This window comes from Phalacrocorax carbo, chromosome 3 (genome assembly GCF_963921805.1).
Source record: "Phalacrocorax carbo chromosome 3, bPhaCar2.1, whole genome shotgun sequence".
In the NCBI taxonomy this organism is placed as follows: domain Eukaryota; kingdom Metazoa; phylum Chordata; class Aves; order Suliformes; family Phalacrocoracidae; genus Phalacrocorax; species Phalacrocorax carbo.
In genome coordinates this window covers 33,229,433-33,373,611 of record NC_087515.1, presented here as the reverse complement: position 1 = coordinate 33,373,611, position 144,179 = coordinate 33,229,433, and the positions used below count along the sequence as shown (strand labels likewise).

General features: G+C 40.7%; 1 protein-coding gene across 1 annotated transcript; it reads left to right on the top strand.

The window, feature by feature from the left end:
* The first annotated feature begins 26,624 nt into the window (after window positions 1-26,624).
* On the top strand, window positions 26,625-111,958 carry FSHR (follicle stimulating hormone receptor). The gene is made up of 10 exons (XM_064446451.1): window positions 26,625-26,799; window positions 59,469-59,540; window positions 82,743-82,817; window positions 83,210-83,284; window positions 90,989-91,060; window positions 92,887-92,964; window positions 96,384-96,452; window positions 96,569-96,643; window positions 101,514-101,699; window positions 107,922-111,958. The coding sequence occupies exons 1-10, from the start codon at window positions 26,648-26,650 to the stop codon at window positions 109,147-109,149; spliced, it is 2,082 nt and encodes a 693-aa protein (XP_064302521.1). The 5' UTR covers window positions 26,625-26,647; the 3' UTR covers window positions 109,150-111,958.
* Window positions 111,959-144,179: the final 32,221 nt, after the last annotated feature.

The following is a 144,179-nucleotide window of genomic DNA, read 5'->3' as shown; positions in this document are numbered from 1 at the left end:
CTGCAATCTCTATAAACATTTCTATAGCAACCTTAACAATTGTGTCTCTTTCCTTTCAAAGCTCCCATAGAATTTTTGAAGGTGTCCTAATTCATTAATAGCACAAATATTGGAAGTTGACCCCAAAGTTTGGTTCCCAAAGCCCTCCTGGTCTTGCTCATGGTTGCAGGAATGAGCAATTTAATGAGAAAAATGAAAGACTAAGACCGCACCATTCCTGACATCCAGCTTGAAAGATATAACAAACACTAGTGGTGCCTGCAATGCAACATTCAGTATTGCTGCATGTGGCTCAGAGAAGACTGGGCAAATTTGGCTCACTATGGCAAGTGTAATTTGAAGTCATGCTTGAAAACAGGGAGGAAAAAAAGAAAAAAATGCAAGCACCATCTAGCAGCTGGAGAGAGGATCAAAAAAATAATAATTAAAAAAAATAGCAGTGGACAACATCTGAATTTTAGTTAGAACTAGGTTTTTGGTCATATTTTACCTCCTCACATGCCACTGCCACCATCAGAGCAGCAGCGTGTGGAGTGACCTGTGACACAGCTGGAAGTCAGCAGCACCTCAGGGCTCGGGCCAGCAGGGATGCTGGCTACCGAAGCATCCTCTGCTCCCCACAGAAAGTGCATCTCCCTGGACTAGGACAAAGAGCAGCATAAGGGCACTGAGGGGAGAGGAGGAGTACAAGCACATCCAATTTTTATCACAAGTTGCTTTTCCTTTGTCTTTGACACCTGCCCTAGAGTACATACGGCACACTGCTAAATAACGTCTTGTCACAAAGACCAAAGCAATGATTACACTCTGACTAGGTTATTAAGGCAATTCTATTTCACGCTTGTCTATTAAGGTATAGTAAGTAACCACACGGCAAAGATGATCTTCCAGGAAGAGAATGAGAGGTTCTTTAAAATGTCCTGTTTTTTTAATATCTTGCTATTGAAACCACCAGGTGCGGTACTGCAGTCATGTAATTAAAAAAAAAAAAAAACAAACACAAACACCACTCCCCCCCCCAAAAAAAAAATAAAAATAACCTTTCTCTTTGTTAGGAATGCATGCTGTGTCACTGCTCACCAGCAGTTTATCAAACAGATTTTCCATTTTGTCAGCTCAGCATATGGTGCTCAAAACCTGATTTTTTTTTTTTTTTTTGGTAGATGGTGAGGTGGAAGGAGGTAAGCAGCTATTAAAAGCATGTTTCTCATGACTTGCTAAAAAATAAGTAACAAGTTTCATCAGTAAGTTTGCTGTTTTGATTAAAAGGTAAAAGTCTTTCACTTTATTTCTTTGTAAGGCTCCCCCATTTGCCAATAATCTGAATTTATGCCTTCATTTCTCCAATAAGAAGAATGTATTCTGGACTGTGAATTTGGTATATATTGAGAATGTATTTGTATTTGAATTTTGAATTTTTAAATTGCAAAGATTTACCAAAATACCAGCAAGATTCAGAGCAAATTAATTACCAAGTAAAAATACTGAGATAAGCAAAGTAATATATGTATATATGTATCCTATCTTGCAGAATGTCCTCCAGAATAGGTTTTCTATTAGATCTGTAATGGAATATCTCTCTTAATGGAGCCTAAGAGCACATTTACCTTTCTCACAGCTGTAGCCAATTGGTCACCCCTAGCCTCTGCGAAGTCTATTACATTCTCTTTATTTGCACTCATCCTGGCAGCTACACACGATTTAAAGGCAGAAGGAGGAATGAGAAGAGAACAGTTTCAGAGTATGGTGAGTGAGCTCTCTGAAAAACATCCTACAGCAAATCTAGCTGTATCTGCTTAAGATGCTCCTGACATCCGCTGATTCTCTGTAGCTGTGGTGCTAGGGCAATGTGACATAGACATCTCAAACTTGCATTTCTTGCACTACTTGATCTTTGTTGTTGGGGATTTAAATTCATCAGTAAGTTAATAAACCAGCGCTGCTGTGGCATGCACACACATCCCACTGAGCCATCCCTATTTCTAGTCAGTCACTTTTAGCAGGGGGACACTTGTGTGACGTCTTCAGCAAATGGGGTTCATTTATCAGAGCCTGGAGCCTGTATTCGCTCTGGCTCAATTCTTGGGAAAATGATTTTTGTGATAGTGCCTGTTGAGCAGTTGCTACCAGCATGGGTGCACCACGAGGCTCTGCTTACAACCTGTGGTTACAGAAAGCATTTCGCTGACGTTAAACAAATTGCCAAAAGAAACAGACTGAAAAAATAGCCCTATCTTTTCATTTTACCTGGGGGAAAAATTTCATGCAGCAGGTCTCTCAAGTGGTGGGGGAAATAATAGTTCAGTGGCTCTGTGTTGCCTTGTTACGTAGCTCTGTGGGAGGCAGTGCCCCCTCAGTTGAAGAAAATGCTGCTTTGCACAGCCTAATGAACAAACTCCTTCGTAATCTGCTCACCTAGCACTTGGGGGAAAAATATCTCAAATTGAATATATTGTTAGTGTTCCTGAAGTGAAAGGGAATAAAACATTTTGTTCTTGAGATATAAGACTTTAATTTTTTTATCTCCTATGTTGTTGTCCCCAGGAAGTGATCTGATTTCTCTTGTCTGAAAAATGTTGTGATCAGTAGAAGGCTCTGTCAATATAAAGAAATGTATCAATATATTCTGTGTCTTTGCATTAACCAGAAAACAAAAGCACTTAAGTTTTCTTTTTTTCTGACATTTAATTTTAAGTGTTTTTTTGTGCAAATAATCAGCATGAATTACAGTATTTCTGTTATTCTGTTGTTCCTCGTGTAGCCTTGTCCAGTTCAAACATTTACAAATCTTGTAAAACACAGGGGATTTCGTGCCAAATATTTCTTTATAAAGGGAGCCGCATTGTCTGTCTCAATTCACACAGGTTATGTTTTCTTTTTTCCTGGTGGTCATTCTGTCATACTGCACCAACAGCAGGGAGTAGCACACAGTCAAAGCAAAAGGCTTCACAGATCAAGCATAAACCTTTTTCTAATATATTTTCTTCCAAGGTATCTGGCAAATATTTGCAAACACACTCAAGGACAATCAAGCTTGATTAGGAAAACCAGTCATGTCCATTCTCTGACATGCCATGGTTGTGGGTTGGGAAATGCAATACAGATGTGGCCCAGATATCCAGCAGGTTTGTTTGATGACCCAAACCTTTAGCTCTTTTTTCATTGATCATGAATTGCATTAGCACGAAGGAAAGTTGATTGTATGCCTTTTTACTCCATCCAACCCAGTTCCTATTTCTGTAACAAGAGACATTTTCTGATAACCAATTAAATGCATTCATGGCAGGAAAGAAACATAATGGTTGAAAGTCAGAGAGTTTGATTTTTCTTTTGTAAATGGATAACGTGGCTTGTTCTTTACCTGCTTTGCTCTGACGGTTAACGAGACATATTGAGCTCCAAGGAACAGCGCAAGAGTAAATGGGTTTGTCAATGACATCCTTAGTACTCGTGTCCCAGAAGACCACAGGTCTCCATGCAGAACACTTCCATCAGTAATAGAATATAATTATTTATATATATTTGTTTCATGTTGTTGTTTCATATATATTTGAATTCTGCATTGTGCTAATTCTCAGTTATTAGAGGTTACTATGTTCAGCTAGGAAGAACAGCCCTTGAGAATTGAATTTTAAAGATGTTTCTATTATAACTACTAGAAACAAGTTACTGCATGGTAATGAGAACCACACATTACACCATGAGGTAGAGTTCAAAGTCAGTGCAAAGCGAAGCAGATTTCTGCAAGACTCTCAGCTTCACATGTTTTCTGAAATCTCTCCTGTCAAGCAAAAAAGATAGCACGGCACCCATCCAGCATTGCTTCTATGTGATGATGTAATGATTAAGGACAGGAGCCTGTGATTTGGTAAACTTGTTTAAACAAATCTCTAGTGTGCAAGCATAAAATGTGTTGTAAAGCCAAAGTAAAAAAGGATTTTAATTCAAATACATGTTCATGAAGAAAACTCCTAGTATTCTCATTGAAGGCACTTATCTCACTATCTTGAAAGATACCTGCCAGTTTATGAACTACCCATATGGTGACACCAGAATGGGCTGAATCTTGCTTCAGAAATTGCAGAGACGCTATAGCAAACCAGTATCATCACTTCAGCTTGAACTTACTAGATCATGGCTCATGGCTTAGACAGGTGTACTCTTCACTGGATAAAAAACTGGCTGGGTGGCTGAGCCCAGGGAGTTGTAGTGAATGGAGTTAAGTGCAGTTGGCAGCCACTCACAAGCAGTACTCCCCAGGGCTCAGTGGTAGGGGCAGTTCTGTTTAATATCTTTATCAATGATAGGGACAAGGGATCGAGTGCACCCTCAGTAAATGTGAAGATGACACCAAATTGGGTGGTATTGTTGATCTGCTCAAGGGAAGGAAGGCTCTGCAGAGGGACCTGGACAGGCTGGATTGATGGGCTGAGGCTGACTGCCTGAGGTTTAACGAGGCCAAGTGCTGGGTGCTGCATTTGAGCCGTAGCAACCCAATGCAATGCTACAGGCTTGGGGAAAAGTGGCTGGAAACTTGCCTGGCAGAAAAGGACATGGGGGTGCTGGTCAACAGCTGGCTGGACATGAGCCAGCAGTGTGCCCAGGTGGTCAAGAAGGCCAACAACATTATGGCTTGTATCAGGAGTAGTGTGGCCAGCAGGAGTAGGGAAGTGATTATGCCCCTGTACTTCTGGTGAGGCCGCACCTCAAATCCTGTGTTCAGTTTTGGGCTTCTCACTACAAGAAGGACATTGAGTTGCTGGAGTGTATCCAGAAGGACAACGAAGCTGGTGAAGAGTCTGGAGCACAAGTCCTATGAGGAGTAACTGAGGGAGCTGGGGTTGTTTAGCCTGGAGGAAAGGAGGCTCAGAGGAGACCTTATCACTCTCTACAACTACCTGAAAGGAGGTTGTAGTGAGGCGGGTGTTTGTCTCTTCTCCCAAGTAACTAGCAATTGGACAAGAGTAAACCGCCTTGAGCTGTGTCAGGGTGGTTTAGATTGGATATTAGGAGATTTTTCTTTACTGAAAGAGTGGTCAGGCATTGGAACAGGCTGCCCAGAGAGGTGATGGAGTCACCATCCCTGGAGGTGTTCAAAAAATGTGTAGATGTGGCTCTTCGGGACATGGTTTAGGAAGCATGGTAGTGTTGGGTTGACAGTTGAACTTGATGGTCCTAGAGGTCTTTTCCAACTTTAATGATTCTGTGATTCTATGATTTTATGATCATTTTTGAGTTTTGCAGCCTTTTTAACAATTTAAGTAAATCAGTGAAGTACTTTCACCATCCTCCTTCTCTGACTCCATACTAGATCCTACATTCATTTGTGATTTAATTAATGGTTTCCTTAATCATTCTGTGAAAGGCCTGAAGTTTGTTTCTAATGTATGCAGTCAGTGTATGTGGTTATTAATCAACTAACAAATAAATCTGAATATAAATAAAATGAAAAAGAACAAAAATTTCTGCAATTATAGTGTAGAAGTGAGGTAGTAAAAAAGCCAATGAATGCTAGAAGACACTTTATAATGTACTGTCAATAAACATAACAATAAAACTTTTAAATCTTAGGAATCCCACTAAGATTACATCTTCTTCCATTGTAAAGGGGATTTAGTTCCAGGGAAAGTTACGCTGCAAAATGATGCTGCCTTCATGCAAGATGGATGTGCAGTATCAGCAGTGAGCACTCCCACGCTATTTAGGTGTCAAATGGTCTGTAGCCTTGTAAAACTAAATGGGTTGTTTGTGATGAAATCTGTTTGTAAAGGTGCCACAACTGTAGTAAGTCAGCCTAGGAATGGCTTTTATGCCTTTCCTGGTGCCTTCAAGATACTCTTCTGCAGCAAGCAGTTGTAACACTCTCCTTACTGTGCTAGGTCTTTTTCCCCATAGAAATCTTGGGGCAGTTGCTCCCTGCCTTTGCCTAACTGCTGACATGAAGAGTACTAGTTCCTAGGCTACATTATGAACACTGGGGTTTTTGGCACAGTGTCTCTTAAGTCTGTGATGGCAGTAGGTACTTCCATACAGTAGGTGGGTTGGGACTCTGCCTAGTCCTTTGGTAGTGTCTTGTTGGTCCTCTGGATTGCTCTCATCCTTTTGCAGTAATTCCTATATCCAAGCTAAAGTTTCCATGTTTTCTTGACACTGGTATCATTCATTTAAATATTTAGTTAAGGGAGACTAGAGTCCTAAAGCCTCCACCTCTGCCCAGAGTCTATAGCTGCCTCATACAGACCAGTCCCATTGTAGTTTACCTTTTGCCATTGTTTTAAGTAGCTATTTGGACCAGACTTGACCCCTGCACACAGTGTCTCCCAGTCATTGACACCTCTGTAGCAAGCTGCTTGCTTTATACAATACTTCTGTAAGCTAATGTAACCTCTAAACAAGATCATATTTTATTCTGTGCAGCTTTTAGCCACAACCTGTTCTTGCCAGCTGGCCTCAAAAGACTTATTTTCTATCACCTGCAGTTGGCCACACTCACCCAGTCTAAGATTGCTGCTTATCATTGTTGTTTTAATGATATTGCATCTGGCACCACAATCCAGCTAGAATGAAAACAGTCATCCATTTAATAGTATAGCTGCAAATATGGCAGCTGAATGATAGGTGACTGGCTTCGGCTGTGCATATGCTTTGAGAGTCCTTGCTTTTACTGAAATTGCACTACAGACATCATCCCCTGAACTGAGGTCCTCTACATCCTTGGTCTGTGTATGCACTGCTTACTCCTTTCTTCCTGAAATAGCTGCAGCATTGGGGATTACAGATGGTTCTATTTCACATCCTCCTTGCACCTCTCCCGCTCTCATTCTTCATGATTGTCTTTAGCTTAAATATATTCTTTGTGTGGGTTGTTTTTGTGGGTATTTTTCCCCCAGACTGTGGTTTTGCTCTTTTCTCTAATCTCTTGGATGGCCCAAGTGGTGTGGCAGTATTTGGGGGTGCCTTCCTGGAGGGAAAGTGTTTCTCTCTCAGCAAACTCTCCTGTAGCTGGGACCCTAGGTTGGTAGGGAGTCATCTCCAAAACTACAGGTAGATGAGGAAGTTTTCACTTCTGACGTATAAAATGCCTGCTACTTATTTTAGTGCAAGGACATGGTAGGACTCTTCTGGCTTAGTTTTTTGGGATCACATGCTTATTCAATGCTTCTATCAGAAGTCTGGTCTTTCAGTTATTGGTTTTGGCAGCGGTGTTTATCTTTTCCTTTTTTCCTTCCCAGTGAGGTGGCTAAACCCTCTCTTTAAGTTCTTTATCTTTTAGCAGCCAGTGCTAGTTCTGTCTACAGACTTTGTTCTACCTGAAGTTTGTGCCAGATCTTTAGTAGAAATCCAGCATGGCCAATGGTCTGAGTCACTCTATGCTAATCATCTTCTCTTCCTTGCTGTGTATTTCACTAGACTGCCTCCACCACATTTCACATACCACATGTTGGCTCATAAAACAAGAGGGTTTCATGCTGGTAAATCTAAGTTGCTCTTTATTTAGCAGATTACTTCAGAGATACTGTAAATGTAGCATCGGCTCCACCTGCGATATATAGGTTGATGTCATGGTTTTTCCCTCAAATTCTTCCTCCTTTTGCATTTTATACACTTCAGATCTTAATAGGAATAATACCTCTAGGGCAGGGACAGTAGTTTAAGCTCTATTTTCCATGAGTATTTAGTACTTTTGCAAGCAGCATGCTTACTCTTTCTAAGAAAGGCTGTTAACTATGCACCCGGAAAACAGCCTAAGTCTATGCCAGACAGGCAGTCATCCTGATGAATCTCACATCAGTGCAAGTGTGCTCCTAGAGTTGTATGACTGTCATGTATAATTTTTCTATTCTGGAAAAATTTTCCCTCCCTTTTCTGACCCACTGAAAAAAACCCCACCCTTTTAACAGGAAGGGGATTTAAGAATCTGTTTGGTGAGAGGGAGACTGGATGCTGGACTGAGATATAGGAAGCCAGGGTTCAGTCCCTAGAGCTGCTGCAGACCTTCAGTGACCCAGTCCCAGACATGTATACCCACCGTGTACTAGATCTCCTCTGTAAGGTGATTCCTAGACATCATTGTCTGCCTTACCTATTGTAAGTGGGTTGGATTAGGTGGTGTTATTCTTTAGCTACTAGAGCAGCAAAGTTTCAATACTAGCCCCTCCAGCTTTGTATAAAATGTTCCCAGACTGAAAAAAGTCTGCCCAGACTGAGGAGGGAACATGTTTTTCAGGTGGGATTGGAGCTTGACAGAACTCAGGGACTAAGCTTGCCCCACGAAGACATTTTGTTGTATGCACAGGTTATGCAAAAAATGAAGACTGCTCATTTGGTTTTGTGCCCATCAGTACTGCTCTCCTCAGCTTCAAATTTCAAACAGTATTTCTAAAATGCACTTTTGATGTAACAGAGAATATAACAAAGCTTGTGAGATCCACAAGCCCAAAAATGTTTGAAGAACTTTGATGCATTGAAATTTTAAGCCACAAGTTTCAAAGAAGCAGTTAATACTCAACTATAATATTTATGTTATGTATGTAATGCAATATTGACTGATCTCAGGGCCTCAATAAATGAGTGCCACACAAACAAAAATGGCTTTTGCACTAATCCTGTAAATGAGGAGTACTTTTCTCTCTGTTTTAAGACATTAAGATACACATGGGTATGGGAGGTTACACAGAAGGTCTGTGATAGATATATTATTCTGCGTCTTACTCTGAAACCTAAGACAACCAGTGGGGAAAGGGAGAAACAAAAACACAGTATGATGGCTTGAGTACTGTTAATAGAAATCAAATACAAGAACTTCAAACTTTTTTATTTTAACTAAATGGTGAATTGTTATAACGCATATGCATTTTTTTATTCTAGTTGTAGAGTTTAGGTATATCTTAAAATGAGGACTTTAAAAGAGGGTCAACAAGAGTGGCAGAGTTCACGTTGACTTTTTTACTATACTTACATATCTTTTGTGTTCAGTTAAGTTGCCTGTGTTTAGTTATTTGCAACTTTTCATTGCCTGGAGAATTCTTATATCTTATTCAACCTCTTATTCTGGGTTTTTTTTGTTTTGACTATTAAAAAAGTTTGATACTCCTATCACAGAAATAGATGTAATATAGCAATCTATAAAAATATAAATTGTTGTGTCAAAGTAGCACAAATTGTCAGACCTGGGAACAAAAAACAGGGGGTTGGGTGTAGCCATATGTAAAGAGCTGCTTGGGATTCATCACCTTCGACAATATAAATCATTATTCCTCATTGTGGATAATCAATGGGGGGAAAAAATTAAATATGCCGTTTTATTTAACAGAAATGTTTTGAAGACGTATGGAATTCTTTGTGAATAATTCATGCTCTTTAAGATCAGAAGCACTGAAACAATAAAAAGGTGGGGAATTCTGCTGGGATGTGCCAGTTTAGAAACAAAGCGGAATTCTTGCTACATGTAAATGCAGCTGAAACAGGATGGCTGTAACATTAGGGAAAAAAAAGTCTTCACTAAAAAGTCTGTAGCAATATAGATGATCTCTTCTTCAGAAAGTAAATTATTCATTTTGTCCTTGATCAATTCCAGTTAACATGTATTTTTGGCTCACAACTGTTTCTCTACAACATAAAAGTGACTCACGGGGGAAAAGAAGAGTCACACTTGGGGGAAAAAAGCATCAAGAAAACCCTGCCACAATGTAGCATTCTCCATCTTATGCCCCTACCAGGCATCTCTGATTAAATAACCCTTTCAATGTCTTTGGCACTAACAAGTTATTTAAATTTTCCTTGCCTCTCTCAGTATATTGCTCTACTTACTTTTCTACCAGGTTAGACACAAAATTGAAATGAAAAAGGAAAAGAAATATTGGAATGTGCTTTTGATTTGGGGCAGTGGAACAGCAGCAGGTGTAGTGTGAGCTGTCCAGTAAAGCCTGGGAGGGATGGGCGACAGCTCTGTCACCTCATGCAAACTTCCGTATGCTCCCTTGTGTGAGCCTGCACCAGCACACTAATGTAGGTATAGATAGAGTCTGTAGTCTTGCAGTCCAAACTGAAGTCAAAGGGAATCTGCTGGTGCTTAAAAATCGATTCTTCTTGTTTGAAGAACTGTGACTTTGTGGCACAAAAGAATTGTCCCCTGCCTACTTACTGCAAGGTATGCTGAGCAGCTTGCCTCTACAGGGGAGCCCCCATCAATGGACAGCCTTACAGCTTTCTTCCATTTGTCACATTCTAGCAACACTTTCTGTTTTCTCCATTACAAGGAATGCATGAAGCAAAATGTTCTCCAGAATTGATATTTCTGGCTGTTTTTCATTGTGCTTTGGTGCATTCTGGATCATCTGTGGCTTCCTTTCATCTCACATTTTTAACTTCTCTGAAAATTAGATGCAAACTGTTTATGTTCAGTATCCAGTAAGTGAAACACTTTTGTAAATGTACAAGCTGAGTCCTGCTTCCCATACGTTTGGTGGATATTAGCATATCGCCTATTGTTCCCAGGGATGAACAGGACAGGCCACCTTTGGCTGCACTGGTGACTCACAAAGCATGATGTGTCCAGTTACACCCTAATGCCAGGACACTTTCACTACCTAGGTTATAAAACGACACTTGGCTGAGAAGCCAAATGGAACAGAAATGTGTCAGTCTTTTAAAATATTGCTTTACCACCTGTTTGTTACTTTTTCCAAACATACGTAAGTAAAAATATCGTTTGGTGGTGAGGTTCAGACAAATTAAACTCTCTGAACACTAAGCCTTTTTTGGAACCACCGCAGCATGCCCTGCACCACTTTGTCTCCATTTTACATGCATGCAGAGAAGGTCAAGCAGTGAATTAGCAGACAGCTTTGATGGTGCCAAAGACAACAACCTGCTTCAATATATTATTGAATAATAGACTGTAAATTATGTAAGCACTGAAATGCCAAGCAGCAAACAACATTTCAACTGCTAAATAGAACCACCAAATTCATTAGAAAATGCTAACCCCAATGATGTATTTGAGGTGTCTGAACATTAACTCTTTGCCACCATCTTTCCTTTTCTTTCTACCTCTCTATCAAATGTGTTCAGATTTTTGATCACGTTCCCTCATTATGTGATTGTCCAACAAGCCCTGTCTTCAGCATGCAGAAACTGTGTTTTGATTCATGTTCAGACCAACTCCATAAGCTGACAGATGGTTAAGGCAGCTCTGCAGGGGCACCACATTGGTGCAAAAATGTTGAGTATGCAAAGCTCAGGAGTAAAATGCCCCAAAATGGAGCTGGCAACATGGAGGTTTGGTCCTTTTTGTGCTGCTTAGCTCCAGACTTTCCATAAGCAGATGATGGAGAGGTGACAAAGCCAGAGGCTGTGCACACATCAGTGTACTACATTCAGAAACAGAGATCCTGCAGCCTCTGGGAGATGGGAACCTCAGCTGGACAGGGCTTTGAGCATCTGGGGTAGCGAGAGGGCCTCAAAGGAGACGGAAACAAAAAAACCTTGAAGATGTAAAAGGCAGATCTTGTTAGAAATTAAACTATGATTTTTTAATAGAGAAACATCAAAGTAAATAAGATAGAAATTTTAAAAGTTTTATAAACAGTTCTTCCATGCCCTATGCCCTGACCAATTGATCTGTATTTCTAGGTTTGGTTTCTGTCACATTATAAATGGCAGCAAACTCTGCCCAGCCTCTTCTGTCCCCTCTGGAGCTGGACTGGTTGCTTTGCATCTCCTGCTTCAGCCTCTGCATGTGCTGCAGGCCTCCAGCCCTGGGCTGTGCTGCTTCTCTGTTGCTGCTGCCAGACCCTGCATGGTCATAGCCTCCTCTCCTGAAGATTTTCCCCAGGGAAGACATATCTCTCCTCCATTCAAAGGTCTCTTCGAGTCCTGTCTCCTTACAAGACCATAAAACATAATTGAAGACTAGACAGATGCTCACCAACCAATGTGCTGTTTAGTCTGTACCAGCTTTTTGCTGATATCTCCCACCAGCAGTGACGTCGCTTGTGGTATCTGGCATGCTTTCATGTAAATGAGCCAGCTTGTGGCACTGGATATTATAGTCCTAGGAAAAATAAGTGTAATCCTATGCAACACAATTTAATGCAGTACCCTTAGGAGGATGTGCAGCTGTACTGTAATTTCTTATGCCCTGTGGCAGGTTTTGAGCACCTTGGTATTAGGGAGCAAAACTATCTCATTAGTAAGACCTTGATGTATCCACGTCAAAAGAGTCTTCTAGAAACTGAAGCACCCTTAGAAAGGGTATGATTTTAGATGCAAACTTGTTTTTTACAGAGTTTCCCAGAGACTGTGGCCAGATAGTGTTCTACTGATACAGTTGTTAGACACAAAGGCAAGGAGTGCCACATACGCAAAATACCATCATCATTTATTGACAAGATACCTCACAGACCCAATGGACTAAGTAAATTAGGCTAAAACAAAATAAAACAAAAAACACCCCAGAGTAGATATTAATGAACAGAAATCCATAGTCTAACACAGTAGTTGGTCCCTGTTTAGGCTTTGCAAATGGTCCATAGCAGGACCCAGGGGCTATTGCAGATCTCTATAAGGAAATGTAGTAGTTCATATACTGTTTTATACAGACTGCTATCAGTATATTATTTTGCAGAATAACTAAAATTCAGTGAACCATTATCAAAGGGTAAAAAACATAAAGTTAAATACATCAGAAGTCTGAATCAAGGCATTTGTCTCTGAACTTTTTACTTGCGAAGCCCTTTTCTTTCAGGGAATTCTGCTGTTCCTAAAAACATCTCTCCTTTTCATGACTGTATATAGATTTTAGGACAAACTAGTTCTGCCAAAAAAAAAATAAAATCATACTTTTTACATTTTATATCGTTATCTCACTGAACAGAGAAATTTGTTGAAGCCTCCAAAGCAAAGACAATTTGCAAATTAATTTCTTTACTAGTCTGAAAAAAAAAGAAACCATCAAAAGAGCAGGCCATGTCCTGTGGTACTGTATTTCTGTAAGAGAATGTAGGGCAGGGGGCACATATAATGATGTATTTCATAGCTGGAATTTGCTCTGAAGATTTCTATGCTTGTGATAATTTGTTAGTAATATTCCTTAAGGCAGGGCTGTAGTTGTTCCACATCTTAGTTCAGGTGGTCTTGCTTCCTTCTTCTGCAAGCAAACTTGAAGTGAATGGTCAGAGAAACATCTTTTTTCCCGTGTTTACTCCATGCACCAAGAGACCAGAGGTGGTCTTTCAGCTGTAGGTGCTCAAAAGTAGATTAGCTTAACAAAGAAGGAGGAAAAAAAAAAATACTTTAATGTCCCTTGTCAGTAGAAGCCCCTAACCAAGGAATACTCTCAATCAAGTATCCAAGTTTAAGCAAGAGTTGTCATTTTGATATGTATGAAACAATTCAAATGCATAAAATTAGACATGTACTTGGCAAGCAATGACTTCAGCTCTTAGTAATGAACCACTGTCCTTACATGAATCTGGAGGCAGTAGGGATATATGACTCAAGAGCTAACTACTAGAAAGTTTCTCCCATTTCTAGAATTATCAGTACTGGCATATTTCAGTGCCATAACTTCTATATTAGACAATGAGTATGTCAGGGAGAAAACGTAAGAGATTAACGTAAATAAAGTATTCCATTTTATATAGCAGAAGGTTCTCAGCTATTGTAGAAAGCTAGTTCTCTTTAAGTTAGGATTGGCCATTTTAGGGTCTCATATGCCTGAAACTGGTGACAATGTTCATATCAAGGATCCACCATTCTGTATCCAGGAGTGGTCATAAATGGGCACCTAAAGAACAGGAAGAGCAGGCAAACTTTACATCATACCTTCCCCTAATATTCTCTCTATCTCCAACTTCATACAACTCTGGGGATTTCCTACATCTCAATCCTTATCCATTTAGCAAACCTAAATTGCCTCTTCCAGGTAATCACCCAATCTTTCCTTCAATCAGTGTCCACTTTTGCACCCACAATATGCTTTAAGAAGGAATTACACAGGTCTGTTATCTATTGTGTTAAAAAACAGCTCTCCTGGCTTCGTTTGATGCCCCTTAGTTCTTGGAATAAAAGAGATGGTAAAAAAGTTGATTCCCATCCATCACTTCCATGCCACTCCTTTTTTTGTAGACTTGTACCAAATTCTTCTAAAAGTCAACTCTTTTTTCAAGCCTCTTCACTTTGACCCCTGTGTTGTAGCTAGTTTTTTATCCAGGTCAGAATTGTCCTGTTTCTCCCACAGCTATTTGACTTCCTTAAAACCCTTTGATAAAGGACTTTACCAAAAGACTTTTGGAAATACAAATAGACTATACAACTGGATCCCCCTTTTTTGCAAGGATCTGTAAGGCAGGATTTCCCTTGCAGTTCCTCACAGCTCTGGCATTTTTACATGCTCTGTAGCTGCATCCTTTATTACAGTTTCTGCTAATATGCCCAGTGTTGCCATCACGATTACAGGCCTGCAATTCCCCAGATCTCCCTGGCGCCTTTTCTTAAGGGTTGACATTACACCCATTCTTTAGATTGGAGGATGTTTTAAGTGGTTAATACACTTATATTTTGCCATTAGTAACTCAACTTCTTGACTCCCGAGTTCTCTTAGCCCTCCTGGGTGACTGCCGTGTGGTTTTTGTAATAGGTTACTGCTCATCTGGAGCTGAGGTTAACCAGTGCAATTGTATTATTTGCACTCACTGCCTCTCTGATTTCTCTCAGCACAGAGCAGTCACTGTCACCATCCTCATAGGGCAGTCAGTAATAGAGGTGCTTCCTCAGGGATATCCTTAGTACTAGAGGGTCCATGGATGTGGCCCAGAGTGACCATTTCCCCCTCTGCCTGTTCTAATGAAGTCTCTGGAGCTAGATATCCTCTACAAGTCTCTCCCTATCCTCTTCCTGGGAAGAAGTATTTAAACATGTATGGAAGGAAAGCTGAATGCTGGACATTCCTCTACATCAGGCCTGCCCCTGTGCCAAAGGTTCCCTTTGAAGGTGGCATCTGGCTTCAGAATTACACTGAGCTGAGAAGCCAAGTACTGTTGGGACTGTGGGATCTATTGTGTCAAGCTTTTTGCAGAATGGAGTGGATTCAGGGTTTTGTATCTGATAAATGTTTGAATTTTTTTTAAATGAATCTGGCGCTCTAATCTCATCATGAGATCTGAAGACTAAGTGGGAGCAAGCAGTGTTTACTCCTCTGCCTTGTCCTGCTGCCAGAAATGTGCCACATTGCCCTCCAACAGATCAGTTGGAGACAAAGAAGAAGAAAAGGGATGAAACAGCTATTTACAGACGCAAGGCTTAACTTTGGTGCTGTCACCTTCATACACGGCAGAAATGTCACCTTCTCTTACACACATTGGAGAATGCTCCCTACGACAGCTGTGGTCTGTCAGCGATGAAAGCCAGAGTTTGTAGTAGGATGTGAAAGTGTGAATATTGGCCGTGATGAGCCTTGGGAACTTTTTCCTGCTGGAGCTGGCGTGCTTTCTGCCCAGAAGCTGGATGACTTTCTGGTGCTCTGTCAGCTGATGCTAGCTTTAGATTTGGCCAGGTATCCTGTCTGAAGGGTACATTTGGGCTGGATTTCTGTTTCCCCCAAAACTGTGACTTTATAGACCTTTATAGTGGCTCATGTGTCTTGATAGTTATTAATAATTTTTCTTTAGGCATAGGCATGCCTCCTGTTACGCTGGTTCAGCAGGGTTGCATAACAACTGTGTAGAGGCTAAAGATTTTAATTTCTTAAAGCGTTTTTTCCCCCTGAGAGGCTTTTTTAGTCATTTTCTTCCTCATTCAAAATTCAATCCTCTTCCCACAGTTCAGCGTCACTGCTAACATTTGGTAAAATCACTCCTATAATGAATTTGAATTGAGATATATTAGGGTGACCAGTGGCTTAATGGCTCAACTGTAACTACTCCTTGAATCAGCTCCTGGGTAATAAGCAATGTAAGAATAGCTCCTCATCTTGTGTGCTGCACTACCTGAAGTTCCTGCAGGCAATCATTACGTGCTACTTCCATACACTGTTTGGCTAGATGATGCCTTGCAATTAGGCCTTAAGAGCAAGCAAGGGAAAGCTCTCCATAAAAGCTGATTATATTAGAGCCCAGCAGCACATCCACACCACCATTCTCCAAGATTTGTTGCCTTTTTGATGCCTCACTGTTGCTGCTCTGATCCAGAGGCAAGCTATTTATCCAGACTGCTGCAGGCCAAATCTTCAGCAGTGGTGCTCTGGCATAGCTGCACTGAAGTCAAGGGAAATATCTCCTGGCTCCTTCTCACTTATATCCCTTCATATTCCATAATGTTAGTTGTATCCTATTGGTATTTTTCTGTTTCTTTTACTGTCACATTCATCTTCAACGGGTACAAATAGCACGTCAACATTAACTTAGTGGATCCATTGCTGGAATCACGTCTGCTTTATGGTTTTTGCATAGATGATGAAATGTTTACAGGGACTATGGGAGATAACACAAAAACAGAAAACCTTGAGAGTCTGGTGAACGTCAATACAGTTGGGTAATAAATCTTCCCTAACACTTACGGTTTCACTGCTATCCATGGAAGGAATGGACAGCTCAAATTGGTCTGAACAGTAGCCCCACATCCTGAGTACATGGAAACTGCTTTGCTCATGCAGAGCAGTAAACAAGTGTATCTGGTTCTTGAGGACAGGATTGCAAGCCCAGGTTTAGCAGATTATGCTGGGGTGGGCAACCTTTAACAACTGGGGAAAAAAGGAGTTTTTCAGCCTTCCTGCATTCTGTAAGAGGGCATCCATTTGTGGCCAGGAGCCTCCTTTTCAATTCCCAAAGCTGCTGTAGTTTGGAAAGGTACAAAGCAATTTTCTTTTGCTTTGCTTTCAAATGAGCAACAGTAATCTCCCTGAGGCTGGGAATGTGGCGCTCTCTCTTCAAGGGCACACCACACAGTATTTTGCAAGCAGGGCAAGGTCACTTTACCCACATGCCAGGCAAATCAGGAGTTATATGAGCAGGATTGGTTAGCATTGAGCGTGAACTAGAGTCCTAATGAGGTTTCTGCTCAGCTTGGAGCACACGCAGAACAGGCTTGTAAAAGACCATGTAGATACTTCTTAAGAGGCACAGTACAAAATATCACCTGTGAGCTCTTTGGTCTACCAGCACTTTGGACTTCACCTGCGCTAGCAATAACTAGCCAAGGGGTGGCCTTCATCACTTGGTTTGGCAGGGTTTAATAGTTTGTGCTTTGTCTTTGCTGTCCATCTTAAAAACAGTAGACAAAGTTGATCGTGAAGGGTAAAATAGTCTTACAGCCTTCCACAGGCAGTTTGGGTTATTGTGCCTAAATTGTTGTCAGCTTATTCCAAAAGGTACCTATTTTTTTACAACAGACAAATGTAACACAATAGGATGTGTAATTTGTTGATAAATTATATCATGCTAAACCATGTCATGTGAGTCAAAAATATAAGGAAAATTCTAGTAGCAGTAAGAAAAATGAAATATATTGGTGGAGTATGGCTTTTCTTTCTGCTTTGAATTTACTGTGTTCAGTAGATTTAAACCTTTTTTGGATATCTTACGTTTTTCTCCCCTAACCCATCAGTGAACCCTATTCCAGCATTGTCACAAGGGTGGTAGAAGCCAGAAGAGCCTTTATGAGTGGAAGACGTAATCTGTCAGGGTGTGCAAGTGGACAGGCTAACAGAAATCTGTTAGCCTTTTTTTCTCCTACACAGGTCAGGTTCTTCTGGTACACTGACCAGGTTTCAATGTCAGTAGCTATACATCTGTTGGTACTTTAACTGCGGCTTGTAAAATTTGTTTGAAACCTTTGAATAACAAGTAAGTTCCATGTAAATATCAGGTGTGATAGAGTTTTAGAGACAAGGGGAAGTCGAGGTGTTGACTGGGATGTGAGGGGAAATGTCAGTGTATCTCTGTCCTTCCCCAGGCTTACCCTGATGGATGCCAGTGAGTTCCTCAGGGCACAGGCAGAAGCACTGCTTCTTCATTGCCAGGTCACAGCTGGATGTGCAGAGAATCACACTGCAGATGACAAATGTGGCTCTGGGTGGGATGGGGGAGGTCTGGGTTTGCAGTGTGGAGCCCTGAAGAACAGCTTCCTGGCTTGAGCACATCCCTGTGGGGTCACACTTGTATTGTGCAGACCTGCGCCTCCCAGGGACATGCCTCTGGGGATCTCTGCTCTGCACCCTGGCGGATCAGTCCACCATCAGGCTGTGGATGTGCCAATAGTTTCCCTGATGCTTAACCAGCAGCATCTGTAAAATGATGCTAGAGGTCTTTGTGCTACAGAAGGGAGGAAAAATATGTGTTAGAATTGCAAGGCACTTTGATAACATGGTAATGAGGATATAAAGTACCTGAGAGACATGGAAAACCCTCCTTTTCATCATCTGCAGAATCTCATTAGTCTACCTGCCATTGCTTTCTTTGCCTTAAGAGCAATGGCAGGACCTTATTTTTCTCCTCCTTTTGCAGAGAGCTGTGACTGACTTGCTCCCTGTGTGCAGAGAGCACTTGCAGGCAGATCAAGAATCGAAGGCTCCTATCTGTCACCTTCCATGCAATAACCAGTTTCCTGGCAGAAAAAGTATCAAAGGAAAACTCTTCCAGGGAGGAATATATCACTGGACAGTCCTTTAGCACCAATCCAGCTTGCTGAAGCAACTAGAAGCTGCTCCTTTTTTATTTTGCCAGGATTCCAGTTGCATAAAGACTTAGACATGCTCAGCTTTGCTTTCAATGCTCATTTGCTTACATTAAGTATATGTGTAATTTTTTATTATTTTGTATGCTGAGGGGCAGATTCTGGATTTTTTTAGTCATGTTTGGCAGAACCTTGTTCCATAAATAATCTTCTTAACTTCAGGGGATTTGTTTGTGGCAAATAGTCCTGTTCAGCAGCAGCTGAGGAGTCCCAGTGGGAAAAGCAGGGAAGAGTGAAAGGGGAAAATGTCTGTCTAAGATCAGGTCAATGTTTAGGTTTTAATGTAGTTCTATATCAGTCACTGAATGCAGTAAAATAATTTTTTAATTTGGTGTAAAAGCTTCAGCAAGAGTAGGAAAAACCTTGGATGTCCTTCTAGGGATGCTTTAAAACAAAGGTGCAATATTCTTTTTCAATGTATAGTGTTAAAAAAGGACTCAGTGACTCTTTGGTTCCTAATTATTACCTCAGGCATCTTATTTAGCCTACCTGTCATGAAGGTAAGAAGTATACAACACACTGTAACTCTTGCAAAGTAATTGGGTCAGTTTTTTAGACATCTTCTATCAATATTAATAACCCGCACTAATTGCACATTGCACTGCTTTCATTTTTTTCTCCTTTTTCTTCAACCTGCTACAGGGATTAGGTAGCCATTTGCATCTTCTTTAGAGGCCTTAACAAATGTTAATTTGTCATTCTTACAGTTTTTTTTAATTATTTATTAAGTGTCAGAATGAAACTAATTTCCTAGAAGGATATTTAGTGTCTTTCATGTATCAATCAGGGCTAAGCTCTTCCTTTTCTCATGCAGAGATGGTTTCTCCTAAGCTGTATGAGGTCAAGAAAAGAGAAGATACAGTTTTACGCATTGCAGAGTACCCTGAAAATAAAGACATAAAAAGTAGGAAGTTAAGTGACCTATGGTATGCACCTCTTTAATGTATTACAATGCCTGAAATGCTCATCCAATCTGAATTAATTTCAGCAAACTTAGTTGCTCTGGCCAATCAACAGGTTGTTAGCACCTTCTATGGGCAGTTTGTAAGTACTAGAGGAGTTAAGCAAGTCTTCCTTTTACAGATATCTCTGTACTTCAATTTTTGACATTCCTCATGTATGCTCTGCCAAGCTGCTCTCTTTCTTTAATAGGAGATACTAATTACGTGACATGTTGTGGAGGCATCATTAGAGTAAAGTTTCTTTAATTCATTTTATTTCATAATAAATTGTACTTGAAAGTATTAACGAACTCTTGAATTTCAAAGAATACAAAGTTTAGGTTTGCTGCTAAACTGCATAGCTTCCTGGATGGCAGGCTCGTGAACTTGGAAATGGTAGACAAGAAGCATTGACAGCCTATTTTTTCATGCTGATGAACATTTCTCCTTTATTTATGGATTAAAGACTAATAGCTGAGTAGTATATTGTAACCATGCTCAAAAGCAACTGGCAGTGAAAGTTTGAGGAATAGCGTGAATAGTCAGACTCTATTTTAAACATCCTAGGGAGATTTTTTTCTGAGCCATCAGTAAAATGACAGAAGAATTCAGGTGGAAAAGGGACCTCAGGAGGTCTCTGGTCCCACCTCCTGCTCAAAGTGAGATCACCTCTGAGGTCAGATTGGGCTGCCTGGGGGCTTATTCAGTCTGGTCTTTTAAACCTCCATGGAGGGAGACAGCACCACCTCTCTAGCAACCTGTGCCACTGCTTGACTGTCCTCAAGGTGAAAAGTTGTCTCCTTGTAGCCAGCCTGAATGTCTCTTGTTACCACTCATGCCTGTTGTCTCTTGTTCCTCCACCCTACACCTCTGCAATTGGCCTGGGTCCACATCTTGATACCTTCCTTATAGGCTCTGGGGGCTGCTCTTTTGTCCCCACAGGCCGTCCCTTCCCCAGGCTGAACAAGCCCTGGTCTCACAGCTTCACTTCACAGGGCAAGAGCTCCTGCCCTGACCATCTTGGTGGCCTTCCCTGAACTCCCCCCAGTTAAATGATGTCTTTATTTTACTGACAGTCACAGACTGGATGTAATACTGTCGATGTGGTCTAATAAGTGCTGAGTAAAGGGGTGTAATCACTTCTCAATCTACTGGCAGAGCTTTTCCCGGCCAGGCAGTACCCAGCCTGTATCGCTCCAAGGGGTTTGTCCTCCCCAGGTCTGGGGCTTTGCATTTGTCCCTGTTAGATTTCATGAGGTTCTCCTCATGCTAACATGAACAATGAATGGTTATTGTTGTCCATAGGCAGGTCTACTTGACACTACAGTTAGGCAAGGTTTCTCTTGCTTCACATCTCTGGCCTTCAGATATGTTTTGCTGGCTGGGAAAGGCTTCAGGGAAGAATATATGGTGCAAAGCACTGTTCTAGGCAGGCTCCAGTGTCTCTTGTGCATTATTTTGGTCTAGTCAAACCCTCTCATGGACATTGCAAAGAAAAAGTACTTCTATAACTATGCTTCTACAGACATGTGACAGAAACCTAGCAGATGGGTTTCATCTTTTATTATCATCTGCGGATGAACAGACCCGAACCTGGGGAGAGGTACTAGATGGGGTGGCAAAGACTATTCTCTTGACTTCAGTGTTGTCTCCTGTATACGTTTCCCATGGCCCCAAAATGCATGAGGTGCATATATCCTCAGATTGCCTCTGTAAAATCACATAGATGAAGAGTTGGGTGGGAGCTTGACAGCCATCAAAGACACAAAAATGTTGGGGCAGAGTGAAATAAAGTCAGTCATAATTCCCCTGCTCCCCTAGATTGTAACACAAGCACATGTTTACTGCTGAGAAGTGTCAGCAAAAGCTTTAGAAGTGTCCGAGGCCCTTCCATGCCCAGCAGTGTCTTTCCGTAGTTAAACAGATAGGCAGGGCAATTTACATCAGATGCTAATCAGGTTTGAATGGGCGGGTGGGAAGCAAGAGAAACAGTGCAGTCAGCTATTGTTGCATTAAACACAATGCCATGCGGCATGCTGCTCTGTGGCCTGCAGAAGTGCTACTTAATAAGGGAACTAATCACGGCCAAGTTTTGAAGTCACAGAAAACCTGCGTGAGCATAATTCCATACAGTTTCGAATCCTTTCCTTATACCAGTGTTTTCTCGAGTGAATGCACTCCCTCTAGTGGCTAGTTTACTATCTCTATTCCACGCTTTTTAGTTAAGGTTGCATGCAAGCAGCTGGCTAAAAGAACTGAGAGAGCAATAAGCTACTGCTTTTATCAGGCTAGTTTAATATTTTATGTTCTCAACACTGAGGGCACAGATAAAGTCTGGCCATTCAAATGTATTTAAAAATAATCCCCATTCATGGAAAAAAGCGGATGCTAAAAACCAAAATCTGTTCAGAAAGACTATTTCTGGAAAGAAGCCTAAAACATTATCTTTTTATCTGGTAAATGGTCTATTGGCCTCAGTGATCTGCTGTTTTAAAACCCAAGCTGGTCATTCACAAAAGGTAAATCAATCATGTGTCAAACACTTTCTTATTAATCTCAGGCATCTGTGACGTCTAACAATGCAAACTTTTCTGGGTAGAATACACTTTCTGAGATCATGGCATGGTAGTCAGGCCGATAGATGCTATTGCTGCCTGTAAAGAACCTATGGGCTGGGAATCATCAAAAGAGTGAGAAATCTCCACTCTTTGAAGAATAAACTTCTTTTGGATGTCATCTGACATGGTTCGTATGTCATCTGTTCATACAGGTGATTTATTTGCCTAGGTATTTTTATAGAATACTTATGGTTAAGCAAAGCCAGTGTTACAGTGATATTCAATAATTAGCACTATTCTGAGGCTGGGAAACGTCAACAGAAAGTATTTACTTAATTAGCTGTCATGTTGTGTTTCAAAAGAGAGAAACACAAGCAGAAACTGCTGCAAACTTTCTTGCCTGTAGGCTGATACGTTCCAACACCTGGTAAGCTTCCTGCCTTATATAAAAGAGCTGTTCCCACATCTCCCTTTAGATGCTGAGCTGACCGTGTCTGCACTGTGGTAGAAGGACTTGGAGTCATTTCAGTATATTCGGAGCACGTTTAGTGAGGGCAAGAGGGAGAGAGCTGAGTGATTTCATTTTCCTTCCCACTGTATCCCCCTCAATCCAGGTGAGAGTGTGGCCCAGGACAGGTACCGTTGTTTGGTCAGAGGGTGGGATCTGCAAAACCCCTCAGTTCCTCTGGCTCAGTGCTTGCAGAATTAGACCAATGCTAATTTTAGAGGCCAGTCCTATCAATGAGACTCCTTTACTACTGTCTTAAAAAAGATCCCTTCGTGACCATATAACCTTAAATTGTCTATCCCAGAAGCTGTCTAATTACATAATCTGTATTAACATCTTTGAGTTTCTGTCATAATTCACTTAATTGCATTGCGGTTGCTACAGTGCTTCAATTTGGGGAAGTTTCTGTTTCCTTACTAAGGAAAAGAGTTTACACTCTCAAGACCAATTTGCCAGCTGGATCATAGTTCTTCTGCAAAGGGATGCAAAGATAAGGCTCTTCTAAATATCTGAAAGCACCATCAGCTCTGCATTTATTCTTTCAACAGTACGTATCTCAGTGACAGTACATCATAGCCAGCCACCTCCATGAGACGGCTCCTTGCTCCTAGCACATGATGCTCTGGGGCAGGTCTATGGAGGCATGAGTCTGTCTCCTGCATTGTTTTGAACCAGCTACTGAGGGAAAAGTGGAAAACCCTGTGACGGCACAAAGACACGAGGCACATTTATGACTAGCTTTAAGTAGCTCTCACAGATCCCCTGCAACAGGTCCTTTGGGTTTTCAGGCATGGTGGTAGCTTCAACCTGGTGCTCAAGAAGGGTGCAACCTCCCAGAAAGAGACCAGGAGGTTTCTTGGTGTTTTTTTTTCCCCTCCTTGACACAGATTTTCTTCCTGAGAGGAGACAGTTGTGCTCCTGAACTGGTAACGCAGAGGTTAAGAGAGGATCATCAGCTGATTAATCCATCCAGGGGACTGTAGTGATGTGGTTGTGTGTCATTTGGCAGTCATGAACAGCGATCAGGAGAGAGGTTCCCAGTTCACAGAATTAATAGACACCAGAGTCTATTCTTCAAGACCTTAGATCATATATATAAAACAACTTGGAAATCCCTTTGAATCTCCATCTATCTTCATAGTTTTAGTGTGGTCCTGAGTAAGTGTTTGCCCTAATATGAATGAAATGTCAGTTTTGTTTTACGTAATAGTCTGATCTTATTGAATTTAATGATATTTCTCTAAAAGTTTTAACTCTATAGTATTTCAAGGGAATCTTGCGGCTTTTGTTTTTTCTATTATTTAATAATTGGCATCTCGCTCTTAACTGTTGTAAATGAAAGAGGAGGATTGCATACTGTGCTGATAAAATGGCCTCACCAAACAAAAACAGGAAGGAGCCAACCTCCCTCCAATTTTTCTTCATTATGCTCATGGCTAGCTGCTAGGTCTGACCTGAGATTTTAAAACATCTATGTTTTACTAGTTGTGTTAAGAACTTGCTATAGTTTTGAAAGTCACTAATAATTGGAAAGATCTCTTGTAGTCTAAGAGATATTTTTTAATCTCCTGACCTTTGCGTATAGAAGAATTGTTACTATCATCTGAAACAAATTTTGTAGTTTGATAAATGAAACCCAGAGTTAATCAAATTGCAGTGTCTTCATATTTGTGCAAATTATTTTGACATTCAGAAAATGCTACTTCTTTTTAAACTATGTCACAAATATTACTATCCATTTCATCAGTATAACATGACAATTTATATTGATGTATTTCAGGATTAAGAGATATGATTTACATTCATTTGTAACCAAATGTTCTTGTGCCATATATATTCCTCAGGCTTTACTTCTTCCTTTTGAGGTGGTTTGGGTTTTTTTCAGCCTACTTTCTGTTTACAGCTGTAGAAACTAGAGACTTGCTATTGAAAAGACAAAAACAGAAAAGCCTCAAACGACTTGTCTTCTTAGTATTTGTTTAAATCCTGCAGCATCTAGTTAGTCCAACTTGCACTGGCCTACGGCAATGTTTTACTGTATGGGAATTTCTTTGACCACAGGACTTATCTCTGCATTTTCGTCCCACTGAGTACAAAGGAAAGTAAAGTTGGAACTCATTTCATAAAATCTTTTAGGTCTAAGATCTTTTAAAGTAAAGAAAAAATATATATATGTGAAAAAAGTCAGTAATATCTTAGAAAACTTTTTTTCTGGCAGTCATTGTCATTCTCATTAAATTTAATCAACAACTTAGCAAAACGAACACTGTTTTACATATACAACTAAATGAATACTTTTATAATTCATTACAAGCCTACCATTGTTAGAAAGCAATTGTAATGATTTTTTTTAAACCTTTTTAATGTAAATATCACTGTTCTCATCTTAAGTAGGTTTAAGTGAGTGGGGAAAAATAACAAATATTTGGTGAGATTTGGTAAAATTAGGGTAACTCTTAGGATAATTTAAAGAATCAGTTGAATTAGTTTTGAAAATTATAATTAGCTCCTTGCAGAAAAGATGCCTATTTTAAAGGTGAGAATGGTAGAATCTTTCAGCCAGCACACTTCAGAGAAAAGATGCTGTCTTGTGTCTCATTACATTTGTTTATGCTTTTTGATTATGGCAGAAGAAAAAAAATACAATTAAAAAAAAAACCAACCCCAACCTAACATCTGCTTTTAACAAGATTAAAATCCCTCTGAACAATGTGAAAGATTGAACGTGAGTCAAGTTCAGCAGAATTACTCATGACAATCCAGCTCCAGTACTTAAAATGCACATGACTTAAAAGATCTGTGTCTGAAACAGTTATTTACAGTGTAAAAGAAAAGAAAAAGAAAGAAACAAACAAAACAAAAAAAAAACACCACCAAATGAAAAACTCAAAACCAAAGAAAACCCCACCTTTGTAACTCAGAATTCTCATTTCAGGTGTCTTGTAGACAAACCCTGGTTCCAGACGGTAGCCTGGTGCAGCATGACTGAGTGCCAGGAAAGACTTAGCAAGGTCCCTTCCCCAGGGATTAATATTTGTAACAAGAAAGATATTTTAACTCAGTCAAAAAATAAACAAAACAAATAAGGACTCAAAGATGAGATTCAACATCCAGGCCTTATGATGGTATTCTTGAAGCTGTTTTCCACCTGTTGTGTCACAAATATCCATTCTGTAGATTTCTGGCTTTTTTTCCAGATGATAAAATCAGCTTACCTGTCCCCAGGAACTACTGGGATTGTGGCATTTTCTCCTGTTTGGGTTCCTATAAAGATGCCAAGGAAAAGAGATGAAGCAGCAAGAGCATGAAGGATAATCACAGCTGAAAATCAAGGTGTGTTATTTAGCTCTGGCTTTAGGACTGTATAGCTTTTAACCTATCAAATAAACAATACACCCTATAAAATATAAAAATAACACATTTCTTTTGCCTAGGAGCAACACAAAAGCAGGGGCTTTTAGATCTATGAAGGGGAGCATAAATAGTGCCTCTCCTTCAGGGGCAAAAGCACCTGGGCTGTAGGAAGTAAAAATGCTTTGTTGTCCCTTGGTTTTACCAAACAAGACATGCAAAATAGAGTAGCTGAGAAAGAAGGACCCTTTCCCAGTACAGATACCCAGTGCATCAAAAGCACCCTGTTTAGTTCAGCTGGGGCCCGTGATTTCAACACCACTTAAAATATAAAATACTTTTGTCATGCAAAATCATCATTGCTTCTTTCCATCCCTGCTCTAAGGTCATAAAGGATCTGGGGCCATGAACCAAAACTTGCTGAGAAGTCATCCCCCAAGAGCCACGTGGTTCCTCCCAGCTTTTAGGGCGGATCTTCCATTCAGGCAGTTGGGGTGGGAGGTCTCTGTGTTTCTCCCTTTGAGAGGAAGGAGACAGGCACAGATGTGAAAGCAGAGATGTCTCCAGTCCTCACCTGTTTCCTGGTTTTCCTGGCAGGCTGCTTGGGTTGCCAGCACCATGCCTGCCGCTGCGTGGGCAGGGTCTACATTTGTCAGGAGAGCAAGGTAGCCCAGGTTCCCCGGGACATCCCCATCAACACCACCGAACTGTAAGTAGGGAGAGGGAATGGTTGCAAGCAGCAGCCTTGTTGCTGGCTTTCAAAACAAAGTACTGCTTGGCAAGCCAAGGGTCGGGTTTGTAGGGAGTCGCTCAGGAGACTTTAAGCCAGCTGTTTGGAAAGCACAGCCCTTCCTCCAACACTCGCTTAATTACATCTTCAAGCTCCTCTCTGTTACTCTGATCGTGCTCATTTTAAGATATGTGTTAAGAAACTATATGGTATGTTGTAATGCAAAGTGCAGACTAAATTTTAAACAATCTTCTTTGGTGCTGTGACAGTAATTTGAAGCATAAAGCCTAAGCTTTCTTTACAGCTTGCTTTAGCATTGTCGAAACATGTAGTGCAACTTGCCTGCCCCAAACAACTTGATGATAAGCGTTAGTGTTTGTACTGCGGGAGCTTTCCAAAGGTTTGTGCTTGTTTACCAAGAAGCAACTTAATGTTTTCTTTTTGAAATCACAAAGGCATTATAGAAAGGACTCTGACAAACATTCAGAAAGCAATCCTCCTCTATCAGAGGAGCAGCACGACTGCAGTTGGAGAGAGTGAACCACACAAAATACTGTACTGCTTTACCCAAGGAACAGTTTTATCTATCTTAAAGCTTCTCTTTGTTTTCCATAAAGTAATGTGAGCAATACTGTATGACAGATGTTTTCTGTGTTAGTAGCACAGGCAAGCAAGAGAGCTTACGCAATGGTGAGTATGTAACTATGCAAATGACTGTTTTAATTTTAATATTTTCTTTAAGGAAGTTATATCACCCTTCCCTACACCTACAGCCTCTGACATGGTTAGGACCTACAGCAAAAATTAAAGGAGTAGTTCTGGATAAACCCTTTGATTATTAAGTGGAGTGGCAAGTTTGGAGGAAGGATACAAGGAAGAATGATATGTCACTAGTTGGAAAAATATACCCCTATGCCAATTTTACACACCACAATATACCTGTGGTTTCTATTCCACAGTTTTCCTAGGGCAAAAGTTATGTTTCATTCAGAAGGAGAAGATGTTATGTTCACTGAATAGGTAGAACACGGTGAAAACTTGAGAAAAATGTCTGAATTAACCACAGAAGGTCAGTAAAAGTTTAAATCATTCTCTCAACTAGAGGGAAATATAAGACATCTGTGACTTATGTCATCTAAATCCTAAATGAACCATGCTCCAGGCATACACCGGTAATTTTGTTTAATTTTGCTTTGATTCTTTCTTTAGATTACACAGTTACGGTCTGCCTTCTAGGGATTAAGCAAAAGCAGTTCATAATTATTTCTGCAAAGAAGTCGAGTTTTATATCACCAAAAAGCACCTGTTAGTAAAATGGGATTTGTTTGCAGCAGATCCTTGTTAACTTCTCAAGGGTTTGTTGAGGATCCCAATTTGTGGGTTCATCAGCATGAATGTGTATTCTCTGAAACAGGTTTACTACAATGTTTGTGTCACCAAAAACAGTGAGTGAAACCTTTCTTCTGGCAGCATCGTAAAATACTGAAGTTAGAATCTCTCGACTCTCTTCTCACTTACAACAACTTTTAGTTCTGTGGGAGAGAATTCTGGTTCCGTTAAATCAGTACAGACCTGGAATAGATTTCAGCATGGCTTGGGAATTTGTCCAAGAAAACCCTGTAGAGTTGCTTTGAATAAAGCCAGATACAATAGCTGAAGAGCTATTAAGTGACACATAAACCTTAGATTTTTCCTTCAAGGTCAAAGGCGGATTCTAGAAAGGTGCCTTCCTACGCATCTGTCTGCTGAGTGCCCAGTGGGGTCGTTCGGGTGACTAAAATAGACTTTGCTGCTCCAGCTGTTGTTGCCAACGCACTGTTGATAACAGAAAAAGCTTGCTTTATATTCCTTCAGAAATGTTCTATGAGTCAAAAGAGTTTTGAAAACAGTGTAGCAACTTAAGTGTAGATGGCCATGGCGTCTAAGGACCCTGTATAGGACACAAGCACAGACTTCTTGCTAAGCACATCTCCAGCAAGGTGCCTTTTTCACTTAAGAGCTCATTCAGGGAGTGCTGGATGAAGTCTATTTTCATTTGATATAAAGGAGAAGGTTCTCTTCAGTACATTTGGAGCTTTTCACCTTCTTCTTCGTGGTCTTGATAGCTTTCCTAAGCTTTCCTAGTGTCCTTTCCTAGTGCCTTTTAGTTGTTGAATAACATGCTGGTGAAAGCTTTGGAGAGAGAGAACAGGAGCCTGATAAGCCTCAAGCACTTCTCCTGTTGCTGTGTGTTTCTATTACACTACAGCTGTTTCTTAAGCTGGGACACTGGCGTGTGGCAGCCAGCTCTGTTACTTGGTAAGAAAACTCAGGCAGGCTAACGGTAAAAATATTGTCCTCTGCACATTGCCATGGCTGATCTTTTTAAATTATTATTTTTTAATTTTTTGAGAGATGGCCACTGTCACATGCTGAAGTGGTGGGTTTCTTTGTAGTTGGTTTCCAACAGTGTGAGCTTATGCTCCACAGTGAACATGAGCTCTGCAGCATGGTATGAGAGCTGGTGTTTTTCTCCTGGTTGGATTAGCATCCGCTTTAGCAAGGGTGTTGCAGAGGGGAAGGCTGGCAGTATCTTACAATGAGGGATTTTGGTTTGTACTTGCCATGTGGAGACAGCAGGGATCAGAAGCCACAGGTTTTCATTACTCTTCTCACTGCTGCATCTGCTTTTTCACTTACAGGACAAAATCTCATGAGAAGACAGTTACAGCTTGGTTTGTGTGTTGCTCCTTTGCAAGCACTCTGCAGTTGGCGTGCTCCAACTGTCTGCAGGGGAAGCTGTGGTTATTAGCTGTTTTGCTTTATAACCTTTGCCTGGAAGAGGAGTTGGATAGAAGTATTCTTGGCATTTTTTTATACATACCAAAATACCTGTAAGAAATGTAGATGGCTATGCCTTACAACTCTGGAGGTAATTAATGAGAAAACAGTGGCTGAAAGTTCAGGTGGGAAACAGGTGTGTTTGCATCAAAGTATTAACTATTAATTTCCCCGCAGAGTGAAAGAGGGGGAGCAACTCAGTAGTCACCTAAGGTAGTTTACTCCTTGCAGATTTAAAACAGTTTTAAAAACCAGTGTCAAGCTTTGTAATCCAGCCTTAGCATTCACTAAGATTTCATATATTCATTAGAGATCTTGCTTTGAGAAAGTAATGCAAACAAAAATAACTTGTTCTCAGAATAGAAGGGATCCTTTTTAACATTTAGCAAACTATTTTAAGCAGAAACATGTGAGTATCAATTAGAATACAACTAGGAAAGCCAGGAAAACCTTATTCATTCTCTTAGATCACTCTTCCTTGCTTTTGGATTTCTCATCTTAACAGTGCTTGAAAACACTCTTGCAGCATCCCAGGGAAATAGAGAGCTCTACCTCAGCAGCTCGGTGCAACCATTTGGGCAGTAGACTACACCTCTGATTTAACAAAATAAAGCAACAGTACAAGTAAGCTTAAGAAGGGAGGTGAAAACAGCTCCTTGGTCCAATTCTACTTGCAGTCCTGCAGTTATGTGAAAGAAGTCGATATCGGCATTTTAGCTGCATCCTGTAACTAATGCTGTGATAAAAATGTATCAGGAAATCAAATTTGTTGTATTTGTTATAAAAAGAAACTGCCTCCAACTCAGTTTCTTTTCTAATTTTTTCCTGCTCCTAAACTTTGCTCCCCTGATGATTAGCCATCCTTAGCTGGCATACAAGTGAAGCAGCCCACAGCGGCATGTAGGTTCTCACCAGTTGGTACCTTCTGCCTGACTGTTTCTACACTGTGGAGATGACATAAGAAACATCTCTTGAGAATGAAGGCTCCTCAGTGAAAGCTTGCAAACTTGGATGTGTGACTCAGCTAATTAAAAGGAATTGTTTAACATGTTAGCATGCCAGAGGCTTCAGCAGGAGATTGGTGCCAGTTTTAGAAAGGAGCAACTGAGACAACTGGAATAATTGACAACAGAGGGGGTCCATCATTTGGCACCCATCTGTCAAAGTGTTGTCTAAGAGAGAGGGAAACTGCAGGTAAAATAATTAAGGTCTAGGCTTGATCACATGGTGTTTTATATTTTAAAGTCCATTCTCTGGCTTCACTAACCAGTTTAGCCATTGTCAGAGCGGTTTAGAGGTAAGTTATGTAGAGTGTTTTCTCTCAAACATCTGCAAACAGTAGGGGTTTTTACTTGCTCTCTGCATAGCTGTTTTTGTACAATTGCTCAAGGATATTTATTTTAGACTATCAAGTCAAGGCTGAGTAGATGTCTGACCACTAAAACAGTGGCTGCCTTGAAATAGCAAGTTCTGTGTTATGTACTGAGTCAGATGATGTTCCCTGTGACAGAAGCTGCAAATGATGTGAACAGTAGCTGCCACACTGTTATTGACAGCTGCAATTAGGAATTTTTTATGCTTTCACACTTAAAGTTGAAACTACATTGAAACCTGCAAACAACTATACTTCTTGCTCTGGTGTTTATACTGGGGGACTGACCTTAATCTAAGAAAGGCAGGTTGTGGAGAGAATAAAATAAGCTAATAAAATGAGGACCCATGAAGATTTCAAGTCCCCGTGTTATGGTGGTTAATCATAGTTAATCAATAAACCCACATATTAATAGAAGAGGATGAGAATATTTGCATATCCAAGCATACTGAGAGTATATTACCTGCTATTTAAAGCTTTTTCTTTTTTCTTTCCCCTTTTTTTTATATTTAAACCAGCTTTGCTTCCATTAGGGTAGAAAGAAGTCTACAGGTAGTGCTACATTGCTCTCTTCCCAAATTCATGATCAGTTCATACTTTGAAGCAGAAAGCACCTACAGAGGTTGCTGTACAACCACTGGCTCTATATGGTGGAGGGGACCAATGCTTATAGTGGACACTATATCTGACATTTTCATTGGGAAGATAAAAAGAAATAGGCAGACCATAAAAGAGAAAAAAGAAAAATAAGAAAGTGACACTAAAGAAGGATAATAAACCCTGCAGGGTAGATCCTCAGCTACTATAAATTACCAAGTACATATCTATATAAAAACATCCAGTTTCTAAAGCTTCAGGAGCTTTTCAACATGAGGAGGTATGCTGCACGCAATAGGAGTTGCTTTGCAGTGCAGTACTCCCTGCTGGTTTACTTGCGATATTATGGTGATAAATACATAACGCTTGGCTTCCACCTGACTTAGAAGACTACAGCTTGGTGCATACATGAGAGACATATGATCCAGTCTAAAAATGTATAGATGTGTGCATATATATCTAATGTATCTTTGAAATGCATGTGCATTCACTTAAAATTTAATGGCAAGGGTACAACTTGTGAAATCACTAAGCTTTTTCCAGGAAGACACAGTGAAAGGCAACCCTGGATTCTGCTTGCCTGTGGCATTGCAAGGGTACCAAGGTCTATGCCAGCTGATGCCCTTCACTGGGGTCAGCTACAGAGAGATTCGCCCAACGTGTAAGTTCTGGCTTGTCCAGCAGCCTCTGTCTCTCAGACACACACACAAAAAAGAGGGCCCATGACACGTCTCCACACATCTGATATCAGGCAAAATGGGTTCCTGGGGCTAGTCAGCTCCACATCCCAAAATAAAGCCTCTCTGTTAGACATTTTAGGTATATTCTGCTTCACCTCCTACAGAGAATCAAAGCTTGCCTATTGAATGAGATTATCATATATGTTTTTCTAAAGTGTTTCAAAGATTAAACTAGTCATTTGTAGGTGTTACATTTTCTTGTCTCAGATATGGTGTCTTCATTTTGGGTGTCTCCCCATTCAAATCTTGTTTCATATAATTATAACCTAGGAGAGTTTGACAGTAATGTTATTCATGAGATGCAAGGTGGTAAATACCAAGGTTTAGCATAGAGGCACAGCAAGAGAGAAAAGTCCTGGTAAGATCAGAAAGAAGTAGTTTTAAACTAAAATGTGGTTAAAAATGGAGAAATTGGTAAGCCTAGGGACATTACAGAGTAGGATGGAGGTCTATCTTTTATTTCTCCAACAAGAACATGAATCACAAAACAGATCTGAGGAATCATGAATGCACTGGTGTCATGCAGCAGTTAATTTCCTTTGCTCTGAATGGTATGCGACCCTAAACTCTTCAACAGTAAGGATGATTTCCTAGCTTCATTTACTCCCCTTACTACAGCTTCTCACAACCCATCAGTTTTCACTGTACAGAATTAAAGTGCTCTATTATAGACTTTGTTGCATTCTCTTCTCTAATATTAAAATGTATTAGCTTCATCTCTCATCCCACCCAGGGAGGCCAAGATTCTTTGGCCCAGGGAATCCTATTGATACACAGATGTGACTATTGCTAGCTGGGAGAGCAGAGCATAGCCAGAACTCTAGGAGAAAGTTCTGAAGAGTGCTTTTACAAGTTTGAAAGACATTAAAGTGCTTTTGCATTTCTGTTGCAGTTGTTTAGCTTTGCTGAGTTGCCCTCCCATCCTTTACACAGGGATCTTAGGGTATTTATATATGAGGGATATGCAGAAAGGTGTGTGTATATGTGTGCCCCTTATGCTCTGACTCAGCTGGATACAAGCTGCTATACTTTAAGAGCCACAAAGCCAGGACAATTCATCTGTTATCCCTGGTTCTGCATTGGTCCATGCAATATACTTTCATCTCACTCAGGTTTATAAATGACAGCTTGGGAATTTGAGTCAATAATTTTCTGGATCTGGCCCTTAGCAAAGTCATATCAGAATTGCAGTCCTGAAGAACAAAGCTTATTATCTCCCTCAAACCCAGGCTATGTTTTTTAAATAAAGAAATCTTAAAAATAAATTTAAAAAAAGGCTTCTCAGATAATTGCTCTTCCCAGCAGCATTTCTGAGATGTAATGGAGAAGAGATCTCCAGTGAAAGATGTCTTTAAAAGCTCCAAATTGAATTCTTCTAGAAGAACTCACTATCACACACCAAATGTGTTGCCTGATAAGCCAGCAGGAGAGTGTCTTCTGTGCAGCTCAAGGGTTTCCTTCACAGGTGCCGGGGGTGTTTCACTGGGCTGGTGTGTCACTGAAAAATACTGGGTATGTGCTTAACACGGGTGAAGAAAAGAGGGTGGATAAGGAATGCCACAAGAACAGAGAGAACAGTTGCATAGAAGAGAGATGCCAAGCAAATACAGATCCCAAAGGGGGATAGCTGCTCTAAGCGCCAGCAGTACGTATGCAGGAGGGAGTCCTGCAAAGCCAAACTGAATTATCTAGCATAGCAAAGAAAAATAAACAAACCTGTTAGACGCCAAGCTGAGGAGCAAAAGTAATCCATGCAAAGTTCAACATGCTTCAATCTCTTCTAACTTGACTGCTTTTTAGTTAGTTCTGCTTAACTTTCCTAAGTCTCCTTGTACAGGCAAGCTAAAAGATAACTGGGTTAGGTTCACAGTTTATTTAAATTGTCATAGCTTCATTAACTTCAGTGGAAAGAACTAAGTTCATTTTCACTGTCTGGCGATGGGGACGCCATGGGTTGTTCATTTTGGCATCAGCTGACTGGTAATTAATATGTGTGTGTGTTTAGTAAACAAGATATTTTGGGCATAAAAGACAGGTATTATTTTTCATAGCAGTCTATTAGTTTTACACAGCAAGGGGCAAGCACTTTGGCAGAAAAAGTCACTTTTCTTTGTTTAAGATCTTGACCTTTTCAGACAAAACCTGTAAATTATTTCACACTCTTTGCCTGTCGTTTGATTTGACTGCTCTTACTAGCAGTGAAATTTAAGTCATTAAAATGAAGCTTATTTCAAATTATAGGTCTGAGTCAAGCCTGGATTTCATATAAGAGTATAGAGAATTATTTCTTCTAATTGTCTTGCATACACGGTCATAAGGAGTCTGATTTCTGGCTTTACTCAGGTACAGCTTCCTTGATTTTGGGAGTCTAGGGTCAGGAAAGCTTGTGATTTTTTTGCTTTTGCTTCATGTTTTCCCCCAGACACCCTTAGGTGTTCCAGGACCTCAGCCTGGAAGGTATGGATGCTTCTTATCTCCTATTACCTTATCAAGCCACTCAGATATATTTGTTCCTGGGTAGCTAGAGAATTTGCAGACTGTTATTGTATGCAGAGGGAGGTATGTTTCTGGGTGAAATGAAAACAGTCTTCAGCCCAACTCAGTATGAAACAGTCTTTGCTTTTCATAAGTATATTGAGCTTTCTGAGCCTTTTTGCCTGGATTAGCTAAATAATGCTATATCCTTGAATGTAACATATTCAGAACTTACTATAGACAAGACAACCTTGACTTGAAATATGTACCTACTGGGTGAGCCACGGGCTGAAGCTTTCACCTCCGTCCACTCCTTATCTACACAAGAATGCTGTTATTAGTCAGCATTTTAGCATATTTGCCTGAAAATCCTCTTTTGTGAACGCCTATGGCGCATTGCTCTTGTAATGGTCCTACTGACATAAAGCTTCCCCACAGCACACATGAGGATGCACTTTCTGATATGAATCCTTGTCCAAATACAGTCAGTTCTCTGGAATTAATTTTTAAGTATTTATTTGTAAGAAATCTATGAATCTTCAGTGGTTTTCCAAAACTGCTATGTGCATAAATATTCAGTGGGAAAAACTTCCAAGTTTTCAGTGTTTGATTAATCTTTTCTTTGAGAGCGGGGTGAGGAGGGGATATACTTTCAAACAATGGTCAGCAGGTTTTGGGTTTTTTTAATTTGAAATAGTAGTGTGCAATGAAGAACTGGATTGACTGTGTGAGAGTGGAAGAGAAAGTGATGCTTGTTTTCTCGGGAGAGTTTCCGGTGTCCTGTGTTTATGTTCTGAACATAAAAAAGCAGGATCCAGTGGCATGCTCATAAAGCAACCTCCCCTCACCCTTACTCTGAAGAATTGAAGGGAATAGCGTGCATGCACACACCTGCGCATGTGCTTGGTGTGTCTGTGTGTTTAACCTCTTCCTCCACCGGTTTGACTCCAGGCAAACAAGAAGAGAGTAAAGAGCAGAAGCATGTGTATGTAGCGGTAACTGATAAAATGGCCATGGCTCAGCTGGGGGAGAGTAGTGATGGAAGGAGGGACTGTCTGCCTGGCCCTTTTTCCAAAACCAGAAGCATGGAATGGCAAGAAACGATAAGTAGTTTTTTGGTTTTCTTCACTGAAAATGATTGTCAAGTGGGCAAGCTGAGGATTATAATGGGGTTTTGTACACAACTTCTGAAAGCCTTATAATGGTTTTATATTCTGTGCTATGCCTTGTGCTTAGAAATGACTCACTAGTGTAACACCCTTGTGTACCCTTGGGTTTGAGACATTTGGATTTCAGTGCTAACTTCAGGGTAAGCATTGATTTCTTTTTTCACTTGTACCATCACATGATATAAACATATTAGGCTATGGACTTTAGTAGCCCAGTAAGTGTGTTTTGAGGACAGAGCCTTTGTCAAAGGGCACCCTAGTCAATGGGAAACACTCCAGCAGTGGAAGCACTGCCTGTGCTTGTTTCTCTGGCATGTCCAGTCTCTTCCCTGCTGCAAAAAAGGAGCACAGATCAGCCAAATCCATTTTTTCCTTCTTGTTAACTACTGGGAAGCAATCAATTCTGAAGAGTCTTTCCTCGGAGTTCAGTCTCCCAGCAGGAATATTTATAGACATACAGAAATTTCTGAACAAGTAAGGTATAAAAAGAGGGGCTATAAACCCCCCTGCTATGGGAAGATAGTGCATTGATGCTAAAAAAACCTGCCATATCCCTGAAGTTTTCTTTGGCCAACAGAGCTGCTATGGAAATTTTAGCTTTTCTTTTTTTTTTTTGGCAGGTAGAGAGTCATAAAAGAAGTACAGACTGTGTCAGAAAATGACAGCAAAACAAGAAATGCCCTGGCAGAACAACAACTTTCTCTAGGTGGAATTACTGGTTTGGGGAAATACTCACTGTATCAGAATCCCAGGAGCTGTAATTTCCTATCTGCTGTATATTGTTGCCATGGCAGATTAAGCCCAGACCTCATTCTTCAGTACTTTGAAATCGGCATTAGTGGCCCCCATGAGGGAATATCCTACAAGAAAATCTAGGGTTTGATTCCACTGGTGTTCGTACACATCCTAATTGCTTGCCCAAGCAGCTCCGCTGCCTTCCAGTGGGACAAATCACAGGTGTGAAACTGCCCATCTGTACATATTTGCAGACTCAGGACTTTGTGCTATTGCAGTAGGCAGGAAACCACTCTAGGGAAAAATGAAATGTGTGTTGAAAGCACAAATGAAATAGGTAGCCAGCTGTTTAAATTTATTTTAAATTATTAGGGGAGATTTTAATTGTTTTAATGGGCCATATGGAAGTGGTAAGATTTTCTTAGGGCTCACAAAGTTTTTTATAAATATTAACAGATTTCACCACATTCCTGGTAAGTATGTAAACATAATTTTACCCATTACAGAAACAGCAAAGCTATAGGGTGCAAAGGACAAGCAATTTCCCAAGAGTAAAGGGCAGAAATCAGTGGTTTAGCTGGGAGTATAGCCCCTTCAGGACCTTATTCACCACACTGTACTCCTGTAGCAATATATTTCCTTGTTCAAAAAATAATACTAAAAAAATAATTAGCTTTTGTACATTAAAATTCCTTCCTAATAATTATTTCTCATCACTAGAAGGCTTTATGCTCAGTGGCATGAAAAGCATGCCTGCTGCTTTCAATCTCCTAAATAAGGCAGTACAAAGTCATAGCTCTACTGTTTTTTAATGTTCAAGTGACGCATATACAGTTTCAGGGTTTTTTCTCTCAAATATATTTGTACTGACATGGTACCTCTGCATCATCACCTTTTCCAGTTTCTTCATTTCCGTACTCTTCTTGTATCACTTTCTGTCACTGTATTTAGAAAAACAGATTTCACTGTAGTGTTACAGTCAGTAATTTAAAGACAGCTGAGGTGGAGATTTTTGCGGGCATTTCAATTACGGGTAACTGTTGGCTCTGTTATGGTCAGTAGGGCTGGCTATGGAGCACTAATTGGAAGGTTTTCACACTTTTGAGTTTAGCCACTATCTATATGTCTCCTTAGCTAGAGCACTTCATTAATATAAGAATAATGCATCTAAAGGATTCTTTTTTTAAAACATATGGTATTTATGTAGCAAACAATATTACTTTGGCTTCATTCATTTCTGTACATGTTATTGATGTGTTACATTGGTGCAGCTCAGCATGGGCCCACGCTCCAGAAATCAGGTTATTTTTTGAGCACTTTACCCTAAAAGTGGAGCATGTCCATCCAGGGTTTTACAGGAGCACTGCACGGGCTAGACATGGAAATGTGAGTCCCCACAAAGTGCCTGTCGAGAAGTCTTGCCTTTGGACCTACTGATGCCCTGGTCTGGCGAGGACACCCTTGTAGCTTCAGGTCTGTGGACCAGCAGCAGCTAGGGCTTGCCAGTTTTTCTGTCCATCAGAGGTGCCAACACTGTCTGGAATAAACACTCTGGCAGCACTAAGAAACAGGGAGACTGGCTCTTTGTTCAAGGCCTTGAAAGACTATTTTTCCCCCTCTGCGTCAGGCTGTCAAGAGGTGGCCTTGGTCCTAGGTGTAGATTCATCGGTTTAACGTCCTCCAGGCTGAATGCACGTAGTGGTAGTTATCAGCTAAAATAGGGAATGAGGCAGGGAGTGCTTCAGAAGCTCCTGCTTGTGACTCCTTGAAGATTTTCTGCATTCCACAGAAAGCTTATAAACCTCTGCTTTGGAGGGGTGGCAGGCTGCTATTTTTTATTAGCAGTACCTGACTTGCCAGCTAGAGTACATCTTTACAATGTTCATCGTATAAAGAAGTTTATACATTTTTGTAAAGCACCTAGTATCCTACTTTTATGAACAACAGCTTTGGCCTTCAGCCTATGCTGCATGGAAATACTCAGAATTTTGCTAGTCTGAACTGAACTAATGCAGGTTAGCTCTCGATCCTAGAAGCCCCCAAGTCCCAGAAGCCTTAATCTTCAATATGATGTCAACTGCTTTTCTTAAAACTTAGAAAGTTTTCAAGAAGGAAAGACTTTTCCTTTAAAGGAGGAAAGTGCACCTAGGCTATATGGAGGTCTAAATTTCACCTTCACCATCAAGCATAGCATTGTTGTAGGAGTTTCCATGATGCTGAGTTCTACCAGCTGGAAAGTCCTTTTCCAGCATTACTATCTGTATTTCAGTAGCTGCTGTAACAGAACCAAATGACTACGCTTCCTCTGCTAGCCTGCCTAACAGCATGATTCCAGGTTATGCTTGGCTCGCACGGTCATCTGAATGTTCTTCCCTCTTGTTGATCTTATTGAAGGGGTGATGATGGAAAATACTTTCTGAAAATAAAAAAAAAGGGTGTCAAACTGATCGCTAACTATTCCCTGCCATCTCAATGCTGAAATAGCAATACTCACTATGTCAGAGGCTACTTCTGCCAGATAAACGGATGATCAGCTGAAATGTCTGTGTATTTCAGAGGTTACCCTTGAGTGAAGAAGGTAGGAAAATCAAAAAGCATGCACAAAGACAGACAGTAAGTTGGTTGTGTCTTTCCATACTTATGTTATGTGTTCTTTAACCCAATGTATTGGCCCTATTATTGTTTTGGTGAACAGCAGTAACAGTAGCACTTATACAAGCTGTGGCTTTTGCCAAAAGCAGCATAAAACAATCTTTTAAACCCAGCAGTCTTATAAACAAAGCCCTAGGAAATAAATCACCTTTACAACTGTCAAAATCAGAGCAAGTGTTCATTTTCTTATTGCCAAAAATGTGCCTCAATCTGAGAAAGTGAGAGAAAATGACCAGTATCATGTCTACTGTTTAAACAATATGTTTACAAAATATATAGAAGTTACATTTTAAAAAAAGAAAGGAAAAGAAAGTCTTTGGGTAGTGAGATGAAATGATCAAAACCACTGAAACGCCAAGCACTACATCTACTCCAACAGCTCAAGCAGTATAAAGTAGTGGTGCATTTTCTCAACGAATTAATCAACTACAAAATTCATGCATTCTCTCATTTTTTCCAAAGCCAACTCATCTTTAAAACTTAAGAGACTTTTTACCACGTGAAACAGAGCAAAGAGTAGGAGATCCTGCAAGGAAGGTGCAGTCAGAGGAGATCTTAAAGTAATGATGCAGACCTTTGAAATAAATCTGAGGAAAAACTTAATGATTCTGGAAAAGTATGTGTGAAACTTGGCAATGGCATTTTAGGTTTGGTGGTGACGCTGACTGTCATTTTTATTGGCCCTAAAGCAAAACCAGACATGGTTAACCAAGCCTCTTGCAGTGAATTCTATCAGCTAGATAAGACCTGCAGCGCTTAATATACAGTACATTGGCTGATTGTGGATGTCACCAGAAAAGAATGTGAGGCCAACTCATTTTTCTGTTACAAACTCTGATTGGGATGATTCCATCTCGACATAAAGAGATTATCATTACGTCACTGATTGGTTAACCTCTGTTCCCATTACTCAGGCTTATGCGTGCAATAAAAGGTCCATCCAATACATGCTGAAAAATCAGTGGAAAAATTCCTATTGATTTCCATTAGATTGTGCCATAATACTGGGCCCAGTCTTTCACTGCATTTCTTTAGCACTTGGTCATCAGTACTAAAGTGTCAGCAAACAAAAGCCACGGAGCTGTGGCAACATTTTTCTCATATGGCTCATGAATAGATGTGTATATAAAATGCAAGCATTAGACAAAGCCAAGCTCTTATAAAATTTATACCCCTTTAATTATCTTCTGTCGTAGCAAGTTATCATTGTTTTTAATTAAACAAATGTCCTTAGACTGGCAAGATGTGCTGCTCCGTGCTTTATCCCTGCTGGAAATGTTTATTTCTGTTTTGAAATTTTAATATGAAATATCAGGGAGATGGAAGGAGAGCAGAGGTTTCAAGCACCCTGACATGCAGTACTGTATATTGTGTTTCCCTAACCCTGTCCTCAAGGTGAGCAGTCAATATAAGCCAATGATATGCAGCCCATCTAATTTGTTTTTCCATCATTTTCTTAAGTTGTCTTACATGCAATAATCATTACAGTGTAAGTGACACTGCTGGGAAAATCAGTTCTTCCTCACTGAATAGAAAATAACCTACACTACACTTGAATCACAATGGGTATTTTTTTTATTTTGTCAGACTTGCTGTTAACCGCTGACTGCTTTGGCCAAGAAAGTTCTGTGTCTTCTGGCAAAGGCACTGCTTGCTATAAAACATTACGAAATCTACTTCTGATTGAAATGTAATAAAAACCGCTTATGGATCTACACTGAATTTTCTGTCAGATGTTCAATATTATGTCCTTGAAGATTAAAAAGTCTCTGAATATTTATTAGCAAGATGGAAGGCTATTCCAGATAGGCTTTGAACCATGCTCATCACTGGAGCATGTGAATGATTTTCCACAGTACATCTGTCATATTCCATTATTATAAGATTATTACTCTCTTTTTGCTGTTTATCTATAATTCAACCACAACAATGAAAAAGACTCTTATGTGCTATATGTGGGCACAAAGCCCATGTAAGTGATGCCAGCTTTTCAACCTCAGGATGAATGGGAGTTAGCCGAGGTTATCAGCACCTTGCATTGTTCTCACACCTCTAGGGTGTCATGTGGTATGCCAAAAACCTCTTCTGTTATGCTATATTTGATGAAAAAAATTCAGGGCTGGTAGTTTGTACTTGGCTTAATTTTAATAAGAAAATTATACTGGAGGGAGTGAAAAACAAAAAAAGGGCATTTAAAGTGATTTAATTTCCTGTGCGCCACTTGTGCTCCAGAGCTGATGCTCAGGGTGTTTGGAATAAAACCCATGAGACGAAAGAGGAGGTCATGGTAATGTCCTGATGATGAAGTGTACCAGCACTTCACATGCAGACCCAGGACTTGAAAAGCTGTTTGGAGCTGCCAGAAGGCCAATGGCATCCTGGCTTGTATCAGGAGTAGTGTGGCCAGCAGGAGTAGGGAAGTGATCGTGCCACTGTACTGGGCACTGGTGAGGCTGCACCTCAAATCCTGTGTTCAGTTTTGGGCCTCTCACTACAAGAAGGATGCTGAGGTGCTGGAGCGTGTCCAGAGAAGGACAACGAAGCTGGTGAAGGGTCTGGAGCACGAGTCTTCTGAGGAGTAACTGAGGGAGCTGGGGTTGTTTAGCCTGGAGAAGAGGAGGCTGAGGGGAGACCTTATTGCTCTCTACAGCTACCTGAAAGGAGGTTGTAGTGAGGTGGGGGTTGGTCTCTTCTCCCAAGTTACTAGCAAATGGATGAGAGGAAATCGCCTTGAGCTGTGTCAGGGTGGTTTAGATTGGATATTAGGAGATTTTTCTTTACTGAAAGAGTGGTCAGGCATTGGAACAGGCTGCCCAGAGAGGTGGTGGTGTCAGCATCCCTGGAGGTGTTAAAAAAATGTGTAGATGTGGCACTTCAGTGCACGGTTTAAGAAGCATGGTAGTGTTGGGTTGATGATCCTAGAGGTCTTTTCCAACCTTTACAATTCCATGAGTCTACAATTCTAATATGGTTTTACCTGGTTTCATTATTAGGGCAGGAGGTCACTATTAATCAAAACAAGCTTATCTGAATTAGGGTCATCCCCCTATTATCCCAAGTAAAGATGTAGCTGGGTTTTTCCATTTTCTCCTACCCTTGTAGGTGGTGTGTTGTGTAGCAGGAGTGTCTGTGTGCTGTACCCTGACATGGCCATGACAGACCTGAAGACTAACTCTTGCTGTGAGCACCCATGCAGCTGTGTGCCTAGGCAAAGTCACCCTGTGCAGAGCAGGTAACCCGCTGCTGGCACACTCCTGCTCTGCTTCTTGGTGACATGGCCCCATGTTAGAGCAGCTGGCTCAGCAGTGAGACACTGCAGCTTCCCCAGAGTAAAGTCCCTCTGGGAAAAACAAAACAAAACAAACAGATAAACAAAAACAAAAAACCCACAAAGAGGAAAACAAGGTGCCTGTGTTGAAATTCTCCCTCCCATTGGCAAAAACGACATCCCCCTTGCTCCCCTCCAGTGGATCATCCTTGGCTGACTGTTTTGGGTAGAGAGAACTCCAGAACACTCTTCAGCTCCCTTTCCTGACCTAGTATGTGGAAAGCCACTTTTCCAGTGATTTGAACAAGAATCTCTTCACCTGAGCATTAAATCCCATGTATAATAAAGGATACTTTGTGCTTGTTTGTCTATTTAGTTCCATCCACCCTGTAAATTCCCGCATTTATCTTCAGGATATTGGATTCATTTCCTGATTTTTTTTTTTTCCCTGCTGGGGAAAAGAAAGAGAGGCTGTGTTTGTGTTTGGATAACCAGGAGCATTTTCAGGCTCTGTATCCAACTCCACATACAGCTGTTCTGGGAGAGATACTGAAAAACTGCAAGTGGATTCTTGTGCCACCTTATCTCATTCAGACAAGCGAAGACACCCCTTGGCTTATAATGATAAGCTACAGCCTTGATCGATTTGATCTGTGCTTTTGTCCTTCTTCATAATTTGAGCTATTGATTCTATTTATTAAAACTAATTTAAAAACACAAGCCCTGAGTGCTCTGCTGTTCCAGATCAGGCTGCTCCGGGCAGTCTGATCTGAAGCTAATCCATTCACTGCTGATTTATTTTCACTCTGTTTTCAAGCAGAGTTCTGCTCTGTGTTTCATTTTTTTTTTGTCCTCTGTTGCTCTCTGAGAAAAAAGACATTTAATTTCACACCTCCAGTGAGAGCAGGGGGGTCTAGATTCCTTTTTCTGATATATGAAGTGAGCTCAGGAAAGTTTACCTGGCTCATATTCATGCAGGCTTTGCTCAGATGGTGGCCCACTGTGTATTGTTCTCTGTTGTCTTAAATCAAAGCACTACCTTTATTCTAGAAAAGAAATCTGAGTATTTGCTTAAATGCCCTCATCTTGCCATACTGGAGTTAACGGGACTTACTGTGTTTCCAAATCAAGGGCCAGCAGACAAAATACTTTCCCCACTTCTTCCTGGGAAGCACAGGTTTTTCTAAGGGCTAGGGATAGTTCTGTATAAATAAATAACTTTATTCAGACTTAGAGAAATCAAATAAAGGACTTACTAATAAAAACAGATAAAAATTAAAACCTTAAGGAGCTAGGTGCCTTTTAGCACCAAGCTGGATTTGATCAACATTTAGTGACTTACTGTTATTTATTTACTATTGGTTCATTTTCCTGGTGGTGCTATTTTAACCTTCTTTCCCATAGTTTGGCACAATTGTTTAAATCTTCAACCTTCAAATTCTTCAGCTGGTTAAAAGCTCACTGGGTGTCCTGGTTGCACAGGGACTGCGTATGTCTACTGCATCTCTCTGTGTTTTGCTGCTGTAACATATTCTATCCTCAGTAAAAAAGCTCATAGTCTGTTCCTAATTTATGCTGAGGTGTGCATCAATCACAAAAAACATAAGCCTAGATATTGTCATAAAGAAAACAGGAATAGGGTAATAGCCTCCGAAGCCTTGGTCTGCTTTTAAAAATGTTACACTTCAGAATCAATATGGACACAGAAAAATAAAAGTCAGTATTACTGAATATTTCTTTGTAGGTTAGAAATGCCTTATGTAGCGCAGTAAGAAGATACCTATGTTTTGATTTGAGAGCTGCAGCTAGAGTATTGATTGGATACTTGCTACCACAAACATTTAGGCAAAACCACAGCTCTTCAGGTATGGCAAGAAAGTGAAGCCCCTCAACTTGTTTATGATGTGATCATGCCCCAGAGCTTCACAGAGATGTTATATAGCCCGGCAAGGATCATCTGCGAGTGGTCAGCAGCTCAGGTTTGGCCCATCAGCACCAGCCAGGGGCATGTTAGATCCTCTTTCCACAGTCCCCTCCCTCGCTGCCAGGACTCCAGGCAGCAGTATAGCCCGGCAGAGGCAGATGACGATCAATTTTTCCTCTGTAGGAAGGGAGTCCCTCCTTTGCCTGCTCTCTCCCTGCAATATAAGCTATGGCTATGGTAAGGCAGGTGAAGTATCCTGCATACAACAAGGAGTCTTAAGAGCTGCTAAGGGTAAAGTAAGAATAGGGTAAGTTTTTAAGATGTATTACCGCAATACTCCTCCAGCCTCCAACTTATTCTAGCCCAGGGGATTGCCTGAAATTCTTGTGGTTTGTTTCGTAGCCCCAATTTATCTCTCCTCAAATTCCTTGTGTGTTCTGCCATGAGCCCACATGAGCTTCTTGCACCCAGGCAAGATGCATGAAGGAGTTCTGGCAGTCCATGTGCACTGCATGAAGAGCCAGGTCCTCTTGTTTGCTTTGAATCTAGCTGCCTCTGGCCTCACCTCTAAGTTTTTGTAATGGAAGAGCTGATAAAGCATCAGTCCTTGCCCACCTTCTCTGAGATATTTTGTAGACCTTTATCATCCCTTCAAGCTTTCTACACTGTAAAGTCCCAGACAAATTGGTTATTCCTCTTATGGAAACTATGTCATGTCTTCGATCAGCCTTGTTGCCCTCCTTTCCCAATACTCATATACCTTTTCTGAGATTAAAGGCAGCCTCTGTTCAAAAGCTATGTGAACCACTGGTTTTTTACATTAGAGAAGGGGGAAGATGGTTTTAGGAAAAGAGTGCACCAAACAAGTGACATAAAACCCTTAAGCATTTAGAGTATTATGAGACTGAGTCTGCTTTATAGTCCATCTCCTGAAGTGGCGGTGGGGAAGACAGTAAGGGACAACTTGAGATTTTGCAGTGGCAGTGCATTTCCCCTGATTTTACAAAGATTATCAAAATGACCTAGCAAAAGAATCCATGGAGACCTGAAACTTTTAAAATATTTTTATTATTAAAGAATGCTGAAATGTTCTTGCCACATTTATATTTGGAAATGTCATGTACAGCCAATTCCACACAATTAAATAGAGTCTGAATGCAGCACTGAAAACATTAGCCCTGATTCAGTTCTACTTTTTGATCTTCTGGCAAAGGGAGGGGACTAATCCCTGAATTGTTTTAACCCATGAGAAACTCTTTCTTCTGCAATATACAAAAACTTGCACTACCTGTAAATATTGCCGAATACTTCAACACTTAAATCTAGACAGAGATCGCCTGTTTCAGAGAGTGCCAGAATAGGAGATGTTTGCTTGTGCTGATCCGGGCATGTCTCCCCATTTTGGCAGAGCTGTCCTAGGCTGGCTGCAGTGCAGGATCTTGGCTGCTCTGATGTATACATCTCTCAGCAGAGACATTCATACCTTTCTACCTCTGCCTGGCTCAGGGACATATTGAGTAGAGTGATATCTTGGTAGTCAACCTTCTTCATGTATTTTCCTTTCATGTATTTATCCATTCCTTCTTGAATGTCTACTATCCACAGTGTTCTGTAGCAAGGCATTTCATCATTGAACTACATGTTGTGTGAAGACTGAACTTCTGCTTTGCAAATCATCTCAACCAGCTCGTGTCTTACTAGCCTGGTCATCATACATGTTTGTCACCTTGATCCTCACTCCCTTTCCAGGTCGCTTGTGGCTGTGGTATCCAGGCCCTGTACAGGTCTCCGTGGGATGCCATTAATTACCTTCCTTCTACTCAGACGACTGTTATATTTATCCTTGTTTCTTCCAGTCAGGTTTTATCCAATTTTACGCAAGAAGCTGCCTATCACAATCATTTAGACAGCTGATGACAGAGTCAAGTCAAGGGAGCTGATGGAAAGGTGTGTAGGAAGGGAGCAGAAGTCTAGGTTTTATCCACCAAGGTTAGATGTTGCAAAGGATATGTTTTCCTAGGCATAATGCTAAGCTCTTTCTTAGAGGTCTTTCATAACCTGCAGCTGTGCCATGAGCAGGTCAAGTTTTCCCTGTCTCTATTTCACTGTTCTGTCACCTGTTTTAAGTGGACCATGTATGTTTATTATTTTTAAGTGCTCCATAGAGGATTCATGTTCGAGAAGCACTCTGAAGGTGAAAGCACTAAGCACATCTTTATTCTGAATGTAAGCTAGTGTTTCAGTTGCCAGTGTGATCAAGCTGGCATCTTTCTGAAACAATAATACTCACTTTCAAATGCATTAAACATTTATGCTTGACACCAGTGCAAGCTTTGCCCTATGTGTAACTGGGGAGAGACCTGTCAACCTTAAAGGAAATAGTAGTTAGTATATTTAAGGATACTGGTACACTAGCTGCTGTGCTGTATGTAGTCAGGAACTTCATTTTAACATGTGAAAGTAAATCCATGGCTAGTGGAAGGTAGATAGATAAACTCAGCATTTGCAGTGCCAAGCTAATTCTTGCTAAAATATGAAAATATATCTAATTTTTTTAGTACAAGGAGAAGTTATGGGGATTCCTTACTTTGTCATTCCCTTTCTATCAGATTGGTGATGCCTATGGGGAAGAGATCTCAATAACAGAGAAAGAATGTGAGGGAGAAGAGATGCTCCCAGGAGAATGTAGGATGAAATTGAAAGAGTCCGTCCACCTGGCATTCATATCCTTGTGAATGTTTCCCTCAGCAATCGCTAATAGATGAGCTGAGAAAAGTTCTTGACAGGGAAACCGTGTGGCTAGGAAGAGCACCAATGACATGAGAAAGGGTGGTGAGCAATGGCAGTAAACAGGAACGTTTACAGGACTTGAACAAAATGTGCGAAGTACATTACAGCGTGAGGACTACGAGCTCCCTTACGCACACAGGAGCCTGTTGCTCACTTTTGTGGGTGCACCCATTCTCAATGTGCTGTGTGGTTCATCCCCTTGCACAGGCAGCAACAATTCCAGGAGCCAGCTTCTGTCCCACTGGAAATAGCCAGCAGAGGCATCCAGATTAGAAGGTGGCATGACCAGAGGGGATGAATAGGAGGTTTTGTCTCTTCGCATGGTGCTAGAGCAACAAAAGGCAGGGATCTTTCACCTTTGTCACTTTTAGTGTCATTTCAAAACATAAGTGTTTAAAATTTAAATTTGCACTTCAGTGTGTAAAATGAAGGAAATGCTCCACTCACCACAGTGGGAGAGAAGCGAAAGCATACAGCATAGGCCTAGCTTATTTCTGTATTTCAGTATTTCAGTACAGTTACGTCAGCACAAGTCTAGCTGGTACCCTGAGAACAGCGGAGTACGTGCCGTTTGCATCCAGGACACCTCCTTGGGGAGATGCTCTTTTCCCAAGACTGCCAGTTGAGTGTTTGGCACTCATGCTGCTTTTTGAAAAATACAGCGTGTATTAGATAGTAGAAAGAATATTTACCTTTACAAAGCTCATACTCAGATCCAGAGGAAAAGAGTACGATCGAGCCTCCAAGTGCTATTCCTTATATGGTTTCTGACTACTCTGGCATCAAGGAGTATCAGATATCACATTACAACTTCAAACAAGCCTTTGGATGTATACAAATTAATCCAAAGTTTTGGTGGGGACTCTGTTGCTTATTAGGCTGTGTGTGCTAATTAGGGAATGTAATAGTGAGTACCTTTATTTTATTAATATTCTGTGATATTTCAACTGTGCCCCATTAAACAATGTAGGTATAGTGCCTGTGAGGGTATGGATAAGAAAGGAGGTAAAAAGCATGCTAGCTTTTCTAAATAATTTGTTAAAGAAGATAAAATGACAGAGGTAAGTTATTTGGTGTTTTGCTAAACAGCGCTGATTCAGCAGGACATTTTGCAGAAAAGCGTTCTCTTTCTCTGTTACTTTCACTAAGGCATCCAACGTAGAACTGAAGGAATTTTGTCCCTGGACAATTTGTCTCTGTCAATAAAAATAGCATCATGTATGGAGGGCCTGCCAACGTAAAGTCCTGAGGTCTTAGAGGTAGAAGCACTTCACACAAAGAACACTTGTCACTTTTCTGCTTTGACCTCAGCCAATGAACAAACCACTGTTCTCTCCCTGCTGTGGAATAAGGTCTTTTTTGACACATTCTTGGGACAGGAAAAGAGTTGAAGTAACTAGCTGTATGTGAGCAAGGTGGTTATTGTTGCTCTGAATCAAAAGAGGGGAAGAAAGTTTTGAAAGCAATACCTAAATACCTTTTGCTCCTGGGTCACGGCAACCCTGGATGTACTTACAGACTGGGGAACAAGAGGCTGAAGAGCAGCTCCACAGAGAGGGACCTGGGGGTTCTGGCTGACAGGATGTTGAACATGAGCCAACAGCGTGCCCTGGCAGCCAAGAGGGCCAACCGTGTCCTGGGGTGCGTCAAGCACCGCATTGCTGCCGGTCAAGGGAGGTGATTGTCCCGCTCTGCTCTGCGCTGGTGCGGCCTCACCTCGAGTGCTGTGTGCAGTTTTGGGAGCCACAGTTCATTAAGGATATAAAGCTACTAGAGAGTGTCCAGAGGAGGGTCACGAAGTTGGTGAAGGGTTTTCAGGGGAAACTGTATGAGGGGCAGCTAAAGTAATTTAGTTTGTTCAGCCTGGAGAAGGGGAGACTAAGGAGAGACCTCATCATAGTCTACAGCTTCTTCACAGGGGAGGAGGAGGGGCAGGTGCTGATCTTTTCTCTCTGGTGACCAACAATAGGACCTGAGGGAATGGTAGGAAGGTGTGCCAGGGGAGGTTTAGGAAAAGGTTCTTCAACCAGAGGGTGGTGGAGCACTGATGCAGGCTCCCCAGGGAGGCAGTCACGGTGCTAAGCTTGATGCTATTCAAGAAGCACTTGGACAATGCCCTCAGAGATATGGTGTGAATTTTGGGGTTGTCCTGTGCAGGGACAGGAGTTGGGCTTGATGATCCTTGTGGGTCCCTTCCAACCCAGGACATTCTGTGTTTCTATTTTTATAGAATCCCCCTATCTGGCTGGACTGTGGCCATTTTCCATAACCCTATTTGCCTTGACAAGTTGCCCATGGGAAAGAACACAAAGTAAAATGCTCTTTGTGCAAGAGCAAAATATCCAGTACTTGTACAATGCTCCTTTTGTTAGGAAAGTATGCAGAGTTATTAGTATAAATAGATGCAACACTGAAAGTGTGCTCAGAGTGAATGAATTTTTAATGGCTCCTCACCATAGAAATGGTTGCAGATATCTAGGTCAGATTTTAAGGAAGTTGCACATTTACTCTATGTTGTACATTTCTCAAAGACCCATTCGAGTAAGGTGGGAGGAACAAGGAAGTGCTCTTCTAAAAGTAGTGTAGTGTCTTACAAGATAATTGATACTAATAAAGTACAGCTATTTGTAAAAATAAAGCAATCACTATTTTCTAGCTTTCTGTAACCAAGACGGGATAACTTCATTCACTTCTGTTATTTAGCTTACAAAAACACTTTTCACAGCATGCCTTTTACATTAGTAGAAGCAATTTAAACTATGCTTTCCAGCTTACTGCTGGCCTTTTCTGTGGGTAACTCATTCCTAGCAGTTAAACTCTTCCCAGATGCAAACTTGATAACTGTGATTCTGCTCATAGGCCTAAAGGGGACTTTGTTGTTGTAATTTGTGCTCGGTGGCAAACCTTTTTTCTCTGTGTGTACGTACTGTAGAGGAACCCAGAGCTCCAGGTTTGCTTTGCTTTGCTCAAGCTCTGGGCAAGCTTAAAGACAGGAGGAGATGCTTCCTGCCAAGGCAGCATTGCTTTGCTGTCTGCTTTATCTGCTGCAAGGGTGCAGGAAGTAAACTTTGTCCTTCGTCTTGCAGCCACCCAGATCCACTGAAGGGACCAACATCCTTGTGTCAGAGGGTGCTCTGCAGTAAATCTGCTCAGGGCAGATGTCATTGGTGTTTGTTACATATCTTGTGCATTACTGTTATTTGCACCTAAATCTTCAACAAAATTCTTTGTCAGACACTTTGCAATTGAGTTAACGCACGCAGGCAACTGGTCTGAATAGTTACGACTGTTCCTTTCCAGGTTTATCTCAGCATAAAGAAACCCAGCCTAAGTACAGTGAAGTAATTGTACTAAGTATAGATCATTAAACTTCTCAGATGGAATGAAAGTCCTGGTGTTGCATCTCTTTATCTGACTGGGAGTTTTGCAATCTTCTCTTTTTTTTAATCCACCTTGGTTTGTTTGGTTTTTTTTAATCCCCCATCTCCAGATTCATTCCACCCTATTCAAGCAGAAGTATTTAAAAGCATCTTTGAGCTTTATTTTTAAGTGCCTGCATATTTGACCTCGGAAAGAAGCTATCTGCAAGCCTTGTGGGGGATGTACAGTGCTGCTGAGGTCAGTGTATGCTTTGTCCAGAAATGAAAAGGGTATCAGTGCTGAGACTAAACACACCATGGTTTTGGAAAACTAAGGTGGGGGGCAGAGGGAAAGTAAGTTTTACAAGCATGTTGCTTGACCACTTTTACAGACTTTCAGATGCTTTTTTTTTTTTTTTCCTCACAACAATTTTCTGTCCTTCCTTATCTCTCCTTATCAGCTGTTAGCTGCTGTGGGGCACTGTGTGCAACTTATTAGCTGACCTAAGCAAGGTCCTGGGGGAAAAACAAATCCCACGGCAACTTTGCTGTGTGCCTATGAGAGCAGCATCACAGCTCTGCTGGGGAAATGGGCATTTTGTTATCCATGTTATGGTATTGTGGGCACTCTACAAGCGAAATGCCAATGGGACATCAGCTGCGTGATCTTAAAATTGCTTCCCTTCAGCTTTTTGTGGCTGGATGACATCATTAAGCCGAGAAAGTATTCACTAAATTTAGAATAGGAATGCCATCGGTGCTGTTCATTATCCTTTTAATCTAATTCAAAAAGAAAAGGAAATTGATTTTTAAGGGGGGCTACTGGTAAAGATTAAGGAGTGATTTTTTCATGAGCTACTGCACATATTGCCTTTTAGATTCAGACCTGCAAAGAAGACAGGCATCGCTAATAACTTTATCATCGCTGTTCTAATGGTATTTACGTTGCCTGTGCATTGCTTTATTTAACAGCACACAAACCAAAATATTTTCTTTCTTAGAGATGCCCTTTACATCACTACCTGAAGAGATTCCCAAGCAGCATACCTGAAAGGAGGACGTGTGTCCTCCCAGAGTTAGCCTGCATTTTTCAGTCAGATAGAAAAATGGTTTTCCCTTGTATTGCTGAGCATGACAATATATGGTATGGAATATCTCCCTGGTTAGTTTGGGTCACCTGCCTGGTTGTGTCCCCCAAGCCTATACCCTACCCCCCAGGCTGTTCACCGTAGGGGGCAAAGTGAGAAACAGAGGTGTCCTTGATGCTGCGCAAACCCTGTTCAGCAAAAGCTAGAAGATTAGTGTGTTATCTGTATGGTTTTGGTCAAAAACCTAAACCACAGCACCATATGAGCGGCCATGAAGAAAATTAACTCTTTTCTAGCCAGACCCAGTACAGCCTGAAACTCAGGAGGGGATCTTTGCTATCTGTCTTCTCCATTAAATGTATATTGCCTAATCTTTCCTTGGAATACTCACCTTTACCTGCTTTTATTATCCCACAAAAGGAATAAACCAGCTGCACAGTCTAGATAACTTGTCTTTTCACAAGCATTTGAAGGGGATAAGCAGCTGATTTAAGCACATTAGTTGAACACAGTGATTAGATGCTTCAAGCCAGATTGTGCATATTAGCAAGCGATTATGGGCTCTCTCTCTCATAAGTCAATTTGCATGTGTGTATAGTAGGGACTTTCAGATTCTGAAATGCATGGATCATGTCTTGGTTCGAAAAAGGAACTGCAAAGCTCGTCCTCCATTATGCAAGCATGCCTGTGCCATCAGGGTTACCTTTTTGAAATGTGTCCGTAGTTACATGAATAGTCATTATTGGAAAAATATTCTCCTTGGCTTTGGATTTCCCTTAAGACGATGGCATAGCTCTCCATAAAGATGAGCCAGTAGGATGGTGGGAACAGTGCTTTGTCACTGCCAGCATCATTCCTCATGATCCTGTCAGCCTTATGAGTCCCAACCTCAGCACCTCCTGGAACTGAGGCAACTAAAATAAATCTTTCTCTGTTTTTAAATTAAAGCCGTGTGAGTATTGAAAATAGCTTTGCAACATGTTATCAATGCACCCTAAAGACTTTAAAACCAGAAAGCAAATAAAGCCAATTTTGCTGCATTTAGCTTGATGGTTTTTGAAGCCTGATGTTTCAGCATGCAATTTATGAGTTTGGACTCCTCTCCACCTGCTGTTAGGAAGGGGAAACCATAGCTATGTCTGAAAGCAGCTACAAACTACTTAACAGACTCCAGAGATCTTCCACCTAGGCAGCTGATGAGGAAAAATGCTTTGAGGTTCATATATATCTGCATTTGCCCCTTCCCAGTGAGATGTTTACTAGAACCAGACCCTAGTCATAGCAAAGTCATATGGCAATGTGAACCCATTTCAATCAGCTGGAGGCTTACAAAGGTTCTTGATACATTTAAATTAAATCACATTTAGCTCAAAGGAATCTTGTGATTCACTCCAGTGAGAATTAGGACAAAAGTTTAGGGCCAAAATGACACAACTCAATTGATTTACAGCATCTGGGACACTCCAGTACCAGTACAGGACAGTCTCCACTACCTATTTGTATGCTATTATAGCATGAAAAGCAAAATAGTCCCTTCACTGTTACATTGACTAATCAAGAAAAAGCAGGAGAAAAAAAAAGCCGGGGGTGGGGTTTTGTTGATTTTTGCATTTAATCAAACAGGTCATGGCATCGTTTTGTCTTCTTCTGATGTAAAGGCTCATCTGTTGCTTGTGCTAGAACCTCCATCACACCTCCAGAGCAAGATGCAAAAATAAAGGAACAACCAAAAAAATTACGATGACTAAATTAAATTTCACGTAAATCTTTTTTTGACAAAATACACATTGCTGCAGAGGATTAGGTGATAATATCATCCTATTAGCTCAGAGATTAAAGTAAAATATTCTTCAAAATCCTATCACATTTATTTCTTTAGAACTGAATTTGGTGATTTAGCGTTATGGTCACCAAATCTTTTTTGGCTTTTTATTTTATTTTCCTTCGGTTCTTAAGTTATAAAGTTTATAGTATCTGCTTGATATAGTTCATTTTAACATCATGAATTTGCAATTTACATGAGCTAGGGAAAATAATTCTACAATGCACACACTTTCTGATTAACCGTGTGTGACTTAAGTAGATCTGAGAAATTAGTTTTAAACAGTGTTTTGAAAGATCTAAGTTCAGCCATGCTTTATGAGGCAGAAATTTTTCTTTTTTCTTAACTAGTGTAATTTCTGATAATCAGTGCAGTCCTTTGTTGTGCAAGGTTATTGCCGGTGGTGGTGGGCGTTTGCCAAGGAAGGGGGCTGGGAGGAGGGGCACCAGCGCAGTGCAGGAGTAAGATCTGGTGGAGAATTTACACCAAAGAGCATCTTCATAGTTGTTCAAGAAAAAGCTTCTGGGATCAGGGTCTGAGAACTCATTTGATGAATATGCAAAATACATCATTTTGCACATAAATGGCTAACCTCACAATACAGTGTCTTTACATTGATTTGCTTAATGTGCACACTTCATGTGTTTCCTATGCACTTTTTTAAGAGACATTTAGCAGAAATTACCTGTATAGATCCACTTTTTTTATCTTGTAATCTACCAAGTCTTTTTAATCGCCCATACCTTGGGGATCAGATACCTGCATAATGATACCCAGTCCTCCATCCCTTCGTGATGAGGTTGGTCTGATTTCTGTCACTGGATTCGTGTGGAGCTGGATGGAAAGATATTAATTTTTTGGAGAGTTTTTTTCCCTTCATGTCATATGTTCTGTCTGTCTGAACTACTCAGCTGCAGAAAGCTCTATTTTAGGAAAAGTTCAATAAACCTCTTAATAACTGGAAATGTTAGAGGGTTATTCAAGAATATTTTATCAGTACCTGCTAGTTTCTGTTGTTTGCGTCGTGTCTTCTGTAGGCTTTGAGATTAAGTTGGCACTATGATATTTCTCTTATACTAGACACAGCCATAGAGAAGTAAGAGGTGTTTGGGTTGCTTGCTTTTCATGGTGATATAAAGTGACGTAAGTCACCTCTGTCAGTGGCTTTGTATTAATTGAGACCCCATTGTTTTAAATAACCAGGTTTAGATGTCTCTGTATAAATAAACAAATCAAGAGGAGATAGTTCTGCCCTAGTCCTGACAGGTCTAGCCTTAATGAGCAACAGGTCTTTAGTAGTTTTGTAATAGAAGAATTTACTCACACCCATTCATGAGACAAACTAAAATTATACAATAAACGGGCATATAAAACACCTTAAAATTGAAAAATGGAAAAACCTGTGGGAATTGTACAGGTACAGTCCAGAGGAATATAGTCTGATCATAAGCTTACCTGTCCTTCCAGATGTAAAAGAATGTTACTGCACAACAGAAAGCAATTACTCTCACTGGTCAGAAAAACAGAAGTAGGTAAAAATCAGTTAAATATTAAGCAATATTATATATAGTAAATATTTATGTTATAATTCATAATATATAAAAATATATAAAATATAATTGTACAGCTGCAGCAGACAGCTTCAGTTCCGACCAATAAACTCTCCAAGAATCACTTTAACAGACGTATTTTAATCAGGATTTAGAGGCCTCTCCTGGATATCAGAGTGTGTATAGGAACAATGAGTGAGGCTTAAATCTAGCATATAATTCTATATGTAGGCAATAACAGTAGTAAATATTGCCATTCTTCTATTTCCAGCCATGTATATTGACTTCTCATCATGCAAGATAACCGTGTTACCATTTGGGGCTTGTTTTCTTTCCTGTACTTGTTTCTGTTCCCTCATTTGTTAAGTTTTTGGTGGCTCCAACACTGGAGTCCTTGCTAGGACTTCTGGGACCTGCTGTAGGCCAAATAACAGTAGCATCACCGAACTTTGGACTTAAAAAATAATATTTTTTTAATCCATCCCAGGGAAATCAGCTGTAACTGTAATGCCTCTAGAGAGGATGGTGGGGTTAAGTTCCTTCTCGTCCTCTTCGGCGGCACAAGCAGCGTAGCCCTGGCTGCGTGGTACTTGAGCCTAGACAGGGAGAGGTCCCTTGGCCTTGCCCAAGGAGCATCCTTCTGGGGCATGAAAGATGGAAGTTTGCACCACTCAGGGGGAGCAGGGACTTGAAGCCAGGACCCCTGTCCCCTGTGTTTGTGCTTTAGCTGCCATTGCTGTGTTGAGAGACCACGATGCCTCTCTCCCTCCCGGAAAAGCCTGCTGTGAGTGGGAGATCCCTCTGTGACTTGAGGCTAGTGCTACACCTGCAGCTCTGATGCAGAGCTGAAAGCTCTGTGAGATGAGATTTAGTGTTTCCAGGGGGGTAGCTCTGCATACAGATTTTTGGATCACTTAACCTTCAGTCTAACCTTCCCCACACCTTATGTTGGGCACCTGGCTCTGGGTTTTCATTTCCACAACATGCACTGAGTTTTTAGGCTTTTCAGGGCTTTCCTTGCTGGTGGTTAAGTGCTAACATAATTTTTTAGGACCTAACACTGCATTTGTCCATTAAGGACATGTTTTTTAAAGGATGCTTTTGTTTACTTGTTTGTCTCAACATGAAACATGCTTGAATGAAGGTGGGCTGTATTCATTTCTTTGACCCTAAAATAATGCCAGCAACAAAACCAAGGAAATGCTTTTCAATTATTTCCCCCAAGTACCTCAGAAAGAATTGGTACTGAACAGCCAGTATCTCAAGTTAAGTACAGATTGATTCTTGGAGCCTAATTGGTGAGATTTATTGACAATACAGAATTTGACTGGTTATAATAGACTCCTATTCATTATACAGTTGATAATTCAACAAGTAGCTGATTCTAATTTTCAGTGTTCGTTATACCATTAAGGCTGACTTTATTAGCCTACCCGGGGATGTTTAAAAACAATTAACCTTAATTTTTTAAAGTGGAATGTGAGACTTCAGCTATTAAACTTCAATTCTACTTTAACTGCTCCAGGGCATTACACACGTGGCTTCTGAATTCTGGCACCTTATTAATGCAGGATAGCAGGGTATTCAACAAAGAAACTCAACGTTTGATTTTTACCTCTATGCACACGTGGCTTTCCTCATACAGGTAACCTCACCTATGAATGAGGTTCCCTTCTTTTAATTTGTTTTTGGATCGGGCTGTAAATTCTTGTTGTGGTAAAGAATGATGTAGGCCAGTGTTTAATTAAGAAATGCAAACCTCCTGATGATCTGCGCCTGCAGAGAGAGGATTCGTTTTATAATATTGCAATAAGTATATTATAGTTGGCTTTTGAGACAAAGCCTGCTTTCTAGGGCTCCAAAATTAGGTGTGCATTTCTACAATGGAGAGTTTAGGAAAGGTTTCAAAGCAGATCAAAGTTAAAGAGTCTCCTGATGGTTCAGCTTTGTAGCACTAAGCCTGCTGGTTGTTCTGCAAGGATCCGTTGTACCTAGCTGCACTCCGAAAGCACAGCCATAGTTTTGCATGCTTTACACCGGCCATGATTTTAGTAGGGTTTTACAAATTGCCTAATCCAGGTTAGGCCTTTTCTGGAAGCTCTTTAATCCTTCTAATATTTGCATAATGATCTCAATACTGTAATTCTTGTGTGACAGTGTGTTGAAGCTCTTCCTGACTTACATTGATGATAGTACAAGAGTAATGGAATACCAAATTGACTTTATCATCTTCCAGGACTGAGATTTCAGTGTTTAAAAAAGCATGGGGCCAAGTTCACAGTGTGTAATCACAGTGACATCTCTAGAGTTAGGTGAGGCATGCATTGACTTTGTCCTGCTTTAGTAAATATTAACTCATATTTGGGAATCTAAATGAGGGGGTAGATTCTACTAAAGACCTACAGTTTAAAAAAATGAACATTTCACAATGGTATTCTATCTAGATAATACTTTTTCCCTATGACTTTGATTAACACATGATAATCTCCCATGAAAATTCTAAACTAATCAGCTGTAATAAAAAATAGATGAGGATTATATGAATACTTTATTGAATGGTAAGAAAGTAGGTCTCTAGTTTTGAGGTATTGTGTTAAAATTTTCAGGACTGCACAGCAGGTAATACTGGTCTGACTTCCCATTTCTGCAGACCTTACAATAAAGCAGCACAGACATGAGCTGAAAGGCAACCCCAAGCAGCCATGCAACACCATTTCTGAGATTATAAAAATGAGGCATGGTCTAGCAGGCATGCTCACTGAAAAAAAAGACTTCCAAAGTAATTCAGAAAACAATTAATTTCCATTTCCATGGGAAAATAGACTAAGAAACTGAATCACAGTTCACATTGTGCCCAACGACAGGCCAAGGGGCAATGGGCACAAGTGGGAACACAGGAAGTTCCACTTAAACAGGAGAAAAAACTTCTTTCCTGTGAGGGTGCCAGAGCAGTGACACAGGCTGCCCCGAGAGATTGTGGAGTCTCCTTCCCTGGAGACATTCAAAACCTGCCTGGACGCGTTCCTGTGCCCCCTGTTCTGGGTGTCCCTGCTTAAGCAGAGGGGCTGGACAAGATGATCTCCATAGGTCCCTTCCAACCCCTACCATTCACTGATTCTGTGATTCATGTATGTAACACAGGTGGTTTTTTTAAATAAAACACCATTTTTATTTAACAGCTATCATTCAATACAACTGGTATTATCTGATGTCTTGCTTATTTTATCTGCTTCATGTTTAATACCTGAGAGTTTGAATGTGACTTTTATTCTTAGCAGGAAATACAAAATTAGAATATTTCTCCCTGCAAAATCTCTGTGGACTTTCTCATGTCTCAGCTAGGCTTTCTTGACCTGGCTTCTAGTCATAAGCATGTCATGGGAAGCATGTATCTTGATGAGCAGGTCATGTTAATATATGCAGTTGTTTGTGCTTGCTACCTATGAATGATTAAATGCGTGAAAGAAAACAATTACCCAGATAACATTTTATTTCTCCAAGGAGTAGTCGATACCCTACCTTTCATTTGCTGGGTGCCATCAGAAGTTCCGTCATCCTCTTTGTTTGTTGTGATAAGAGAGATGAGTGCAGGTTAACAAGAAGATTTATATGATATTTTAAATATTTTTTCTTCATAAAGCATATTCTGTGACCTTTAAAAGATGATTAAATTGTTGTCTTCATTTGTGATCGAGTTGTGTATTCCAAAGCCCTAATTTTGTTGCACATTATGAACTAATTTGAAGAGAGACTGAGAAGCAATAAAGGGTATTAATGTTGAACTGACAGGAGATAGTAGCTGACTCCTTAAATTATCCATTCAGTAGGTTAAGGCTTATCTTGCATGAGCATGCATGTGCCACCGTACAGCCTTGTGTAAGCAACTCACCCCAGTCTGGCTCCACAGGGCTCCTTCATCCTGTGCTTGAGCATCTCTCAAAGGAGAGGTTGAGATGAAAAAGATGCCGTCTCCTCCAAGCACACAGCAAAGCTGCGATGACCAGGTCTGGATTTCTTGTTGAAGCAAACAGGGAAACTGGAACTACTGGCAGATGCTATTTCCCCTCCAGATCCTGAGCTGCCCGACACTGTTCTGTATGTCTGATCTGGGCAGGCAGTTGGAGTCCCATGAAGCCTTTGAACATTACAGGTGTATGTAGGCGCTGAAGCCTTCAGCCTGGAGGCTATCCTTGTACCAGTGATAAAGGCCTCTCCTGTGCCGACAAGGCTGTCACATAGTCCCGTGTTGTGAATAGTGAATAATCACACCATTTTCTTTATTTTCAGGAGATTTGTCCTCACCAAGATGAGAGTCATTCCAAAAGGAGCTTTCGCAGGACTTGGTGACCTAGAGAAAATGTATGTATTGTGTCAATATTTATTAGGAAGCAACTGTTTTACTCACAAGAGCAGTTTCTTGTTGCAGCTCCTTTTACTGACTGTGAGCAAGCCCCTATCGCTGAGCTTCATCTAGATTCATCTTTCTGTTTAAAAATCTTAGAAACGTTCTTTTGAAGACCATGTTACAAAACATGATTGTCATAAATGCATTTTTATATCAGCAAGCAGGCAGTCCTTTGTCAAAGGGTTGGTTCAGCATGGAGTGTCATTCCAATTAATAAATAAAGCACCATAGCAGAACATAATGGGAAACTTATTATTCTGAGAACTTTGTAACAGATTGTAATAAACCAGTGGAAGATTAGGGAGGAAAGGACTCCTGTTCATAACAGGGCAACCGATTCTATTTTCACTAAAGAATAAATAGGATTGTTTTGTTCATGTTCAGAGTGAGCTAGCAGGATGTATGAGAGAAGTTTCTTATGGGTGATAGATCCAAAAATCTTAGCACATAAAGTGTGCAAGCATCTAATATCTGTGAATTTTAGTGATAAACCTGGAGATATAATTATGAGCACCTTTGATGAGCAGATGTATCGTACATTCATTGCAGCCCTCAACCACTAGAAGGAAAAATCCTTAGTAAAGTGTCTCCTACCTTTCTTTAACAACAGAAAATCTCTGGGCTAACTGGTGCTAGCACCAGAAATGATAACTGTCACTGTCCAGCACGAACTATTCAGGGCATGTACGACTTTTCTGAATTATTTCATATATGAGCAAACCACAACATTTTGTTTAGCTCTTGCACCCTGATGGGGGGGGGGTCACAAACAGGCTGTTTGCCCAAGAGGATTCTGAGTGAGAGTGGAGAAATGAACTTTAAAGTCAGTGCTGTTTTCAGTGCTGTGAGCGTAATGGCAAACCTAAAAAGGAATCAATTGCTGACACTTCTCTGTCTCATTTCTACCCTTTTCCCTCATACTTTTGCATAAGTATGGGATTTAGCAAGAAGGTGAATAAATCAGAAGTTATGGCAAGGAAAGGGGAAGGATTTTGAACCTAGAGAAGTACGGATGGATGAAGAATGAGCAGGGAACGTGCAAGGAGGATTGAAGAGCTGCTGGTAAGCAGCAAGTGGTAAAGCTCACACAGCACCTGGCCTTTCCTGAAGCATGTGATCCATTTCAGGGCATCACTGTAGGTTCAGGAGTCTTCTGCTGGCATGTGGTACATGCTAAAAAGCCTCCAGTTGCTGCATCCCACTCATGCATCCAGACCCTCATAACCCCATCAAACACCACTGTAAACAGTCATTTTTCTTGAGAAAACAAAAAGAAGGTGGAGGTGTTTTTGTGGCCAAGACTTACCAGTTAGGAATAAGATCAGCTCTGCGTCACCAATTTTGTTGGCACGTGTTTCTCCCCAGTCCTGCAGGGTTCCTTTTAGCCTAGTCCTTGTGGAAAATCATTGAGCGTTCTGGACTATGAAGTGGGTTGCAAAGTGCATTGTAAACTGCTCCCGTTATCTTTAATTACTCAGAAACCATATGTCAGATATGTATGAAGGTAGCAATTGCATTGAATAGGATGTCTCTAAGTGGTGATTTATTGTTAACCAAAAAAATTATACATGGAAATGAGCTTCGTTTGAAAATATATCTATGTACTATTAGTACATGGAGGAGAAATTGGGGCAGACAGTTTACAGCAAAACATCCTTGAAAATAAAAGTGTGATAAATATGTAAATGAGACCAATCAACATCACAAAGATGTGGTATTTGCAGATGATATGGCAAACAGATAAAATTTGAAATAGCTCACAAATCCTGAACCTAACCCATAAAACATTCATCAGAAATATTCATGATAATGTAGGGACAAAAAAGTGTGTAATCAAATGATAGATTTGCATATAAAAACACAGCCTTTGTATGAAAGCCTTTTTACTCTCACAAGATCATGCACAGAAAGGAAGATTAAAGCAAACTGTAGTCTATTAAAGGAAAATAGCTATTAATAATGTGATACCTCCATATGGTACAATGTGGATAGCCTGATGTATACAAATGAGATGCTTCGATGTCGTATACATATGTGCTCACCTAGAACTAAATAGACTAAAAATTAAGAGAGTGAGAGTATTTCCTGTGTTTATTACTGAAAAAAAAAAACCACTATCTTATACAGTCCAATATATCTGTATGCATGATTTTTATCATTACTAGATCATTTCTGTGTTTCTGAGAATGGGGTAGGCTTTAAAGCCCAAAAGTTGCAGGGAATGGTGGTCTTTGGCATCATCCATTTTGTGTGAGCTGGTTGAATACAAGTTAAATCAAAGATGAGTCCTCCATGAGAATCTTAACTCTGTTGTATTTATGTTAAAGTGAATGAAGGCTTCTCAATACAGTGACCAAAAATTTCTGGTTTTCAAAGAAAAATCATTCAAGAACATTTTTCAGTGTTCCTGCTTTCTATAGGCATTTTAGTTTCTTACTGAAAACCTGAACAGCGGAGAGCTTTGAACAATGTACTTTGCCACAAAAAGTCAAATACTTCCAGTCAGATTCTGGTCATAGTACCCAGGAAAGATCTTGTTTCTCTCCATTTGGACTGTCCAAGGGCTTTCCAGATGGACACTAGTGACCGTGACTCATAATGGAAAAAAGTAGTGTGACCTGGAAATGTCAGCATGGAGCACTTGATGTACCCTCCCTTGTGAAGTTCCAGTTTTAGTCACCAAGACAAAATCTTTTGGTTTTCATTGATTTTGGCAAAATACAGACATTGGGAGAAGAATAAAATTGTCCCTGGAATACTTTATCCATTTTGAAGTTTTCTGAAAGAATGAGAGCCCAATTGAACCATTTCTAGCCTTTCATTTTCTTCTCACCCATTTAAATTACTTCAGTTACTGAAAAAACATGGAATGTCCATTCTACAGACTGTCATATAGAGAATAACTTCCCTAAGTATGTTCTAGGATAAAGATCTTATTTTCTATCAGACAAAATGTTTAAAATTATGAAATAAACTGACAGGCTCTAATTGTCCAAGATTTCTCTTACTAAAGACGCAACTTGAATTTTCTTATTGAAAACTACCTCAGAAACACACACATCTGAGCAACAGCCCAACCAGCCTATTCCTAGCAGCTCTCCAACTTCTGCCCAGGTCTGGCTTCAAGTTTATTTAGCAAATAGATGTTCAGGGAAGCAGATTAGTTATTCTCAAAATATGATTAGCCAACTGAAATGTGGCAGCTCATCTGGACTCCTGCTTAACCAACCTATTTACACTCCCAGAACTAATTAACCCTCCAGTTACTAAAGCAAAAAGCAGCCCCATGCAGGGACATACCTGGCAAAATAAATTCAACGTGCTCTGCAGTTGCTATGTCATTTTCAACCTGCACTCGAAGTGCTTGATGTGGAGGAGAGACAGTCTGAAGCAATATTAAGTCTCCCTTTTTCTTTTGCTAAGTTTCCTTCTCTTACTACAATGTAGCAAAGTAGATTTGTGAATGTTGGCCTAACAAGGCCTGATTCGAGCATTTTATTTATAGGAAGTTTGATCTAACTGCCTTACCTTATGCGAGCCAAAGAGTCTTCACATTTGTATCCTAAGGCACAATCCCCTTGAAATTTCATCATAAGTTAGTTCTTCTTTTGAAGGGTTTAAGCTAAAACATAATGCCCTGTTTCATCATTCACTCTCAAATCCAACCTGTGTGTGGCCCAAATAAATTCAGTGATGTGGATGAAATGCTTCTTGAACTAGATGTCACAGACAAAAAAAAAAAGCCATTGTATTGGCCCTGTTTTGTATTTTGAAGTAACAGAAGGGCATTTCTTTAACAGATTTTGGCAAAGATGCCTTTTAAGAACATGAACCATGCTATAGTTAATAGAGCTTGATGAGCTAAATCATTGATGTGCTCTGAAAATCCTGGAAAGTTTAAACTTTTAGGGTTGAGGGAATCTGCCAGCATTGGAAGTCCTGGAAATTGAAGTCGTCTTTCTATGGAAGACAGCAGGAATATATGCACCAGCTGTCTACAGATTCCTCATGAATTTCTAAAGAAAATAGCTCTGAATCATGTATTTACTTAATCACTTGGTGCATTTAAACTTCTATGGTTTTTTGCTGAGACTGTTGACCCAGAGATGGTTTATATGAAGAAATGCTGCTGGTCTGTGACCTAGATACATGAGCACCAGCTTATTTTGTATACAACAACTAAACTGATATATGATGCTAAAATCTCTCCTGTCTGCTTCCACAGGCTATAAGGCAGGTCACACCTTCCTTTGACTTAATTAGATCAGACTGAGTTACATTTTATGTTTTCTCTAATCTGAGGTGAGGTACTTGAGGACAGTGGAGACCACTCAATAGAGTATTCTGGGGCGAACACTAAAGTACATTGCTGAATCAAGGTGTATCTCTCTTCCTGTGAGTGAGGAAGGAGCAAAGTTCTTGGCTTGATTGTGAAAGTCTCATCAGGAGAATTTGGCATAGTGGGAAGCCTCCACTTTATTTAGTAAGTTTTAACCACCTGGCAAATTGGTGCATTCACCATCCAGAACTTCTTCAGCAGTAGCCATCAAATCTGCCTGGGCTATCAAATGGCTAAGGGATGTCCAACATCCCATGTGCGCTTGAAATCCGTTTCATTCAGCCCCAGCATGTGATTCTGTTACACTTGGCAGCATACAGCCCAAAAGGATGAGAAGGAAGTGGGGGAGGCAGAAATAGCATGATGACCTAAGGGTGAGCAGTTTATGTCGTCTTCTACCAAAAAAAGATGGTCAGTATTTTGCAGCTTCTCCAATTTTTCTTGCACAGTGTATCGTGTACTGCCTCATTTGGTACGCAAAAGGCTGTGATTAAATAAGATCATTAAAGCTGTTTTGAGAAAATGGTTAGGATTCAGTGTAACCAAGACATTTGGAAATTGGTTCTAGACAGAAGCTCTTTTCTAGCCTTTGTTGCCTCATTTGGATAAATCTGCTTTTTTTTTTTTTTTTTGCAAGAAGCAAAATATAGATTTGTAGGCTCTGCTGTGATATATAAGTTAAATAGTGCCTGTTTACAAAAATATTTATTTACATCCCTAAGGTGAAAGCGGGACATGGTGCATATTGTGTACCAAAATATGTACTGAATCAGGTACCTATCATACTTTGGTAATAAGTACTCCAGGGTATATTCTCAAGGTGCAACTCCATGGATATTAAATTCTAATTTACATTATAGGAAGTTATGTGTAACATTCTGCATCTTAAGGGCAGGGCATGAAAATAAGTATGCTACTTAATGCATTTAAATTAGTCTAAATATGCATTTTCTCTCAGGGAACAGAGGACTACAGTTCAAAAACATTAAGGCGAGTAACCAGCATAAACAAAGAAATGCAAAGTTCAGGCTGACATCCCAAAGAATAAATGTTTTAATGGGGCCACTGTTGTGATACAGAGCTTTCCCCGCTGTGTGCTTGGTCTAATCCTGCACGAGTCAGCAGGCACTAAAGGCTGCCCAGCCACCGCAGGCTGGTGGTCAGGCAGTAAGAAATCACAGGAGGATTCCTGGTTCCTGCAGGTGAACTTGCAAATCCCAGATGCCCTTGTCCCAGCTGACTGTCCATGTTTGACAGTGATCAGTGGTTTTGAACTGGCTCTTTTCTATACTGGAGGGGTTACTTGAACTTCAGGCCTCTGGTTCAACAGCAAAATCCTGTAAGAAAGTTTATTCTCTGCTATACATGTTGTACGTGTTCCTTAACCCGACAGCATCCAGGGTGTCAAACTTCGTTTGCCTATAGCTACACTCTGCCTTTTGAAACTGGTTCCCACAAGTGGGATTTGAAAGGCAAAGAGCTATGCGAGCCTCTGCCAGGGGCCCTGTAACACATTGTTGCCGGGGGAGGAGCTGGGAAAAGCAGTGCCTTGTGCCGCTGTCTCTCAGTATGGCCGTGAGCGGCTTGGGTACGTTTTCTTCTTGAAGGAATGCCATTACTTCAAATGACCCTTTGGCAGCCTTTGCAAATATCACCCCTTGGATAGCAAACTTAAGTGTTTGGTATGAATACATAGGAAGCCTGGTGTGTTCTTTATTCAGTTTATTTCCTGAAAGTAGAAACTATGCCCTGTGTTCTAAACATGTTAAGTAATGAATGAAGAGTTTTGTTACAATCTATAAATATTTTGCCGCATCATCACCTGGCATTCTGCTTTTCCCTGCCAAAACTTATCTGTGGAAGAGATCTTACGTTTGCTGTTATTGTTGTCATCCCTTGCACAATTATAAAAATGTGAAGTTGACGTTTATTATCCATGTCAACAACTCACTGCTGATGTCAAAGAGCAGAGATTTTAATTACAGCTTTGTGATATTTCACTAAATGCATAACCTGATCTCGATCTTTTGCTAATGCTTGGGCAGAACAAAAACATTAAAAAAGTAAAATCCCTTAAAAGACGCATCTAGGAAATGTAAAATCAGTTCATAGTGTCCATATCGATATTTTCTGTTCTATTTAGAAGTCCCAGAAAAGCATGCTAATATTTGCATATTTTAATTGAAACATGTTAGATTACAAGAAAGGAAGTATTCCATAATTCTTTCTGTGTGGTTTGGTATCTTGATGCTTTCTTTCTTTGATAAAATAGATTTAGAAAGAAAAAAGAAAATACATTCTGCCATTACTTCCTTTTGTTGAGCACGAATGAGTTTGTGGTAATGAACTGTTAGTAGAATCTTTATTTGTTAACTGCATTGGTATGAAGCCAGCATTAGAGACTGAAGTATTTAATGGAAGAATCATTTTGGACATAATTTCTGGTCCCGGCTTTACAGCTGTCTAGACACAGAGACAGGTAAAGCAGAAAAGGGAAATCCACTTGCCTGAATGTATTCTAAATGCTTTAATGAATCTCCCCAGTGACATACCGTTCCCATTACCTGAAGTTATAAAAGATGAAATGTGGGCAAATGCTTGTGTAAGTTCCCACTCTTTAGAAGGAAACTTCACCCCAAAGTTCTTCTGCCTCCCTCTATACAAACAAATCAAAACTAAGTACAGGCTAAATGGAAATAGCTCTTTTGCATATCTAAATAAGGGCTCTGAATTAGCCTCATTCATTCAAAATTAGATTTGAGGGTGAAATAAACATTTCTTAAAGAAGTGTCTCAGCCCCATGGTCAAAAATCTCTCAAAATGGAAATGTTAGGAATTATTAAGAAAAGCATAGAGAACAAACCAGGAAATAACTCACCAAGATGAACACTCTCATGGATGCTTTCCACATTAGGAATAATGGAGCAGGACAAGACTCCTCTGTCTGGTAGGAAGAGCTTTGACAGGGGATATCGGAGTGGTGTCTACAGTCAGGTTTGGTACAGGGAAGGTGGACAGGAATGATTATTCCTGCCCTTTCTAATACTATAGCTGGAGAACAGATCTCAAATAAGTCATTCAGTTTTAGAAGGCAGAGTCACTCTATGTCCTAACATCAGAGGCATGAAGCTGATTATTGCAACTGATAAACATAGCAAGGAGCCTCAGAACTGACAGTCATTCCGTGGTGCAGAATTAATACTATAATCTTTCTTCTTTTCTCCTGCAGGATATACATACTGAAGATGTTGATATGTTTGCTTACTGGCCAACTTTCTGAGATTCATCTCAGGGGCTTTTGGGTGGTTTTTTTGTTTCAAGAGGAGCTGGTGTTGAAAAATGTAAGATGGCTGCCAGCAAAGTAAAATTTTTTTCCCAAAAAAGTGTCAATTCTTCAGGTTCCACCTCTTCCTTCCAAGAGCTTCACTCTAATTTGAAGTAAAGGAAGCTTCAAGATGTGCTTTATTATGAGATTCTTTTACTTTCAGAATAGAATCAGTCACCTTCTAAATGACTTTGTAAATATAAAAATACATATTTGCTAAGAAACAAAATAATTCTTATGCTGGCTGAGCAATACCTTTATTAAACTTACATAGGTATATCAGAAAATGAAATGAGAACTCAGAATTGTTAGTTCTAATTACGCTTTACGTTTCCAAATATAATTCATATCTCATACATGGCAGAAGGTGGTTCTTCTCGTATGATGTTTCAGAATACTGCTCTGATTTAAATAATTACCTTTCTCTTGTTAAAATAAGTATATTCTGTTCTAATATCCCTAAATAATTTGTTTAAAAATATATATTGTATACTAATTACGTAATAACTCTGAAAATTCTGGAAAGAATTCAGAATAAAATATATTGACTTGAAAGCAAAGAGAATTGTAAACACAAGATTGAAACAAGAGTCATACAAGTAAGCAGTATTAAAATCAACAAACATTTTTTAAACAGTTGTAAGAGGATTGTTGTAAAAGGGCTTCTCTCTAACAAAAAAAAAACAAACCCCCAAACAAAAAACCTACATTGTTGTGTGAAATTGAAAAACAAAGCAATTCTGAGGGGAAACACATGCATTCAGAATTACAGCAGTTGCACCTCACGTGGCTGTACAGCTCAGAGATGTAGCACCTCCACCTCCTCCGCCTGACAGGCTGCTGAGGATCTGTTGCTCCTGATGCACCACGGTGCTGTGCTGGTGCAAGTCTGTGGGAATTCAGGTGATGGCATATCCCAAGAGGCATTGTAGTGCCATCTCCTTCCAGACATATCCAGCTTCTGGGTTTGCTTTAAAAAGTGCTGCTATTAAATATATATATATACCCATTTTTAAAAAAAAAATTAATTAGAGAGGAAAGTTCTTTTTTCATGAGAAAACAGGTATTTATAGTATTTTTTTCTATTAATCTTGTGTGCGTATCTAATTGTACCAGTGAGTGAGTGTAAAAGGCATGACCTACTTGGAATTGTGCCCAATTTGCTCTAAACGGGATTTTCTTCAATATTCATTGTTGCTGCTGCTAAATATTCTTTGTTAGAAGGAGGAAGGCTAGAATCAGATTGGAAATGGTAATCCAATTTCAGGAGGATTTCGGAAGCAGTTTCCCATATTAATTTTATCTAGCTTTTCTCTTTATTTTAGAAATAATGTTAGTGGAATTGGCTTGCTGCAATGAAGGATTGTTTCCCATTGCTATACAAATCCTGATACAAACCTCAGCTTTTATGTAAAACAAATGTTGAGGTGAAGTCAAGACATTTCTAAGCAAGAGATGTTGATTCTCTGACAACGTTATACTGCACAGCCTTTATTTCTACTATGCCAAATGATTGATGTGAATTTGATCATTAGTTTGATGGCTGCTTTGCTCAGTGGAGAGGCAGCTGAGCATTTTATCGTTATTAGTAAGCTGCATTTTTATTTTTCTATCAAAGACACTGCTGGCCCCAATTCATCCCAGGTGTAAAACCAGAGATTCATTGTGCGCATTGGTTTCTTTGTGACCATGCCAATAACTATTTGCATGCAAAATACTATGAATATTTATTTTGATTTCTCAAGCAGGAACATATTTTTGATGAAGAGTTCCAGATATGTGCTTGATTCTTTAAAAATGACTAAGAGTGCTGTACCTTTCGTGAGTAAACTGCTTACTGCATGGTAGAACAGATAAGTATATATATACTTGCATGCATGCATATGTGTATATTACACATAGAGTAGTCTGGAAGCGATTTAAATTGCTGGGATTTAGAATGGAAGACAGACACTAAGCCATAAAATGTTTTGAATGCTTAGGGAGCCAACACCACAGATGGAAATTACAAACAGTTGTGAGAGAAATGCAGACTGCTGAAAAACAGTTACTGTCTGTGCATTTTCCAATGCAGTCAGCAGATTAGGAACGGGGAATAGGGTCAGGCCAGTGACTTTCCTGGTTCAGAACCTCATCCCTGAGAGCTGCTCATGCCAACTGATGGAGGAATACATTCACGAGAACTTTTCTGGAACAATTATGGAATAGCTCATCCATATGGAGAATTTATTTTGTCCACCTCTGAGGAGGAGAAATGCACCTAATAAATAATGAGCTATTCAGTGCAGACTCTTGGAATGGTCTCCCCATGTTGCCTTTGAGCTGTGAAATTTGTCCACTAAAACAAGAAATAATGCAGTATTTCACTCATGGACTGATGGACTGAATTAAACTAGTTTTTGTTTTTTGGAAGCATCATTTACTTCTGTCTTGCTTGTCTGCTCAAGAGCACAAAGATTTACATCTTTATCTGGAAATGTTTATCCTTTCTAGTGTGATTATGAAGTGAAGGTGCTCATTAGACATGTCTAATCCTTTTGTCAATCTTATCTTTTATTTTGAATGAGATTTTATGATGATATATTTCTCAGCTTTATTTTCCATATTTTTAAGACTTCTTGTACTGGATTTTTAAGATTTTGCCTTTTCCCATCTGTGCTGTGAGAAGGGGCAAGCGCGATACAGTGAAACGGATTTGCTTATTTATTATTTCTGTTCCTAATTAGATAATGCTATTTAGGAAAACTGGCAGTGGCAGAGCTCCCTGGAGAAAGGGGTGTTCGGTGTTCCCTTTGCGGGCTAATGGGTATGTTTGGAGGGAAGCAACCTTGCGGTATTGCAAGTGGCAGGAGGTTTACAGGCCAGAGGTGGGCATGTGCCACTCAAAGACTGTGTTAAGGAACAGGGAGCAGCCCCAGAGGTGATGAATGGGGTGTCACAGGAGATCTGGCCAGAGCTTACTGCCACTTGCAATAAGTCATTGGGGAACTCCAAGCCTTCTCCAAAGGCATTGGATGTCAGGGGAGAGGGGGTATAAACCATTCTCCATTCTCTCCCATCTAGCCAATTTCCTTTGCATTTTTTCTGCTTTAAAGTTAATTATCCTAGTTTATCTTCTAATTCTGAAAGTGCCTTTTCTGAGCTTAAGATCATTTTGTTCTTCTTTGGGGCATTCTGTACAGAGGAAGGTCAAGACACATTGCCTCAAAGCTCATGGCTTGAAGTGCCATCATATGGCGCTATCCAGACTGTCATCATTTTCACTGTGTGCCGCATCTTGACTTCTCCATTCCCCAAGCCTGACCCCCTCTTTGGGGTCCCAGCACTGTGAGCTAGGATGGGCTGAGGCTGAAGGCACAGCCGCAGCGGAGAGGTAACCGCCGGCAGGGAAGAGAGGAGAGAGCCAAGAGGCAGCACATTTTTACAGAGGCAAGTAAATAGATGACAGTTCATCTGTGACAGCCGCGTGCCTAGGCATAATTGACAACACACAGAGTTTATTTAAAATTAATCTTGTTTTTGCCTGTGTTTCTTGGTAGCAGACTTAAACATGCTAACAAGTGAAGTGGCTTTTCATGAGCCTTCATCTGTCAGTACCAGGGAGCCTGTTTTGTATTCCCAGGACCCAGAGTACCTCTGAATAGCACATTATGTTTTCATCCTACTGTGCTGCCAGGCACTGTGCTTTCAGGCTAAGAGATAACATGTTAAAGACTGAAACAGGCTGTAAAAATGAGGGGGAAATTGTGTTGCTGATGGGCAATCGCTCAGGTCACTGGAGGGAGGAATTCCTAATGGGACCTCAGTTAAGCACTGCACACACTTAAATCCTGGGGAGCATATTCCTGTAAACTGGCTGGTCTCACCTTATTCCAGGTTTCAGGGATTCTTCCCACACAGGGAGATTGATATCTGATGTAATTACATTGATAAAAATCTATGACATATTTATTCTTGATTTTGATGGTGTGCAGTCAGCATCAGTCCCAGCAATGTGAGTACGGTCTTTTTATCTGCAGGTCTAAGGATGCTTCTATTCTCCATATTTTGTGAATTTATTGACAGGTTAAAACCTTCCTTCAATCTGGGTGAGTGGTAAAGCTCTCATTTGCCACAGCTCCTTTTGTTCATAGGAGAGTGAATAATGGCAGAACAGTGACCATCCTTTGGGGGGGATCGTCCAGGAGCCCACTTCTCCTTTTCTTGCTATTACTGACTCTCAGTAGCCTTTTAAAAAAATCTATAGAGCTTACTCCAGCACTGACCTTGTCTAATCATATTGATTGTTGGTAACTGAAGGCTAATTAGGAAGCAAGCTGTTATGCTAATTCTTGAGTCATACGTATAAAGAGAAAATACTGCTAAAACCACTAGTGCATGGTGACTATAAGCACAGTTAAACAAATTAAAAAATATAATTCATTCAGACTTATTCTGGAATTCAAATGAAGATAAAATATGCAACAAGGAATTTTTTCCCTTGCTACCACATTTTCCTCTTTCATAGTCATTTTGTTCTTTTATTTGTCTGTTGAGTGAGTTATGCATAATTTTAGTACTAAGTACAAAGTAAGCTTTGGGTTGTTCTCCACCCCCCCACCCCACAGCCCACACAAAATATGTCACAACAAGCTTCATGTAACAGGAGAATGACTGAGGCAGAGGGTAATAGGACTTGGAACGCCCCAAATTTCTAGGTCAGTTGTTCATATCCAGTCCGCATGTGTGATGAATGATTTATTTTCACATGGGTAGTTTGATGGCTTGCATACCATAAGACCGTGATCTCAGCCTGTGCCCTCAGGAGATGGTGATTCATTGCAAGCTAGGGCTGCTGCAGCTGGCTTTCAGCAGCAGCCTCTTTTGGCCAGACTTTGAAATGGCTCTGCCGCAGAGCTGGTGTCTCAGTGGGTGACCATGCTCCGTTGTGGGGCACTGTGGGAAGGTTGGATTGCTTTGGCTGTGCTGAGCCTCATCTGTGGATAAATGGAAGATTTTGCTAGTCACGTCTAATAGAGCCTTTTCACCTTATTTTTAACTAAATGTGACCCAAAGGAAAATCAAGAGCATTCATTCCCATTTAAGGTTGGTCTTCCTTCTCCTTTGGCACCTTACTAACTAGTCATATTACACACAAATCTTAGCTCTCCTAACAAGGCTCTGTCTGCACGTCTTTATGGAGGAGGAGGATATAAGAGCATGCATCCTGTTGCTACCCTTCTGGACAGTTTGAATGATTAGGCAAAATGTGTCTAGGAGAGTCACAGGCCTGGATGGGAGACAGGAGTGTACTGAGTTCAGGTCATATCCAAGTGAACATGAGTTTCTCTGCCCCTCTCAGTCTTCACTGGATGAATGTCATTAAATTTAGCAGCACATAAAGACTGCAGAAATGCAGTCACTCTGTAGCATGAGTATCTTTTAATAGATCTCCTAAATAAATGGAGTATCCTCTCTGTGGCTTCTTGGGACTTGTATGCTCGCAGGGTTGATTTGTTTAATTGAATATAAGATATAAAGTTGATTCTAAGAAGTGTATGTGACTTAAAAGAAAAAAAAAAGAAGTGTGTTTAAATTTATTAGGATCAACTAAATGAGAATAAAATTACACTAACAATGAAGGAGATACATCTGGTTTTGGGATTTGCATGGTCCTTAAGTTAAACAGGTGCCCCTGATGAGACAAGTCCTGAGCCTACCATTTTGAAGTACCCACTGCATGTTATCAGTAATTTAGACCTCAATGAAAACAAAAATAAAAATTCCTTGTACTTAGCTGCTGCCTAATCTGTCCTCACTGAAGGCTGCCAGCTTGACATGGGGCACAAGGGACTCACCTGGGGATTCTCTTCCCTTACATGTCTCTTAACCAGAGCCAGCCTGCAAAGCCATCTCCTAACTAATAGAAAGAATATAAGGAAACCCTATTACCTTTGTGTAGAAAAATGAGGTGTGTGCTGGTACTGCTGGTTTCTTTCTGTTTGCTGTAAGAAAAATGTAAGAAAAATGCATTCCTGTCCAGGGATCCAGCGCACATCCTCGGGGATTTGCGTACTTCAGGAGAGAATATCTTTCAGAGGGAGCTCTGATAATCGTCTTTAGTATGTGTTATACCTGTTTCTTCATTTTCCTCTTAAAATAACCCCAAAATAAATTTTGGTTTCAGTCTGATGGAAGAAACTATGTAGCAGTTGCCTTTTATTTTTTAATTCGGTATGTAACATACACAAAACATTCCTTTAAATCTGAAAACTAAATTGCTCTCACAGGATTGCCTTTGAGTGGGTGTACTTTTGTGTCCTTTTGTGTATTGAGCTATATGCTTTCTAGAGACAATTCTTATTTAAAATTACAAGAAAATATTAACTCCTCTAAAATGCAGAGTGTTAATGTAAATACATATCTGATATATTAAAATCAATGGATTTCCATGTCTTCTGCTGCAGAGTCTGAAATCCTCTTCAGTCTCAACAAAGCAATGAGCATAATCAGAAATTATGGATTTCATTTCTTTCTTTACCTTTTAAGTGCATTTCATCAACATGACTTTTCCAACGGTAAATTTTGTGGTTTGGGATCTCTTCAGGAGGTAGTTGGTTTGGTTTTTTTTTCTCTCCCCCTCATAGGTAGTATTTTTTCAAAGTGTTTTACTGGAAACCAAAAAGGTTTTGCCAGGCTTGTGTGCTGTGAAAACACTGTAAGTTGCGGTTTGTTTACATCAATACAGGAAGCCAGACAGAAAAAATGTTGTAAGTATATGCAGTGCAGTACAGCAAAGGAATAGGCACAGCAACTTCTAAGGAAACCATCATTTTTTCATTCAAACCACATTTCTTGTTCAGCCTCCTTCTTTAAGTGCTGTGGCTGGGGAGAAAGACTCCTCTTACTTTTCCCTTGATAAAGAAGGAAGAAGTACTTCTGATAAAGTTTTTTGCATCATCTCTAGCTCCAGTTAGATATGACCCAGGACACTGTGGAGGAGAAGGGCTCCCAGGGAGATCAGGCAGGAGAAAAAGGTCATTCCCAAGTGGCCAGGAACTGCCTTTGGGTTCTCAAGGGGTTTGCCTCACTCTTACAGAGACTCCTCTCGGGGAATCGGTACTGAGGGCTCCCCATCCAAGCGCTGAGTCCAGTCTGAGGACTTTCTTGTTAAAGTACTACCACAGCAGATGATAGCAGAAAGTCTGTTTGTCTTGTGTTTCTACAAGCCCGAGTTACACAGCATAGTTGCAGCAAAGACCCTTCATGGCGTACATAAACAACTTCCTTGTAAGTGTGGTTAGATGTGCAGAAAGGCTGCTGCTGACTGATTTTAGTGAGTAAGCACCATCATGTGGCTATGGGTCTATTATTTTTATTGCTTTTATTGGAATATTGTGTGTATACACACACAAACACAGAAAAATATTATTATATTGGATGAATTTTGGCCCAAGTTTTATGACATGTTCTAGCAATAAGACGAGAGGAAGCAGCCTCAGGTTGCATCTGGGGAGGTTTAGATTGTATATTAAGAGAAATTTCTTTACTGAAAGAGTGGTCAGGCATTGGAACAGGCTGCCCAGAGAGGTGATGGAGTCACCATCCCTGGAGATGTGCAAAATCGTATAGACGTGGCACTTCAGGACATGGTTTAGGAGGCATGGGGGTGTTGGGTTGATGGTTGGACTTGATGATCTCAGAGGTCTTCTCCAATCTTTATGATTCTATGCTCCCTTCCCCTTATTAAGACTATCATACCTGTGTGCAGTCTTGCAGTGTTATTTTTGTCTGGGAAACACAGGTGGAAGCATGTGATTTTCCAAGGTTTCATAGCGGACAGCTGTGCAGTTATTTGTCAAATAACACTCTAGATGTATTGAATCAGGCTCCTCTTTGCTGCCATCAGCCACTTGGCAAAAGGGTTAGGTATTGTATGTAATTCCCATGTTTGTATGGTATGTTATCTCTGCTTCCTCCAATATAGAACCTGCAGATTTGGGCTTAATGGTAATTTTTTCTGTTTATGATAGCACAGTATCACAATCAGGTAAATAAACCTCATTGCACACTTGCTTTATAAAGCTTTTGACTTAGTAGCTTCTTGCCAGTGCTTGTGTTTATTCTGGCAGTCTGTTACAAGGCAGGTTTGGATTTAACTTTGGAAGTATAAAAGAATATCCTTTTCCCAGGTAGGTCATATCTGAGGGCCCCAATCATGTAAATATTTATGCAGTAGGGTCTTGGCTGAGCCTGGAGCCAAAGCTCAGGGACAAGCATTTTGTAGGATCAAGGCCTCAGTTAGACACAAGCCACAAAAATAATAAGTGCTTTTTATGGAAGGGAAGAATGAATTCAAATAGAAAAGACAGAAGTAAATCTCTGTGCTGGAAAAAGGTATTTCACAGGGAGGTTGTAGCAATGAATAAGAGAAGTATAAATCCCTTCAGGAGGAGATTTGAAAGATGTAGTGGATGGTGTTAGCAGCTGTGAGATAATGTCTATATTCGTAATTGTGTTTAACATTAGGCAATGCTATATTTTTTCTCATGATGGGTCAAGTCACGGAGATGTAACATACTGCATGATTTGCTCTAGAGTCCTCTCATAAGCCTGGGAAGACTTTTAATACCAGAACTGAGCAGTAAGAGGGATTCTTTTACAGTTTTGCCTCTTAGCTAAAAAGTTTAATTGTGCATATCTGAGGCACTTGTTATTCTGGATCTTTCTGTTTCTGTAATGCATTGGAGTTAGTAATGAACTGTACTCCAGAGACCTCTTGTGCATGTGTGCTTCCCTAAAGCATGAAGCTTGTGTCAGCATCTCTGAATGAGGAAGTCCCTTCCTCAGCTGAACAACTATCTTTGTCTGCCAGCATGGGCTCAAGAGCCTCTGGAGCCCATCGTGTCTGAGAAAAAGGCACCATTGCCAGGGTGAGTGGTTTTATTTTAGAGGCATTTTTCTGCCTTCCCAAGATTTCATAGTCAAAGGTAAAATTTAGTGATGCTGGAATGCAGGGGGGAGCAGGTATGTCTCCCCAGCGGCTGGAGGGGACCGAGATATAAACCCTGTCTGCGTGAGGCCAGAATTTCTGCAGAAAGCTGCTGTTTCTTCCAAAGACCCAGTCCTTGCTTGTTTAACTCTACAAAGCTTCACACGTTTGCAGCTTTGCTGGTAATAAACTAAAACTAGCACAATACATCCCCTTAGTGCTAGAGTATGAGGAGATATCTGTCCTCCCAAACTGTACTGATTATAAAATCAATTCTTATAATGATGTGGCTTCTCCTGTTGGAGCCAGTCATTATCAGTTCCAATTCTGCAGACTAATCGCATGCTTTTTCAGATTAGAGAGACCAATTTAAAACTGTTACATGGACAATTAATTTGATGCAACCAAACTCTCAACAGACTTTCATCTGGATTGCTGGCATGGTGCTAAAGCACTGATAGAAATAAAATCCCCTTTGCTTCCGTCTGCTGTATGGAAATTTGCATTTTATTTTTCCCGTGCCTGCATTGATTTATTTGAGAATTTGGTGTCATGGCCTTTGGAGAAGGCAGGAAGACACAGTATTGGTGTCTCCTCGTAATCTCTTCCAAAGACTTACATATACATTATTTTGCTCTAAGTGTGATATCACTATTAATACTCGATTAAATGAGAATCCCACTTATTTAGTCAGGTTGGTACAATATATGTGTATATCTTCAGCAAAGTAAAGAGATGATGAGAAGAGTCAGTGCTTGAATTCATTTTTGAAATGTCAATAACTGCTAAGATATATTAGCCTGTAACTCTGTGGTGTTCAATAAATCATGGTAGGGAGACAAGTTTTTCATGTTTACAAGGAAAGTAGCAGGAAAAAGTGTCAACTATCTATTTTTAAAAGGTCAAAAGTCTCTAATACTTTTAAGAAAAATAGCTTTTATTTTGTAACCTGTTTAAATCAATGTAGTAGCATTTTGCTGTCACTTTAGAGGGAAGTTTTCAAAAGGAGATTTCAGGGTAGCTTGTTTCTGATCAGACTGAAAGAAATAAGACCTCCTCCATCTACACTATGGAGACAGAGGTAGCCAGGTGTTTAGTTTTTCAGTTCAGACACATTGCAGGCTGTTCCCATGGGTCCTCACCCAAAGAATGCCTGGCAGGATTGCCTGTGTGACACCACACTACTGCTAATTCCTTCTTAAGGTTGACATAAATTGTGGCATCAGTCAACCACCAAGTAAAACTGACCTGGCAAATTGCTCTGAAGAGTATTTATATTTAAAGAGAGGGTGGAAAAGATAAAAACTGTTGGCCTTTCTTTCTCTTCCCTTTTCCCTTAAATCAATGCAAAGCGATTGATTTGTTGTAGTGCAGAGAGCCCAGTGAGGACACCTGCTCTGGGAATCAGTACCTGATACCTCCAGTATCACTGCTAATCGCAGGTGCATACAGAGTGAAAAAAAATCGTTCACAGGAATCCACAGGATATCTGTTCCACAAAAGACTTCTTCAAAGGCTGAGGATAAAAGGCCAAAAGGGCCAATTATGATGTATTGCAGGAAATATAAGGTGAACAGAACAAGTGTATAGCCCTTGTACATACCTGATCTGGAAGGGAATTTAAGGAAAGCTGCAGGATTTTGCAGGGAGTGAGTTGCCCCCAGCACTACAGAGGAGGGCAGTGTGGCTGGAGAGTGGGTAAATCCCCCCTTCACACCACATGTTATGTCTGTGGGCAAGGTGCATGCACCAGACAAGTGCTTGAGAAACCTCCACACAGAGGGAAGCCCCCTCAGCTAGTCTGTCATAGGGAGATGAGATACAGAAATCCATAAACTCCCACATTTACTGTGGTCATCTTACAGACAATCTCACCAGTTGGGCACCAGTATATTTATGTCATTCCTGCTGCTGGTATTACATGGCCTGTGTGCTCAAAAGCATATGTCCCTGGGCACTGTGTAAGGGACTGATGCTGGGATCTGCCCCTAAGATGGTCTTCTGACATGTGTATACGTTGATATTCTTTTGACACATTTCTACTTCTCTATGTTAAACTTCTGTATCTGTATGTATACACACATACACGCACATTTGTTTTAAATAGGCACATTTCCTAGCAGGGGAAAAAATGACCCTGTCCCTGTCTGTGTGCCCTGCTCTGATCCTGAAAGGAATTCTTATCATGAAAAACATGTAAATGTCCAGACCTCTATTCTTTCATTATTTTGAAATTTGAGACCACTTGGCTGCAAGACCATTAGTTTGTGAATTTAATACCACAGTCTTGATTTTGCTTACCAGTGTCTTGATTTTTCTGCAGGACTTTGATTAGTTAAAGAGACTTTTTCTTTAAAGACCTACAAAAAATTGCAATGAACTATAAATTCCTTGCTAATACAATTGTTTAAAAGACAGTTTCAATGTATCTTGATTTTTATGGGTCACGCTTTGAGAGCAGCTGGCTTGAAGAGGAATACTTCCTATGCCTCATGCTGGGCTCTGTCACAGATGTCATGACGATGTACATATGTCATGAAGCCCTGACTAAGGGCAACTTTACATGCAGGTTAAACCAAACTAAGACTGTACTGCCACTAGGCTGCACCTTCCTCCTCCTCTTCATTTTCCATCTCTCTCCCTACTGTCACTGGCTCTGGCTATTGCACATGGAAATGCTACACCACAGTCAGTTGCTTATGAATAGGCGATAACAATTACAGTTTGCTATGTTAGTGGCAAATAAGAGGAAATTCCTTAGTCATGTGATGTAGTCACATCTTAAAGTTTCCTGTTCTCTTTGAAGAAAAATAAAACTCATTATCCTTTGTGCCTTTGTAAAACATTTTTACCGAATAGCTTTTCCTCTTTGGGGCTGTGTTTGAGTAAATAATTTATACTTTTGAGGATCACTGTTGATTTCAGTAGAGCTGTGCATGCAGTGGAAACTAAGCTTAGCAGACACCTAAGCACTTTGCAACCACTGGGTGGACTGGGGCTCTGGAGGTTTGAGATTTTTTAAGAAATAGCCCCTGATTGTTTTGCAAACCATCTATTCAAAGGCCTGCATGCATCAGAAATGATGCTCAAATTGCCATCTGGATTTGCTGCGATAGCTAGAAGTGGAGCTAATACTATTATTCATTACAAACAAACAACGTAATAACAGTCCCATCTTCTCTTGTGATGACATATAATGAGATATGCATTATGAGCAATCATCTGTTTGTGTGTATTTATACTGCAAGACAAATCACTTGCACAAACACTAGCCAGCAATCCCCTTTTTCTGTTTGTAGCTGCTGCTGCAGGTATTATTTGCTCTCTTCTACAGAGGATCTGAGTCTGCTGAGCCAGTTGTTTGATGTGAGCGGCAGTGGTTTGTACTTTTAATGCCAGAGATACCTGTATCCAAAATAGCGTTGTTTCAGTTTTTCATGAGCAGGGTGTGTATTTTTTTTTGCCAGGTACAAATAAATTGTTGACACACATTATGCAATCAAAACCCAGACTTGTGCTGCCGGTTGTTCACAGTGTGTGACTGATCTAAACTGAATGTTTTTTTTTAATTAATCCTTCTTACCTGAATGACAGCCTGTGACAGGTATGTGGACACCACAAAGCACAAGAACAGCAATGGTCTTCTGTCAGAAAACAGTACTTTAGGGCTGTAAACTAGGATTCATCTGCAAAGAACAATGATGAGTAAGGTCATCATGAACAGGATTTCCTGGAGAGAGTGTAGCAGAGGATGCACAATCCATTCCAGAGGACAGAGGGTCTTGTCCTTTTCCCTCATGCCCACAATCCCGTGAACACAGAGAATGAAGCCCAACACCAGAAAGGTTACTCCTTCTAAAGGTTCTGCCATTGACAAGTTTCCCTTTTGTTCCCTTTACTTGTCTTGAGGGGCTTGTAACCACAATGGCTGCAGCAGGTGTTTGCTTGAGCTGGAAGACAAAAAAAATAATTTTAAATTGACATATTTTCACTACCTGTTAAAAAAAATAAAAATTACTGTTGCCTTTGTGCATGTGAATGGGAACATTAGAATGAAAGCCAAGTCATTCCCCAAATCTCTGAAACACCCCCCTCATACAAATGTTATTTAATTCTTTCAAAAACTTAATATTCTGAAAACATAATCTTGTAAAAACAGTTTAGCGATTCCTATCTTCCTACCTCTTTTTCATTCCTTCCTTAATGATGCATTCTCCAAGCCTTCCAAAACGTTGTGGGCTGCTCATGCCCTACTTAAATTAGATCTGTATGTTTGATTTCTTGAACTGAAACAAAGCCTGTAACCCATCCCACTCTTAGGAAGGCAAAACACTCTCCTGATGCAGAAACGTTTGGTTTTAAGCATTCCATTAAAAGAAGTACATCATCCAAGTTGTTCCAAAGTTAGATAGCAGATTGGATCATAAAAAATTATTACTCTTGACAGCCCTATCTGTCAGGTGAGGTCACTACTGTATTGTGGTTTCTTAATAAACATTTTTTTGCCTGTATAAGGCCAACAAATCTGCAAAAATTTTCCCTGAGCTGTTTAGTAGTATGAAATATCTCCTGGCTAAATGGATTTGTTGGTATTAAATGTTCTGCTTTTTCTGTGAATTTTTTTTCTGAGACAACTGATTTTTAGATTGTGGGGAATGGCAAATGAACTGCTGACTGCCCAAAAGGAGCATGAGCAAAACCAAACAGTATCTTAAAAGTCTGAGACACTTCCCATGTTGTCAATCTTCTAGACAGTATTTAAGCAAGTGAATTGTATTGTCATACAAATATAATATAGGGGGTGATCGCTTCTACCATATATCTTATAATGCATTATTTTTAAAGAAAACAGGAAGATAACGAAAGGTCTTTGAAACATCCCTTGCAATGGCTGTGTACCTTGCATGGCGTGAAGGAATCCCACTCTCAGTGGAAGCATTTTGTTGCTGCTGAAACCTGAAAAATAAAGACGAACATGTTCACAATTGGGCTGGTGGTTCAGCATTGCTAAACAAACCCGGTTCACATCGCACCCTACCAAGCACCTATTGACAGTCCTCATGTACTTTTATTTTCTTGCTCTCCTGTCAGTATAGAGCTCCCAAAGCAGAAGAGAGCTGGGTTTCTTCTGTAAAAATGCTGAGGAAACGAGAGGGAGAGCTTCTTATTAAAATAAAAAATATCAAACCACTGAGGCGTTTTTTAAAGCAGAAAAGGTCAGATGAGCAACTTATCTTCTTTTGCAAGGCTTTTGTTTGTCTTAGATGCGCAGGTAATTTGTCAGGTATGGTTCAGTTGTTAGCCAGAAAGAAGTGGAATACTTTTTATATTACTTGTAATAATTTTTGTGATTATTTTTGTGACTCTGTACCTATCATTACAATCTATTGTTTTACCTTAGGCCTGTTCGAATCTATTTGCAACCACTATAATTCAAAAGAACAAGATATCCAGGAACAAGTGCCAGCCAGTTTGCAATCTGACTATTTATCCAAGGCTTCATTCCAAAGATGTGCACAGTTACCTTGCCATTAAAATCCAATAGACCCTCACACTATCACCAAGTTATATCTGTATTACACATTTTACTTCCTACAGCTGACCTCAGCCTGGAAAATAGCATTTTTGCACCACTTCCAAAAATGACAGTGGCAAATCTTTTGGCATAGCTGTCTTTACCTCAACTTTCCTGGTCACTGCCAGCATAAGGGACGTAATCAGGATAGGTTGCACTGCAGTAATTACCCCTTAATTCACCAGGACAACTCCTGAGCTCTAAATTATACCAGAGCCTGAGCCATTTCATTGCCACCCCACAGATTAAGAAAGAAAAATAAAATGTATTCTGGACCAGCAGGAGATGCATTCTGGTATGTTGCTAACAGAAAACTGGCCATTTTTTTTCTGCGGTTCTGTGGCTGGAAGTGGACTTTAACTGTATACAGAAGAGATGAAATAGGATTTTCTCCAAGGCATGGAAGAATTCTTCACCTCTGTGGTTTCCAGCTCCTGTAAATACGGATGTGTCTGCTGGTGGCTTAATTTTAATCTGTGTAAATTATGTCAGGTCAGAAGAGCATCATGTCCTACTGCTGAAGTTGTGTCATATTTCCTGAGAACTTTTTAGCTCCATTATGTTAATAGAGTTCCTTTCTATTTCAGTCACCTTTCAAATCCTTTTTTCTTCACTGAGATAAAAGATTTCATTAAATCTCTGTCAGTAATTAGTGATGTCAGAGATCCAGTAGCCAATGATGGGTGTGCCCTGCCTTCTAATACACAGGGAATGGAGACAGCAGGAAGTTCAGGACAGCTGTTACAGATACAAACTTCAGCCTCAGAATATGTCTGCTCCTGACTGTTGTCGTTTGGCTTGGTGGCAGCTCATTGGTGGTTTTGGTATCTGTTTTATCTGATATCCACCTTATTTTTAAAACTCATCAGTAATCTAGGAAGAATTTCATTGTGAATTTTTCACTTCCCATGGCTTGAAATATCTTGACTTATAAATTATTTTTCAGAGAGATCTCACAGAATGATGCCTTGGAGGTCATAGAAGCAAATGTGTTTTCCAAACTTCCCAAACTACATGAAATGTAAGTAATGAGCAATCTAAATTCAAGGGACACAATTATAAAGATTGATTATAGGCAAGTATCAAAGGTTTCGCAGTTTGTTTTGGGTAAGCTCAGAAGAACTCATAGCGATAAAGAAACCTTTGAAATCTTCCTTTAACTTTTCCATCTTCTTATCTAACTGTCCCTTTCTTTCCCTGGTCAGCCTGAGACTTATCCTCAAACCACTGCTGATATCAAAAGGTGGTGGGGTCTACTGGTCTGTAGTAGGCTGTTCTTTGAAATCCTGCAGATCTTCTGCTGTCAAAAAGAAAATATCAGCATATAGTGCCACTACATCATGGGATAACCACAGATATTTTAAGATCAATATATTGACGTATTTCTTCTCATGTTTCATTTTCTTTTTGCAGAAGAATTGAGAAAGCCAACAACCTCGTGTACATTGATCAAGATGCCTTCCAACACCTTCCGAGCCTCAGATATTTGTAAGATCTTTCACTCTTTGCAAGTACTATAGTAATTTTGAATGATACAGATGTGTTTCTGTCCAACTTGTGCTGCGCATTTTTGGTAATAAGACAGGATAATGCCCTCTTTCCCCCTGCTAGTTGCACATTGTCAGTCCACGTTTTCATACCCAGGCCTGCACACAGTCCTCAGAAAAGCTGAATATTATACCCTCCATGAAGTATTCACACACATAAGATCCCTGAGCCTTTCTAAGCAACATGTTGAAACTGAGTCATGAGAAAAGGCACTGAGCCTTTTTTCTGTCTAGCAAAAACAACTTTAGGTTGAAATTCCTCTCAAGAGCTTTGGGACAAAATCTCTCTGACCTGTCTTTGCTATGGCTCTGCCTTCTATTACACTTCATACACATGGTATTAAGCAGTCAAATTGTCTTTTCTTTAGCAATGTCAGTGCTGTAGCAATGGTTTTCATTAACGCTTGATGTGAGATGATTAAAACCTTAGAATGCAAATGTATTGGCGTATGGTATAACTTTTATTTCATTAGCCAGCCTCAATAAGAACGGCGCTTGTACAAGTGTTTTTGCCACATCTGGTCCCATGGGTATGCCATCACAATTCAGTGATAATTGAATTCATCCTTAAAATAAGCTGTTACGCAAAAATATTTTCACAGCTTTTAGCATGATCTTAACATGACTAATAATCTCTCCGCTGCATGAAACCCCAAAGAAGTCCAATGACCTCCATTTAACAGTAATTGTTTTTAAGGGCTGTAGCTTAAATAAGCTGCCATGGTGTTCTTTGCTGACCTTGGGCGTATACACCCAACAGGATATTAGCTTAACTTTTCCATGTCCATCCACCTGAGCACATATACCTAACCTTTTTTTCCTTACACAAGAAGCCTTACTCATCCAAGAAGCCTGATCATGATTTCTACATTTGAGTACACAAGAGTAAGTGCTTAATAGTCTGGTTAGGTATTTCTTAAAGATGGGATGAAATCAGGTCAGTGGTCTAATAAGCATAGCTCCTAATAAGCTAATGAGTGTTTAAGGTCTCTGAAAATCACTAGCATCTGACAAGTTGTGAGCTCAAAAATGCCAAGAGGCATTGGTTTGAATTTGAACTGTAGGATCTGAGATTTAAGCTTTGGACTTTAAGAGATAAGGGGTATTTAGTGCTATACAAACCATTATAGTTTAAACCCTCATTGTATTGGAATATGTGGTTAAAGTTGTGGTATGATTGTCGTTCTCCCCAATATTTTCACCTGAAATGCAGATTTTTCTCTTGGCAGTAGCGAAATAAAGCTTTAAATTTGCATTGTCATGAGGAGAAATCATATGCCTTTTTCCTTTGTTTTCAAGCCTGAGTCATTCAGCGGTGACTGCTGTATTTGAGTAATTCAGGCTACCTATGAACGAAAACACAACATTTGTTTATCAGATGTAAAATCCCCAGAACAAGCTGTTACAGGTAGTAGAGATGCCAGGTGTACAGATGATTAGAAACAATGGGAGCACATTTATCTCATACAAAATTAAAGAATAAGAAGAAATGTGAACATAGTAACGAACACACTAATTTCAGTGATTTTTTTTAAATGAGTCACACAAAGTGTAGTTTGTGAGGAAAAGTTAAGTCCCCAGTTTAAATATCTGAAGTAGTGGAAGTTTTTGTCTTGACTTTAGTGGATGCTGCCTCTTTTGAACATTTGTCATCCCACGCTCCCATACACGTTGGCTTAAACATTCAGACATGCTACCTGTATAAAAATTCAGCTGCAGCAGTTCTACTATGACCTGTAGAAGCAACAGATTAAAAATATAGAGGATTGTTTGCCTAACTAACCATTTCTCACTCCTCTTTAGCTAGTTCTACTCACTTGCTGAAATCAGAGAAGATATATTTTGGGTGCTTTTTAAGGTATTCTCTCTTGTGGGCACACAGCACTGGAAGAGACTCCCCAGACTACTGTATCCCATTTCTTACTGACTCCACTCCATGTATCCCATTAATTAATTAAGTGCTTTATTGGCATTTTTCATGCTCCCCATTTTCCCCTGCTTGGTCTTTTCTTTCCAGAGGAGGCTTTTCCAGAAACTCAGTGGCTTGGTGGCTAGAAAATTTTCTCTAATTTATTCATGGCCACTTCATTCGCATTCATTCTTGTGCCAAACCTTTCCTCTAATATAAATCAATAAAATCCATCTTTGGTGTTGACTCCACTAATGGATTTATGCTGCATCCCCTCTATGCCTTTGTTTTAGGAGGGGAAAAAATTAAAATCACAACCTCTTGTATGACTGTAAATAGTACAAAAGGTGAGAATTAAAGGGTCTGAGGGTCTGCACAGATAATTGTGTCTCTTGTGCTAATGACAAGGTTTGAGGTACCTGTGCTGGAGATATAAATCAGCACAACACCTTTGGCTTCAGTGGAGCTACACCAACTCACACCACAGGGGTCGGGAGCAGGACTCAAAGTCCCTGTAGGAGCCTTCTATGTAGCAGTGAGCTGGGTGTGATGTCAAGTTACATCATGCCCAGGTCACTCTCTCGCGGTACAATCATACTTTCATGCTCTCTCTTGGCACATTTCTGTAGGAAAGACTGCTGTTTTCTCCATCCCCTTGTTTCATTCACTGATGCTTGCCCTTTTGGAAACCCCCCCTTGAAAAGGCAGAGAGTTCTACTGTTTGAAAGGGTTGGACTGTTAATTTAATGAGAAAGCAGAAACCTTGCTGGAAAGCTGCAAAATGGCAGTTGGTAAAGGCACCCCAGTCCTGGTATTCACCTTCCAGTGACATATAAGGAAGGGTCAACTAGTGAAAATATAAGGCAAGATGCTGAGGGAAGATCATGTGGGACTGGAGTTTAACGTTATTCAGAAAAGGGTTAGGTATCTGTGCACATAAAAGCGCTATCAACAGCTATTCTAGAAACGGTAAAAATTTTAAGGCCATGAAGGGAAACTGACAAAGCTTTGTATATCACAGCCTAATTCACCCTTTAACTGCTGGAAGTTAGGAAGGAGTAACAGGTGATTTAATAAATATCTTGTCACAAAACGGATTAGAAGATTCTGTCTTACCATACACAGAGTTATATGTGAATGGAAAGGCAAACCTGATGCTGGTCCCACTGGAATGTATTCCAGTTGCCCATGTGGTGTATCTTCTCCCCAGCTGGGGTCCATGCCAGCTTCTCAAATAGTCCACATTGAGGCAGGAGAGCTGGAGATGGAGGTCTGTACTTATAGAGGTCCTTGGCCCAACATTCTGCTGCAGACCCTGCCATAGACCTCTGTAACCCTTCCTGGTCTGGATCCACTAGTCAGAACAGCTGGCACAGGCACCCCGATATCTCAGTGTAAAGAGGTATAGCAAGAGCCAGCTGCAACCAACATGCCAAAGCAGGGAGACTCAGGTACCTGCCCATTGCTGGGCTCATTGTGGTTCTTCTGAAGTTTCCAGCCATGGTGGCAGTCTGTCAGGGTACGATATGTGTGGTCTGATTCCTCAAAACAGTGCCATGACAGTGACAGAACTGCTAAAATGCAATTCAGAAAAAAATATATTTACTGGCAGCTTTCATTAAAAAAAAGAGAAAAATTAATCAGTGTTAATGCCTGAGACTGACCCTAGGCACCACAGCCCATCAGTTTAATCACCTTTGCAACACATTGCTTGCAAGGCATTCTCCGTCCTGCTTCAAAAATAGTTGTATTGCCCCTAGGTTTTATTTATGGGCAGGCAAGAAGCTCTGGCTAGTGTTGTCATTACAGCCACTAGCTGTTGAACATTAATGTGCTTTTATCTCTGTCAACTTGGGTACAGATACATTTCCCACTCACCCCACCCCCTTTGTCCCCTGCGTCATCATTACTTGTATGGCAAAAACACTAAGGAGAGAAAACTGCTAAAAAATGCAATGCTGATATACTCTAAACCTTCTAGAAAAATGCAACCTTAACTTTCTTACCAGTCTTTTAGAAGCAGTGAAGAGAATGGTTAATTAGTCTTCTTGGATATGTGCCAAAGAGACAGACTGCTTCAAGATGGTAACTTATTGACCTTTTCATGGGTACAAGATTATTTATCTGGCTCTCATTAGGGAGAGCTGTGGCATTGTCTATTTAATAATGCAGTGATGGCTTTTCAAACCTATTTTCTTTCCAAAATTAGTTCTCATGTGTAATCCATGTCTTTTGGTTCTTTTTTACAGAGGATTTGTTGACATCCTGTATTAAGTAATCTCATCTTAAAATAGAAAAATTTAAATGTAATACTCCTTTCAGATAAATTTTGAGGGCATACAGCTGGATTCTTGGAGAGGAGGGGATACATAGGTCTCAAAAGCATGAGTTTTATCTGCAAAATAGTTTGCATTGTGGAGAGCAGAGCCCAGCTCCGAAGTCTTGCAGCTGCTTGTACCTGTCTGGTCTTATTTTGTGGACTACCCGGAATGCTTCCTAAACCCAAACCTGTATTTGCTGTAGATGCAGCAAAGTCCACAGAATCTCTGACCCTTTGCATGGAGTTGGCTCTTCAGTAAAAAGAAGTGATGGTCCCTTCCTTCTTCTTACATGGCAGCTTCATGGTTAACCTTGCCCCAGAAGTGGATGCCATGGATTATAGGCTCAGCTTTGCCTGCAAGGCTGGGACACAGGAGTCAGAGGAATATCTTGCTGGAGTCAGGCTCATGTACAGTATAAAGTAACCAGCATGATTAAGAGACATAAAAACAATGCTTCCTGAGTAAAGTTGTATTTATCTCTGCCTACATTGAGTTTGCAATTTAGCAAGTACCCACAATAAGTTGATGAGATAAACTGTGTTCCCAGTTTTGTCAGAGTAGCTCCTACCAATCTGGTGTAAAAAAAAGAGCAGGCGTATTGCTATATCTGGAGATAAGCAGCCAGAATCTTCCAGGAATTAGTTTCGGCAAGGTTTTTTTTCCTCTGCTGATCATGGTGCTGTGTTTTCTTAAGTGCTGACTCCAGTAAGCCTTTTCAGAAAGACAATTAATGCTTTGGAAAGCAGCCATCAGCCATCTGAAAAAAAGGTTCTTACCGAGCTGTTTATGCATGGCAAGGGGGGACTCAGTTATAACACAGATTAAAGAGGACACTTGTTTAAAGTGAGGCTGCTAAGGATGTATACGTTGTATGGTAAATATATTGACAAAACTGTCCTGCAGGAAAGATATTCAGTAAATTGGATTATCTACATTCTAACAAGATTATCCACTTAAAGGCCTCTGGAGATTTGCTGGTTGAATAAAAAGAGAGGGAAGATAGGGCTTCAGTCTAGCTAAATATTTCTTTTTAGTTCTTTTTCTGCAATTAATTAAACGAACATCTTCTCCTTCTCCTAATCACCATTCTGTGCCTCTGTGCAATCAGTGCTTTGTGCCACATGTAGATTTACTTCAATATGTAATGATTTGTCAAAGATGCTTTCCTCTTCATCTCATGCTGCTCAGTCGACAGCAGTACAAATTGAGCCCTGAACACTTTGGGATTACTGGAAAGATCAGGACTATGGCATCACCCAAGGCCTTGACTGTGTTTTTTCACACATGTATGGTGAAAGCCCTGCTAACAAGTATGGCATTTTCATACATTGGGAGTAAGTTTCCATTGGGAGCAGTGTTTGAATAGCATATGAGTGCCATCGTCTCTCATTACTGCCACATGAGGATTGAGATATTTTTTGGGAAAGTACTTGGGAAAGCTTCTCATGTCTTCTCCTCCATCCTGCAGTAGGCACACACTACTTGGCACAGCAGTTTGCTTCTTCATTTACCTATTGAAGCAAATGCATGCCATAACTCATATTTAACAAGTGCCTCGTAAAAAGAATCGCATGCATTTTTAGCATATGACTCATTTAAAATTAAAGGCAGCTTTCAACTAAAACGCTGTACATCTCCAGTAATTTAGAGAGTGTACTTTAAAATACTGTAAGGAGGGAGTTACAGGTTCTTCTTCTATTGCTTCTAATTTTTTTTGCTAACTCCTTTTACAAAGTATAAGTGAAGTACTTTAAATAATAAGGGCCTTGTGAAATCCACCTGCTTCATTAATCATGCTTTCTGTTTAACTATGTGTAATAGTTTTTCAAAGGCATTTTTGTAAAGCTTTCTTGGTCACATGTGACAGCTGTGATTTTTAAGCTAATGCAATGTCAGTCCACTCTGACTCCTGAGATGAAACAGTCATGACATTTCAGCAACTTTCCCAAATTGGCTTCTTGAATATTCACTATACTTCTTGAATTTTTCCTACATATAATGTATTGCTTTTTGTTATGAGACAGACAACAAGCTGGCTTTTCAACATCTGAGGATATCCAGATACCACCTCAGGGAGCTCAGAGCCGTACTTATGCAAATGAATGATTTATGCACCTATGTGTCACCCTGAGTGCCCAAATGTAGGATTTGGTTGTCACATGGAGGTGTTCAGATTATGAAACCTGGAAGGCTGCAACTCTCCTGAAATAATCTAGGTTCATAATAAACATTAAATTAACGTTGTTACTTTTTTCCAGTCCCAACCTGTGCTTTTTATCACCATTCAACTATTCAGGAATGAATCTGCAAAAAAAAAAAAAAAAAGAATCACATCCAGTAATGAGAGAATATTGTTCTGTTTAAGCACCAGGATAAAAAATTCCTTCATACATACCTCCATATACTACTAATATGTTCCTTAAGGAACCAATATTCTCAGTGAAAGGTTACCTTCTCTACCATCACACGTATTAAAGGTATAACTAAACTTTCAAGAGCCAAAATTTTCTCTTTGTTTGGTAGAGTCAAAATGAGACATTTGGTGACTGGGGAAAAACTCCCAGCCGATCAGTGGTAAGCCCAGTCCAGCTCCTCTTCCCTCCTGCACTCAGCCTTCCTTCCAGCCATCAGCAGGCACCAGCCATCTCCTGCTGCATGGCAATATCATGTTTGTCCTGCCCTCTGGATAATAAAATCTGTTTCAATTAGACATGGAGCAGCTCTGCGGATACCTGTGAGCACCATGTTTCCTCTCTGGCTGTGGGCACAGGGTTGTCCTTCAGAGTCAGCTTTCGTGGGATATTGTTTCATGGACAGGAACCATAATGCAGAGGCCAGTAATGCTCAACATGGTGGGAGGGCAGTTAAATACAGAGGTTTAGGCCCATTTCCAGTCACACAAACTGCTGAACTGTTCCCATGTGTTCAGTTCCTTACTATTGGAGGTGCTGGCTAACAAAGCATCCTAGTTCCTTCTTACTTTCATGAAATAATATTATTTCCAGTGGAATTAATGTGTCCTCTGTTAGAGTAGAAGGTTAAAATTGTGGTGAATTGATACTTTGTCTTAAAAGAGCTACTATGAAAATAATTATCCTGTATCAGTGCAGTTGATTTCTTAGAATATAGCTGGGAAAATAATGTCAACAGTTTCCTGAGATCATCAGGAGGGACTGTGTAATTATCCGAGATAGGGTTTCTCCCTTAACTTCAGTGGGGCAGAATTCAGCTTGTGCTTTGAAGAAAAATGTTTTTATGTTACAATGTCAAGCTTCCTATGGGCAAACCTCCCGTTTCTGGCTAAACTCTGCAGTTTGTGGCTGCCATTTTAAGTCCAATGTTCTTTCTTCCTTGTTAATTATTGATTCATTCCTGGGGCAGAGTGAATAATCTTCATCTGTTCTCTCCCCTTTAGGTTAATATCAAACACTGGCCTTCGGTTTTTACCTGCTGTCCATAAGGTGCACTCTTTCCAGAAAGTTTTACTGTAAGTTTGAATGTCTGCTTTTCAGTTTTTAAAAGCTCCCTTTGAATTTTCTCCTGCTCCAACAAAACTTTTCAAGATGCGACTCCCCTTGTGTTCACCTATTAGCTTCATGGTAGCATTTTTGTTTGTAGTTTTGGAGGCATTGATGATAATGTGGCCCAAAAGGTTTCCATTCTCTCTAGGTCTCCCTCTACAGTGTGTTATAACTTGCACTTTATAGACTGCTCTTCCTTTAACTTTGCTATGAGTGTGCACCTAGATGGCCCAGGGGACATATAACAGCCTTTTACTCCTCTTTCACCAGCTGAAATCTAAACCAGGCAGGTGGCAGTGGAAATTTGTTGCCACCTGGTGACGGGTCTCTGGTCTGCATGGGAAGAGTTGTTGATCTCAAAGCTGTTTTCTGCACATTCTAATCTTTGATTAGAAGATTTCAAGCTGCAGAGACATTAATCGTGCAATTGTCTTAGTAATGGCCATTAATAGAAATAAAAATGCATAGAAAGCACAGAGGGGGATGCTTGAATATAGTATACTCACATACAAGACAATAAAAAAAATTCTGTAATACAGCTGACATGCGTAATTCTGAGACCTGCACTTCTGGGATTCCTGAAACCATCAAGTAAATGCAACAGATACGGAGCTACAGAGCCTTCCTCCAGTGTACCTTTATGTCTATCAACAGTCTTAACTAGACTTGAATTACTGTGTCCTGCTGAGCAAGGGTTAATATTTTTTCAGGTGAAACTCCTCACTTTCCTGTAAGAATAGGTAGACCTTGGTACTGCTTTAGTCCCAAACTAGGCCTTGGTTCAAACTCTGGCCCCACTGAGGTCAATAAGAAAATTCCCATTGGCTTCTGTTGTACCAATATTTAAGTCCCAAAGAAGGTCTTTGCGGGTCATTGATGTTTATAAAGGGCTCTTGCAGATCCTTAGCAGCGGGTACACTTCACATGTACGGGTGCCACGCTCCATCCCTAATCCTTCCTCTGCTGACCTCAGTTTGCAGAATGAGGCCTCTGAGTAAGTGTCATTTAATGCAGAGTTGTGGCTGTATTCAACTGTCAGCATGAGATAATTTTGGAACTGTGCTTAATTTCAAGCTTTGCAGATAATTCATTTTGTTCTGTGCTTTCCAACAGAAACAGCATGAAAACAACCATATCCCCAGTCTAAATTATGAGTAATATTGTTTAAGTTCTTTGAGGCCTATTTTGAGCAAGAAACAGAATATCTGCCATTCCTTTTTTCATATCAGTCAAAACTGCTGAAAGATTGAAATGACTACTTGTCAGTTCAACCAACTGCATTGACAGGGGTCCTATGTCTTAAGTTCTTAAGCACATACAAGGCTTATAAGCAACCCGATTGACATCAGCAGGAGAATTATTCATGGGCTGGTAGGTACCCTGCTGAATCAGGCCAAAAAGGCTAATGACTTTTCTTTCTTCTGGCTGGGAGGCTGCAAGAAGTGGTGGCCTCACAGACCCTCAGCTTGCATTTTCTGGGCAGTATGTTTGCTGGAGGAACTATTTCATCCACCTCAGGTTTATAAGACCCGAGCTTTTATGCATTTTAATGGCTTCAGCCCATTTGGGAGGAAATATGGGTGTGTTGGAAATGTCTTGCTCCAGCCTTTTATACCAAGAAGGTTTGTGCTCTGCAGACAAAATGTCTTAAAAACTTAAGTTGTCACCCTCCGCCTATAATAGTTCCTCAGATTGCCTATGAGGAAAAATACTGTGTTTGAAATAGCTTATCATATTGAAAGGTTCACAGAGGTACAAAAAGGTGTTGTTTCTGTTGTATTTTATTTTTCAGAGATATTCAAGACAATATCAATATACGTACAATTGAAAGAAATTCATTCATGGGCCTGAGTTCTGAAAGTGTGATTCTGTGAGTAAGACATAGCAAATCCATTATTCTCCTTGTTAGCAAATTCCTTCTCCAGAATAGGGTAAAGGGAAACAGAAGACGGGCACTATTTTATGCAGTTCCAAATTCAGTTTGAGATTTTAGACTTCTCCCCTACCCCTGAAATCTTTGTATTCTGTTTTCCTGTAATGAAAAACTAATGTTTTTGTGGTTTTATTGTTGTATTCTAATCCTGCTCTTTATTTTAGAAGCACAGCATAGAGCGAACTTAGTAATTACTGATGCCAAGGTTAAACATATTCCACCTACAATAACAGTTCCATGTGATACAAATTGTGTTCAAAAGAATGGCATGACTCATAAATATTTACAGTCAGACACATCATTCAAAGACATTACTCGGGCAAAATATATATAGACGTTGTGGAAATCCGGTATATTTGTACACAATGTTAATGCATTGATATAGGATGGTTCACAATGCAGTTTCAAGCTGTGTGGTTAGATTAGTCCACATTTGACTTGAATAGTCATGTTTTTTAATGAGCTATCTGGCTTCTTTGATCCTTTCTGTTGGTATGTCAAAATGTACTGTTTGCTTGCTAACAAGCTGCCTTCATTTCACCTAGCCAGTGGCCAGACTGGAAAAATTTCCCACTCTGTGTGTGGAGTTTACCTCGTATACTGAAGCAGACAAGCAAGATCTCATTGACTGATTAGGCTCACGTTGATTTTGGTGGGACCAAGGTCAGACCATCAATATTTCAAGAGAGGCCAGTAACGAGTCATTTAGCTGTTATCTCTCCTTTTTCCCCATCAGTTATGCACAACCTCTGTCTATGTCAAGTTCCCTGAAGTTTTAAACACACACAGTTTTCTCAAATATATATGTTCAGGTCATGATACCCTAAACGTACTAGTTTATCTTTTCTCCTGTGATGATAATATTTACTACTCCGGTGGGACTTTGTATTTTCAGAGCACTGTGCAATAAGTACTGTATTTGTTTCCTTAATACCACTAAGAGGTGAGATAAATATCCCAGATTTTTACTGTGATTTGACTTCTCTGTGCCACTTGAGCAGCATGAAGTTGGCTTCCCTCTTTCCCTAGGATGTCCCATTGCTTATATGATTACTGCCTGGGTATTGAAGGATATTCTTCTCTGAGGACTTAAGGCTGCTGGTTTGCTAGAAAAATTGGCCTGGTAGGGGACTGTGTCCTTTTCCAGCTGTTTTTCCCTGTCTTCTGCAACAGCCCCATTGCCACAGGCTTCCCACGCCCGCCACTGTGTGTAGCAGCAGCAGCAAGATCTGGGCAAGCAGACCTGGCCACCACCCGCCTGGTCAGATGATGCCCTGACTCTGCTTCTCCCTTGGGACGGGGGCCCTGCATGTACTCTTTAAGAGTGCCTGTTTAGGCTTTCCTTGTGCTGCGATGAACTTGCCTCATTTTAGACCCAAATTTGCTAGTTTTTATATAAAATTGAAGTCGCTATGCAATGCAATAGAAAGTTATTGTTACAGAAATATAATTTTGTGAAATCTGGCATGTCAAGATGGCATTAAAAATACCCAGGACCCATTGAACCCCCACATTCTGGGAAAACACAATTTTAGCAGATTTAGCTCTGGCAGGCTCCAAGCATGTTTAAGCCAGTAATTTGGATTGCATCTGATCTTACACTATGAATGGGATCTGCACAGACTGGGAACTGTGGATACATTTGGTAAAGAAGTGCTATAAATTTATGGAAGAAATTCACCTTTCTTCCAGGTGAATTTTAGAATGTATTTTAAAAATACTGCTGTAGCTTTGCAACAGTGAGTAAAGCCCGTATGTCCAAGCACAGGATCTCTGCCTCCATTGTCACTTGTTGCTAACTTAAGAGCAGTGGAGTCAGTAAGGACGCTTGTTGAAGTGAGCAGAGAATTTGTCTCAATAGAAACTTGTCTATATAAAATATAATGAGGTCTTGGGATTTAGGTAAAATTTTGTCTCTCTTTTCACTACCTGAATGTGATTAGCCAGGTGACAGGACTGTATAGTCCACCCTGTATTGCAACAGTGAGTCTGATTTTATGACCTTAGTATCTCATTGTGTTAGCATTATGTTCAGTGAGGGAACACAGGAAGTGCTAATACTGTTATTAAAAGCATATATATCAGCCCGGCAGCTACGAATGGATAAGATCAATGTAATATAATAAATGTTTTAAATGATATAAGCAGGGGCATCTCTCATCTGTGCCTGCTCACTCATGTCTAATAGTGCTCGCAAGTGAAGGGGACGGTGACAGTTCTCCTGATCTGACCTGACAGACACTATAGACATGGAGCTATGTAGATCTGCCTGTTACGGTCAAAAGGGTAACTCTTTCAGCCATACCCATAACTGATTTTCATGCTGACCTTAGCTTACCACCTCAGACCTTAGATAAGTGGGTCACTTGCATGCTCAGCTTTCAGTGTGAATTAGAAACAAAACATCCAGGTTTGCTGACAGTTTAATTGAATCAGGCCATTTTTGCCATCCGTCAGACCTGTCATGACTTTTGGAGAGGACGTGAGTTGCAAAGTGATGTTTAAAGTGAGGTGAAATATTGCACTGTAAAATGATAAATATAATTGACCCAAATGTAAAATTTTAGGACCGTGAAGGGAAGAGAGGGAAGGATGTTAAACGTTAATTAGTTAATGCACTACCATAAAAACTTGGCGGAAAGCCCCAGGAGCTTTGATTCCCAGGTTCATTACCTGTATCTCCTCTTGCGGGCAAGGAACCCAGGGAGGTGGGACTGGGACAACAGAGTAGACAGGGAGCTTAATTTGTCGAGGCAGCAGACTAGCCAGAATGAGCCGCTTCCTGGGCAGTTTGGCACCACCACCGCCTCCCTCCTGCCCTCCTGCCTGCCTCGGTAATGGTCAGCCTCCCTCCTCCGCCTGCCCCGCTAAGAACGTGAGACTGACCACCACGGGCAGTGGTCATTTTTTCTAACAACTGGCAAAGGTTAAGCTGTAGCCCAGTGTTTCAAAAGCACCTTGAAAAAAGTAAAATTAAGTGGCACCGACAGCACCATCAGCAAAGATCCTGGTCTCATCCCTCCTGCGATTAACTTGGAACAGCCTCACTGACTCTGCTGCAGCCTTCCCAGGGGAGCCGTGAGCAGTGCCAGAGTCTTCATCAGCCCTGCCCTTGCTTCGGAAACTTACTCTAGCTATCATTGCTGATGGTAGAGTTCATCTGCCCTATTCGTGTGTGCACTCTCCAAAGCCGCCTACTGGGATCTTCCAAGCTAGTATTCATAGAAATTTAATCATTTGAATATCCATTTAATAATTTTATTTTTTTTATATCCCTTTCACTGATTTGAATTACATACATGTTAGTTATGAAGCGCGAATAAGAACCCAAGGCCTTTTTTTTTTCTCTATTGCAGATGGCTAAATAAAAATGGGATTCGGGAAATCGAGAATCATGCATTTAATGGAACCTACCTGGATGAGCTGTAACTTTTTCTGTTTTTTACTATTCTGAACAGCAATTATTAGAAAGTAGTAACTGCTGCAAGCTATTTTATTAAATCTCAGATTGTTTTAGCATCAATATTTTTATGTTTTCCAGAAATCTAAGTGATAATCACAACCTAGAAAAATTACCAAATGACATCTTCCAAGGAGCCAATGGGCCTGTTGTTTTGTAAGTAATATTCAATTATTTTTTTTTTTGCATTATTAACTCCCCAGAAAAGAACAGAGAAGAACATGTAAATGCCAGTCTGGATTTCAATATCTCACAAATCTTGGAGTTCAGAACTGGAGGTGTAGTTCTGAATATTAAAAAATGGATGCTGTATCCGAAATTTTAGTCTAGATCCATGTTTTCACATTCTCTTCAAGTTTCTGGTGGCATTTGGATCCAAGGATTTAGATCCAGATTCCTCTCCACAGTTGATTAAGCTCTGTAGGAGAGTAGGTCTGCTTAACTTTTTTCCAGAGAAAAATGCTGTTAGTTTTTCGATTGAGCAAAATCAAGAATAGATGAGCGGGTCCTCAGTGCTTAAATCCTAATTGCTTACCACTGAAGATGTGCCCCTGCAACTCTGAAGCTTAATTCTAAAGATAAAATCCCTACCCTACAGGGATAGGGATTGGGATGTCCCATCCCGTGAAGGGATAGGTATGAGATATATCTCATGCAGTTACAGCAGGATGTCTTTGGTGGGTGATCAGCTGAAACGCAAGGTCTCCGCAGTCGAGAATTCAGCAGTAGGATGCTCATGGATCTCGGTCACCATTACCGCAAGCCATGATTTGCCATGGGGTCTGAAAAGGCCTTTGAGTGTGCACAACTGTGTGTGTTTCTGAGCACAAGCCACAACACATAAGAGCTGCAACAAAGACATGGGAGTCTTTTTTTGTCTTGCCAATTCATCAGAGCCTTTCTCTCTTCCCATCTACCCTGGATGTCCAGAGAGGGCTAGGAGTCACCCATAAAGGGTGAAAAGGGGTCATTCGAGCAGTTGGAAGATTTTACACAGAGGATAGAATGGTTAGAAAACGAGGGAGAAAAATGTCCGGTTAACTTTGAGTTCAGATCAGAGCTCTTCTGAGGACCTTTTTTCCACATTGTGATGGTCAGAGCACCTATGATATAAAGAGCAGTGGTATGGGTTCCTGCATTCTGCTCCACTTCCATCATTCCCTCAAAGTGTCTTCCTTCTTTGGAAAAGACTGACAGGGGAGCATCTTTTCAGCAGTAATATCATTGATGTTTCTTTGGAAAAGCATTGTTTCCTGTAGCGAAAAGTAAATGCATTTTCTTTGCAAGCTGTAGCTGATAGAATCATATTCTGCAGGTTTATCAAATTGATTTGGCTGTAGTTCAGATTCATTTGATAGTTCAATTTCTAACAGAGTTATTTGTGCAAGAATTTTTCTGTTCCATTACCAATACATCCACTATTCTATGGATGGGAAATTACCTTTTTATCCTGACTGAGATCATGAAAGAAGAGCCTTCTCACTCATCCACCACTGTAGCGTACACCAGGAATGTGCCTTCACTTGTGGAAATGATTGACCCATAATCATATCTTTGCTGGGACAACTAGTGTTGGTACAATCAAATCTGTCTTGGAGACTGCAGTGCTTTACTAGAATGAACATTAGGATGTTTGAACTCTTGATCTTCCTGAACCAGTGTTTTGCAATCAATTAATACCAACTTCTATTTTATATTTCAACATATTAAAGAAACTTGAAAGAGACACAAACACAGATAGTAATGTCAGAAAGCACCAATCTTAGCCCCTGTACAGGCTACACATGTTCACAGATCAATTCCTCTATATCAGGCTTACAGCTCTTGGCTGAATTAGAATATCTGTTTTGGAAAGACATCAAGTTTTGAGTTGAAGGATTTCAGCACTGACAGTAGGCAAGTAAAGCAAATGGCTAATTACTCCCCCACCTTTACACATTCCTTCTATACAGAAATACACTGTATTTCCAACTTGGAGTTTCATAACTTCAATTTTCAGCCAGATTGTTTCATTTAATCATCTTCTGGTGCTCACAATGCTGCAGTGGCTTACACCAGTTTTTACTGAAGTCCTTAGTTCTCTGGCTGCGTCCTGACTCAGATGCAGGGCAAGGTATGGCTGTGGTCCATCCTATTCTTTCAATTTGTCTTCAAGGGAAAACCCACATATGGGGGCCACAGGAGAGCTCCAGTAGATCCCCAGCTTGACAGCTGAGTCCCTGAAGCACAGCCAGAGATCAGTTTAGATGCAAGCACAGAGGAAATTGTGCTCACCAATCAGTCTACCCCTCTCTGATTTCTGCTACACTGGCCATTTCTTGCTATTTCTCTATGTTCCTTTCACACCTCATCAGCTGGTCAGTATTTTTGCTAATCCAACAGAGACTCCCAGTGGGAAAGGGAAGGGATTGGAAGAGAAGTCAGATTCATTTTGCTGTTCCTGCACTGGCTGCTGTCAAGGCTGATGACTAGCAGCCAAGCAACAGCAATACAAGAACAGGTATTCTGATTTGATTTCCTACTGTCACTTTATCATCTTGTTCATCATGCTTATTTAATTTATCAAGCTTCTAACTAGACAGAAGCATCGCAAAGAACCTCTGCACTGAGGTCTGCTTGTGCTAACTCAGTGGAATAAGTTACTAAACCACCTGCACAATGTCTGTGGTTCAGGGGTCAGCAGTGTATCAATAACTATCCCTAGCAGATATACCAACAAACCCTGAAGTAGTGTGCAAAGCACTTCCTCTAACTCACTTCTGTTTATGTGCAATAATGAACATAAAAAGAAAGATTTTTAAAAGAAGAATAAAGTATTTTCATGGAAAAATACTTAATATTTGTGAAATTATTTAGATATGCCCAGAGACCCAGTAACATTTTAGCTATTTTTAAGTCTAGGTGATATTCCTATTTATATTAACTTGTTATTTCCACCCAGTGTAATAACAGTTTGGACTCAGTAAAGGTTTTTATCTAACAAGCCAAAGAAAACATTTTCCATGCTTGTGTTCAGAATTATGAGCCCTTGTGAAGTTTCGTATGTTCCTAATGATGCCATAAGTGATGCTGTCTGTGGATTTAGGCAGAAAACTGCTGTTTAGTTGTTGAGTCATGAGCATATACTGTAGGTGACAGTTTTCATTACGCAGCATACTAAGGGCAATAGTCAGTCCATGAAAAATCAAGGTTGCTCGTTGCAACCTAATTACCTCTTCAGGTGTCTAAGTCAGAAATTGAAAGCCTAAAATTTCTCTTCAGCTGCAGCTTTTAGCTTCTGTGAGAAACAGGTCAGTCCCAGAACAACCTCAGGACCACAGTGTGGCTTCTCTCAGTCTGACCTGCACAAGTTCAAAGTATTTCTGACACCACAGGTCCATCTCACCCTTCTAGAAAAAGTCCTGGCCCCAGATCAGGGTAGCAGAGTGGGGTATGTGTTTGCTGCTCTGCTGCCACGATTCATGGTCCAGCTGTTGAAGGTTCTGCCTACCTTCAGAGCCTGGATGCAAAGCCTCCAGCTGTGGGCACAGCATGGACACAAAGATCATCTTTGCCCACCACCAGTCATTAGCTGCATATGAATTTCTTAGACTTGGCCACCCTAAGCTAAAGACCGTGAGTTCAGAGCCATTTCCTGGTATTAATTTTGCTTCTTAGAACAGAGAACAGAGGTGCAAATGTGCATGTGGTACGTAGCAACTGCCTAAAGTTTATTACATGCTGGTAAAACCTGGTCTCCCCCTCACATGGCACCACTTTACTGTGTTAATATCATATAAAAACAATTTGTGTATGTTGAGTAATAGAGGTCAAATAACATGTTGTCCTGACATTGTACTGTTACGGATTAATTGGAAACTGTATCTTGGAGGGGGCTTGGAGAAAATTACATATATTGTCAGTCCAATTATTTGATGAGGAAAAATTCTTTTTTTTTTTGTCATAGAATAAAGAAAAGAGCAGCTTCAGCAAACACTGATCTATCTCATGCCATAAGAGCACATGGGCTAAGGGAGGACAGGGTAATTTCGCATCATCCATTTTACTGTTTCTCTAAGAGAAACGAGTTTGCTGTCACAAGCTGAAGGGGACATTTTGTGCCCTAGTGAGGGAAATGTGAGGATGTTTTGCCCAGCTGTTACGCCCTGGAACCATGGGGATGGATTCCCATTTATCTCTTAGCCTGGAGATGGAGCGACCTTGGTCCTCCTTCCCTTTCCCCACCTGTGTGGCACAAGTCAAGATTTAGTGTGTGCATAGTGTTTTTCCTTCTAAAAGCCTCACTAATGCTCTCTTTACTGCATTCAGAGCTGCTGCTTCCATCGCTGCCTTTGATAGCCTGTCCCACACAGTAATTGCCTTCCACATAAATACATCTCTCCCAACCTTGTGTAATCTTGCCCCTTTCTTCACTTCAGTCTGTGCTCTCTTTTTTTTTAAACCTCTGGAAATGTTTTGTTATTTTTGTTCCTCACAGTTTGAACCATGTCACCCCTGTCTCTCTTTAATCTCTTTTTCTTCCTAATGAGTACAAAACCTGATATCCCCAACCTCTCCTCACATCTGTACCCCCCTGTGAGCTTCTCTCTTTGCGTTTATTGCCTTTTCCACAGCAGCCTTCCCATGATGTTTGTGTAACAAACTTCTGTTGTGATTTCATCAGCCTTTTTTATCTTGTAACAGTAATCTGGGGTCATTGGTGTATTTACTGGGCATTTACTAAACCCAGAATTATATGGCACTAATGGTTAATGTCCCTGCTAATTCTTTTGCAGAGGGTTTGGGGATGTTTTTTTTCTATTTTCTCAAACCAGACTAACATCACTTGATTGTTGTTTGCAATATTAGTTCAGGTTTCCTGCAGGAACACCTAACTCCTCCCTGGATCCTGTTTTCCAAATGGATTTCCAGCTCCTGTCTTTCCAGTCACTAGTCTGAGAATGAGTAGGACAGTCTAAAACACATATCCACTGTCGAGCAGAAGTAAATTTGCTTTTTACCAAGATTTTCATATGTTTTCTTAAAGGGATATTTCAAGGACGAGAATCAGTTTCCTGCCAAGTCATGGATTAGAACTCATTAAGAAGCTAAGAGCAAAGTCTACATATAATTTAAAAAAGCTTCCTGATTTAAGCAAATTTAGATCTTTGATTGAGGCAAACTTCACCTATCCTAGCCATTGCTGTGCATTTACAAACTGGAAAAGGCAAAAGTAAGTTATTTCATTTGTTTTTCTTTTTGGTGCTTCTCAGCAGCTGATAGTAAATTAAATAACCTTCCTCAAAATCTGGATAGGAAAGGTATCTTCAGTGCAGGTAAGTAAATGGATAGAAAAAAATATACAAAACATACATGTTTATGCATGCTACACAGTGCTCTGCCCCCAATTCCAGGGGGATAATAAATTTTGATAGCTGTGTTAGCATCAGCATTTTCCCCAGCTGCGGCTGTAGCCGCCACCTGTCATAGGTCCATCTTTCATTGGGACCTTCTATCCTGGATCAGCCTCAAGCCATGCTGAAGACATGCTGAAGAGTTTGATAACTTTTCAGGAGGTAGCTGGAGGGAAAGCTGTGTTTGCAGAGAAGTTGATCAATACTTGGCCATCAATTCAGGAGGGTAACAGGACACTGAATGATCTTAAACTCTTCTCTCAGCCACACTGATGTTGGAACATTGCCCATCCTAATGCCACAGGTATGTTATCTGTCAAGTCTACATACACAAAATTTTTGGACATGATTTCTGAAACAGTTAACCCAGATCAAACTCCTTATAATCAAATCAACAGAGGAGAGTGGCAGGATGGGGTGTCTTTTTAGACTCCCAAAGTAATTTTCCATGCTTATTTTAATTTTAATGCAAGTTGCAGTGAGACTTCAAGTATCAATGGTTCTCATTGAGTATTTTGGGCTGTTCATACAGACTTTAAATGTACATGTTAACTAGCTAATGAACCTCCTGAATTTGTGCCACTGGAAAACATGAGGAACTGGTACCTATGGAAACCCCTGTTACTGTTCGAAGTTCTTCCTTTACTGGATGTTCTCAAAGACTTGGAATTTGTCATGGCAGAAAAAAAAAAATGTGGATCATTGTTAAAATTCAAGACATTGTCTTTAAAGGTTGCCTAAAACTTCAGAGAAATGTAACACCATGCAAAGAAAGCATAAACTATTAGCAGCTTTTATTTTAATTCTTATATTAGCCATTTATTTTACTTTTAACATTGTATTGTCACCAGGCAATGAAAGATAACTGACCTTGCTTGTGCTGATAGCTAATAAATATCACCTACGTGTGTTTGCAAAACTGCCTGTGTAAAGAGTGCAAGTCTGATGGTGGAGACTGCAGTGATAAGGGAAGTATCTGACAGAATACATCCCCCATTGCCCACTTTTGATCCAAAATGCTAAACTTTTTGCTAGGACAGTTTATCAGCAGGAGACATTTTCACATATTTTTGCAGGCTTATGCAGGCACAGTGCTTGGTAGCTTGTTGCGTAGAAATGGGTCCAGTCCTTCCAGCCCTGGTGGCAAAATGGTTTAGTCCTGAATTTGCAAAGGGACCTTGATATCACTATGATTCATATTTTTGAAGGTACCTGGCTTCTGGGATGTTTAGGCCAAATCAGGACCCAAAACCCAGAATCCACCCCTTAAATTAGGCAACTGGACTATTCAAAACCAGAATAAGAGTTACTACTGAAGGAAAGCTACAGGAGGAAATGGTCCTAACCTTTGGTAAGCTCTCAGTATCTAGTCCCCTCATTTGGGCTTTAAATAACTTCCATGTGAAAGGGTTATCAAGCATTGGAACAGGCTGCCCAGGGAAGTGGTTGAGTCACCATCCCTGGAGGTATTTATAAGATGTGTAGGAGTGGCACCTAGGGAACATGATTTAGTGGTGGACCTGGCAGTGTTAGGTTTATGGTTGGACTTGATGATCTTAAAGGTCTTTTCCAACCTAAACGATTCTATGATTCTATGTCACACTTGCCCCAGAGAATTGAAGCCCACGGCACTCACTTCCCCCTTAGTACAGCATCACTTTTGGAAGCCTCTGCCCTGGCAGGTAAGAAGCCCAGGAGAACACAGATAACTCTTCCCACAGCCTGGGCAAGTGTAATTTTGCAAACAAATGCCAATGAACTGTGCAGAACTTAAGTAAACCAAGTGCGGATGGCCAGCGACCTGGGTGGAACACCACGCAGCAGTGTGGCTGCTTCTGGAGCAAGTCTGGTCATGACTTCACGGTCTCCTATAATAGTATCATGCGTAATGTAATGGTGAGACATAGTTGGAGATGCTCTTCTTTATAAGAGGTATTGTTACTTGAATAAATTTGCACATGAACTGTATCACACCGGTCAACAGAAAAAAGTTGAATATATTTATATGTTTTTAATAGTTACCAGACGTATCTTTTAGAAAATACTAAACATAAATGCAAAATTATTAGAACCAACTATTTAGATCAATCCTTCCTGTTAACTGCTTTAAAATATAATTAAAAGTGGTCATTTATTTCACACAGTCATGTGTCTTGTACTGAAATTGGTGGGAGACTGATATCCTCTCTCCAGCTTAAAAAGAGAAAACTGATGCATTTTAGTTCAGTTTGAATACCAAAGGTATTAACATACACTTGAGAACAGATTAGTCACACATACAGTAGCTACACCTGCTTTCATTTCAAAACAGTTTTCTTGACAGCTGGCACAAGCTTCATGTGCATTAAAGACTGCTCAGGTTGTTTAAGAGTTATTAATAGTTTGCAGCACTTGATCACACAGTGTGTATTATCTCTTTGGCGAGAGCTGTGCTTGGTTGAGTGCAGCAGGCCTTACTTGTGGTGGTGCTAACAGTGATGTGACCTGACTTGCCATGCACCTTCACAGGAGACGGTCATTCTCCTGTGGCCGTTTGGGTCTCAGAATACTTCCAGGTAGTCCAGGGAGGATAAAAAGGATGCCTTGTCACCCCCAGAAGTGTATTTCTAAGGATCATGGCAGCAGTTGCTGAGTTGGTGTTTACGTGGGTAATTGAGGATGGAATTAAGACAGGGGTATGTGGCCCCTTTCTGGCTGCCCCATTTATGTAAGATTTCCTCTCTTTGAGACATTTGCAGTACTCAGAAACCTTAGATAAAATAAGTTGCCATAGTGGATCATGCTCAGTCATCTCTCCCAAATCTGCCTGCACTGGTGAACAGACTTTGTTGTGATAACAGAAAGCTTAAACCTGTTACAGTGGCAGTGCTTTCTAAATTTTGAAGGATATTGCATCAAGCACAGCTCCACCAGTCTGAAACACAAATTAAAACATAGGCAATTTTGATTATTTTTTTTCCTATTCCAAGAAGGATTATATGATAAATATTGATCTGTAGATTTATCACACTGGAATATGGTGATGCTGGCATAACAGAAGGTAAACCGCTTTCTCAGGACAAGCCCAGTGCAGTATGTTGAACTCACCTCACGTTTTCCTGTGACTGGAAAATAATATCCTTGAAGTGTGGATAGGGCAGAGGCTGGGTGTTAAAACCCTCAACTTGACATAGACCATTATGAACTTCAGCAAGCTTTTGGCTTTCTTTGACATAAAGATCACCCTCTGCCTGCAAGAATGACATTGATATGACTCTGTCCTTACACTTGATCATTATTCTTTGGAGGAGCTGTCACTTGAAATCCTATTTTTTTAAAAAAGGTGGCAGCATCAGGAGTTGTGTTTGGGCCTCATCTCATGAGAACATAATATCAGTTGCTCACAACTCACTTGATGTCCCTTCTCAGTGAGGATGATTGGTTTGAGATAAGGCTTAATACAGAACCCAGGTCGGGACTGTTTATTCTGCTGAGCATGTTTCTCAGCACACAAGATCCTGCTGTCACTGGATCCAGCTGAAGCACATAAAATAACCACTAGTACAAAGGTAGTAATTTTTGTCTATTTTTGTTGGAGCTCTCTACCAATTTTAATGTTATTCTTTAAGTTGTCCTTTCTTCAGTTTGCTTTTCAGAGGGCTTACTTGAGCAAAGCAATGTTAAACAGTAACAGAGGGTTACAAATAGACTGAATAAATGAACTGTGTTACAATATCTACTGTCTCAAAAGGAAGCAAGCATCCCTTGTCAAAAAATGCTTTAACTTGCTGCCCAAAGGGCAAATATCCCAGGGCAAAGAATCAGTAAGCAGTCAGTACCGGCAGATGGCTCTTCTTTCCCTCTGGAGTTTGCAACTGCCCATCTTATCTGCTCAAGGTACAGGTAACCAGCCGGGAGACGCCTTGCCACCCATTGGAGCAAACAGAGCAGCTAACTCGGTGGGAACCTGATTTTATTTGGGACTGCTGGCTATAAAATAATTCAAGAATGAATAAACTGTAATAATTAGAAATATTTAATTGGCCTTACTTAGCACTCTTATCAGGGGACAGATTTAGAGCCAGGCAATGCCTCCATAATTTGGGAAAAGGTTTATTTTTACCTCATAGCTGAGAAATGACTGGATAAAAACATTTCCCTGAGTTCATTTACAAGGAACCATCAACTGCAGTAGCTTTCAGGGCCCCTGACTGCCTGTTGCACTCAAAACTGAGGGACTTTCTCTCCCATTATTGCTCCTTGGAAGCATATATTCCCTTTCAGCTAGAGAACTGTTGATATATTGATCAATACACTGGACCCCTCACTCATCCTTATGCGAACAGAACACAGGGGAGCAAAATGTAATGCCTTGTTATTGCTACTGTGACCTCCATAGTGCATATTTGACCTCACAGAAATTCAGTTTTCTGCCTCAGTTGACAGGCAAGATAAAAAATATTAATAATAGTAGAGGATGTTCAGAACCTCATAGGAAATGTCCCTCACCTTCTAGTGCTGGGCCTTCATTAGTTTTCCTTTCTTGCAGACCTTTTAAACTCAATTTTTGGAAGATGTAGTGAGTGCACAAAGTCAAAGGGTAAAATTAGGTTACAAAAAAGAATTCTGCCTTTTAAGTTGCTACCAATTGTTTAACAATTTCAGCCTAATTTGCATAGAAAGCTTTTCTCACAACCGTAGTGGAAGTCAGGGTGGAAGATAAGCTGGGGTCCTGTCCTAGAAATTATACATCTGAATAGCTGTCTAGGCTGTAGATGAAAGCAGGCAGAGCTGAACTGTGATGGTTTTGTAACACATTGTCAGCCGGTTTATTCCCTAACTCAGATTAGGTCTGGATCCATTTTATGCAAAGCTATGGATGCAAGTTCCTGGGACACCAAACATCAAAGGCAGCCTCAGAGAAGCAGTTGATAAAGTCTGACCCTTTGTTTCTGGTTAACACACCTTGATATTTCTTAGCTTGATGGAGTTGATCATCTTTCTATCATCTCAGCCAAAACATTTGTTTCTTCCTTTGGTGTAGGCATGGAGAAGGGCATTGAGTTAATCCCCTAGGAAATAAAGCCAAACACAAAACTGTCAAAAATACCTTTTTTACCTTCAAAGGCATTTTTTTCTTGAAACCCGTTCCCTTTATTTCCTTTATCTACCTTTTCTAAAATACACAAAATTTTTAAAAATACTTTCTGACAGAAACAACAGCAACTACTCGTTCTACAGAAATATTGGGTTGGTTTGATGTAGCATGGTTTCATTTGATTTGGCTTGGCTTGGCTTTGCTTCACTTCTTTTGGTTTCATATCCATTTCCTTTTAAACAGAGTTTTTAAGCAAAATGTTCCACCATGTCTTGTGTTTGTGTCTGTGTTGGCATCTGTCTTCTAGAGATTATCTGGAAGACTACATGAATTTACTGATGCTATTTATTTGTGTTAATGGCCAGTTACCAATATGATATGAGATACTTGAAAAGAATGGCACAAACTGGAGTTGTTCTGTGCCCTGAAGGAGTTACAACATTAAATATGGAACACTGACTGCCAAAAACTTTAGGAAGAATGGAATTTGAGAGTAACAGTAAGGGATAGTAGCATTATTTTGATTATACAAATTCCTTACGGGCACAGCTAAATTGACTCATTCTTCAAAGTCCAGTCTTATGTCAGAATTCATCATCATGTGTTTCCCCACGCAAGAATCAGCTTATCAATGACAGGTTATGTGAGAAGTTCGGTTGAAATAAGGACAGCTTTTTACGAAACATGCCTGTCCAGGTGGATAACTGGGTCGTGATTGCTAGTAAAGCAAACATTGGGCTTTCCTTTCCCTTATATTTTATGATGTTTCCAAATAAGTTACATTTTCATGTAATATTTTATAAATAGAGACCACCCAGCCTATTAATTTCAAGCTCCAGGGTAGTCTATATAATCAGCTAACCAGCGAAACTGAGCTGTTAATGGAAACTGGATGATTTCATGTTTGTTGTATGCCCTGTGCTGTGTCTTTTAGTTTCCAACTCTATTCTTTTTACAATTTCAGCACTGATTTACATCCAATATGTAGCATATCTCAGGCCAAGCAAGACCTTGATGAGCAGCCTGGTGATAAGATACTTAGGCGATCTGCAGCTGAAGATTACATTTCCAACTATGGCATAGGATTTGACCCAGCAGAGAATGAATTTGACTATGGTTTATGCAATGAAGTAGTTAACGTAGCTTGCTCACCTAAACCTGATGCTTTCAATCCATGTGAAGATATCATGGGATACAACATTCTAAGAGTCCTAATATGGTTTATCAACATATTAGCTATCACAGGGAACATTGTTGTCCTCATTATTTTAATAAGCAGTCAATACAAACTCACTGTACCTCGTTTTCTGATGTGCAATCTTGCATTTGCGGATCTCTGCATCGGTATCTATCTGTTGTTTATTGCTTCTGTAGACATCCAGACGAAAAGTCAGTATTACAACTATGCCATAGACTGGCAAACTGGGGCAGGATGCAATGCTGCAGGATTTTTTACAGTGTTTGCAAGTGAACTCTCAGTCTACACGCTGACCGTGATAACCCTGGAAAGGTGGCATACCATCACCTATGCCATGCAACTGGACCGTAAGGTTCGATTTCGTCATGCTGTGATTATAATGATTTTTGGCTGGATGTTTGCTTTCACAGTGGCACTTCTTCCCATATTTGGAGTCAGCAGCTACATGAAGGTCAGCATCTGTTTGCCCATGGATATAGAAACACCGTTTTCTCAGGCTTATGTTATGTTTCTTTTAGTGTTGAATGTACTTGCATTTGTGATCATATGTGCCTGCTACATCTCCATCTACTTTACTGTGAGAAACCCTAATGTCATCTCTTCAAACAGTGACACCAAGATTGCCAAGCGCATGGCCATACTGATCTTCACGGACTTCCTCTGCATGGCACCAATATCATTTTTTGCAATATCAGCCTCACTCAAGGTTCCTCTTATCACAGTATCCAAATCCAAGATCCTTTTGGTTTTGTTTTACCCCATCAATTCCTGTGCTAACCCTTTCCTCTATGCCATTTTCACAAAGACATTCCGCAGGGATTTCTTCATTCTGTTGAGCAAGTTTGGTTGCTGTGAAATGCAAGCCCAGATTTACAGAACAGAGACCTCCTCATCTGCTCATACTTTCCACACCAGAAATGGCCATTGCTCTCCTGCACCAAAAAGCATTGATGGGACTATGTATTCGTTGGTTCCTATGAATCACTTGAACTGAAATGCTTGCATGAATTTGGGTCTGAGGCAGTGCGATAATAACTTTCAAATGTGAATTTGAATAATGACCTCAGCACAGCATGTAAACTTATTTTTTATGGAAAAACTTTTTTATTTCCATTTTGCTATTTTTGTTCAATGAATAGCCATCACAGATGACACATCATCTTCATCAGCTTTTGAAGGAAAGAGAGCAAAACTTTGGTATGTGCCGAAGTGCCCTTGTGGAATTTTCTCAAAAAATAAATGAGTTTATAAACTGATATCTCCCACCATACAGGCAGAGATTTGCTTCATTCTAGGAAAAATCTAGCTGCTTACTGAGCATTAAGTCATGGTTATATACAGTTGAAAGCAAAAAATGTGTAAAATTAATATTTTTGTCTGTGAAGCATATTATAACAATGACAGATAATGAGCTCTTTTCATTAATCAGATCTCCTATGGTTACAGGAGACAGAAGGCCAACTTAAAGCCCTTCTTCGGCACAGACTTATTAGGAATGGAAATATCTTGTGTTGTTCCCATTTCTGTTCACCACAGCAGAGGGGCAGAAGGCATCTCCAGCTAAGCTGGTGTTAGCTGTTCCACACTGCATGGACCTGCCTTATTCTGCACAAAAGTGTCACTTTAGGTAAGATTTCTGTTGATCTAGACTGGCAGGCTCAGAGAACCAGATTTCACACAAGTTTGGATTAAGGAGTTTGGTTTGGGATTTGTTTTCAAGAGGAGAAAGAGCAAGGACAAAAGCAGGAGAAACCCGTCATAATAAGGAGGATATTTTCTCAAGTTGGTCTCACAAAGTTGGGTCGAAATCACTTTTGTGTGGCTGGACCCCTTGGGTGTGGCAAGATGGGCCAACAAGCTGCTTTAACCTGATACCTGAGGCAGGTTTGCCATACAGCAGTATTAGTGCATTGCACTGCCTGGCTTATGTAAAGGATGATGGATCCAATATGGCTTTTGAAAACCTGAACAAAAGTTTTTGTGAAATCCTACAAGTTCTCTTTCCCCTTTCCTTCTAAAACAATCCTTCATGTACACATTATCAGATCATGGTCCAGATTTAAAGACCTGAAAGAAACCATATGCTGCCTATGTTGAAATAACAAAAAACAAAAAGCTCTTAATCAAGAATTCCTGATTTTACAGAGGTTTTGAATAATATCTCAGTGAGCATCCAGCCTTTTTACATTATTTGAATATCAAACCTTTTGAGGGTTAACCATTCTGTGAAATTCCAAATTGCACTGAAGATTTAGGGTTGGGTAGGGTTTTCTCATGCTGATTTTGTGGCTATGTGTGGGTACGGGGGCATAAAGAAAACACCAGGACAGGAATTTGGGCTTCATTCTCACCTCACACTCAAGTCACGGCTTTGCTCCATGGGACTGTAAATCATTGGAGTCTTCATGGTTAAATGTGATGAGCTTTGAATATTCCCTGCCTACAACTCTTAAAATTTTAGTAGCTATTCTTGATGCCTCTATCCATAATTTCCCCTGTTATCAGCTTCACATTTCAGCATCTGAACCTGATGTGAATAACTAGAGGAGATGATTATTCATTCAGTCCTAGCCAGGGAAGGAAGTATCAGCTCCCTAGTGCATTTAACAGGAGATCAAAGGTAGCGTGTTGGGGGGGGGGGAAATTTCATTACTCAACACAAGTAACACTCCCTCCAAGATCCAGGAGAAGGAAGAATGAAAGAGTAAGACAGGAAAGACAGTTCATCTCTCGGAAAACTTTCTGACTACCCAGAGTAACAATTTCTTCACAAATGCTTTATGTCATATACAATGTACTGGTGTGCAGCCATTAAAACCCATCCCAATGGAAGTGTCTGGATGATGTTCCAAAATTACAAATATTCTAGTTGCATTAAAAAAAGGCTTCTGAATCTCTTCTTGGGCCAAAAATGAGGGATGTTCTTTGTCAGGTACTAGCCCATTTTTGCTGATAAATGGGGTAAATCCTTGTAGTGCATCACACTTTTTTGCCTAGGCCCTGACCATTTGCAAAGGCAATAGGCTGAGACATGGCAATTCAAGAAAGCACAGCCATAGTCTAGGTGCCAGTTTTGCAAATACTCTCACACCTATGTCAGGCATGTGAGCTTGGTACAGTTCACCTGCACAGTTCACATGCAAACCCATTGTCCAGACATTTGCAGAATCAGGACCCAGTTAAATATGCTTTACAAATAAACAACCCTGAAAACAGACCTTGCAGGGTTGTGTCTTGTAGCCAGAGTCAGATCAGGGCCCAAGGGATGAAGCCATCTAGCCAATGGGTGATACTTGAAAGCAAACGGAACCTGCATAACCAGATATCTTTCCTTGTCCCTAGCGATAAGACAGCACAGAAATGGTTAAGGGATATGTCATCCTGCCTACATGTGCTGTGCAGGAGCTCAAGTGGAAGCTCAGGCTGTGGCAGTAACTCCAAAGCTAGGAAGCTGACCGTGTGGTTGTCAAAACAAAAACCTCCTTCTTGTAGTCCTCAGATGTCCCTGGCTTTCACTATTCTTCGGATTTTAATTTTAAACATCTTCCAAACTGTGAGGAGCATCATAGGACCTGTATCTTTTCCTCTGTGGGACATTGGTCCTGTTATAGCAGGTTTTTAAAACAATGTTTTTCTTTGAAGACAGTAGTGTAAGAAAAAAAAATGCAAGATACATTTTATTAATGCTTGTAATGTGAAAAAAAAACCTGCTGGTGTCTGGTGTGGATTTTCTCAGCACTGAACATGTTTATGTGTGTAATCGTTACATTATTTTACATTTCCCTTTCTGAAATCTATTTTAATAAAACCAATATCAAAACGAAGTGCCTTGAGAACACATATACAGCCAGAGACATGCTGACAAAGTATGCAATCAATGTTACTGCTTATCTGGAGAGCTCCATTTATGCGGCACAGCTTCTACAGTCAGGTCACAGTGACCTGCAGCTGAAACTCGGCTGATGAGAGACTCTGCAAAGAAAACCCTCCTGTAGCCTCCTGGAGCGTCAACAAAGCACAGAAAGGTATGTTTGAAACCTCTTAAACAAATAACTTAGCAGTGCTGACCTGTCTTCTTTTTAACCAATCTCTTCTATTAATTCAAATTTCTTATGAAATAAGATATAAACCATTTACAGAACTTTCTGACAGGCATTTTTCTCCTTTTTGGTATATGTGAATGGCTCTTCTTATGTGATGGCCTCTAATTTACTTTCCCTCTTTTTTATAACGAGGGCTTGCAGCTCTGTTTTGCTGAGCCTTTTGTTCAGACAAATAAGCGTGTGTCTGTGTGCGCACATGTGTGCACATGCATGTAGGAGAGGCAGGCCCCAGGTAACAAGGAAACTGAGTCAAAGCCTAGGTTTGACTCACAGGAAAAACCCTGGAGTAGTTCTAAATTGGAGCCCATTGCTAGCTCACTCCAAAGACCATATAACAGTCAACAATATTGTAATGCCTTCTGGTTTTCCTCCATACCCTTACATGGCCTCTGCATTTCCATCTCCACCAAGCCCCGGAAAATGCCCAGTTAAAAAGTCATGGTTGTCTTTGCCCTTATGGTGCCATCATCAGAATGACATAAAGAGACTGTGCTGGCATTGAATTTGCTGCCTTTGCGGACACGATAAACAACAACTTCATCTGCTTGATAGAAGCACCACTCCTTCAGGCATGTACCTTGTGGGGAACCCGTATCAGACCTCCTCAAGAAACACATATCTGATGTTGTGAGAGGAAGTGAGAAATGGGATCACTTCGGCTTGGCAGACTAAGGGCTGCATCATGAACACTGCCACCACAGGTAAAGGTAATGGGAGCAGCTGTCGAAAGCATCAATAAAAGCAAAAACCTGACTCAGTAGAGAAAATGAACCATGAGCCATTTTCTTTACAACATTGCTCTGGGGGTTGCATGGATATGCCAAGCAGAGTTTGCTCATTAGAAGGAAGGTCTATGTCTGAGCTTGTTAAGAATGCAAGATGAAGATTTGCATCCCATTTAGCAAGTCTTCAAAACATTTGACCACATTTTTTTCCTGTAGATTCCCTCCTAATCATTCCACTGAGGACACAGCAGTTAATCTTACATTTAATTTATGCAGCTTTGTTGTTAAGAGTTAATAATGCGAAATGATTTATCCTCAAGGAATAATTTAACTATCCCTCCCCCTCCCTGAACGAAAGAACAGACAAGAAAGGTGGGTCTGGTTCAAACAGTCAAGTAAGCACATGCAAACCTCCTCACAGATTTGCATCTTTAATATGGGCATGTGTAATCTCCCATTGTGTATGCAAATGTGAATTGCACGTACACACTCTTCTTCAGAGTGAGTTTTTGGTCTAAATACCTGGTTACAAGCACATATTTGAAAATCTGGGCCTTGTTACTTTAAAATATTCAAGCACAGGAGTAGGATTTTACAGCTGTCATCTGGATAATTAAACTCTTCATTAAGAGTTGTTCTCGAACCAGTGGGTGACCTTTAATTAGGGATGAAAGTTCTCAGGAGTGGATTTCAAGCATTAAGAAATTGCAGAGGGCCCTTTGCCCCCGCAACCCCAAGTCCATTGAAAAACCTTTTGTAAAGCATTGGTTTTCCAAGAGAAATGATGCTGGGTGAGGCAAAAATACGTTTCCAGGTCCAACATATCAGATTAATGCATCACTTAACCTTGTTGTAACCAAAATATTGTATTTTCTTTTTTCTGTCTCCTGACTTTGCCATGTGCTACCTGGATCTTTGTTACCCTAACCTGGACACCCACACCAAGTTGTACCCACACGAAAAAAAGAACAGGAAAAATTAGCAAGGTTGCAATGAGAGCAGTGCACAAATGGGAACGTGCTGTCTTTACGAGTGGGTGGAAGATTGCAAGGCAAGGTTGAGCAATATGGCCTTCTCTTTTGAGTCATTGGAATATCTTGTGCTAAAATTCTACATTAAAGGGGTTATTTTGGCTGAAGTGTAGTTCCCAGGGAAAAAGCAATAGAAATTTGCATGGGAAAATCCTAGGGAGAGATGAACTTAAAAGGAAGGTCATGTCATGGGTTTTTATTTCATTGTTAAAGAATAGTGTAAAAGGAAAAAAGCAGAAGATTGATATAAATACCAGGTATATGTTGTCTCCAGGAAAAGGGATAGTAGGTCCTTTAGGGACTATCCAGGTTCCACACTGCGCCATCAACAGTCACTGTTCTTTGCATTGCTTCTGAGCTACAGATGCCTAATTAGCTTTAAATGCTCCCACTTTCTTCTTCTCTTGCCTATGTTGTATGAACAGGCATGTGCCCCTTGGACATCTGTACTCTTGCCTCTTCACTGCCTCAGCTTTACCCCATCTTGGTCCTTTCCATTACGACGGTTTGTGCATCCTGTGCTTAGAATTGCTCTGCTTTTACCTGTAGTCGTGCATGAACAGAATTCATGTACCTCAGAAATATTTCTTCAGAAATCAGCAGTTGGAAGATCAGAAGTCGGCTCTTTGCTCTCTGTGTACTGGGGTGCACGTGTCTTCTTATGCTGCTTTCCAGCTTCTATCTCTCATTTTGCTTATTTGAGTGACTGTTGTGAGGATAACTGGCCCTCTCCCAAGCTTAAAACATTCTGCTTTGAAGCAGTCACTCTTTGAGCCAGCCAACTTCAATAGATCAGGGTGAAACAAACTGATCCCTCTCCCTACCTTCTGCACATTCCCTGGACTTTGTTGGGACAAAAGAAATCTTATTTTTAGATAGGCGATTCAGAGTTTTCCTTCCCCACATTGCCAGCTGCATCTTTGCTTTGTCCCACAGATGTCATGGTGGCATAAGCCATCCCTAAGTGCCCTGGGGGAACGCTGGGGAAGAAGGAGGGAGGAAAGGGTCTGCAGAAAGTGGGGCCATCAAAAGTTGGAAAAGTACAGCCAAATTAGGGCAGCCTTTAAACAGTCCCCACATGCTCCAAGGACTGTCTGAACTCACATCAAGGAAAAGCTCAATGCCTTTCTTTTTTTCCTTTTTTTTTTTTTTTTGTCATTTCTGCACCAAGGTCTGCACTAAGACAGGATTCACTCTACCGTGGCGTCTCTGCATATGTCTATATGGCATGAGTCCATGCCAAAATGCCGAGTTAGGAAGGGCACCAGAAACAGTGGTTTTGCTCAAGCTGTACCTGTGCTAATATATTCTGTTTGTCAGCAGAGCTAATTTGCCTGGACTAGGCAAAAATTGAGTAGAACTAGATGTTTTTTCTAGAGGTAGCATACCCACATCAGTACATTTTCACCATGTTGGCTTTATCAAGGTTTGGGGTTTTTTTTCCAGCGACTTCAGCTTCTCCTGCTACCCACCATTACCTTTCTCCTGGACTACTTGTTCTATCTTCCTTCAATGACTGCCACTGCCCACACCACCACTTTTAGTATCAGTTTTCCTTCCTCCCATGGACCATGGCATCTTTTCGCATGATTCCACCAGAGTCACAACTGAAACATTCATTAGTCACCAAAAAAGCTCTCAAGGCAACAGTATTCTATTTTTTCACATAAAGGTGTTGTTTACCTCATGGTAACACTCTGCCTACAGAATTTTTTCCATGCATTTAACACCATCATAACTAGTGCTCAGCTTCAGCACCTGTCTTGCAGTATGCCGCTAATGAAGGCACCAGCTCGGTAGTGCTTTTGGTATCGGTTTTGCTGTCCCTTGTGCACGTGTGTTAACTAGGCAAGCATCATCTTTCTTAGCTCCTCAAAAGTGACCTCCCATTTTGACTGCCCTGACTGTAGGTGCTAGTCCTGTTCTGATGTTCATCAGTGCCAGCAGAAGAGATCTGCTTTTGCCCATGATGAGGGCCATCTGTGAAGTTGTGTGAAACTGGGGAGAAAGCAGGAGACCTGTGTTCAGAACAGCCTCACTGGTGCTCAAAGACCTTGAAGGGCACTTGAAGAGCAGCTCTCAAAGCTCTCCTTGTTGCTTTTGTAAACCTCCACACATCAGGTAGCATCACAGGGCAACATCACCATTGCTAAGCTGTGTCCCAGAACACACCATGTCAGTGCTGCCATCTGTAAAGCACTGTGGGACCTCTGCTGTGAAACATACATGCATGCATTTATCATCACAAGTGAAAAAAGGTCACTAACAGTTAACTAGTTAGGTAATTAGGCAACTAATTATGCAACTAATTAGGTCTGACCTAATTTCTGGAAAATAATGGTCCAGGAATCCTGTAGTTTGTTTCCTCTTTAGGAATAATTCATTAACAAATACATTTATTTTCTTTCTGCTAAGGGTCCCATGTGAGTCATAGCCCAAGAGGCTTCTGGTTACTTCTTTCATAATTAAAGAGCCCATGTCACTTTTTCAATGGGTGAGAGACAACACCGGTGCTCTGTCTGGCGTCCTCTTGCCTAGCAGACACAGATGGCAATGCCTAAGGCTGTGAGCAAGCTGAGGCTGTTTGCATAATACTTGCTTCTTTTGCTCATCAAGTTATTGCAATCTCCACACTTCCCTCACTCTGTTTAGCAGTTGCATGTAGACAATAGTGACAAAGTGAAAAGGTCTTCAGAGGGACCTGAGGAACTGGGTAAGCAGGATTCACGGACAATCATGGGGATGCCTCCTTTGAAAACTTGAGGTTTTAGCATCCCTTTAGTCTCAGAAAACTGTTTGGGGGAAGGGGTTATGTTTCTGCATGAGACAAGATGATCATCGGCCCTATTTTAATTAATACTTACTTAAAGGCTAGTCCCCAGCAATACCCTTCTTACCCTCATGGTTTTCTCCCCCTCCCAAAAGACCACAAGAATAAAAAACTTTTGAGGGGTAAACCTGAAGAAACATTCGTTGCTAGGAGGGTGAGGAGACTCACAAATGAGGGAGGGAGGTAGAGAGGGAAGGAGGGAGGGAGGCATAGCGTCCAGGAAAACAAGATGTAATAAAACACTTAACAGGAGCTTTTGCCATATGTCAGAAGTAGAACGATTTTCTTAAGGCTGCACCCAGAAACCGGTGGCCAGATGGTATTGCGGCAAAATCTTCAGTGTCCTGTGCTCTTCAGCCAGCAAAAAGAAGATGGCTGTCTGAGGAGAGAGTCCTAGTGAGGCTTTCAAAGGCTTTATTCCTTTTTTAATGTTGGCAAACTCTGAAGAAATGGTGTTGAGGAAGGAGGGAGTGGGAAGACAGGGAGAATGAAATTTCTCTTACTTAAAATAAGACTATCCAAATAATTCTTATGAAGGGAGTGAGAAGAATTGCACTGAGGAGTCTCATAAAAAAACAATGTTGAATTTTTCTAAGCTGGGCCTCCTGCAAGCAATGCTCTGCACCAAGACTAATATTCATCCCTGTTCAGAGAACCAGCACAAGAACTATTTCCACAATAAATGACCTTTAAATTGGGGCTGACATGATGTGTAAGTTTTGTGCTGGCCCTCTGCACTGCAGTGAATTGCATGTTGAGGAGGGAATGCTTGCTTTTCGCCTATGAAAAATCGCTCGCGCCTGCCCCGTCACCCCCCAGCCACTCCTAACACACATTTGTTTATGTGCCCTTTTGGGTCTGAGGCTCTGCATCATGAAATAGCACCAGAGAAACATACTATAAAAAAAAAAAAAAAGTGCGGTAAATCATAGAATCATAGAATAGTTTGGGTTGGAAAGGAGCTTTAAGGGTCATCTAGTCCAACCCCCCTGTAATGAGCAGGGTCACCTTCAAGTAGATCAGGTTGCTCAGAGCCCCATCCAACCTGACCTTGAAAGTTTTCAGGGGCATCTACAACCTCTCTCTAGGCAACTCCTGAGTCCTGGGATCAGGACAGTCTTTTCTGAGGTGAAAAAGTCCCAGAAAGGAGGGAAACAGGCTACAGGAGCACCTGAAATCCTGTCTGCTCTAGCTGTGTGGAAGAAAACAGAGGGAAGAAAGCCTGAGCAAAGAGAAGGTGTGTTGGAGCTGGGTGTCCTGGCTCCCAGCCTCTCCAAGCAAGCATCCTCCCCTCTGCAGAAGGTGGGTGAAAGGCTAAGAAGGTGATGAAAGAGCAGGAGAGAGTCCACAGAAATCTTCTGTCCTCTCAACAGCCAAGCAGCTGGGCTGACCATTGCTTCTGGCAGGGATTTATATGTATTCTTACTTAGAAAGAAACCAAATGAGCTCCTTTGTTGAATTACAGCTGAATTCACGCACATACACACAAAAAATTTGTTTCATCACCAAGCACCTCTTTTATGACTGCAGAATGCAAGTACCTCACTGCCTCATCCCCTTCAGGCTTTATCTCCACCTCTTCCTTCAGTTTTCATTAAACCAATCCATTTCTAACCAAGTCCTTCACATTTGCCACTCTCACAGTCTTCCCCTGCCTGCGTAGCGTCTAATGCCTTCACTAGCAACAGCGTTATCTCTCTTCCCACCTCATGTCTACATGGTGACAGGCATGTTCAGACCCCATCCCGCGCTGGTCCTTGGGCGATAATGCCAAAATCAACAATCACGTCTGTGTCTGTGGACTGACTTGAGTCCACAGTTCATTCTTCAGAGGTCATGGGAGCTGCACGGCCTGACAAACTTACACATGTATATGCAAGGTATACTTTCCCCAGGCAGCATGTTAGGTACGGCAAAATGAGAGCAAGCCTCCAGTGCTTTTGCAAAATTGCTTTTGATCACACACCACATGAGAGTAACTTGCAGACGAAAGCATGTGAAATAATTGAGCATATATTGTCCCACCTACTGTGTGGGTGTTAAAGCAAAACAGTGGGGGCTGCATGGAGGAGAGCAGACAGCGGGCTGGGGGGTCCCTGCCCTCCTCTTCATTTCACAAAGCTGCTTTGTCCTAGCACAAAAATTTTTGATGCAAATGTGTATGATGAGCAAGGGAGCAAGAACGGAGCTGGGGAAATGAGTGTTGTGCTTTGCTACCATATTGTTCTTGCTACATGTTAAGAGCCAGGACACAAAAATAAGATGCTGCTTGAACTACTCAATGGCATGATCTGTAGGCTCTGTGGGAGCAAGTTGAGCCTGACAGCTACTTGAGGGCTGGCCCTGGATTTTTAGGGGGTTGGAGAGTTAGACCCTCTGCTTCCCCCCCAGGCCTACATATTCTCCATGTGTAGCATTTTAAAAGCTAAAGCATCCACTTGTTCAGAGCAGGAAAAAGCAGCCAGTCCAGCTGGTTATGAGGAGCAGGCAGCACTTGCAGTGCCCCCAGCTCTGCCATCCTTACAGCTCATTCTTGTTGTGCCTCCTTCCTTATTCACCAAACTGCACCACATTTCTCTTCTGTAATCCAGTTCCCTGTTTTTCTGCACCACCGCTCAAGGCATACATGTTCCCTTATCTGCTTTTCTTCGTCTGCCCTTTCCCTCCCTATTATATCCCTTTGAACCAATGCTTTCACATCTCTCTCTTCCCTCAGCACTTGCCCTGCCTGTAAGGGACACCAGTTATGGAGTTACAAAGTAATATCTGAAAGAGAAAAATATTACAATCAAGAAAACTCTCTAAAAACTAAGAATATATTTTTCCTTTGATTTTTTTGGTCTTTTTTTCCTTCACAACATCCTTAGGAAACACAAAAAGCACTGTGAAAGGGATACTGACAGTTTTCATTCACATCAGAGATGACTTTTCATCAGAGGAAGCGTTTCAGTGTTGGCTTCCTCATCTTTACACAAGCATTTTCCTCTCCTCTTCCCCTGCACACCCAAGCACACTCTGGTTTTCTTTCCCTTTCTGTTTTCCACTCTGTACCTACAAGCATAGACAAAGCATGCGGCTCTGGGGCAGATGTTTTACTTCTGATGGGAATAGCCTGCACTCCTCAAGCACACAAATAACTTTGAGGGGCTCAAGGCAGGAAGCCTGAGCTTGGTCAGTGTTCCTCATGGTAAGGAAAAGGCCTTCGGGTGGGACAATTTGTTTGAGACAATTAAAAGAAGAAATGGAAGGAGAAGCCTTGTCCAAGCCTAAAGGATCTCTGAAAGCATTTGTGTCCTAATTTTGGGTGGACTTTTGCAAACAAAGACTAAATCCTGCAGAAGAGTTAGGTTTAAAGAGAGTGAGATGGAGAGGTAGAGATGCTAGCAATTACAAAAACTGATCGTCACATTATTTACAGGATATTGGCTGGCATTTACCAGCTAATAAGAGCAATAGCAGAGTAAAGAAAGATGCTGTGCTTTAAAAGCCCTGCCAGAAAAAAAAAAGCAAGCACTGCTAAGCAGCCTCCAGCCACAAAAATCAGGCTGTCGGGATGTGTGTGCCCCATGCTCCACAAGTGGCCCAGCCAAGCTGCTAGCATGGAGCAGCTGCTCCAGAAAGCCAAAATGCCAATTGCTGGGCAATTGCTGTGAACATGCATTTTTCCCCTCTTCACATTCCCTAGCTCTTTGCACATTTTCTTTCTGCCTGGTAAGCCCTGCAGGCAGAGAGGAAGGGCCCAGCCTCTGCAGATGAGGACCTGGCGGTGGGCTGTCCCCACTGCTCGCTGGCTCTTGCCAGCTGGGCTTGGTGGGCCAGAGGACAAGGCAAGCTTGTGCAATGCACCCCCACGCTCCCAGCACCAGGGTTATGTGACCACCTGCTATTTTTGTACTTGTGATGCTTTATCACGGTTTCCTAGCCATTCCTTTTAATGGGATTAACTCACAGTTGCATAGAATATCCGCTGTCAACCCATCCATATTAATAATTCAGAAGCTTCCCTTACCTCTTAAAGTAGAAAGCAGCTGTCCTGGATTTCTACAGCATCCAGTGCTTAGCATATGAATGGGATGGCATTAGCTACCAGTGCTGCTCAATAGCTGTTTCTGTCATATCCTTCAGCATTATTTAAAACCCAATTGCTCTGCTTTCTAGACTCGACCTATGCATCTGCCAGGAATGGACTTCAGGCTTTCTTCTCGGAGCAGTGAGTATTGCTTTCTCCTTTCTCACACCTGCAGCCTCACCAGGTTTTTCTGGACAGCTCTGTTAACCCTTTCCCTTGCCTTGACTGAGGGTGCAGAAATTGTTATCCTGTTCCTCCAAACTTCTTCTTTTACGGGAATTGGACCAAAATTATTCCACCCATAGCTTTTTCAGGTTTATCTAGTAGAGGAATGCGAGGCGTTACTGTAGTATAATGAAAATGTGCCCGATGATACAAAAAAAAAAAAAAAGGCAAACAGGGCTGACTTGGTGCTTTCTGTTTAGAGAGCAATGGTCTTCACATTGCAACATACACTCTATAAGTTCAGTCAAGCTTCTCTTGACCTCTGAGCCATTTTGGACAAATGATATAAATTTTTCTGCAGCGGCTCGAGGTCCTGACATGTCAGAAACTGTTGTGAGGTAAAACCTAGTGGGTTATGCAGCTGCTCAGGCCAGAGATCCTTTTTGACCTCTAATTTATTTTTCCTTCTTGAAAAGTAAAGTACCATGGGCCTGCAGGGAAGTTTTTGTTTACTAACCAGTTCAACTGGAAAAAATAGTACGGATTAGCAAATCCCATGCTTTCACACCTCAGGAAAATGTGCTCATTATGCCAGAAAACTTCTGACCTTGCAAAGCCTTTAGGTATGGCATTTAAAAAAAAAAACACACCACACAAAAAAAAAACCAGCACAAACCCTTTTCCATAGTAATGCCCACATGCTGGCTGCTGTTAGGACACTGCTAGGCACCTCTTATTCTCCTCCACATCTGTCCGCGGGGACACTGGCACTCCTGGCACCTGTGCACCGGCTGGAAGCACTCACTCACCACTCTGCTTCCTTAACGTCTTTGATCAGGTTAAGGCCATCATGTCCCAAAGTAATTTATCGTGATGGGCTTTCACTGTAGTCACTTTATGCTAGTGAAATAATAAAAATACTGATAAATTTTGGTCTTGCTTTCTTGCAGTAAAGTAAGTTTTATGCTGGGGACTTGGGCTCAGAGGAGGACACGAAAACCAGGGCTGGGCAGCAAGAGCTGACAGAAGTTTCTGAGTGACTGAAAACTTTTGAGAGGTCTCCAGATCAGATGTTTTGCCTATGGGAATACAGAAGATCTTGGGGCCAGGGAAGCTGGCGTACAAACGTTGGGCATGCCCCTCCCAGGGCAACTCCAGGCTCTTGGGGCAATCCATGCATCAATGGCAGAGGTGCACAGGCCCACTACAGCAGTCCCAAAGAAGCAGGTGAGCAGCACCCTGAAGAGCATGTCCAACAGGGTGCATAGGCAGCATACCCATACCCTGCTCTGTGGGAAATGTGCCACTGACACCAATAAGAGTGTTTCAAGCTGCTGAACGTCAAGAGAAAATTTACCTTATCAGAGATGCCTGTTGCCCAGAGAGATGCCAATGTTTCCACCCCATGTCTTACGCACCTCAGGCTTGCAAGGTGGTAGAAAGAGACACCCTCTACCATGATGCAACCCCCTTCATCCTTGGCAAATGTCCAAGGGCACAAACTGCAGGGGAAAGCTCTCCCTCCTGTTGCAGCTTCTGGCCCAGAAGACAGCCATGGAGCCAAAGGCAAGAGGACCAAGCCGTGTGAGGACAGGGCCATCGTAGGGAGCCATGGCCATGATGCTCTGCTCTGTCTCAGTTCACAGTATGCTTTGGTGGAGGTTTTGCATGGATCAGCCATCACTCCCAGATGGCAAACAGCGGGCAAAGCAGCCTCCGGCACAGTGCTGTCTCTTGGCTGCTTCCCCCATCCGAGGTCAGCTCTGTGCCAGGGAGCCTTCTCCTCAGTGCTGCTATGCTGAAAAATGAGTTACTCCGAGACTGACATTACAGTGTGCTCCCACACACAGCTGCAGCGTGAGTTATTTAACTGCATAGATATTACTGAAGTACTGACTGTAATGCCTGTTTTCTTTCCAAAGTGAAAAAAGAAGCATTACATCATGCCTATACTGAGAAACACTCCATCCTTAAGGACAACAGCAGAAAGCTTATCTCAAAAAGCATGATTAAAATGTAAGGGTGCTGGCAGCTATGGACAGGAGAGGCCAACTCCAGTGCTTGTGACCTTGCCCATGTTGTTCCTCTGCTCCTGTCCCGTGGGACATAACTCATTAAAGAGAGGATGGGGGGTGTGAGGAAAGTTTTGTGGTCCTACCTGTGTAAAAGCACAGAGGTGTCCAGCAAGAAAAGGACTATGAGGGTCCCCACAGTGCATGGGAGGGTGAAAGGGGAACTAAGGGGACGCTCACATGGCTCACATGGCACCCATGGCCAACCCTGCTAACCCATCAGAGGGACTCAGCACAGACAAGTGATACTGAAATTACCCCATCTGCAAGCACTCTGCAAGTGCTCAGCATTTGCTTTTCTCTGCATGTCAACAGCATCTGAAAAGTGCATAGGGAAAAAAAAAGGCTGTAACCTGGCTGAGTCAGATCACTGTCTGTGACTAGAGTCGAGGTTTCTCCTGTGCTATGTAAAGGAACTGCAGATTTCATTTCTACTCTCTGTGCTGTTGAAGCTGACAAGAGTTAGGATGCATTTAATACCAGGTGAGAAGCTGGAGCAGTGCTGCACAAGAGTGAACCCTTATAGGCGTCTGACAGAAGAGATTCACTCATAACAAAAAGGCAGGCATTCATCTTGATATTTCTTCTGTCACATACTGGGGCAAATATGTCATTTTGTTGCTTTTTCTCCTCTCTTTAAGCATTTCACCTAGAAGGAAATTCAGAAAAATAAATCAGTTTATTTCCAGCCCTACAATAGATGCACATTCACCTTAGGATTTCTCTCTCTGTGCATTGGTAAAGATTTACACTATTCTTTCAAGGGATTTTTAAAATGCATTTCCAGGTTTTTCCATATATAGAACAAAAGACTAATTATATCAATAAAAAGATAATGTCATCTGGGAGTGAAGTCCATTATACTGAGGTTACAGCTCCTGTATAGGAGCCAGCTCTCTGAGGTTCTCAGTGACTCCTACAAAATGCTCCACATGCTCAGGAGGAAGAAGATCCTCAGAGTTGCCTTGGGAAGTATTTTCCGTATGTCCTTGGTCAAAAGATGATACCCAGATTATGGTTTTTGAAAACAGACAGTTTAAAAGGGCTGCAGTGGTGGTGCTCACTGAAGATTTACCCTTCATCGATTGAATGGTATCAGATACTGTATGGTGATTACACTGAGAAGCTGGTATTAAATATTCTTTAATAAGAAAACTTATTTTGAAATTTTCTGAATTGTTAGCTGTACCACTGATATCTAGTAAAATACCAATAATTTAAGCATCATATGTTGGCCTAGTATGTTCACACTTTATTTATGAATGATAATGAGATAAGAGATGCTTTCTTTGAAAAAATCTGAGAAAAGTCTGAAAATTAAAACAGCAGCAGCAAAACCCCCACAAATGAAACTTTAAACACCACCATGTTCCCAGAGCTATTCTTGGAAAGTTTGTCATATTTGTGTGAAATCTCAGAGATGGAATGTATGCAAGCATTCTGCTCAGCAAGAACCCCAAACACCCACCACACTGCTAGATTAAATGTAATATGTTCCAAAAGGGAGATACACTGCAAAGGAAATTACACAACCCTTCAGTGCATTTCGACACCCAGAAGGGAAAGGTGCCAGGAGAATGGGTTTTTTTCACACCAAACACACCAGATCCACGAAAAACATATAGACAGGTTGCCAGCAGCAGCAAAATATGACCATGGAAGGGAGACATCAGTCTCTGAAGAAGAAGGGGCTCTCGGTGAGCAGGTGTTTCCCATCAGAGCTGTAGCTATCACCTCCAGGACCGCAGGCAGAGGCTCTGCCCTGGGAAATATTTATTTCTTATTAGAAGCAGTGTTATTGAGCATACATGTTTGCTGAGGAATGAACTTATGTTTTTGTGTAATAGGAAAATCTGGATGTAAAATGGAATTACTGCGGTTTGCTGCCATGGTAGACTGGAGGCTCATTCCAATGGGAGTGCCTGAATTTCATTAAACAATGAGCAAAGGAATATCTGCAACATAAAGTTTGTTTTGTTCATGTGCTCTTACCATATGTGGGTTTATTCCTTAATATTTCCTTCCTGTCATTGTTCTTGTAAGAGTAATGAAGTTTTGAAAATAAAAAAACATCCTACTTCACATCCTCCATCACTGAAGCTTTCATGATATATACAATTTGCTGTATGAACACACAGGCTATCACATTATCAACAGAGAGTACAAAGTTAATTTTAACGCTACATAGGAACTGAACTATGCAACTCATTGCCTAAATCATGGTGTAAATCTGGACAACACAGTCCGGTTCTCCATTAGGTATGCACATAGTGTTTTCCAGGTTGCTAGAAGACTATATTCTCAGAGCTACCTCAAGGTTCCTCATCTGTTTTGCTGCCTCAAAGATGAGGACAAAAATAATTAATGCAGGCACAAGGCAATATTGCAGTGAGAGCCATCCAGTTCCACCCAGCACTGTTTCCCCTGGCTAAACCAAGCCTGACCAATTTTGAAAAACAAACAAACAAAAAATCTCCTCTTCATCATCTGCTTGATTGGAGGGTCACAGGAAAAATTATTCTTTTTAAAAAATATTGTTACACATCACATTATTACTTTTTTTCTAGAATCTGAAGTGACTGGCCTGTCTTTATTGGAACAGATGGTCTATGGCATCAAATCTTGTGTTAATTAATTGTCTCCCTCCGATTAATTGCTGTGTTCATTCCTGTAGGCAGGTTAGGGAATTGTGGTTTACAGACCTGGGCAGCTTTTTACATTCAGCTCACTGGGGGGTCTAAAAACTGCAAGGAAATAAATAATCTGATACATAACAAATATCTAACAGGGACTGGCATCAAGACTATTTCTACCAACTCCTGCATGTGAGCTCAGACAAATGAAGGCACAGAATACTCGCCATGTGGTTTTTATTAATGAGCTTGAAACAAATCAATGGGATTCTGACACGAGAAATTTGTGCAGCTCTGGAGGCAGCTAAATTATTCCATTTGCAATTTCTGCTGAAGATTTGCAGTCTCTAATAGATCTCAAAGAAAATCCTGCTGGAGCTAGTCAGGAACCAGAAACCAGTTGAATATCACATGACTTCTGAGTATGATAGAAAGTCTTTCTCACTTCTGGGTAGAAGGGAGTTACTGAATTTAATTATTTCAAGCTGCAATCAAAAGAAGAAAAAATTTCAGATATATTTGTCTGCTTCACAATGCAGGGAGCGAGCAAAAAGAGAGGAAATGGCTTAATTTGGAACCATTGTCAAACTGTGCTAAAAGGGTTCATTATCATTGTTAACTGCATCTAAGTCGGTGTAAAGAGGAATGTTTTAAATGTGTGAATATACTCAATGCATCTGCGTATGAGACCCTGTTGTTTATGGTGACTGCCCTGTCAGGACAGATACTCACCCGAGCAGGGGCTGCATTAAGCTGCAAATCCTTCTTCCCAGAGGGTGCACGTCTCGTTGTCTCAAGCAGAGCTGCTCTGCCAGCTCAGAGGCAAAGGCAGACACATTAATGATGTATTAGCGCACCAAAGACTGCTGTTCTAGGAGTCAAAGCTGCACCCCGGTGATGTAGTGTAACCACGGGAGGCTTGCACTGAATATGCAAGGATTTTTCTTTTAAAAGTAATGTCACTCTCAGTTTATTTTGCTTGTATTCAGTGTTCTGTTGGATAGCTCGGGAGGTAACAAATTTTTTTTTTTTCTTCTCAATTTCATGATTCATCTGAAAACATAAGAAATTTTTTCAGGTCAGATCAGAATATTTACACTTTTAGCTGAAAAATTACCAAGAAAAACTCTAGAAAAGATATATTCTGGATGAAGTAAAGAAAATATCATAGTTGACCTAAAAAATCAAATGCTTCAGATATAGTTTTCTGTTATGTATAAGTAAAATCAGGTCTTATATTTTAAAACAAAATTTGTATAATTTTAAATTAAAAATAGCATGCCTTGTGGAAATATTAAGAAGTAACGTAAAATATCAAAACAAAACCTTTCATTTCAAAAATAGTCAATAAATTCAAACCAAACATTTAAGTGGCTTTATTTCTTAAAAATCATGGGTTTTTTTCAGTAAAATCATAGCTTTTTTTTTTTTCTTTGCTCAGTTCGTTACTAACTAACAGCAATGGGAAATTTCTGGTGCCACAAAAAGAGGTTATAAAACTTTCTGTGACTATTTTTGTAAGCACACAGCACACGTCACCAATAATTCTAATGATCTCAAGAAAAAAAAGGAAAAAAAAAAACCCACAAGGTAGGCCTGTCTTACAGATGGCAAACATGGGGCACAGATCCTTGAAACCACTTTCTGTGGTCATGCAGGACACCTAAGGCTTATCAGGTAGCACAGCCCAGGAGGAGTGGAGCTGTAGGAAGGAACAACTGAAGACCAGAGGTCCATGATTTTTGTGTGTGTCTCACAGCACCCACATGGTTAGTCCTTGCTATTTATTTTTGTCTAGGCTGGGCCCATACACCTGAACCCACTTTCATAGACAGTGCATTAGGTGCATGTCTCTAGTTTGCTCTGAAAAAGCCATGTGGTCCAAGACTACTCCACAGTGGGAACCAAAAATGAGGAGGGATGGTCAGGAAATTAATTTCAAAACACACTATGGTTCTGCTCAAAAATGCTAATGCAGATGCTGCATTGTGTGTACTAAGAGAGCCTGGGTCTCTGAAATGCTAATCCTGTCCCTGTTTTATATCATCTTCTCTCTTCTAACTTGCAAGAGGCCTACTGTGAGACGGTTTGAGTATTTCAGCAGTACTAGCTAAAACAATATAAGTTCCAGAAGTAGTCACAGTCACAGTCAGTCAACAGTTACTACTCATTGCCAGAAGACGTGGGCTGTCCCAATTCCATTTTTCAAACATACGGTTTTCTTGGTGACATCACCATTATCATGAGTATTTATTTATACATGGATTTGAAAGTGCATACAAAGGTAAGAATAATTGTGTACGTTAAGAATAATACTGATATAAAATCAGATAGATATGAGTGAATCAAGAACAAATTCAGACTGGAAATTGGAAAACTGGTTCTGATTAACTGAAAATGAAACTGTGAAGCAGGCTACATACAAGATAGTGGGAGCTTGAACCTCCCACTGTTTTAAAATGAGGATGATAAATTTATGGAAGGGATCATATAAAGAAGGGATTAAAACAGAAGACAGCTTTATCAGTCCTGAGACCTCTGATTTCTCAGTATCTGCAGGGCAGGGAGTTGATCAGAGCTTGCTTGTTAATTGTGCTTGTTGACACTTTATTCTGCACTTACGCATGCCTCAAATCTCTGAGATTACTAGGACAGGGCATGTGGGGGTTTCTTTTGCTTTTTTCTTCATCCTTACACGTACATAACATGGCTTCTGAAGGGCTGGGCTTTTTCTACCTTCTTCTGAATCACAAAAGCTTGTCCACAGGAGACAGTATAGTGTGTGCTCAGTGATATTAAACCCCCCAAGGTACCCAGCTGGCACATTTCCCTCATTTGATCAGGGTTAAACTCATCATCTGGTTTGGAGTTGAAACCATTTTTCTCCAGATCAGTTCGCAATGACCATTGTTTCCTGGCTGACTGCTTTTAGTTTCTTTGCTTTCCATCTTTTTCTATTGCTTAGTATGGTCTAATTCATGACAGCCTGTGAGTTTTGCAACTAAAGCCTCACTTTTGCAAGTCTTGGGACACTGGAAATGTCCTCAGTTGTCCTGTGGCACACTGTATTTGGAGGTTTTGGTCTTTTACCACATTTCTTCAGTTTGTTTTGTAGCTGGTGAGAAAAGGAATGGTACATGCAAGAGGTGTTCAGTGTTTCTTTATAATAAAGTGCTTAAAACGGTTGTCTCTGCTGGGGAGTAACTGGTCATGAAGACACAGCTGGTTCCTTGCAATCCCACCTTCCTGTATGGCAGCACTGACTCACTACACACTACTTCAGGCTAAATAACCAATAAATGTAAAAGAGAAAGGAGATGTAAGAGCTGAAGGAGGTGTTGGGACAATCACTCATAGTTTCAACCTTGACTCTGTCTGTGGTGAGGAGAGATAAACCCCAAGATCCAAACAGTACTGAACTCTGGCCAAAACCAGAGTCTGACAGCAGATCTGTGATAAAGGGCAGGTTTTTTAATTTCTAGTTACACCTATAGTTTATTCTTTGTGCACCACTGCGTGGACTGAAAGATACTTGTAAAATTTGAGGGCAAAGCCAATGAGGAATACAGACTATGAGTATCGTTACGGGTTTATGCTACCTGAGTGAAAGGGACCTTCTCTTCTTTACATTTCTCGCAGATTCTGCCAGTGGTGGATAATGTCAAAATGTCACCAAGCACTTTGTGCACATGCATTATTCAAGACATACACTTTTACATGGAGGAAGCAGGGGCTGGTAAGAAGTACTATGTAAACAATATGCAGTATCAGTATGTACACAGTGATAATATTAGGCAATAAAGGTGCTACCAAAACTGATTGATATGCCTTAATAATGCCTTTCCACTTTCCTAAGGGAGGAAGAACAAAATGGAACTGAGACTTTCCTGTGTTGGAGATGATATTTTGTAAGTTCATACTTCTTTTCAATCACTTTCTAGAAAAGGATTTTGCACCGAGAGTGTAATCTTCTCTTAAAGAACTCTCCTAGTGTGCTTCCCTTTATGAAACTGACATTAAATGTTATTAAAATACATATTTATTTACATGGAATTGAAAACACTTGTTTCATTTGGCTTCTACAAGTATATGGTAATAGTAAATGTATCGGGTCACTGCGCTTTTTGCATGATATTATCTCCTTTTAGATTCTTTTGCAAATATAGGAATAGATTAGAGCAAAATATATTTTAATACATAGCAAAACGCAAAGTACTTCAAAATAAAATCATTCTTTTCCAACTGCTTTTTTTTTAATGAGTTTTGCCTAAGGGTTTGATTTCATAAAAGCTAGACGGGTGTTCTGCAGTTTTTGCCATCTAGAGACTTTTATTGCAGGGATGGAGATTGTAAAGGTGGTTTGAGACTTCCAAGCCGAGCACTTGTGTTCATAAGAACCACTTTACCATAATGGCAAAGTTAAATCTGTACAGAATCATTAAAATTCTGGTGGAGGAAAAAAACAATTAATGCGTTTCTGTCAGTGTAAACAGCCATACAAATGAGCTGCTTTGCCAGAAAAGCCCAACCCTTCACTGTACAGACACCCACAACTGCCCTTAAACCCAGCCTTTCCAGTGGATTCCCACCACTTTGCCAACCAAGCTTACTCACCTCTTCAGGCTGAAGCCCGTGCTCATTTAAACCAATGAGACATTCCTCACTTCTAAGATTTTAAGGCCAGGAAGGCAATTCTGACAGTGGTACCTGCATGGCACAAGCCAAACTGGCTGCACCATCTGCAGCAAACCTGTAGCTTTGGGGGACTTGTGCCAAGTCCCCTGGAAAAGTAACTGAGAGTGGTTAGAAATCTACGTGGCATACTGACCCCAACATAAGAGGCATATGTGGATGATTATTTCTCTGTTTTTAAAAAAAAGAAAAAGAAAGAAAAGCATGCATTTTTATATTTAAGTCCACCCTGAATCTCTCTCCCATCTCTGTTCTCAGTCTTTTTTCCTGCTGCATTACAGAGCTGGCTTTTACCAGCATCTTCTTCTCCTCTAGGTAGACATATACAGTGAACAGCTCACCTCTTTACCTTGGATAAACTAGACACACCCTAGTAAAAAACTCAACCTTAATCTGACTTTTTTTTTTTTTTAAAATGTTTAATGGCAGTTCAAGCTCTCTGCATAGTGAATGATTGGGCCCTTCTGAGTAGAAGTTCACTTGCACTTCAGGTTTACTATCTTCAGGGCACGTTTTCAGACTTGCACATAATCTAGTCACTCTTTTATGAACCCTCTCCAATTTCTCAGTGCTTCACAGTTAGGATATCAGGACGGGGTGCGGTGGAGTGTTAACCACATTGCTGCTGTTCCACAGAGAGCTACTGCTGCATCCAGTCCTAACAGCCTCTACCCTGTACACCTAAGCACTGTGTCCACCCACTCTGCCTCAACAGCCTGGCTGGCACACGTGGTCAACACACCTTCCACTACAATCCCTGGGCAGATTTCAGCATTATTGCATTGGAAGATACAATGCTGTTAATGAGACGCCCATCATGCTTCCTTCCTAGACACGTCACCTTGCATGCCTGCTGGTCTTCCCTCCAAGTTTTTGACCACTCCACCAGTTTCACCACCACTGCAAGCTCTACAGATGACAATTATTCCAAATCATTCATAAAACTGCTAAATAACAAATAAAAATTGCTGAATAGTACTTAACTGGTAGTTGTTAAAGTGTTAAACCAGCACTGGCATGAGTTCTTATGGAGAGCTGACATACATACCCTCCTTTGGGTAACAGTTTTCCATTCACCGTTACATTTTGCAATTTAGAGGATTAATTGGTATATGATCCACCTAGTAAAGGCCCACCATGATATTTGCAGACTACAAATATTTTCATCAAGATGGCAGATTTCAATTGTTTTACAGAAATCAAAATATACTTCATTGACATCATTAAGCTGAGCAAATTGATGCTTCATAAACCTGCAGAAATACTTCTGCTATTATTTTTAATTCATTACTTACAGATCCTCTTCTATTTTTACATGATGTCTCCTCCAGAGATTTGCTAGATTAATCGGTATATAATTTGCTGGGTCATTCAATTTACCCTTTTAAATTGTGGCATAATATTAGCTCTGGCATCCCTAAGCCCTTATGCTCCAAGACTTGCTAGAAATCAGTGCAAGCAGTTCATAAATCTCCTCAGGCAATCCTTTCAATGCTTCTGGATACAAGCACTAGAGTCCTGAGATTTTAAAATGTTTAACTTCAATAGTTGCTGTTTAACATCCTCCCTAATTAAGAATAGATGAGGAAGCATTCATTAGCACGCTGAGACATGAAACCGTCATTCTACTTCTTTCTGACCACAGAACAAACAATTATTGAATGATCCTGAGGCAAAGCTTTCAGGGAGAGGTAATATCTTTATTAGACTAATGGATCGTTTTGATCCTACTGTCTAATAAGTCTAATAAACTATTTTATCACTCCATGCAAGAATGGCTTTACTTAAATCTTTAACCTATCATCGCTCCAAAAGCACCATTAGAAGAAAAATTCTGGTTTTTAGTATCAAGACTGATAATATTATCATCCTTGTGCATGACTCTCCATGGACTAATGCTAAGGTTTCATCTGTTCCTCATACATTTAAGGAATCCCTTTAAAACAAAGAGGTTTAGGCTATTCAGCATTGTCTTTAGCCTCTTGTATTATTTTTCCAAATTTTCTGTTAAATTTAAGATCCTCACATTCCAATTTGCTGTATGGGAATGTGCATGAATGTGTATACATGTATTTGGTTTCACATATAATTGCTGTTCTCACTTCTAATCTGCAGCAGGCTGTAGCCTGGTCTTCCCTGAGTGCTGAATTGCAAGGGCTTGAAATTTAATAAACCTTTCTTGAAGCATTTTCTATTATCGTTTGTACTCTGGTGTTTCAATTTTTCTCATTATGATTTTGTCTTTTGAGAATTATCCCTTTTTAGAGAAGAGAGGAAGCAAGTGAGAGAGATTGCTGGATATATCCGTCTTCCAGTTAGGATTAGCAAATGCAATTGGGTTTGATCACTCACATTTCAACAACGTTTATTACTTTCTTCTGCAGTAACCAAGTTGCCTTATCCAGCAGAATATATGTAATACAGGGTTTTCTTAGTGATATGTAAAATGAGTTTTTATTTTATTCTTAGAAAACGACCTACCATTTTTAGAAACTCTAAGATTATGTTGAGTGGAAAAATGTACATGTGCTCCAAAATTTGACTTCATCTGCTTCTTCCCTCCACTTACCTCACTTAGATTATACGGGGACACTCTTTGTGACCCACAAAGGTCTTTCTTCTTCACTCTTTCTCCTCCATTCAACGACCACCTCTCTGCCCTTCTGTATGTAGCCCTGTGACTGTCAGCATATAAGAGCTCATAGTCTTTTAGCAATAAATCACTCTGGGGTACAAATGGCATCTTTGATGCAGAGAGTTCCTCACAGTTTACCATAAGCACACAAAATATACACACACCCCTGCTGCCCATTTTAATGTTCCTGCAGAGGCTGTGGCCAGTATTTGAGCAGCCCAGCTATCTTGGTCTTCCAACCAACTCTCACTATTCCTGATAATATCCAATTTATTTTCACAAATTAGAATGCGTAATTTCTTTTGTTTGTTGCCTGAGCTTCTCGTGTTGGTAGGAAAACTCTTTAAAAAGAAAGGCTTTAGTTCTTTGCATTGCTGTAACCTTGAGCTTAAGTAATATGACTTAAGCAAATGTACAGTATTAGTGTCCCTTAATTCATTCTCATTTGTATGCTGGTTGAAAATCTTTGGGGTCACTTTAGTCAGGTAACTCCCCAGAACATGGACAGCTGTCTTAGTCCCAAGGCAACTCACGTGTCTTCCAGTCCTCCTGCTGCATGCACTCTCCTGCCACCTGCTCCAGTGTGCTGTCACCCACAGCTCTGCACACAGGTATATACCATACACAGGTATAAAACGTTCCCTCTCTCACTTAAGGGACACTTACAAATAATGATGTGGAGAATCATGCCCAAAACCCTTCTTAAATGTACTTCCTCCTGTATCTTCATGTCTCCAGTCTACATCCTACGATGCTTAAGACCAGAGGTCCCCTCCTCCTCCCAAGTACATTCACTGCAAAAACCTTTCTGTATGTCTATACAGCATGGTGACATATACTTATTACACGAAAATTGTTAATCGTGCTGGTTTTGCTGACTACTATTTGCGCAATTCACTGCTGCAGCACATATGAAGTACCTCCAGCCCCATTAATCACATCATTTCCCTAGGATGTTAGGCATTACAACCACCAGAATACGACCATGGCTCCTTTAATATCTGCGGGTTATAAGCAAGCCACCTTATCATGATGCAAACTTGCAGTATCAACAGAGGCCTGAAAGACTAAATATTCATTCTGTAATGTACAACCCCACACTGAGAGCTCCACCCTCCCCCAAGCACTGTTCCTCTGGGTCTCACTGCTGTTATAAATAAACTGCGTGCTGGCTGTTTTGCTTTCACAAACTGGTGTTCCTCAGGCGGTTCTGCACAGCCTTGAGATGAGCTGTAAAGATTAGCTCTGGGCGTGCAACCCTCAGGGATGTATTGTTGTCAACTTCTCTCATTTTTTTCTGCAAGGGAGAGGAAATTTGACAAGTGCATCTAGTCCTGATAACAAAGCCATTGTGGGAAATCAAGTGAGAGCAGTGCCAGTTGCTGTGTTGTGTCTCCCTCTGTTCCCTTGGCACTTATGAGTCTATTTAAATTCTTTCTCGTGTCCATAGACCAAATGTGGGACACGTCATACTTGCAAAAACCAGCCTCCTCATCTTCACATGGTAAAACATGAGCTAGTCATTGCAGAATATTAGCTGGGCTAGAGAGCCTGGCTCTCTGACTGAGGGGAATGGCATCTTGCATGTTTTAGCACAGCAACCTGGAAAAAGTATTTGCATTTTAAGGCAGCAGCGGGATAAATCCTCCCTTGGCTCTCTACAGTAAACAAACATTATCTTCAGCAGGACAGATTTGCAGATAATCAGTTCAGCATGAGTTCTTAGTACAGCACTGTGGCCCTGGACAAATGTAGTCATTAGGTGCATAATTAAAGAGTATTGATAGAAGTAGGGAGCTTAGATTTTCTCTGCATATAAGACTTACCCATCTGTGATGGAAATGTATCTGTCACTCAAAAAAACTGGGAAAACTTAGAAAATATTCCAAGAAATTTGCTGAGAATGATTGGGGGATTTGAAAGCACATTTAGGAATAACCAATTCCAGGGGCTCAAGCTGTTTATCCCATCAGTTCTGAGGAGTTACTCAGATCAGTCCTAAAAATTTCTACCTGGGGAAAAAGAATTTGAGCAGATATCAGTCTGTTACCTTGCAGTCAAATGCATCAGAGATCAAATGGCTAGAACCTGAAGCTAGAAAAAATGATACTCGAAACCCAGTGTAGTTCTTAAACAATGTTTGTACTTAATCACTGGACCAATTGACCAAGGGTAAATTGGATTCTCCATCACAGGAAAGTGTTGCATTAAAAAGGGAGGGTTTGATTTGGTTTGGTTTCACGAATAATTCAAATAAGAATTAACGCAGGCTGTCTTGTGACCTTGATGGTTGCTTTTAACTTTTCGGTCTCTTGCTTTCCTGTTCCTGACCTGCAGAAGAGGCAGAGAGATGTCCTGCTCAGCCCTCCTGCCATGGCCAGCGCAGGGACCTCCATGGGAAACCTCAGCAAGCACAGAAAGGGACCGCAGCCACAGCATCCCCTTCGCCAGCCCTGCAGGAAGGGGTGCCACTGGAAATCATCACATATACAAATCTGTTCTTGCCCTTACTCCCTTCTATTTCATTTCCTTCAATACACAGTGCTCAGCCACTTCTGGACTTACATCCCTGTGGGGTTCAGCTCCTTCTACACCTAGCTCATGCTGGCGTATTTTTCTTCAAGTGGGTAGTACAGACCTTTTGTGACTCAGCATCCCTGCCTATAGCAACAGTCTCAAGCTTATGGCTTCAGTAAGAAAACCAGGCAATGTAAGGAGGTAAACAACAAAAGTGCCTTACAATTCCCACGTGACTATTCCTGGGGTAATCCCATGTGGCAGGAACGTTCAGCCATCCTCCCTCTCCTGTTAGCCTCAGTAGGGCAGAAGCCCCTTTTTAGGGGCCTGTTTACACACAGACGTACTCAGGAAGGTCAAGGGAAACCTGCTGCAGGCAGGAGGCGATGCACATAATTCAAAGCACATTCAGACTGCAAGAAGATGCTAAGTTAGCTTCAGGGTCCTAACACATATGCTCTGCAAGATTTAGCTGGTGTGACAGAGGACACTGCTTTTTCAGCCTGCCTGTCCTCCCTACTTATTCCTGTTACCAAAGCAAGAGTGCAGGAAATGTGGAAGGTCTAATTCCTAGTGCCACAGTTCATCAACTCGAGAGTTAATCCAAACTGCAATTGATTGTGCAAGCAATTAATAAGAGAGAGTGAGACCTGCAACACTGCAGAGAGGCTGAAGATAGGCCAAGTTATGACCCTGCTGGAAGAAGTCTCCAGCTAGAGGATTGAACAGACTGCTAATTGGCTAAATCTTCCCAACATGAATCACCTCAGTTTGTGCAGCAGAGTCTTTAATTCACTGTAAGTTAATTCTCCAAGGCATAAACTACAGAGATCTACAGCCACTTAAAACTCCTGAGTGAGAGCATCCAGGCATGCTATGAATTTTTCTGTGTCTTCACACCTTCAGTTCAATTCCTACCTCTCATGCAGACGTGGACCAAGAGGCATATGAATGCTTTTCAGGCTCAGCCTTGTGCAAACTCCCAAGAAGCGGTCTGACCGCACAGTGTCTCAACACTTTGACCAGAAATAGGGTTTTGAAAAGCTGTATATGTGACTCCTGCCCTGCCTCACTGATTATATCCCTTACCAATCCTGCCGTAGAAGGGGTATTTTCCACTAAACACTGTTTTTGTGATTAGGTGTGAAGTGTCTACCAGTCTCATTTGTTTTTTATATTGTCTTCTCCAGAGATTTTTTTACTTGGTGTGGGTATATAGCAGAGTTCCAGCTGACACAAGAACTCCAACTCCTTGCATCTGAGAAGTATATAAATTTTGAATGCATAAGGTCTCAAACATTTAGTGTCCTTAATGAAGTATGGGACATAAGCACTTCTGCTATTTCTCAGTATCACTAAAAACTACTGTAAAGATTAAGGCAGCAAGGTTCAGAAATGTATTTTAATCACTACGGGTAGTTTATATACGAATTGTTTTTTTAGCTCTGTGCTGCTGAATACATACCTGAAACGCGGCTGAGTTTTAAGAATAATATGTCTTTTGATTTGTCTTTTATTGAAAGCCAATTAATATTTATATTTTTATAGAAAGCTAAAATTAGGCTTTGAGATCAATGAAATGTTTTATATTTAAAATTATAACTGCTAAAGTTATCCTTACCTTGTCCCAGAATGTTGCTTCTTTTAAACTGTAAGGACAGCGCTTCCCTATACAAACATTTATAGAGAGATGGTAGGGAAATGTTTAGTAGAATTTCATCAAGCTTATGAACATTACTATGCTTTTATATTTACTTCAGACATTTGGGTTGGGTATTGGGCTGTTTATTTTAAAGAAAATAATTTTTTCTCATACATCACTAGGATACCACTCTGAGTTTGTAGAAATTACCACAGCTCTAAAGTGGCTGATCTGCACCAGTCAGGACTTTACACTCATCCATGTAAACCAGCTCCTGCATTAATGTAATGAGCAATTCTGTCTGTTCTTATCTGATCCTTTATGGAAGAGGAAGTGTTGAAAGTGAACCAGATATATCACATTAGCCATGTCAGATGCAACTGTAAGGCAATCAGCAGACCAGACTAATCAAGTATTTCCAAATTCCCTCAACTGACATTTCTTCTGCAAAAATTTAGCGGTGGCGTCCAGGAAGAGGGAAGACAATTTGACCCATAATCCCGGCAACAGCTGATGAGCCTAGATGCTCCAACACTTTGTAGTAGCTTTGTTGGCCATCAGCTTCCACCTTTTCCATTGCAAACCTGCAGTACAGCTGTCCAAGCCACTGTAGAGAGCTAGAGAAAGGATCCATACCGCATAAGCACTTCTGCAGCATCCACCCCTGTCCATGCTTTTGCCACTTGCCTCTCTGTAGCTGAGGACCCACTACCTCACGTTTTCTATAGAGTGGGAGCATGGGCGCAGCAGTTACCAAGTACAAGCTAGAGGAGCATAGGCTTTGCCCTTCCTCTCCTGGCATTTATCTAGTTCTGCTGTTAATAAGCCTTTGTTGCTCAAGAAACAAACATCTTTGGAAACAAAGACTTAGGCTTTGTCCTGATTTCACTCTAGTTCCCTGCTGACAGATACTGTGAACAAGCTCTTACAACTTGTATCACTTTTCTGATTAAAAGCATTATCTTTATGTGAGGCTAGAATTTAATGCATCAGATTGGACTCCAGCCGTAGCTAAGTGACAGTGTTTGGTAGATAAGTATCCTGAAAGCTTTGCAGAGGGTTTGCTCTTCTGAAACAAACTGTAATGATACCATAAATAAAGACTGGCACACAGGAGGGCTCAAATTGGATTTTAGCCTTAGTCGAGTGATAAAAGGGCAGCACCTTTTAACTAGGATACAAAAAACCTTTCTGTAAGGGGTCCTCCAGAAATGAAATCCAATAAACACACACAATTAAAAGACAGAGAGAAAAGCAAAGGGTCATGCAAGGACAGTCAATTTTCCCAGGTAAAGTGGAAAACATGCAAAGTAACCAGTCCTAAGAAAACACATATGAGCACATTGATCACTTTAAACCATAATCCTCAAGCAAATACTAGTCTTTTTCTTACCTCTAAAAATAGAACTGGATCTTTAACCATGTCAGAGGAGTAGATAATAACCATCAGGAACCCGCAGAGACTTGACTACCAGCATGAAGATTTTCCTCTGTATGAGAAACAGCACAATTTTAGCTTTCCAAGCATAAATGGTAAATGGCATAGGGGAAATCATAGTCTGCTGAGGGGAATATTTTTTTCTGGGTAGGATAATAATGGTTTTTTCAGCCTACGTCACACACATAATTAGTTCTCTTTTTTCATTAACAAATTTCTATCTCTGGCTTTACACTGAAATAGGCCTCATGAGCAAAGGTGACCTAGCAAAAAATAATATACTTTACATTAGTAAAATCATCCATTTGAATGGACAGGTGGGAGAAGAAAAGCAGACCTGTGGAAGAAAAATCTCCTCTCTCATGTATCCATATAAATTAATGTTTTTACTAATGTAAAGAGAGGTCTACCACTGTTAAGCCTTGTCAATGAGATCAGAGACAGGGCCCCACTGTCTGCTCCTTAAAGTATATTATTTTTTGTTAGATCACCTTTGTTCATAACATGGCCATTGAAAATTTAATGTCCTTACATATATCACTGTCAGATTTTATTGCACATTCACGAAAGAAAGTAATTTCTTCAAGTGATAGACTATGAAGGCTACTAAATATAGATTTATTGGAAATTCCTGTTGAAGGTAAGTGAATCCTTTTTGCCAGGTGGAATGGAGAGCTACAGTCTAGCTATTTTCTTACCTGTCTATCATTATCAGCGTAGAGAAAATGATGACTGCTGAGTTCTAAAATCAGATTATCACTGCAGTGGCTATAAGCTTATTTTTAAGTACCCAGTGTTTGTCTTACCTCTGGAAGGAGAGTAGTTTTAGTCTCTAGACTAAACATTTGGCCAAAACCTACTGATTAAAACAAATCAATCAAAAAAAAAAAAAAGAAGAAAATCCCTTTCTCAACAAAAGTCCAGTTCCTTCCACCTAGATTCAGCACATAATTCCCAAGCCTGAACCCAAGCACTGGTAATCAGCAAGGTGGTGGAGGGCATGTGAAGGTGATTGTAGCTCTGCACCATTAGAGGCCAGGCAAGCAAACCCCCTGCCAGCAAAGGCACCTCAAAATGCAGTCTGGGCAGCTGTGGGAGCAATGGGGTGGCACACAGGCATGCAGTGCCATTCTTTGACAGGAAGGCATGCACCCACTGACCAGAATAAAACTACCAATAACCCAACTGGGGTGTCACAAGTTGCTTTTGTCTCAATTTCTCAATGCGAACCAGAAAGACCAGAGCGGGGTACATGGAGGCTGCAGCAGGCGGTGGCGGGCCAAAGCAGAGCTGCTGGTGGGAGCCAGCAGTCAGAGGAAGGGTTGCTGTCACAGGCTGATCACCCTGTTCCTCCTGGAGCCAGATTTTTTGCCAAAAAGGGAAGGGTCTACAGCGATATCCTTGTTGGGGATCAAGGTGCCTGCTGCTGGCTGCGTAGCTGATGGTTGCATCTTTTGCAGATAGCTCAGCACTCACTGAAGGTTGCTTTTGCAGATAGTTCAGCACTCACTGAAGGTTGCTTTAGGCAGCATTTACAATGGGGCCAGGATGCACTTGAGTAGGTTAGAACCAAGATTTGGTAAATTTAATGATTTCTGTCTAATATACCACAGGTTTCCTTTTAAAAAATCACCAGCATTTTATTTCTTAATTTTTCTGCTGCTACTTTCTTGTTACATGGACTGGCTCACAGCTGATGCCATACAGTCCCAGGTGTTTGCATCCATGATCTGCAGGTTTAGTCTCCACAGGCTACTCCTGTAACAAGACGCAGTTACATATGCTGCACTGTAACCAGTGGCACATCTGTGACTCCCAGGGCTTGAATAAAGAAGCAAAGTGTTTCACAGAGTTCTGAGAAAGAGTTAAGCAACCCAAAAGCACAGTATCACGTGCCTCTTCCTCTCTATCTGACCACAGGGCTGACCCATCGCTGCTAGGGCTAGGGCTGATCAGCCCTGAGCAGGGGGACTGAGCACATCCGTGCCCAGAACTAAGGCTGCTGAAGGGGAAAGTCTGTCTTGCAAGCAAGCACAAGCTAGAGGGAGACTGAGCTTAGATGTTTGGAATCAGATTAGAGGGTTGTGTTATTCATTTTGCTTTTTCCTTTTCTATTATTTCTTTGTGGGCAGGCAGAATTGTCCTTCTAGAGCTGCAAGACTCAGCCATCCACATGAAACTTTGCTTGTATGTCTGTGCCTGTAAATGCTTGTGCAAATCTCCAGGATGTGAAATTTGACCCTTTCTGCCACTGAGGAAGAAGTGACATGATTCACCGAAAGCTCAAGACCCCTCCAGTGGAGAGGGTGCCCTTGCCTGAGTGCTCTCGACAGCACAGCTCTATTGCCTGCTAGCAGGCAACCCAGAGCTGGCCTTGCTAGGACTGACCAAAGGACCATCAGCTCATTACGCCTGACAGCGGCCAAGAGCAAATACTTACAGAATACAGAAACAGAGAAGCAGACAGCACTGCTTCCCAGGCTCCAGGGATGTCCTGAGGAAAGCTTTCTGAGCTGGCTTCCTCCTGGACACTCTGTCTGCCCATTTCCATCCCACCAGAGTAGCCGGTCAACTGACCGGCAAGAAAAGGATGTATGCCCCTATTTCCTCTAATACATTCCCCTGAGACCCTCATTTAGAAGAGGAAAGGGAGGTGGTGGCTGATGTCTGTTACTGTCCTGTGGAAGAGAAGGTGGAGAATCACAAGCAAACAGATGTTCTGTGGAAAGGAGTAGGTGGTCTAGAAATAAGCTACAGGGAACAAAGGTAATGAAATGGTATGTGGGACAACCAAAAAAGAGCTGTAAATAAAAAAAAAAAAAGAAGATGAGCAAAAGAAAAAAGAAAATAAGAATGAGAAATGAGGCATGAGGGGAGAAGTGGGATGAAGAGAAGAAAGATGGTATAGATTTAAAAGAACAGGATAAAATAATAAAAAATAAATTGACCCACAGGTGGAGAGAGAAGGCAGTGAAAGAGGAAAGTCTGGGAACAACTTTATTTCAATTGAAAAAGAATTGTTACCCTTAAACTGTCTGTGAGGTGGTACTCCTAAGCAATTCCACTCAGTGCACGCTCATTGGGTGCTGGCTTTAATTTCAGTGTTTTTTCAAATGTGTAGTGAACACACAAAATAATGGAGAGCAGCAGACATCCAGCCTTTTCCCACACTCATGCACATCCAGCACTGAAAGTTGGGCTCTGCCCTGAAACACAACCCACAGGTACCAATTTTCTCCCACTGAGGTTGCAGGGATCTGAAGGTGCTTCTATTCCTCGGGATAAAACTAGCCAATGTGATGACATGATGACGTTATTTAATCCGGAGCTGAAGGCTCCAACTAGCTGTAGAAGAAAGACTACCTCACTGTCAGCAATATCACACTCACAGATTTTGGTCTCAAATTTATGTCCTTCATTGATAATTACTCAGATCAAGATCATGAAACTGAGGTTATAAACTGATATGTATAAATAGGGAATTCATTTTAGAGCATTTTAAGTTTGCTCAGGAATATGATTCTTTGTCTCCCCTATCCTGCACCTCAGTTATGCACAGTCCTTGCACACTGATAGGTTTGAAAAAGAAACTTGCTACTTCTGACATGCAGACAAGGAGGTTTTGGCCTGTGATTTTGGGTTTTATTGATGACATTCATTACCAAGTCCGCTGTCCCATAACTCTGATTTTCTTTGTTTGAAAAAGCTATAAAGTAAGATTTATTTTGCTTAACTTGTAAGAGCTAAAATAATTAAGGTTTTTATTGCATTCCATTTTCATCAACAGTCAGGAATATTGTCTGAGTGCAACTACCTCAGATTTTATCGTTTCACTTAATTGACTTAATTTGAACTAACTTAACACATTGGTAAAGGGCTGGGTGTAGTCTCTAAATACTCTTTCTAGACCAGTAAGGCTAGCGGTTTATCTTAAGGCTCTGCCTTGGGTAACAGATGTCCCCACCCAACTGCACCTTTTAAAGAACGAACTCTAGTGCCATTGCAGTGGGCTCCAGATACCCATTGATGAGTCAGTGTTACCTGCCCATTTCACTCAGCTCCATCAACTTTAGCTTTATCATGAGCTGCTATCTTTCCATGGGAGTGGTAAATCCATCCCAAAGTCAGTCCCTTTATTTCAAACACAGCAAACTCAGTGAAAAGGTCTCCAGAAGCTCACTTGTCCTAACACGGCTCACTGACTAAGCCTAACTGGTATCACTATTGCAAAACACTAGCTAAAAGAGACAGGCAAGATGCATTAACCAGGTTAAGGGGGACAACCTCTTCCATTTATACATCAGTATTCAGAGTGCTCAGGTTTTACCTGGGGGCTGTACGAGGAAGGGTTTGAGCTTCATCTGGAGATGTCAGAGCACAGCTGAAAGGAGTGACAGGCTGACAGACCACCACACTGTCCAGCTAATACTCACCCAAGTCTCAAAAGAGTTTGCGATAATGCCATAAATGGCCTGGTTGCTCAGCGGTATACAGCCATCCTTTAATCGCAGGCCTAAGAATAATATTTAGCATGCAAGAACAGGTAGATACAGGTATAGATGTAGACGGTTTAGATATCATATAAGTGTCATAGGTAGAATAGGATAAGAATAAATATCAGTTTAGCATACAGTAACACAGCAGTCAGACTGTGTCAGTGAAGCATTAGATAGGCTAATTGGAGCTTAGATGCCCAGGAAATGCTAGAAAATCCAAGCCGAGATAAGCTGGGGGTTTTAGACCAGCAAATGAGAAAAAGACTGGCTGCCCTTTGCACAGTAGTCAACCGAAATAATTTTTGCCTTATTTAGAATTATTTAAAATGGTAAGATAGTATCTGGTTACTTTAAGGTTAAGATACTTTTAGAGTTGTATTCAAGAAACTTAAGGAAGGGCCAGGGAATAGCATTCACCTTCCCCTGGGCCACAGTTTATCTAGAGGCTTCTATGTGAAGATGCCCAAATTCTTCTCAAGACATAATTGCTGCATTTGTTAAGATTGCCAGCCTACCAGGGGAATATTAGTGTTCTTCAGGATAATCATTCCTATGGATTTTAAGTATCTATCCCCCACCCCTTTACATGTACGTTCCTTCGCGTTTAGTGCCCCCAGCATCACTCACTGCAGATGTTCCTTGTCATAGCAGCATGGGACGGTGCCGTGTTGTGCAGTACAGCACTGTTTGTTACTTACCCCATGCACTGCATGACTAGGCAGTCAGACACCATCTTTTCCATCTGTTACCATGACAGCCCTATCGTCTTGGGGAGGCTTCCTTGAACTCTCACACTTACCACACAATGGGGTCAAATAACAATTACCTCAGTTAATGGCATCTACAATACACCTGGAGACAGCAACATTTCCAACAGCATCCAGTGAAGAGTTAAGCGCCGCAGAGAGATAAAGATAGAGCCTAATGCTCATAGACCAAACAAATTGCATAGTGCATGTGTAGGCCAAGTAGCTGA

Bases quoted from the DNA above. Each gene is read 5' to 3' on its own strand.
- FSHR (XM_064446451.1), top strand. From the start codon at position 26,648: ATGTCTCCAGTCCTCACCTGTTTCCTGGTTTTCCTGGCAGGCTGCTTG. The intron at 92,965-96,383 runs GTGAGTAAGACA...TCTCTATTGCAG, and splicing joins AGTTCTGAAAGTGTGATTCT to ATGGCTAAATAAAAATGGGA. The intron at 96,453-96,568 runs GTAACTTTTTCT...TATGTTTTCCAG, and splicing joins GGAACCTACCTGGATGAGCT to AAATCTAAGTGATAATCACA.